The 114,475-nt window shown below is 43.8% G+C and overlaps 2 protein-coding genes across 3 annotated transcripts; one reads left to right on the plus strand and one right to left on the minus strand.

Moving 5' to 3' along the window:
* Positions 1-49,931: 49,931 nt before the first annotated feature.
* sik3 (SIK family kinase 3) lies at positions 49,932-102,516 on the minus strand. Of its 2 annotated transcripts, XM_088939486.1 has the most exons (25): positions 102,195-102,516; positions 83,726-83,842; positions 83,362-83,425; positions 82,996-83,157; positions 82,761-82,885; positions 82,359-82,482; positions 80,503-80,621; positions 80,256-80,366; positions 79,003-79,140; positions 78,459-78,536; positions 78,122-78,231; positions 75,386-75,542; positions 74,521-74,673; positions 74,058-74,131; positions 72,247-72,387; positions 71,850-71,991; positions 71,370-71,489; positions 68,705-68,805; positions 66,899-67,008; positions 64,877-65,159; positions 62,815-63,575; positions 61,961-62,127; positions 60,962-61,094; positions 60,102-60,249; positions 49,932-52,455 (listed from the first exon to the last, which is right to left on the minus strand). In XM_088939486.1, exons 1-24 carry the CDS (start codon positions 102,483-102,485, stop codon positions 60,107-60,109), a joined length of 3,924 nt encoding a protein of 1,307 aa, XP_088795612.1. In that variant the 5' UTR covers positions 102,486-102,516; the 3' UTR covers positions 49,932-52,455; positions 60,102-60,106. The 2 variants fall into 2 exon arrangements, with proteins under 2 accessions (XP_088795612.1, XP_088795613.1); XM_088939487.1 differs by lacking the exon at positions 79,003-79,140 and having other exon boundaries at positions 102,195-102,493.
* Positions 102,517-104,930: 2,414 nt separating this feature from the next.
* On the plus strand, positions 104,931-113,099 carry pafah1b2 (platelet-activating factor acetylhydrolase 1b, catalytic subunit 2). Its single transcript, XM_088939378.1, has 6 exons — positions 104,931-105,305; positions 106,147-106,233; positions 108,622-108,711; positions 109,536-109,652; positions 110,026-110,148; positions 111,307-113,099. Exons 2-6 carry the CDS (start codon positions 106,153-106,155, stop codon positions 111,583-111,585), a joined length of 690 nt encoding a protein of 229 aa, XP_088795504.1. The 5' UTR covers positions 104,931-105,305; positions 106,147-106,152; the 3' UTR covers positions 111,586-113,099.
* Positions 113,100-114,475: the final 1,376 nt, after the last annotated feature.

A 114,475-nucleotide genomic window follows, 5' to 3' on the forward strand; every position in this document is an offset into this window, starting at 1 on the left:
ACGCGTTTATTTCGGGCTGAAAAACACGTTTTGAAAATTGTGCTGTTCCTGCCCTATAAGTTACATGGTGGTGACCAAAGTTGCCAAAACGTGTTTATTTCTGCTGAAAAACACGTTTTGACAATTTCTGCACACTGGGGTTAAGGGCTGACTCAGTGTGCTCTTCTGAGCCAGGCAGTTACAGTGCGATTCCAAGGGCTGAGAAAACGCGTTTGTTTCGGGCTGAAAAACACGTTTTGAAAGCTGTGCTGTTCCTGCCCTATAAGTTACATGGTGGTGACCAAAGTTGCCAAAACGTGTTTATTTCTGCTGAAAAACACGTTTTGACAATTTCTGCACACTGGGGTTAAGGGCTGACTCAGTGTGCTCTTCTGAGCCAGGCAGTTACACTGCGATTCTAAGGGCTGAGAAAACGCGTTTATTTCGTGCTGAAAAACACGTTTTGAAAACTGTGCTGTTCCTGCCCTATAAGTTACATGGTGGTGACCAAAGTTGCCAAAACGTGTTTATTTCTGCTGAAAAACACGTTTTGACAATTTCTGCACTCTGGGGTTAAGGGGTGACTCAGTGTGCTCTTCTGAGCGAGGCAGTTACACTGCGATTCCAAGGGCTGAGAAAACGCATTTATTTCGGGCTGAAAAACACGTTTTGAAAACTGTGCTGTTCCTGCACTATAAGTTACATGGTGGTGACCAAAGTTGCCAAAACGTGTTTATTTCTGCTGAAAAACACGTTTTGACAATTTCTGATCACTGGGGTTAAGGGCTGACTCTGTGGGCTCTTCTGAGCCAGGCAGTTACACTGCGATTCCAAGGATTGAGAAAACGCGTTTGTTTCGGGCTGAAAAACACGTTTTGAAAATTGTGCTGTTCCTGCCGTATAAGTTACATGGTGGTGACCAAAGTTGCCAAAACGTGTTTATTTCTGCTGAAAAACACGTTTTGACAATTTCTGCACACTGGGGTTAAGGGCTGACTCAGTGTGCTCTTCTGAGCCAGGCAGTTACAGTGCGATTCCAAGGGCTGAGAAAACGCGTTTGTTTCGGGCTGAAAAACACGTTTTGAAAGCTGTGCTGTTCCTGCCCTATAAGTTACATGGTGGTGACCAAAGTTGCCAAAACGTGTTTATTACTGCTGAAAAACACGTTTTGACAATTTCTGCACACTGGGGTTAAGGGCTGATTCAGTGTGCTCTTCTGAGCCAGGCAGTTACACTGCGATTCCAAGGGCTGAGAAAACGCGTTTATTTCGGGCTGAAAAACACGTTTTGAAAACTGTGCTGTTCCTACCCTATAAGTTACATGGTGGTGACCAAAGTTGCCAAAACGTGTTTATTTCTGCTGAAAAACACGTTTTGACAATTTCTGCACACTGGGGTTAAGGGGTGACTCAGTGTGCTCTTCTGAGCCAGGCAGTTACACTGCGATTCCAAGGGCTGAGAAAACGCATTTATTTCGGGCTGAAAAACACGTTTTGAAAGCTGTGCTGTTCCTGCCCTATAAGTTACATGGTGGTGACCAAAGTTGCCAAAACGTGTTTATTTCTGCTGAAAAACACGTTTTGACAATTTCTGCACTCTGGGGTTAAGGGCTGACTCAGTGTGCTCTTCTGAGCCAGGCAGTTACACTGCGATTCCAAGGGCTGAGAAGACGCGTTTATTTGGGGCTGAAAAACACGTTTTGAAAACTGTGCTGTTCCTGCCCTATAAGTTACATGGTGGTGACCAAAGTTGCCAAAACGTGTTTATTTCTGCTGAAAAACACGTTTTGACAATTTCTGCACACTGGGGTTAAGAGCTGACTAAGTGGGCTCTTCTGAGCCAGGCAGTTACAGTGCGATTCCAAGGGCTGGGAAAACGCGTTTGTTTCGGGCTGAAAAACACGTTTTGAAAGCTGTGCTGTTCCTGCCCTATAAGTTACATGGTGGTGACCAAAGTTGCCAAAACGTGTTTATTTCTGCTGAAAAACACGTTTTGACAATTTCTGATCACTGGGGTTAAGGGCTGACTCTGTGGGCTCTTCTGAGCCAGGCAGTTACACTGCGATTCCAAGGATTGAGAAAACGCGTTTGTTTCGGGCTGAAAAACACGTTTTGAAAATTGTGCTGTTTCTGCCCTATAAGTTACATGGTGATGACCAAAGTTGCCAAAACGTGTTTATTTCTGCTGAAAAACACGTTTTGACAATTTCTGCACACTGGGGTTAAGGGCTGACTCAGTGTGCTCTTCTGAGCCAGGCAGTTACACTGCGATTCCAAGGGCTGACAAAACGCGTTTATTTCGGGCTGAAAAACACGTTTTGAAAATTGTGCTGTTCCTGCCCTATAAGTTACATGGTGGTGACCAAAGTTGCCAAAACGTGTTTATTTCTGCTGAAAAACACGTTTTGACAATTTCTGCACACTGGGGTTAAGGGCTGACTCAGTGTGCTCTTCTGAGCCAGGCAGTTACAGTGCGATTCCAAGGGCTGAGAAAACGCGTTTGTTTCGGGCTGAAAAACACGTTTTGAAAGCTGTGCTGTTCCTGCCCTATAAGTTACATGGTGGTGACCAAAGTTGCCAAAACGTGTTTATTTCTGCTGAAAAACACGTTTTGACAATTTCTGCACACTGGGGTTAAGGGCTGACTCAGTGTGCTCTTCTGAGCCAGGCAGTTACACTGCGATTCTAAGGGCTGAGAAAACGCGTTTATTTCGTGCTGAAAAACACGTTTTGAAAACTGTGCTGTTCCTGCCCTATAAGTTACATGGTGGTGACCAAAGTTGCCAAAACGTGTTTATTTCTGCTGAAAAACACGTTTTGACAATTTCTGCACTCTGGGGTTAAGGGGTGACTCAGTGTGCTCTTCTGAGCGAGGCAGTTACACTGCGATTCCAAGGGCTTAGAAAACGCATTTATTTCGGGCTGAAAAACACGTTTTGAAAACTGTGCTGTTCCTGCACTATAAGTTACATGGTGGTGACCAAAGTTGCCAAAACGTGTTTATTTCTGCTGAAAAACACGTTTTGACAATTTCTGATCACTGGGGTTAAGGGCTGACTCTGTGGGCTCTTCTGAGCCAGGCAGTTACACTGCGATTCCAAGGATTGAGAAAACGCGTTTGTTTCGGGCTGAAAAACACGTTTTGAAAATTGTGCTGTTCCTGCCGTATAAGTTACATGGTAGTGACCAAAGTTGCCAAAACGTGTTTATTTCTGCTGAAAAACACGTTTTGACAATTTCTGCACACTGGGGTTAAGGGCTGACTCAGTGTGCTCTTCTGAGCCAGGCAGTTACAGTGCGATTCCAAGGGCTGAGAAAACGCGTTTGTTTCGGGCTGAAAAACACGTTTTGAAAGCTGTGCTGTTCCTGCCCTATAAGTTACATGGTGGTGACCAAAGTTGCCAAAACGTGTTTATTACTGCTGAAAAACACGTTTTGACAATTTCTGCACACTGGGGTTAAGGGCTGATTCAGTGTGCTCTTCTGAGCCAGGCAGTTACACTGCGATTCTAAGGGCTGAGAAAACGCGTTTATTTCGGGCTGAAAAACACGTTTTGAAAACTGTTCTGTTCCTGCCCTATAAGTTACATGGTGGTGACCAAAGTTGCCAAAACGTGTTTATTTCTGCTGAAAAACACGTTTTGACAATTTCTGCACTCTGGGGTTAAGGGGTGACTCAGTGTGTTCTTCTGAGCCAGGCAGTTACACTGCGATTCCAAGGGCTGACAAAACGCGTTTATTTCGGGCTGAAAAACACGTTTTGAAAATTGTGCTCTTCCTGCCCTATAAGTTACATGGTGGTGACCAAAGTTGCCAAAACGTGTTTATTTCTGCTGAAAAACACGTTTTGACAATTTCTGCACACTGGGGTTAAGGGGTGACTCAGTGTGCTCTTCTGAGCCAGGCAGTTACAGTGCGATTCCAAGGGCTGAGAAAACGCGTTTGTTTCGGGCTGAAAAACACGTTTTGAAAGCTGTGCTGTTCCTGCCCTATAAGTTACATGGTGGTGACCAAAGTTGCCAAAACGTGTTTATTTCTGCTGAAAAACACGTTTTGACAATTTCTGCACTCTGGGGTTAAGGGGTGACTCAGTGTGCTCTTCTGAGCCACGCAGTTACACTGCGATTCCAAGGGCTGAGAAAACGCATTTATTTCGGGCTGAAAAACACGTTTTGAAAACTGTGCTGTTCCTGCACTATAAGTTACATGGTGGTGACCAAAGTTGCCAAAACGTGTTTATTTCTGCTGAAAAACACGTTTTGACAATTTCTGATCACTGGGGTTAAGGGCTGACTCTGTGGGCTCTTCTGAGCCAGGCAGTTACACTGCGATTCCAAGGATTGAGAAAACGCGTTTGTTTCGGGCTGAAAAACACGTTTTGAAAATTGTGCTGTTCCTTCCCTATAAGTTACATGGTGGTGACCAAAGTTGCCAAAACGTGTTTATTTCTGCTGAAAAACACGTTTTGACAATTTCTGCACACTGGGGTTAAGGGCTGACTCAGTGTGCTCTTCTGAGCCAGGCAGTTACACTGCGATTCCAAGGGCTGAGAAAACGCGTTTATTTGGGGCTGAAAAACACGTCTTGAAAACTGTGCTGTTCCTGCCCTATAAGTTACATGGGGGTGACCAAAGCAGCCAAAACGTGTTTATTTCTGCTGAAAAACACGTTTTGACAATTTCTGATCACTGGGGTTAAGGGCTGACTCTGTGGGCTCTTCTGAGCCAGGCAGTTACACTGCGATTCCAAGGGCTGAGAAAACGCGTTTATTTGGGGCTGAAAAACACGTTTTGAAAACTGTGCTGTTCCTGCCCTATAAGTTACATGGTGGTGACCAAAGTTGCCAAAACGTGTTTATTTCTGCTGAAAAACACGTTTTGACAATTTCTGCACACGGGGGTTAAGAGCTGACTAAGTGGGCTCTTCTGAGCCAGGCAGTTACAGTGCGATTCCAAGGGCTGAGAAAACGCGTTTGTTTCGGGCTGAAAAACACGTTTTGAAAGCTGTGCTGTTCCTGCCCTATAAGTTACATGGTGGTGACCAAAGTTGCCAAAACGTGTTTATTTCTGCTGAAAAACACGTTTTGACAATTTCTGCACTCTGGGGTTAAGGGGTGACTCAGTGTGCTCTTCTGAGCCAGGCAGTTACACTGCGATTCCAAGGGCTGAGAAAACGCGTTTATTTCGGGCTGAAAAACACGTTTTGAAAATTGTGCTGTTCCTGCCCTATAAGTTACATGGTGGTGACCAAAGTTGCCAAAACGTGTTTATTTCTGCTGAAAAACACGTTTTGACAATTTCTGCACACTGGGGTTAAGGGCTGACTCAGTGTGCTCTTCTGAGCCAGGCAGTTACAGTGCGATTCCAAGGGCTGAGAAAACGCGTTTGTTTCGGGCTGAAAAACACGTTTTGAAAGCTGTGCTGTTCCTGCCCTATAAGTTACATGGTGGTGACCAAAGTTGCCAAAACGTGTTTATTTCTGCTGAAAAACACGTTTTGACAATTTCTGCACACTGGGGTTAAGGGCTGACTCAGTGTGCTCTTCTGAGCCAGGAAGTTACACTGCGATTCTAAGGGCTGAGAAAACGCGTTTATTTCGGGCTGAAAAACACGTTTTGAAAATTGTGCTGTTCCTGCCCTATAAGTTACATGGTGGTGACCAAAGTTGCCAAAACGTGTTTATTTCTGCTGAAAAACACGTTTTGACAATTTCTGCACACTGGGGTTAAGGGCTGACTCAGTGTGCTCTTCTGAGCCAGGCAGTTACAGTGCGATTCCAAGGGCTGAGAAAACGCGTTTGTTTCGGGCTGAAAAACACGTTTTGAAAACTGTGCTGTTCCTGCACTATAAGTTACATGGTGGTGACCAAAGTTGCCAATACGTGTTTATTTCTGCTGAAAAACACGTTTTGACAATTTCTGATCACTGGGGTTAAGGGCTGACTCTGTGGGCTCTTCTGAGCCAGGCAGTTACACTGCGATTCCAAGGATTGAGAAAACGCGTTTGTTTCGGGCTGAAAAACACGTTTTGAAAATTGTGCTGTTCCTGCCCTATAAGTTACATGGTGGTGACCAAAGTTGCCAAAACGTATTTATTTCTGCTGAAAAACACATTTTGACAATTTCTGCACACTGGGGTTAAGGGCTGACTCAGTGTGCTCTTCTGAGCCAGGCAGTTACAGTGCGATTCCAAGGGCTGGGAAAACGCGTTTGTTTCGGGCTAAAAACACGTTTTGAAAGCTGTGCTGTTCCTGCCCAATAAGTTACATGGTGGTGACCAAAGTTGCCAAAACGTGTTTATTTCTGCTGAAAAACACGTTTTGACAATTTCTGCACACTGGGGTTAAGGGCTGACTCAGTGTGCTCTTCTGAGCCAGGCAGTTACACTGCGATTCTAAGGGCTGAGAAAACGCGTTTATTTGGGGCTGAAAAACACGTTTTGAAAACTGTGCTGTTCCTGCCCTATAAGTTACATGGTGGTGACCAAAGTTGCCAAAACGTGTTTATTTCTGCTGAAAAACACGTTTTGACAATTTCTGCACACTGGGGTTAAGAGCTGACTAAGTGGGCTCTTCTGAGCCAGGCAGTTACAGTGCGATTCCAAGGGCTGGGAAAACGCGTTTGTTTCGGGCTGAAAAACACGTTTTGAAAGCTGTGCTGTTCCTGCCCTATAAGTTACATGGTGGTGACCAAAGTTGCCAAAACGTGTTTATTTCTGCTGAAGAACACGTTTTGACAATTTCTGCACACTGGGGTTAAGGGCTGACTCAGTGTGCTCTTCTGAGCCAGGCAGTTACACTGCGATTCCAAGGGCTGAGAAAACGCGTTTATTTCGGGCTGAAAAACACGTTTTGAAAACTGTGCTGTTCCTGCCCTATAAGTTACAAGGGGGTGACCAAAGTTGCCAAAACGTGTTTATTTCTTCTGAGAAACACGTTTTGACAATTTCTGCACATTGGGGTTAAGGGCTGACTCAGGGTGGTCTTCTGAGCCAGGCAGTTACACTGCGATTCCAAGGGCTGAGAAAACGCGTTTATTTCGTGCTGAAAAACACGTTTTGAAAACTGTGCTGTTCCTGCACTATAAGTTACATGGTGGTGACCAAAGTTGCCAAACGTGTTTATTTCTGCTGAAAAACACGTTTTGACAATTTCTGCACACTGGGGTTAAGGGCTGACTCAGTGTGCTTTTCTGAGCCAGGCAGTTACACTGCGATTCCAAGGGTTGAGAAAACGCGTTTATTTCGGGCTGAAAAACACGTTTTGAAAACTGTGCTGTTCCTGGCCTATAAGTTACATGTGGGTGACCAAAGTTGCCAAAACGTGTTTATTTCTGCTGAAAAACACGTTTTGACAATTTCTGCACACTGGGGTTAAGGGCTGACTCAGGGTGCTCTTCTGAGCCAGGCAGTTACACTGCGATTCCAAGGGCTGAGAAAACGCGTTTATTTCGGGCTTAAAAACAAATTTTGAAAACTGTGCTGTTCGTACCCTATAAGTTACATGGTAGTGACCAAAGTTGCCAAAACGTGTTTATTTCTGCTGAAAAACACGTTTTGACAATTTCTGATCACTGGGGTTAAGGGCTGACTCTGTGGGCTCTTCTGAGCCAGGCAGTTACACTGCGATTCCAAGGACAGAGAAAACGCGTTTATTTCGGGCTGAAAAACACGTTTTGAAAATTGTGCTGTTCCTGCCCTATAACTAACATGGTGGTGACCAAAGTTGCCAAAACGTGTTTATTTCTGCTGAAAAACACGTTTTGACAATTTCTGCACACTGGGGTTAAGGGCTGACTCAGTGTGCTCTTCTGAGCCAGGCAGTTACACTGCGATTCTAAGGGCTGAGAAAACGCGTTAATTTCGGGCTGAAAAACACGTTTTGAAAACTGTGCTGTTCCTGCCCTATAAGTTACATGGTGGTGACCAAAGTTGCCAAAACGTGTTTATTTCTGCTGAAAAACACGTTTTGACAATTTCTGCACTCTGGGGTTAAGGGGTGACTCAGTGTGCTCTTCTGAGCCAGGCAGTTACACTGCGATTCCAAGGGCTGAGAAAACGCGTTTATTTCGGGCTGAAAAACACGTTTTGAAAATTGTGCTGTTCCTGCCCTATAAGTTACATGGTGGTGACCAAAGTTGCCAAAACGTGTTTATTTCTGCTGAAAAACACGTTTTGACAATTTCTGCACACTGGGGTTAAGGGCTGACTCAGTGTGCTCTTCTGAGCCAGGCAGTTACAGTGCGATTCCAAGGGCTGAGAAAACGCGTTTGTTTCGGGCTGAAAAACACGTTTTGAAAGCTGTGCTGTTCCTGCCCTATAAGTTACATGGTGGTGACCAAAGTTGCCAAAACGTGTTTATTTCTGCTGAAAAACACGTTTTGACAATTTCTGATCACTGGGGTTAAGGGCTGACTCTGTGGGCTCTTCTGAGCCAGGCAGTTACACTGCGATTCCAAGGACAGAGAAAACGCGTTTATTTCGGGCTGAAAAACACGTTTTGAAAATTGTGCTGTTCCTGCCCTATAAGTAACATGGTGGTGACCAAAGTTGCCAAAACGTGTTTATTTCTGCTGAAAAACACGTTTTGACAATTTCTGCACACTGGGGTTAAGGGCTGACTCAGTGTGCTCTTCTGAGCTAGGCAGTTACACTGCGATTCTAAGGGCTGAGAAAACGCGTTTATTTCGGGCTGAAAAACACGTTTTGAAAACTGTGCTGTTCCTGCCCTATAAGTTACATGGTGGTGACCAAAGTTGCCAAAACGTGTTTATTTCTGCTGAAAAACACGTTTTGACAATTTCTGCACTCTGGGGTTAAGGGGTGACTCAGTGTGCTCTTCTGAGCCAGGCAGTTACACTGCGATTCCAAGGGCTGAGAAAACGCGTTTATTTCGGGCTGAAAAACACGTTTTGAAAATTGTGCTGTTCCTGCCCTATAAGTTACATGGTGGTGACCAAAGTTGCCAAAACGTGTTTATTTCTGCTGAAAAACACGTTTTGACAATTTCTGCACACTGGGGTTAAGGGCTGACTCAGTGTGCTCTTCTGAGTCAGGCAGTTACAGTGCGATTCCAAGGGCTGAGAAAACGCGTTTGTTTCGGGCTGAAAAACACGTTTTGAAAGCTGTGCTGTTCCTGCCCTATAAGTTACATGGTGGTGACCAAAGTTGCCAAAACGTGTTTATTTCTGCTGAAAAACACGTTTTGACAATTTCTGCACACTGGGGTTAAGGGCTGACTCAGTGTGCTCTTCTGAGCCAGGCAGTTACACTGCGATTCTAAGGGCTGAGAAAACGCGTTTATTTCGGGCTGAAAAACACGTTTTGAAAACTGTGCTGTTCCTGCCCTATAAGTTACATGGTGGTGACCAAAGTTGCCAAAACGTGTTTATTTCTGCTGAAAAACACGTTTTGACAATTTCTGCACTCTGGGGTTAAGGGGTGACTCAGTGTGCTCTTCTGAGCCAGGCAGTTACACTGCGATTCCAAGGGCTGACAAAACGCGTTTATTTCGGGCTGAAAAACACGTTTTGAAAATTGTGCTGTTCCTGCCCTATAAGTTACATGGTGGTGACCAAAGTTGCCAAAACGTGTTTATTTCTGCTGAAAAACACGTTTTGACAATTTCTGCACACTGGGGTTAAGGGCTGACTCAGTGTGCTCTTCTGAGCCAGGCAGTTACAGTGCGATTCCAAGGGCTGAGAAAACGCGTTTGTTTCGGGCTGAAAAACACGTTTTGAAAACTGTGCTGTTCCTGCACTATAAGTTACATGGTGGTGACCAAAGTTGCCAATACGTGTTTATTTCTGCTGAAAAACACGTTTTGACAATTTCTGATCACTGGGGTTAAGGGCTGACTCTGTGGGCTCTTCTGAGCCAGGCAGTTACACTGCGATTCCAAGGATTGAGAAAACGCGTTTGTTTCGGGCTGAAAAACACGTTTTGAAAATTGTGCTGTTCCTGCCCTATAAGTTACATGGTGGTGACCAAAGTTGCCAAAACGTATTTATTTCTGCTGAAAAACACATTTTGACAATTTCTGCACACTGGGGTTAAGGGCTGACTCAGTGTGCTCTTCTGAGCCAGGCAGTTACAGTGCGATTCCAAGGGCTGGGAAAACGCGTTTGTTTCGGGCTAAAAACACGTTTTGAAAGCTGTGCTGTTCCTGCCCTATAAGTTACATGGTGGTGACCAAAGTTGCCAAAACGTGTTTATTTCTGCTGAAAAACACGTTTTGACAATTTCTGCACACTGGGGTTAAGGGCTGACTCAGTGTGCTCTTCTGAGCCAGGCAGTTACACTGCGATTCTAAGGGCTGAGAAAACGCGTTTATTTGGGGCTGAAAAACACGTTTTGAAAACTGTGCTGTTCCTGCCCTATAAGTTACATGGTGGTGACCAAAGTTGCCAAAACGTGTTTATTTCTGCTGAAAAACACGTTTTGACAATTTCTGCACACTGGGGTTAAGAGCTGACTAAGTGGGCTCTTCTGAGCCAGGCAGTTACAGTGCGATTCCAAGGGCTGGGAAAACGCGTTTGTTTCGGGCTGAAAAACACGTTTTGAAAGCTGTGCTGTTCCTGCCCTATAAGTTACATGGTGGTGACCAAAGTTGCCAAAACGTGTTTATTTCTGCTGAAAAACACGTTTTGACAATTTCTGCACACTGGGGTTAAGGGCTGACTCAGTGTGCTCTTCTGAGCCAGGCAGTTACACTGCGATTCCAAGGGCTGAGAAAACGCGTTTGTTTCGGGCTGAAAAACACGTTTTGAAAACTGTGCTGTTCCTGCCCTATAAGTTACAAGGGGGTGACCAAAGTTGCCAAAACGTGTTTATTTCTTCTGAGAAACACGTTTTAACAATTTCTGCACATTGGGGTTAAGGGCTGACTCAGGGTGGTCTTCTGAGCCAGGCAGTTACACTGCGATTCCAAGGGCTGAGAAAACGCGTTTATTTCGTGCTGAAAAACACGTTTTGAAAACTGTGCTGTTCCTGCACTATAAGTTACATGGTGGTGACCAAAGTTGCCAAACGTGTTTATTTCTGCTGAAAAACACGTTTTGACAATTTCTGCACACTGGGGTTAAGGGCTGACTCAGTGTGCTTTTCTGAGCCAGGCAGTTACACTGCGATTCCAAGGGTTGAGAAAACGCGTTTATTTCGGGCTGAAAAACACGTTTTGAAAACTGTGCTGTTCCTGGCCTATAAGTTACATGTGGGTGACCAAAGTTGCCAAAACGTGTTTATTTCTGCTGAAAAACACGTTTTGACAATTTCTGCACACTGGGGTTAAGGGCTGACTCAGGGTGCTCTTCTGAGCCAGGCAGTTACACTGCGATTCCAAGGGCTGAGAAAACGCGTTTATTTCGGGCTGAAAAACAAATTTTGAAAACTGTGCTGTTCCTACCCTATAAGTTACATGGTGGTGACCAAAGTTGCCAAAACGTGTTTATTTCTGCTGAAAAACACGTTTTGACAATTTCTGATCACTGGGGTTAAGGGCTGACTCTGTGGGCTCTTCTGAGCCAGGCAGTTACTCTGCGATTCCAAGGACAGAGAAAACGCGTTTATTTCGGGCTGAAAAACACGTTTTGAAAATTGTGCTGTTCCTGCCCTATAAGTAACATGGTGGTGACCAAAGTTGCCAAAACGTGTTTATTTCTGCTGAAAAACACGTTTTGACAATTTCTGCACACTGGGGTTAAGGGCTGACTCAGTGTGCTCTTCTGAGCCAGGCAGTTACACTGTGATTCTAAGGGCTGAGAAAACGCGTTTATTTCGGGCTGAAAAACACGTTTTGAAAACTGTGCTGTTCCTGCCCTATAAGTTACATGGTGGTGACCAAAGTTGCCAAAACGTGTTTATTTCTGCTGAAAAACACGTTTTGACAATTTCTGCACTCTGGGGTTAAGGGGTGACTCAGTGTGCTCTTCTGAGCCAGGCAGTTACACTGCGATTCCAAGGGCTGAGAAAACGCGTTTATTTCGGGCTGAAAAACACGTTTTGAAAATTGTGCTGTTCCTGCCCTATAAGTTACATGGTGGTGACCAAAGTTGCCAAAACGTGTTTATTTCTGCTGAAAAACACGTTTTGACAATTTCTGCACACTGGGGTTAAGGGCTGACTCAGTGTGCTCTTCTGAGCCAGGCAGTTACAGTGCGATTCCAAGGGCTGAGAAAACGCGTTTGTTTCGGGCTGAAAAACACGTTTTGAAAGCTGTGCTGTTCCTGCCCTATAAGTTACATGGTGGTGACCAAAGTTGCCAAAACGTGTTTATTTCTGCTGAAAAACACGTTTTGACAATTTCTGATCACTGGGGTTAAGGGCTGACTCTGTGGGCTCTTCTGAGCCAGGCAGTTACACTGCGATTCCAAGGACAGAGAAAACGCGTTTATTTCGGGCTGAAAAACACGTTTTGAAAATTGTGCTGTTCCTGCCCTATAAGTAACATGGTGGTGACCAAAGTTGCCAAAACGTGTTTATTTCTGCTGAAAAACACGTTTTGACAATTTCTGCACACTGGGGTTAAGGGCTGACTCAGTGTGCTCTTCTGAGCCAGGCAGTTACACTGCGATTCTAAGGGCTGAGAAAACGCGTTTATTTCGGGCTGAAAAACACGTTTTGAAAACTGTGCTGTTCCTGCCCTATAAGTTACATGGTGGTGACCAAAGTTGCCAAAACGTGTTTATTTCTGCTGAAAAACACGTTTTGACAATTTCTGCACACTGGGGTTAAGGGGTGACTAAGTGGGCTCTTCTGAGCCAGGCAGTTACAGTGCGATTCCAAGGGCTGGGAAAACGCGTTTGTTTCGGGCTGAAAAACACGTTTTGAAAGCTGTGCTGTTCCTGCCCTATAAGTTACATGGTGGTGACCAAAGTTGCCAAAACGTGTTTATTTCTGCTGAAAAACACGTTTTGACAATTTCTGCACACTGGGGTTAAGGGCTGACTCAGTGTGCTCTTCTGAGCCAGGCAGTTACACTGCGATTCCAAGGGCTGAGAAAACGCGTTTATTTCGGGCTGAAAAACACGTTTTGAAAACTGTGCTGTTCCTGCCCTATAAGTTACATGGGGGTGACCAAAGTTGCCAAAACGTGTTTATTTCTTCTGAGAAACACGTTTTGACAATTTCTGCACATTGGGGTTAAGGGCTGACTCTGGGTGGTCTTCTGAGCCAGGCAGTTACACTGCGATTCCAAGGGCTGAGAAAACGCGTTTATTTCGTGCTGAAAAACACGTTTTGAAAACTGTGCTGTTCCTGCACTATAAGTTACATGGTGGTGACCAAAGTTGCCAAACGTGTTTATTTCTGCTGAAAAACACGTTTTGACAATTTCTGCACACTGGGGTTAAGGGCTGACTCAGTGTGCTTTTCTGAGCCAGGCAGTTACACTGCGATTCCAAGGGTTGAGAAAACGCGTTTATTTCGGGCTGAAAAACACGTTTTGAAAACTGTGCTGTTCCTGGCCTATAAGTTACATGTGGGTGACCAAAGTTGCCAAAACGTGTTTATTTCTGCTGAAAAACACGTTTTGACAATTTCTGATCACTGGGGTTAAGGGCTGACTCTGTGGGCTCTTCTGAGCCAGGCAGTTACTCTGCGATTCCAAGGACAGAGAAAACGCGTTTATTTCGGGCTGAAAAACACGTTTTGAAAATTGTGCTGTTCCTGCCCTATAAGTAACATGGTGGTGACCAAAGTTGCCAAAACGTGTTTATTTCTGCTGAAAAACACGTTTTGACAATTTCTGCACACTGGGGTTAAGGGCTGACTCAGTGTGCTCTTCTGAGCCAGGCAGTTACACTGTGATTCTAAGGGCTGAGAAAACGCGTTTATTTCGGGCTGAAAAACACGTTTTGAAAACTGTGCTGTTCCTGCCCTATAAGTTACATGGTGGTGACCAAAGTTGCCAAAACGTGTTTATGTCTGCTGAAAAACACGTTTTGACAATTTCTGCACTCTGGGGTTAAGGGGTGACTCAGTGTGCTCTTCTGAGCCAGGCAGTTACACTGCGATTCCAAGGGCTGAGAAAACGCGTTTATTTCGGGCTGAAAAACACGTTTTGAAAATTGTGCTGTTCCTGCCCTATAAGTTACATGGTGGTGACCAAAGTTGCCAAAACGTGTTTATTTCTGCTGAAAAACACGTTTTGACAATTTCTGCACACTGGGGTTAAGGGCTGACTCAGTGTGCTCTTCTGAGCCAGGCAGTTACAGTGCGATTCCAAGGGCTGAGAAAACGCGTTTGTTTCGGGCTGAAAAACACGTTTTGAAAGCTGTGCTGTTCCTGCCCTATAAGTTACATGGTGGTGACCAAAGTTGCCAAAACGTGTTTATTTCTGCTGAAAAACACGTTTTGACAATTTCTGATCACTGGGGTTAAGGGCTGACTCTGTGGGCTCTTCTGAGCCAGGCAGTTACACTGCGATTCCAAGGACAGAGAAAACGCGTTTATTTCGGGCTGAAAAACACGTTTTGAAAATTGTGCTGTTCCTGCCCTATAAGTAACATGGTGGTGACCAAAGTTGCCAAAACGTGTTTATTTCTGCTGAAAAACACGTTTTGACAATTTCTGCACACTGGGGTTAAGGGCTGACTCAGTGTGCTCTTCTGAGCCAGGCAGTTACACTGCGATTCTAAGGGCTGAGAAAACGCGTTTATTTCGGGCTGAAAAACACGTTTTGAAAACTGTGCTGTTCCTGCCCTATAAGTTACATGGTGGTGACCAAAGTTGCCAAAACGTGTTTATTTCTGCTGAAAAACACGTTTTGACAATTTCTGCACTCTGGGGTTAAGGGGTGACTCAGTGTGCTCTTCTGAGCCAGGCAGTTACACTGCGATTCCAAGGGCTGAGAAAACGCGTTTATTTCGGGCTGAAAAACACGTTTTGAAAATTGTGCTGTTCCTGCCCTATAAGTTACATGGTGGTGACCAAAGTTGCCAAAACGTGTTTATTTCTGCTGAAAAACACGTTTTGACAATTTCTGCACACTGGGGTTAAGGGCTGACTCAGTGTGCTCTTCTGAGCCAGGCAGTTACACTGCGATTCTAAGGGCTGAGAAAACGCGTTTATTTCGGGCTGAAAAACACGTTTTGAAAACTGTGCTGTTCCTGCCCTATAAGTTACATGGTGGTGACCAAAGTTGCCAAAACGTGTTTATTTCTGCTGAAAAACACGTTTTGACAATTTCTGCACTCTGGGGTTAAGGGGTGACTCAGTGTGCTCTTCTGAGCCAGGCAGTTACACTGCGATTCCAAGGGCTGACAAAACGCGTTTATTTCGGGCTGAAAAACACGTTTTGAAAATTGTGCTGTTCCTGCCCTATAAGTTACATGGTGGTGACCAAAGTTGCCAAAACGTGTTTATTTCTGCTGAAAAACACGTTTTGACAATTTCTGCACACTGGGGTTAAGGGCTGACTCAGTGTGCTCTTCTGAGCCAGGCAGTTACAGTGCGATTCCAAGGGCTGAGAAAACGCGTTTGTTTCGGGCTGAAAAACACGTTTTGAAAACTGTGCTGTTCCTGCACTATAAGTTACATGGTGGTGACCAAAGTTGCCAATACGTGTTTATTTCTGCTGAAAAACACGTTTTGACAATTTCTGATCACTGGGGTTAAGGGCTGACTCTGAGGGCTCTTCTGAGCCAGGCAGTTACACTGCGATTCCAAGGATTGAGAAAACGCGTTTGTTTCGGGCTGAAAAACACGTTTTGAAAATTGTGCTGTTCCTGCCCTTTAAGTTACATGGTGGTGACCAAAGTTGCCAAAACGTGTTTATTTCTGCTGAAAAACACGTTTTGACAATTTCTGCACACTGGGGTTAAGGGCTGACTCAGTGTGCTCTTCTGAGCCAGGCAGTTACAGTGCGATTCCAAGGGCTGGGAAAACGCGTTTGTTTCGGGCTGAAAAACACGTTTTGAAAGCTGTGCTGTTCCTGCCCTATAAGTTACATGGTGGTGACCAAAGTTGCCAAAACGTGTTTATTTCTGCTGAAAAACACGTTTTGACAATTTCTGCACACTGGGGTTAAGGGCTGACTCAGTGTGCTCTTCTGAGCCAGGCAGTTACACTGCGATTCCAAGGGCTGAGAAAACGCGTTTATTTGGGGCTGAAAAACACATTTTGAAAACTGTGCTGTTCCTGCCCTATAAGTTACATGGTGGTGACCAAAGTTGCCAAAACGTGTTTATTTCTGCTGAAAAACACGTTTTGACAATTTCTGCACACTGGGGTTAAGAGCTGACTAAGTGGGCTCTTCTGAGCCAGGCAGTTACAGTGCGATTCCAAGGGCTGGGAAAACGCGTTTGTTTCGGGCTGAAAAACACGTTTTGAAAGCTGTGCTGTTCCTGCCCTATAAGTTACATGGTGGTGACCAAAGTTGCCAAAACGTGTTTATTTCTGCTGAAAAACACGTTTTGACAATTTCTGCACACTGGGGTTAAGGGCTGACTCAGTGTGCTCTTCTGAGCCAGGCAGTTACACTGCGATTCCAAGGGCTGAGAAAACGCGTTTATTTCGGGCTGAAAAACACGTTTTGAAAACTGTGCTGTTCCTGCCCTATAAGTTACATGGTGGTGACCAAAGTTGCCAAAACGTGTTTATTTCTGCTGAAAAACACGTTTTGACAATTTCTGCACACTGGGGTTAAGGGCTGACTCAGTGTGCTCTTCTGAGCCAGGCAGTTACACTGCGATTCTAAGGGCTGAGAAAACGCGTTTATTTCGGGCTGAAAAACACGTTTTGAAAACTGTGCTGTTCCTGCCCTATAAGTTACATGGTGGTGACCAAAGTTGCCAAAACGTGTTTATTTCTGCTGAAAAACACGTTTTGACAATTTCTGCACTCTGGGGTTAAGGGGTGACTCAGTGTGCTCTTCTGAGCCAGGCAGTTACACTGCGATTCCAAGGGCTGACAAAACGCGTTTATTTCGGGCTGAAATACACGTTTTGAAAATTGTGCTGTTCCTGCCCTATAAGTTACATGGTGGTGACCAAAGTTGCCAAAACGTGTTTATTTCTGCTGAAAAACACGTTTTGACAATTTCTGCACACTGGGGTTAAGGGCTGACTCAGTGTGCTCTTCTGAGCCAGGCAGTTACAGTGCGATTCCAAGGGCTGAGAAAACGCGTTTGTTTCGGGCTAAAAAACACGTTTTGAAAACTGTGCTGTTCCTGCACTATAAGTTACATGGTGGTGACCAAAGTTGCCAATACGTGTTTATTTCTGCTGAAAAACACGTTTTGACAATTTCTGATCACTGGGGTTAAGGGCTGACTCTGTGGGCTCTTCTGAGCCAGGCAGTTACACTGCGATTCCAAGGATTGAGAAAACGCGTTTGTTTCGGGCTGAAAAACACGTTTTGAAAATTGTGCTGTTCCTGCCCTATAAGTTACATGGTGGTGACCAAAGTTGCCAAAACGTGTTTATTTCTGCTGAAAAACACGTTTTGACAATTTCTGCACACTGGGGTTAAGGGCTGACTCAGTGTGCTCTTCTGAGCCATGCAGTTACACTGCGATTCTAAGGGCTGAGAAAACGCGTTTATTTGGGGCTGAAAAACACGTTTTGAAAACTGTGCTGTTCCTGCCCTATAAGTTACATGGTGGTGACCAAAGTTGCCAAAACGTGTTTATTTCTGCTGAAAAACACGTTTTGACAATTTCTGCACACTGGGGTTAAGAGCTGACTAAGTGGGCTCTTCTGAGCCAGGCAGTTACAGTGCGATTCCAAGGGCTGGGAAAACGCGTTTGTTTCGGGCTGAAAAACACGTTTTGAAAGCTGTGCTGTTCCTGCCCTATAAGTTACATGGTGGTGACCAAAGTTGCCAAAACGTGTTTATTTCTGCTGAAAAACACGTTTTGACAATTTCTGCACACTGGGGTTAAGGGCTGACTCAGTGTGCTCTTCTGAGCCAGGCAGTTACACTGCGATTCCAAGGGCTGAGAAAACGCGTTTATTTCGGGCTGAAAAACACGTTTTGAAAACTGTGCTGTTCCTGCCCTATAAGTTACAAGGGGGTGACCAAAGTTGCCAAAACGTGTTTATTTCTTCTGAGAAACACGTTTTGACAATTTCTGCACATTGGGGTTAAGGGCTGACTCAGGGTGGTCTTCTGAGCCAGGCAGTTACACTGCGATTCCAAGGGCTGAGAAAACGCGTTTATTTCGTGCTGAAAAACACGTTTTGAAAACTGTGCTGTTCCTGCACTATAAGTTACATGGTGGTGACCAAAGTTGCCAAACGTGTTTATTTCTGCTGAAAAACACGTTTTGACAATTTCTGCACACTGGGGTTAAGGGCTGACTCAGTGTGCTTTTCTGAGCCAGGCAGTTACACTGCGATTCCAAGGGTTGAGAAAACGCGTTTATTTCGGGCTGAAAAACACGTTTTGAAAACTGTGCTGTTCCTGGCCTATAAGTTACATGTGGGTGACCAAAGTTGCCAAAACGTGTTTATTTCTGCTGAAAAACACGTTTTGACAATTTCTGCACACTGGGGTTAAGGGCTGACTCAGTGTGCTCTTCTGAGCCAGGCAGTTACAGTGCGATTCCAAGGGCTGAGAAAACGCGTTTGTTTCGGGCTGAAAAACACGTTTTGAAAGCTGTGCTGTTCCTGCCCTATAAGTTACATGGTGGTGACCAAAGTTGCCAAAACGTGTTTATTTCTGCTGAAAAACACGTTTTGACAATTTCTGATCACTGGGGTTAAGGGCTGACTCTGTGGGCTCTTCTGAGCCAGGCAGTTACACTGCGATTCCAAGGACAGAGAAAACGCGTTTATTTCGGGCTGAAAAACACGTTTTGAAAATTGTGCTGTTCCTGCCCTATAAGTAACATGGTGGTGACCAAAGTTGCCAAAACGTGTTTATTTCTGCTGAAAAACACGTTTTGACAATTTCTGCACACTGGGGTTAAGGGCTGACTCAGTGTGCTCTTCTGAGCCAGGCAGTTACACTGCGATTCTAAGGGCTGAGAAAACGCGTTTATTTCGGGCTGAAAAACACGTTTTGAAAACTGTGCTGTTCCTGCCCTATAAGTTACATGGTGGTGACCAAAGTTGCCAAAACGTGTTTATTTCTGCTGAAAAACACGTTTTGACAATTTCTGCACTCTGGGGTTAAGGGGTGACTCAGTGTGCTCTTCTGAGCCAGGCAGTTACACTGCGATTCCAAGGGCTGAGAAAACGCGTTTATTTCGGGCTGAAAAACACGTTTTGAAAATTGTGCTGTTCCTGCCCTATAAGTTACATGGTGGTGACCAAAGTTGCCAAAACGTGTTTATTTCTGCTGAAAAACACGTTTTGACAATTTCTGCACACTGGGGTTAAGGGCTGACTCAGTGTGCTCTTCTGAGCCAGGCAGTTACAGTGCGATTCCAAGGGCTGAGAAAACGCGTTTGTTTCGGGCTGAAAAACACGTTTTGAAAGCTGTGCTGTTCCTGCCCTATAAGTTACATGGTGGTGACCAAAGTTGCCAAAACGTGTTTATTTCTGCTGAAAAACACGTTTTGACAATTTCTGCACACTGGGGTTAAGGGCTGACTCAGTGTGCTCTTCTGAGCCAGGCAGTTACACTGCGATTCTAAGGGCTGAGAAAACGCGTTTATTTCGGGCTGAAAAACACGTTTTGAAAACTGTGCTGTTCCTGCCCTATAAGTTACATGGTGGTGACCAAAGTTGCCAAAACGTGTTTATTTCTGCTGAAAAACACGTTTTGACAATTTCTGCACTCTGGGGTTAAGGGGTGACTCAGTGTGCTCTTCTGAGCCAGGCAGTTACACTGCGATTCCAAGGGCTGACAAAACGCGTTTATTTCGGGCTGAAAAACACGTTTTGAAAATTGTGCTGTTCCTGCCCTATAAGTTACATGGTGGTGACCAAAGTTGCCAATACGTGTTTATTTCTGCTGAAAAACACGTTTTGACAATTTCTGATCACTGGGGTTAAGGGCTGACTCTGTGGGCTCTTCTGAGCCAGGCAGTTACACTGCGATTCCAAGGATTGAGAAAACGCGTTTGTTTCGGGCTGAAAAACACGTTTTGAAAATTGTGCTGTTCCTGCCCTATAAGTTACATGGTGGTGACCAAAGTTGCCAAAACGTATTTATTTCTGCTGAAAAACACATTTTGACAATTTCTGCACACTGGGGTTAAGGGCTGACTCAGTGTGCTCTTCTGAGCCAGGCAGTTACAGTGCGATTCCAAGGGCTGGGAAAACGCGTTTGTTTCGGGCTAAAAACACGTTTTGAAAGCTGTGCTGTTCCTGCCCTATAAGTTACATGGTGGTGACCAAAGTTGCCAAAACGTGTTTATTTCTGCTGAAAAACACGTTTTGACAATTTCTGCACACTGGGGTTAAGGGCTGACTCAGTGTGCTCTTCTGAGCCAGGCAGTTACACTGCGATTCTAAGGGCTGAGAAAACGCGTTTATTTGGGGCTGAAAAACACGTTTTGAAAACTGTGCTGTTCCTGCCCTATAAGTTACATGGTGGTGACCAAAGTTGCCAAAACGTGTTTATTTCTGCTGAAAAACACGTTTTGACAATTTCTGCACACTGGGGTTAAGAGCTGACTAAGTGGGCTCTTCTGAGCCAGGCAGTTACAGTGCGATTCCAAGGGCTGGGAAAACGCGTTTGTTTCGGGCTGAAAAACACGTTTTGAAAGCTGTGCTGTTCCTGCCCTATAAGTTACATGGTGGTGACCAAAGTTGCCAAAACGTGTTTATTTCTGCTGAAAAACACGTTTTGACAATTTCTGCACACTGGGGTTAAGGGCTGACTCAGTGTGCTCTTCTGAGCCAGGCAGTTACACTGCGATTCCAAGGGCTGAGAAAACGCGTTTATTTCGGGCTGAAAAACACGTTTTGAAAACTGTGCTGTTCCTGCCCTATAAGTTACATGGGGGTGACCAAAGTTGCCAAAACGTGTTTATTTCTTCTGAGAAACACGTTTTGACAATTTCTGCACATTGGGGTTAAGGGCTGACTCAGGGTGGTCTTCTGAGCCAGGCAGTTACACTGCGATTCCAAGGGCTGAGAAAACGCGTTTATTTCGTGCTGAAAAACACGTTTTGAAAACTGTGCTGTTCTTGCACTATAAGTTACATGGTGGTGACCAAAGTTGCCAAACGTGTTTATTTCTGCTGAAAAACACGTTTTGACAATTTCTGCACACTGGGGTTAAGGGCTGACTCAGTGTGCTTTTCTGAGCCAGGCAGTTACACTGCGATTCCAAGGGTTGAGAAAACGCGTTTATTTCGGGCTGAAAAACACGTTTTGAAAACTGTGCTGTTCCTGGCCTATAAGTTACATGTGGGTGACCAAAGTTGCCAAAACGTGTTTATTTCTGCTGAAAAACACGTTTTGACAATTTCTGCACACTGGGGTTAAGGGCTGACTCAGGGTGCTCTTCTGAGCCAGGCAGTTACACTGCGATTCCAAGGGCTGAGAAAACGCGTTTATTTCGGGCTGAAAAACAAATTTTGAAAACTGTGCTGTTCCTACCCTATAAGTTACATGGTGGTGACCAAAGTTGCCAAAACGTGTTTATTTCTGCTGAAAAACACGTTTTGACAATTTCTGATCACTGGGGTTAAGGGCTGACTCTGTGGTCTCTTTGAGCCAGGCAGTTACTCTGCGATTCCAAGGACAGAGAAAACGCGTTTATTTCGGGCTGAAAAACACGTTTTGAAAATTGTGCTGTTCCTGCCCTATAAGTAACATGGTGGTGACCAAAGTTGCCAAAACGTGTTTATTTCTGCTGAAAAACACGTTTTGACAATTTCTGCACACTGGGGTTAAGGGCTGACTCAGTGTGCTCTTCTGAGCCAGGCAGTTACACTGTGATTCTAAGGGCTGAGAAAACGCGTTTATTTCGGGCTGAAAAACACGTTTTGAAAACTGTGCTGTTCCTGCCCTATAAGTTACATGGTGGTGACCAAAGTTGCCAAAACGTGTTTATTTCTGCTGAAAAACACGTTTTGACAATTTCTGCACTCTGGGGTTAAGGGGTGACTCAGTGTGCTCTTCTGAGCCAGGCAGTTACACTGCGATTCCAAGGGCTGAGAAAACGCGTTTATTTCGGGCTGAAAAACACGTTTTGAAAATTGTGCTGTTCCTGCCCTATAAGTTACATGGTGGTGACCAAAGTTGCCAAAACGTGTTTATTTCTGCTGAAAAACACGTTTTGACAATTTCTGCACACTGGGGTTAAGGGCTGACTCAGTGTGCTCTTCTGAGCCAGGCAGTTACAGTGCGATTCCAAGGACAGAGAAAACGCGTTTATTTCGGGCTGAAAAACACGTTTTGAAAATTGTGCTGTTCCTGCCCTATAAGTAACATGGTGGTGACCAAAGTTGCCAAAACGTGTTTATTTCTGCTGAAAAACACGTTTTGACAATTTCTGCACACTGGGGTTAAGGGCTGACTCAGTGTGCTCTTCTGAGCCAGGCAGTTACACTGCGATTCCAAGGGCTGAGAAAACGCGTTTATTTCGGGCTGAAAAACACGTTTTGAAAATTGTGCTGTTCCTGCCCTATAAGTTACATGGTGGTGACCAAAGTTGCCAAAACGTGTTTATTTCTGCTGAAAAACACGTTTTGACAATTTCTGCACACTGGGGTTAAGGGCTGACTCAGTGTGCTCTTCTGAGCCAGGCAGTTACAGTGCGATTCCAAGGGCTGAGAAAACGCGTTTGTTTCGGGCTGAAAAACACGTTTTGAAAGCTGTGCTGTTCCTGCCCTATAAGTTACATGGTGGTGACCAAAGTTGCCAAAACGTGTTTATTTCTGCTGAAAAACACGTTTTGACAATTTCTGCACACTGGGGTTAAGGGCTGACTCAGTGTGCTCTTCTGAGCCAGGCAGTTACACTGCGATTCTAAGGGCTGAGAAAACGCGTTTATTTCGGGCTGAAAAACACGTTTTGAAAACTGTGCTGTTCCTGCCCTATAAGTTACATGGTGGTGACCAAAGTTGCCAAAACGTGTTTATTTCTGCTGAAAAACACGTTTTGACAATTTCTGCACTCTGGGGTTAAGGGGTGACTCAGTGTGCTCTTCTGAGCCAGGCAGTTACACTGCGATTCCAAGGGCTGACAAAACGCGTTTATTTCGGGCTGAAAAACACGTTTTGAAAATTGTGCTGTTCCTGCCCTATAAGTTACATGGTGGTGACCAAAGTTGCCAAAACGTGTTTATTTCTGCTGAAAAACACGTTTTGACAATTTCTGCACACTGGGGTTAAGGGCTGACTCAGTGTGCTCTTCTGAGCCAGGCAGTTACAGTGCGATTCCAAGGGCTGAGAAAACGCGTTTGTTTCGGGCTGAAAAACACGTTTTGAAAACTGTGCTGTTCCTGCACTATAAGTTACATGGTGGTGACCAAAGTTGCCAATACGTGTTTATTTCTGCTGAAAAACACGTTTTGACAATTTCTGATCACTGGGGTTAAGGGCTGACTCTGAGGGCTCTTCTGAGCCAGGCAGTTACACTGCGATTCCAAGGATTGAGAAAACGCGTTTGTTTCGGGCTGAAAAACACGTTTTGAAAATTGTGCTGTTCCTGCCCTTTAAGTTACATGGTGGTGACCAAAGTTGCCAAAACGTGTTTATTTCTGCTGAAAAACACGTTTTGACAATTTCTGCACACTGGGGTTAAGGGCTGACTCAGTCTGCTCTTCTGAGCCAGGCAGTTACAGTGCGATTCCAAGGGCTGGGAAAACGCGTTTGTTTCGGGCTGAAAAACACGTTTTGAAAGCTGTGCTGTTCCTGCCCTATAAGTTACATGGTGGTGACCAAAGTTGCCAAAACGTGTTTATTTCTGCTGAAAAACACGTTTTGACAATTTCTGCACACTGGGGTTAAGGGCTGACTCAGTGTGCTCTTCTGAGCCAGGCAGTTACACTGCGATTCCAAGGGCTGAGAAAACGCGTTTATTTGGGGCTGAAAAACACATTTTGAAAACTGTGCTGTTCCTGCCCTATAAGTTACATGGTGGTGACCAAAGTTGCCAAAACGTGTTTATTTCTGCTGAAAAACACGTTTTGACAATTTCTGCACACTGGGGTTAAGAGCTGACTAAGTGGGCTCTTCTGAGCCAGGCAGTTACAGTGCGATTCCAAGGGCTGGGAAAACGCGTTTGTTTCGGGCTGAAAAACACGTTTTGAAAGCTGTGCTGTTCCTGCCCTATAAGTTACATGGGGGTGACCAAAGTTGCCAAAACGTGTTTATTTCTTCTGAGAAACACGTTTTGACAATTTCTGCACATTGGGGTTAAGGGCTGACTCAGGGTGGTCTTCTGAGCCAGGCAGTTACACTGCGATTCCAAGGGCTGAGAAAACGCGTTTATTTCGTGCTGAAAAACACGTTTTGAAAACTGTGCTGTTCCTGCACTATAAGTTACATGGTGGTGACCAAAGTTGCCAAAACGTGTTTATTTCTGCTGAAAAACACGTTTTGAAAATTTCTGCACACTGGGGTTAAGGGCTGACTCAGTGTGCTCTTCTGAGCCAGGCAGTTACACTGCGATTCCAAGGCTTGAGAAAACGCGTTTATTTCGGGCTGAAAAACACGTTTTGAAAACTGTGCTGTTCCTGCCCTATAAGTTACATGTGGGTGACCAAAGTTGCCAAAACGTGTTTATTTCTGCTGAAAAACACGTTTTGACAATTTCTGCACACTGGGGTTAAGGGCTGACTCAGGGTGCTCTTCTGAGCCAGGCAGTTACACTGCGATTCCAAGGGCTGAGAAAACGCGTTTATTTCGGGCTGAAAAACAAATTTTGAAAACTGTGCTGTTCGTACCCTATAAGTTACATGGTGGTGACCAAAGTTGCCAAAACGTGTTTATTTCTGCTGAAAAACACGTTTTGACAATTTCTGATCACTGGGGTTAAGGGCTGACTCTGTGGGCTCTTCTGAGCCAGGCAGTTACACTGCGATTCCAAGGACAGAGAAAACGTGTTTATTTCGGGCTGAAAAACACGTTTTGAAAATTGTGCTGTTCCTGCCCTATAAGTAACATGGTGGTGACCAAAGTTGCCAAAACGTGTTTATTTCTGCTGAAAAACACGTTTTGACAATTTCTGCACACTGGGGTTAAGGGCTGACTCAGTGTGCTCTTCTGAGCCAGGCAGTTACACTGCGATTCTAAGGGCTGAGAAAACGCGTTTATTTCGGGCTGAAAAACACGTTTTGAAAACTGTGCTGTTCCTGCCCTATAAGTTACATGGTGGTGACCAAAGTTGCCAAAACGTGTTTATTTCTGCTGAAAAACACGTTTTGACAATTTCTGCACTCTGGGGTTAAGGGGTGACTCAGTGTGCTCTTCTGAGCCAGGCAGTTACACTGCGATTCCAAGGGCTGAGAAAACGCGTTTATTTCGGGCTGAAAAACACGTTTTGAAAATTGTGCTGTTCCTGCCCTATAAGTTACATGGTGGTGACCAAAGTTGCCAAAACGTGTTTATTTCTGCTGAAAAACACGTTTTGACAATTTCTGCACACTGGGGTTAAGGGCTGACTCAGTGTGCTCTTCTGAGCCAGGCATTTACAGTGCGATTCCAAGGGCTGAGAAAACGCGTTTGTTTCGGGCTGAAAAACACGTTTTGAAAGCTGTGCTGTTCCTGCCCTATAAGTTACATGGTGGTGACCAAAGTTGCCAAAACGTGTTTATTTCTGCTGAAAAACACGTTTTGACAATTTCTGCACACTGGGGTTAAGGGCTGACTCAGTGTGCTTTTCTGAGCCAGGCAGTTACACTGCGATTCCAAGGGTTGAGAAAACGCGTTTATTTCGGGCTGAAAAACACGTTTTGAAAACTGTGCTGTTCCTGGCCTATAAGTTACATGTGGGTGACCAAAGTTGCCAAAACGTGTTTATTTCTGCTGAAAAACACGTTTTGACAATTTCTGCACACTGGGGTTAAGGGCTGACTCAGGGTGCTCTTCTGAGCCAGGCAGTTACACTGCGATTCCAAGGGCTGAGAAAACGCGTTTATTTCGGGCTGAAAAACAAATTTTGAAAACTGTGCTGTTCCTACCCTATAAGTTACATGGTGGTGACCAAAGTTGCCAAAACGTGTTTATTTCTGCTGAAAAACACGTTTTGACAATTTCTGATCACTGGGGTTAAGGGCTGACTCTGTGGTCTCTTTGAGCCAGGCAGTTACTCTGCGATTCCAAGGACAGAGAAAACGCGTTTATTTCGGGCTGAAAAACACGTTTTGAAAATTGTGCTGTTCCTGCCCTATAAGTAACATGGTGGTGACCAAAGTTGCCAAAACGTGTTTATTTCTGCTGAAAAACACGTTTTGACAATTTCTGCACACTGGGGTTAAGGGCTGACTCAGTGTGCTCTTCTGAGCCAGGCAGTTACACTGTGATTCTAAGGGCTGAGAAAACGCGTTTATTTCGGGCTGAAAAACACGTTTTGAAAACTGTGCTGTTCCTGCCCTATAAGTTACATGGTGGTGACCAAAGTTGCCAAAACGTGTTTATTTCTGCTGAAAAACACGTTTTGACAATTTCTGCACTCTGGGGTTAAGGGGTGACTCAGTGTGCTCTTCTGAGCCAGGCAGTTACACTGCGATTCCAAGGGCTGAGAAAACGCGTTTATTTCGGGCTGAAAAACACGTTTTGAAAATTGTGCTGTTCCTGCCCTATAAGTTACATGGTGGTGACCAAAGTTGCCAAAACGTGTTTATTTCTGCTGAAAAACACGTTTTGACAATTTCTGCACACTGGGGTTAAGGGCTGACTCAGTGTGCTCTTCTGAGCCAGGCAGTTACAGTGCGATTCCAAGGACAGAGAAAACGCGTTTATTTCGGGCTGAAAAACACGTTTTGAAAATTGTGCTGTTCCTGCCCTATAAGTAACATGGTGGTGACCAAAGTTGCCAAAACGTGTTTATTTCTGCTGAAAAACACGTTTTGACAATTTCTGCACACTGGGGTTAAGGGCTGACTCAGTGTGCTCTTCTGAGCCAGGCAGTTACACTGCGATTCCAAGGGCTGAGAAAACGCGTTTATTTCGGGCTGAAAAACACGTTTTGAAAATTGTGCTGTTCCTGCCCTATAAGTTACATGGTGGTGACCAAAGTTGCCAAAACGTGTTTATTTCTGCTGAAAAACACGTTTTGACAATTTCTGCACACTGGGGTTAAGGGCTGACTCAGTGTGCTCTTCTGAGCCAGGCAGTTACAGTGCGATTCCAAGGGCTGAGAAAACGCGTTTGTTTCGGGCTGAAAAACACGTTTTGAAAGCTGTGCTGTTCCTGCCCTATAAGTTACATGGTGGTGACCAAAGTTGCCAAAACGTGTTTATTTCTGCTGAAAAACACGTTTTGACAATTTCTGCACACTGGGGTTAAGGGCTGACTCAGTGTGCTCTTCTGAGCCAGGCAGTTACACTGCGATTCTAAGGGCTGAGAAAACGCGTTTATTTCGGGCTGAAAAACACGTTTTGAAAACTGTGCTGTTCCTGCCCTATAAGTTACATGGTGGTGACCAAAGTTGCCAAAACGTGTTTATTTCTGCTGAAAAACACGTTTTGACAATTTCTGCACTCTGGGGTTAAGGGGTGACTCAGTGTGCTCTTCTGAGCCAGGCAGTTACACTGCGATTCCAAGGGCTGACAAAACGCGTTTATTTCGGGCTGAAAAACACGTTTTGAAAATTGTGCTGTTCCTGCCCTATAAGTTACATGGTGGTGACCAAAGTTGCCAAAACGTGTTTATTTCTGCTGAAAAACACGTTTTGACAATTTCTGCACACTGGGGTTAAGGGCTGACTCAGTGTGCTCTTCTGAGCCAGGCAGTTACAGTGCGATTCCAAGGGCTGAGAAAACGCGTTTGTTTCGGGCTGAAAAACACGTTTTGAAAACTGTGCTGTTCCTGCACTATAAGTTACATGGTGGTGACCAAAGTTGCCAATACGTGTTTATTTCTGCTGAAAAACACGTTTTGACAATTTCTGATCACTGGGGTTAAGGGCTGACTCTGAGGGCTCTTCTGAGCCAGGCAGTTACACTGCGATTCCAAGGATTGAGAAAACGCGTTTGTTTCGGGCTGAAAAACACGTTTTGAAAATTGTGCTGTTCCTGCCCTTTAAGTTACATGGTGGTGACCAAAGTTGCCAAAACGTGTTTATTTCTGCTGAAAAACACGTTTTGACAATTTCTGCACACTGGGGTTAAGGGCTGACTCAGTCTGCTCTTCTGAGCCAGGCAGTTACAGTGCGATTCCAAGGGCTGGGAAAACGCGTTTGTTTCGGGCTGAAAAACACGTTTTGAAAGCTGTGCTGTTCCTGCCCTATAAGTTACATGGTGGTGACCAAAGTTGCCAAAACGTGTTTATTTCTGCTGAAAAACACGTTTTGACAATTTCTGCACACTGGGGTTAAGGGCTGACTCAGTGTGCTCTTCTGAGCCAGGCAGTTACACTGCGATTCCAAGGGCTGAGAAAACGCGTTTATTTGGGGCTGAAAAACACATTTTGAAAACTGTGCTGTTCCTGCCCTATAAGTTACATGGTGGTGACCAAAGTTGCCAAAACGTGTTTATTTCTGCTGAAAAACACGTTTTGACAATTTCTGCACACTGGGGTTAAGAGCTGACTAAGTGGGCTCTTCTGAGCCAGGCAGTTACAGTGCGATTCCAAGGGCTGGGAAAACGCGTTTGTTTCGGGCTGAAAAACACGTTTTGAAAGCTGTGCTGTTCCTGCCCTATAAGTTACATGGGGGTGACCAAAGTTGCCAAAACGTGTTTATTTCTTCTGAGAAACACGTTTTGACAATTTCTGCACATTGGGGTTAAGGGCTGACTCAGGGTGGTCTTCTGAGCCAGGCAGTTACACTGCGATTCCAAGGGCTGAGAAAACGCGTTTATTTCGTGCTGAAAAACACGTTTTGAAAACTGTGCTGTTCCTGCACTATAAGTTACATGGTGGTGACCAAAGTTGCCAAAACGTGTTTATTTCTGCTGAAAAACACGTTTTGAAAATTTCTGCACACTGGGGTTAAGGGCTGACTCAGTGTGCTCTTCTGAGCCAGGCAGTTACACTGCGATTCCAAGGCTTGAGAAAACGCGTTTATTTCGGGCTGAAAAACACGTTTTGAAAACTGTGCTGTTCCTGCCCTATAAGTTACATGTGGGTGACCAAAGTTGCCAAAACGTGTTTATTTCTGCTGAAAAACACGTTTTGACAATTTCTGCACACTGGGGTTAAGGGCTGACTCAGGGTGCTCTTCTGAGCCAGGCAGTTACACTGCGATTCCAAGGGCTGAGAAAACGCGTTTATTTCGGGCTGAAAAACAAATTTTGAAAACTGTGCTGTTCGTACCCTATAAGTTACATGGTGGTGACCAAAGTTGCCAAAACGTGTTTATTTCTGCTGAAAAACACGTTTTGACAATTTCTGATCACTGGGGTTAAGGGCTGACTCTGTGGGCTCTTCTGAGCCAGGCAGTTACACTGCGATTCCAAGGACAGAGAAAACGTGTTTATTTCGGGCTGAAAAACACGTTTTGAAAATTGTGCTGTTCCTGCCCTATAAGTAACATGGTGGTGACCAAAGTTGCCAAAACGTGTTTATTTCTGCTGAAAAACACGTTTTGACAATTTCTGCACACTGGGGTTAAGGGCTGACTCAGTGTGCTCTTCTGAGCCAGGCAGTTACACTGCGATTCTAAGGGCTGAGAAAACGCGTTTATTTCGGGCTGAAAAACACGTTTTGAAAACTGTGCTGTTCCTGCCCTATAAGTTACATGGTGGTGACCAAAGTTGCCAAAACGTGTTTATTTCTGCTGAAAAACACGTTTTGACAATTTCTGCACTCTGGGGTTAAGGGGTGACTCAGTGTGCTCTTCTGAGCCAGGCAGTTACACTGCGATTCCAAGGGCTGAGAAAACGCGTTTATTTCGGGCTGAAAAACACGTTTTGAAAATTGTGCTGTTCCTGCCCTATAAGTTACATGGTGGTGACCAAAGTTGCCAAAACGTGTTTATTTCTGCTGAAAAACACGTTTTGACAATTTCTGCACACTGGGGTTAAGGGCTGACTCAGTGTGCTCTTCTGAGCCAGGCATTTACAGTGCGATTCCAAGGGCTGAGAAAACGCGTTTGTTTCGGGCTGAAAAACACGTTTTGAAAGCTGTGCTGTTCCTGCCCTATAAGTTACATGGTGGTGACCAAAGTTGCCAAAACGTGTTTATTTCTGCTGAAAAACACGTTTTGACAATTTCTGATCACTGGGGTTAAGGGCTGACTCTGTGGGCTCTTCTGAGCCAGGCAGTTACACTGCGATTCCAAGGACAGAGAAAACGCGTTTATTTCGGGCTGAAAAACACGTTTTGAAAATTGTGCTGTTCCTGCCCTATAAGTAACATGGTGGTGACCAAAGTTGCCAAAACGTGTTTATTTCTGCTGAAAAACACGTTTTGACAATTTCTGCACACTGGGGTTAAGGGCTGACTCAGTGTGCTCTTCTGAGCCAGGCAGTTACACTGCGATTCTAAGGGCTGAGAAAACGCGTTTATTTCGGGCTGAAAAACACGTTTTGAAAACTGTGCTGTTCCTGCCCTATAAGTTACATGGTGGTGACCAAAGTTGCCAAAACGTGTTTATTTCTGCTGAAAAACATGTTTTGACAATTTCTGCACTCTGGGGTTAAGGGGTGACTCAGTGTGCTCTTCTGAGCCAGGCAGTTACACTGCGATTCCAAGGGCTGAGAAAACGCGTTTATTTCGGGCTGAAAAACACGTTTTGAAAATTGTGCTGTTCCTGCCCTATAAGTTACATGGTGGTGACCAAAGTTGCCAAAACGTGTTTATTTCTGCTGAAAAACACGTTTTGACAATTTCTGCACACTGGGGTTAAGGGCTGACTCAGTGTGCTCTTCTGAGCCAGGCAGTTACAGTGCGATTCCAAGGGCTGAGAAAACGCGTTTGTTTCGGGCTGAAAAACACGTTTTGAAAGCTGTGCTGTTCCTGCCCTATAAGTTACATGGTGGTGACCAAAGTTGCCAAAACGTGTTTATTTCTGCTGAAAAACACGTTTTGACAATTTCTGCACACTGGGGTTAAGGGCTGACTCAGTGTGCTCTTCTGAGCCAGGCAGTTACACTGCGATTCTAAGGGCTGAGAAAACGCGTTTATTTCGGGCTGAAAAACACGTTTTGAAAACTGTGCTGTTCCTGCCCTATAAGTTACATGGTGGTGACCAAAGTTGCCAAAACGTGTTTATTTCTGCTGAAAAACACGTTTTGACAATTTCTGCACTCTGGGGTTAAGGGGTGACTCAGTGTGCTCTTCTGAGCCAGGAAGTTACACTGCGATTCCAAGGGCTGAGAAAACGCATTTATTTCGGGCTGAAAAACACGTTTTGAAAACTGTGCTGTTCCTGCACTATAAGTTACATGGTGGTGACCAAAGTTCCCAAAACGTGTTTATTTCTGCTGAAAAACACGTTTTGACAATTTCTGCACACTGGGGTTAAGGGCTGACTCAGTGTGCTCTTCTGAGCCAGGCAGTTACACTGCGATTCCAAGGGCTGAGAAAACGCGTTTATTTCGGGCTGAAAAACACGTTTTGAAAACTGTGCTGTTCCTGCCCTATAAGTTACATGGGGGTGACCAAAGCAGCCAAAACGTGTTTATTTCTGCTGAAAAACACGTTTTGACAATTTCTGATCACTGGGGTTAAGGGCTGACTCTGTGGGCTCTTCTGAGCCAGGCAGTTACACTGCGATTCCAAGGATTGAGAAAACGCGTTTGTTTCGGGCTGAAAAACACGTTTTGAAAATTGTGCTGTTCCTGCCCTATAAGTTACATGGCGGTGACCAAAGTTGCCAAAACGTGTTTATTTCTGCTGAAAAACACGTTTTGACATTTTCTGATCATTGGGGTTAAGGGCTGACTCTGTGGGCTCTTCTGAGCCAGGCAGTTACACTGCGATTCCAAGGATTGAGAAAACGCGTTTGTTTCGGGCTGAAAAACACATTTGGAAAATTGTGCTGTTCCTGCCCTATAAGTTACATGGTGGTGACCAAAGTTGCCAAAACGTGTTTATTTTTGCTGAAAAACACGTTTTGACAATTTCTGCACACTGGGGTTAAGGGCTGACTCAGTGTGCTCTTCTGAGCCAGGCAGTTACACTGCGATTCCAAGGGCTGAGAAAACGCGTTTATTTGGGGCTGAAAAACACGTTTTGAAAACTGTGCTGATCCTGCCCTATAAGTTACATGGGGGTGACCAAAGCAGCCAAAACGTGTTTATTTCTGCTGAAAAACACGTTTTGACAATTTCTGATCACTGGGGTTAAGGGCTGACTCTGTGGGCTCTTCTGAGCCAGGCAGTTACACTGCGATTCCAAGGGCTGAGAAAACGCGTTTATTTGGGGCTGAAAAACACGTTTTGAAAACTGTGCTGTTCCTGCCCTATAAGTTACATGGTGGTGACCAAAGCAGCCAAAACGTGTTTATTTCGGCTGAAAAACACGTTTTGACAATTTCTGATCACTGGGGTTAAGGGCTGACTCTGTGGGCTCTTCTGAGCCAGGCAGTTACACTGCGATTCCAAGGGCAGAGAAAACGCGTTTATTCGGGCTGAAAAACACGTTTTGAAAACTGTGCTGTTCCTGCCCTATAAGTTACATGGGGGTGACCAAAGCAGCCAAAACATGTTTATTTCGGCTGAAAAACACGTTTTGACAATTTCTGATCACTGGGGTTAAGGGCTGACTCTGTGGGCTCTTCTGAGCCAGGCAGTTACACTGCGATTCCAAGGATTGAGAAAACGCGTTTGTTTCGGGCTGAAAAACACGTTTTGAAAATTGTGCTGTTTCTGCCCTATAAGTTACATGGTGATGACCAAAGTTGCCAAAACGTGTTTATTTCTGCTGAAAAACACGTTTGGACAACTTCTGCACACTGGGGTTAAGGTCTGACTCAGTGGGCTCTTCTGAGCCAGGCAGTTACACTGGGATTCCAAAGGCTGAGAAAACGCGTTTATTTCGGGCTGAAAAACACGTTTTGAAAAGTGTGCTATTCCTGCCTCATAAGTTACATGGGGGTGACCAAAGTTGCCAAAACGTGTTTATTTGTGCTGAAAAACACGTTTGGACAACTTCTGCACACTGGGGTGAAGGTCTGACTCAGTGGGCTCTTCTGAGCCAGGCAGTTACACTGGGATTCCAAAGGCTGAGAAAACGCGTTTATTTCGGGCTGAAAAACACGTTTTGAAAAGTGTGCTATTCCTGCCTCATAAGTTACATGGGGGTGACCAAAGTTGCCAAAACGTGTTTATTTGTGCTTTAAAACACGTTTGGACAACTTCTGCACACTGGGGTTAAGGTCTGACTCAGTGGGCTCTTCTGAGCCAGGCAGTTACACTGGGATTCCAAAGGCTGAGAAAACGCGTTTATTTCGGGCTGAAAAACACGTTTTGAAAAGTGTGCTGTTTCTGCCCTATAAGTTACATGGTGGTGACCAAAGTTGCCAAAACGTGTTTATTTCTGCTGACAAACACGTTTTGACAATTTCTGCACACTGGGGTTAAGGGCTGACTCAGTGTGCTCTTCTGAGCCAGGCAGTTACACTGCGATTCTAAGGGCTGAGAAAACGCGTTTATTTGGGGCTGAAAAACACGTTTTGAAAACTGTGCTGTTCCTGCCCTATAAGTTACATGGTGGTGACCAAAGTTGCCAAAACGTGTTTATTTCTGCTGAAAAACACGTTTTGACAATTTCTGCACACTGGGGTTAAGAGCTGACTAAGTGGGCTCTTCTGAGCCAGGCAGTTACAGTGCGATTCCAAGGGCTGGGAAAACGCGTTTGTTTCGGGCTGAAAAACACGTTTTGAAAGCTGTGCTGTTCCTGCCCTATAAGTTACATGGTGGTGACCAAAGTTGCCAAAACGTGTTTATTTCTGCTGAAAAACACGTTTTGACAATTTCTGCACACTGGGGTTAAGGGCTGACTCAGTGTGCTCTTCTGAGCCAGGCAGTTACACTGCGATTCCAAGGGCTGAGAAAACGCGTTTATTTCGGGCTGAAAAACACGTTTTGAAAACTGTGCTGTTCCTGCCCTATAAGTTACATGGGGGTGACCAAAGTTGCCAAAACGTGTTTATTTCTTCTGAGAAACACGTTTTGACAATTTCTGCACATTGGGGTTAAGGGCTGACTCAGGGTGGTCTTCTGAGCCAGGCAGTTACACTGCGATTCCAAGGGCTGAGAAAACGCGTTTATTTCGTGCTGAAAAACACGTTTTGAAAACTGTGCTGTTCTTGCACTATAAGTTACATGGTGGTGACCAAAGTTGCCAAACGTGTTTATTTCTGCTGAAAAACACGTTTTGACAATTTCTGCACACTGGGGTTAAGGGCTGACTCAGTGTGCTTTTCTGAGCCAGGCAGTTACACTGCGATTCCAAGGGTTGAGAAAACGCGTTTATTTCGGGCTGAAAAACACGTTTTGAAAACTGTGCTGTTCCTGGCCTATAAGTTACATGTGGGTGACCAAAGTTGCCAAAACGTGTTTATTTCTGCTGAAAAACACGTTTTGACAATTTCTGCACACTGGGGTTAAGGGCTGACTCAGGGTGCTCTTCTGAGCCAGGCAGTTACACTGCGATTCCAAGGGCTGAGAAAACGCGTTTATTTCGGGCTGAAAAACAAATTTTGAAAACTGTGCTGTTCCTACCCTATAAGTTACATGGTGGTGACCAAAGTTGCCAAAACGTGTTTATTTCTGCTGAAAAACACGTTTTGACAATTTCTGATCACTGGGGTTAAGGGCTGACTCTGTGGTCTCTTTGAGCCAGGCAGTTACTCTGCGATTCCAAGGACAGAGAAAACGCGTTTATTTCGGGCTGAAAAACACGTTTTGAAAATTGTGCTGTTCCTGCCCTATAAGTAACATGGTGGTGACCAAAGTTGCCAAAACGTGTTTATTTCTGCTGAAAAACACGTTTTGACAATTTCTGCACACTGGGGTTAAGGGCTGACTCAGTGTGCTCTTCTGAGCCAGGCAGTTACACTGTGATTCTAAGGGCTGAGAAAACGCGTTTATTTCGGGCTGAAAAACACGTTTTGAAAACTGTGCTGTTCCTGCCCTATAAGTTACATGGTGGTGACCAAAGTTGCCAAAACGTGTTTATTTCTGCTGAAAAACACGTTTTGACAATTTCTGCACTCTGGGGTTAAGGGGTGACTCAGTGTGCTCTTCTGAGCCAGGCAGTTACACTGCGATTCCAAGGGCTGAGAAAACGCGTTTATTTCGGGCTGAAAAACACGTTTTGAAAATTGTGCTGTTCCTGCCCTATAAGTTACATGGTGGTGACCAAAGTTGCCAAAACGTGTTTATTTCTGCTGAAAAACACGTTTTGACAATTTCTGCACACTGGGGTTAAGGGCTGACTCTGTGTGCTCTTCTGAGCCAGGCAGTTACAGTGCGATTCCAAGGACAGAGAAAACGCGTTTATTTCGGGCTGAAAAACACGTTTTGAAAATTGTGCTGTTCCTGCCCTATAAGTAACATGGTGGTGACCAAAGTTGCCAAAACGTGTTTATTTCTGCTGAAAAACACGTTTTGACAATTTCTGCACACTGGGGTTAAGGGCTGACTCAGTGTGCTCTTCTGAGCCAGGCAGTTACACTGCGATTCCAAGGGCTGAGAAAACGCGTTTATTTCGGGCTGAAAAACACGTTTTGAAAATTGTGCTGTTCCTGCCCTATAAGTTACATGGTGGTGACCAAAGTTGCCAAAACGTGTTTATTTCTGCTGAAAAACACGTTTTGACAATTTCTGCACACTGGGGTTAAGGGCTGACTCAGTGTGCTCTTCTGAGCCAGGCAGTTACAGTGCGATTCCAAGGGCTGAGAAAACGCGTTTGTTTCGGGCTGAAAAACACGTTTTGAAAGCTGTGCTGTTCCTGCCCTATAAGTTACATGGTGGTGACCAAAGTTGCCAAAACGTGTTTATTTCTGCTGAAAAACACGTTTTGACAATTTCTGCACACTGGGGTTAAGGGCTGACTCAGTGTGCTCTTCTGAGCCAGGCAGTTACACTGCGATTCTAAGGGCTGAGAAAACGCGTTTATTTCGGGCTGAAAAACACGTTTTGAAAACTGTGCTGTTCCTGCCCTATAAGTTACATGGTGGTGACCAAAGTTGCCAAAACGTGTTTATTTCTGCTGAAAAACACGTTTTGACAATTTCTGCACTCTGGGGTTAAGGGGTGACTCAGTGTGCTCTTCTGAGCCAGGCAGTTACACTGCGATTCCAAGGGCTGACAAAACGCGTTTATTTCGGGCTGAAAAACACGTTTTGAAAATTGTGCTGTTCCTGCCCTATAAGTTACATGGTGGTGACCAAAGTTGCCAAAACGTGTTTATTTCTGCTGAAAAACACGTTTTGACAATTTCTGCACACTGGGGTTAAGGGCTGACTCAGTGTGCTCTTCTGAGCCAGGCAGTTACAGTGCGATTCCAAGGGCTGAGAAAACGCGTTTGTTTCGGGCTGAAAAACACGTTTTGAAAACTGTGCTGTTCCTGCACTATAAGTTACATGGTGGTGACCAAAGTTGCCAATACGTGTTTATTTCTGCTGAAAAACACGTTTTGACAATTTCTGATCACTGGGGTTAAGGGCTGACTCTGAGGGCTCTTCTGAGCCAGGCAGTTACACTGCGATTCCAAGGATTGAGAAAACGCGTTTGTTTCGGGCTGAAAAACACGTTTTGAAAATTGTGCTGTTCCTGCCCTTTAAGTTACATGGTGGTGACCAAAGTTGCCAAAACGTGTTTATTTCTGCTGAAAAACACGTTTTGACAATTTCTGCACACTGGGGTTAAGGGCTGACTCAGTCTGCTCTTCTGAGCCAGGCAGTTACAGTGCGATTCCAAGGGCTGGGAAAACGCGTTTGTTTCGGGCTGAAAAACACGTTTTGAAAGCTGTGCTGTTCCTGCCCTATAAGTTACATGGTGGTGACCAAAGTTGCCAAAACGTGTTTATTTCTGCTGAAAAACACGTTTTGACAATTTCTGCACACTGGGGTTAAGGGCTGACTCAGTGTGCTCTTCTGAGCCAGGCAGTTACACTGCGATTCCAAGGGCTGAGAAAACGCGTTTATTTGGGGCTGAAAAACACATTTTGAAAACTGTGCTGTTCCTGCCCTATAAGTTACATGGTGGTGACCAAAGTTGCCAAAACGTGTTTATTTCTGCTGAAAAACACGTTTTGACAATTTCTGCACACTGGGGTTAAGAGCTGACTAAGTGGGCTCTTCTGAGCCAGGCAGTTACAGTGCGATTCCAAGGGCTGGGAAAACGCGTTTGTTTCGGGCTGAAAAACACGTTTTGAAAGCTGTGCTGTTCCTGCCCTATAAGTTACATGGGGGTGACCAAAGTTGCCAAAACGTGTTTATTTCTTCTGAGAAACACGTTTTGACAATTTCTGCACATTGGGGTTAAGGGCTGACTCAGGGTGGTCTTCTGAGCCAGGCAGTTACACTGCGATTCCAAGGGCTGAGAAAACGCGTTTATTTCGTGCTGAAAAACACGTTTTGAAAACTGTGCTGTTCCTGCACTATAAGTTACATGGTGGTGACCAAAGTTGCCAAAACGTGTTTATTTCTGCTGAAAAACACGTTTTGAAAATTTCTGCACACTGGGGTTAAGGGCTGACTCAGTGTGCTTTTCTGAGCCAGGCAGTTACACTGCGATTCCAAGGCTTGAGAAAACGCGTTTATTTCGGGCTGAAAAACACGTTTTGAAAACTGTGCTGTTCCTGCCCTATAAGTTACATGTGGGTGACCAAAGTTGCCAAAACGTGTTTATTTCTGCTGAAAAACACGTTTTGACAATTTCTGCACACTGGGGTTAAGGGCTGACTCAGGGTGCTCTTCTGAGCCAGGCAGTTACACTGCGATTCCAAGGGCTGAGAAAACGCGTTTATTTCGGGCTGAAAAACAAATTTTGAAAACTGTGCTGTTCGTACCCTATAAGTTACATGGTGGTGACCAAAGTTGCCAAAACGTGTTTATTTCTGCTGAAAAACACGTTTTGACAATTTCTGATCACTGGGGTTAAGGGCTGACTCTGTGGGCTCTTCTGAGCCAGGCAGTTACACTGCGATTCCAAGGACAGAGAAAACGTGTTTATTTCGGGCTGAAAAACACGTTTTGAAAATTGTGCTGTTCCTGCCCTATAAGTAACATGGTGGTGACCAAAGTTGCCAAAACGTGTTTATTTCTGCTGAAAAACACGTTTTGACAATTTCTGCACACTGGGGTTAAGGGCTGACTCAGTGTGCTCTTCTGAGCCAGGCAGTTACACTGCGATTCTAAGGGCTGAGAAAACGCGTTTATTTCGGGCTGAAAAACACGTTTTGAAAACTGTGCTGTTCCTGCCCTATAAGTTACATGGTGGTGACCAAAGTTGCCAAAACGTGTTTATTTCTGCTGAAAAACACGTTTTGACAATTTCTGCACTCTGGGGTTAAGGGGTGACTCAGTGTGCTCTTCTGAGCCAGGCAGTTACACTGCGATTCCAAGGGCTGAGAAAACGCGTTTATTTCGGGCTGAAAAACACGTTTTGAAAATTGTGCTGTTCCTGCCCTATAAGTTACATGGTGGTGACCAAAGTTGCCAAAACGTGTTTATTTCTGCTGAAAAACACGTTTTGACAATTTCTGCACACTGGGGTTAAGGGCTGACTCAGTGTGCTCTTCTGAGCCAGGCATTTACAGTGCGATTCCAAGGGCTGAGAAAACGCGTTTGTTTCGGGCTGAAAAACACGTTTTGAAAGCTGTGCTGTTCCTGCCCTATAAGTTACATGGTGGTGACCAAAGTTGCCAAAACGTGTTTATTTCTGCTGAAAAACACGTTTTGACAATTTCTGATCACTGGGGTTAAGGGCTGACTCTGTGGGCTCTTCTGAGCCAGGCAGTTACACTGCGATTCCAAGGACAGAGAAAACGCGTTTATTTCGGGCTGAAAAACACGTTTTGAAAATTGTGCTGTTCCTGCCCTATAAGTAACATGGTGGTGACCAAAGTTGCCAAAACGTGTTTATTTCTGCTGAAAAACACGTTTTGACAATTTCTGCACACTGGGGTTAAGGGCTGACTCAGTGTGCTCTTCTGAGCCAGGCAGTTACACTGCGATTCTAAGGGCTGAGAAAACGCGTTTATTTCGGGCTGAAAAACACGTTTTGAAAACTGTGCTGTTCCTGCCCTATAAGTTACATGGTGGTGACCAAAGTTGCCAAAACGTGTTTATTTCTGCTGAAAAACACGTTTTGACAATTTCTGCACTCTGGGGTTAAGGGGTGACTCAGTGTGCTCTTCTGAGCCAGGCAGTTACAGTGCGATTCCAAGGGCTGAGAAAACGCGTTTGTTTCGGGCTGAAAAACACGTTTTGAAAGCTGTGCTGTTCCTGCCCTATAAGTTACATGGTGGTGACCAAAGTTGCCAAAACGTGTTTATTTCTGCTGAAAAACACGTTTTGACAATTTCTGCACACTGGGGTTAAGGGCTGACTCAGTGTGCTCTTCTGAGCCAGGCAGTTACACTGCGATTCTAAGGGCTGAGAAAACGCGTTTATTTCGGGCTGAAAAACACGTTTTGAAAACTGTGCTGTTCCTGCCCTATAAGTTACATGGTGGTGACCAAAGTTGCCAAAACGTGTTTATTTCTGCTGAAAAACACGTTTTGACAATTTCTGCACTCTGGGGTTAAGGGGTGACTCAGTGTGCTCTTCTGAGCCAGGAAGTTACACTGCGATTCCAAGGGCTGAGAAAACGCATTTATTTCGGGCTGAAAAACACGTTTTGAAAACTGTGCTGTTCCTGCACTATAAGTTACATGGTGGTGACCAAAGTTCCCAAAACGTGTTTATTTCTGCTGAAAAACACGTTTTGACAATTTCTGCACACTGGGGTTAAGGGCTGACTCAGTGTGCTCTTCTGAGCCAGGCAGTTACACTGCGATTCCAAGGGCTGAGAAAACGCGTTTATTTCGGGCTGAAAAACACGTTTTGAAAACTGTGCTGTTCCTGCCCTATAAGTTACATGGGGGTGACCAAAGCAGCCAAAACGTGTTTATTTCTGCTGAAAAACACGTTTTGACAATTTCTGATCACTGGGGTTAAGGGCTGACTCTGTGGGCTCTTCTGAGCCAGGCAGTTACACTGCGATTCCAAGGATTGAGAAAACGCGTTTGTTTCGGGCTGAAAAACACGTTTTGAAAATTGTGCTGTTCCTGCCCTATAAGTTACATGGCGGTGACCAAAGTTGCCAAAACGTGTTTATTTCTGCTGAAAAACACGTTTTGACATTTTCTGATCATTGGGGTTAAGGGCTGACTCTGTGGGCTCTTCTGAGCCAGGCAGTTACACTGCGATTCCAAGGATTGAGAAAACGCGTTTGTTTCGGGCTGAAAAACACGTTTTGAAAATTGTGCTGTTCCTGCCCTATAAGTTACATGGTGGTGACCAAAGTTGCCAAAACGTGTTTATTTTTGCTGAAAAACACGTTTTGACAATTTCTGCACACTGGGGTTAAGGGCTGACTCAGTGTGCTCTTCTGAGCCAGGCAGTTACACTGCGATTCCAAGGGCTGAGAAAACGCGTTTATTTGGGGCTGAAAAACACGTTTTGAAAACTGTGCTGATCCTGCCCTATAAGTTACATGGGGGTGACCAAAGCAGCCAAAACGTGTTTATTTCTGCTGAAAAACACGTTTTGACAATTTCTGATCACTGGGGTTAAGGGCTGACTCTGTGGGCTCTTCTGAGCCAGGCAGTTACACTGCGATTCCAAGGGCTGAGAAAACGCGTTTATTTGGGGCTGAAAAACACGTTTTGAAAACTGTGCTGTTCCTGCCCTATAAGTTACATGGTGGTGACCAAAGCAGCCAAAACGTGTTTATTTCGGCTGAAAAACACGTTTTGACAATTTCTGATCACTGGGGTTAAGGGCTGACTCTGTGGGCTCTTCTGAGCCAGGCAGTTACACTGCGATTCCAAGGGCAGAGAAAACGCGTTTATTTCGGGCTGAAAAACACGTTTTGAAAACTGTGCTGTTCCTGCCCTATAAGTTACATGGGGGTGACCAAAGCAGCCAAAACGTGTTTATTTCGGCTGAAAAACACGTTTTGACAATTTCTGATCACTGGGGTTAAGGGCTGACTCTGTGGGCTCTTCTGAGCCAGGCAGTTACACTGCGATTCCAAGGATTGAGAAAACGCGTTTGTTTCGGGCTGAAAAACACGTTTTGAAAATTGTGCTGTTTCTGCCCTATAAGTTACATGGTGATGACCAAAGTTGCCAAAACGTGTTTATTTCTGCTGAAAAACACGTTTGGACAACTTCTGCACACTGGGGTTAAGGTCTGACTCAGTGGGCTCTTCTGAGCCAGGCAGTTACACTGGGATTCCAAAGGCTGAGAAAACGCGTTTATTTCGGGCTGAAAAACACGTTTTGAAAAGTGTGCTATTCCTGCCTCATAAGTTACATGGGGGTGACCAAAGTTGCCAAAACGTGTTTATTTGTGCTGAAAAACACGTTTGGACAACTTCTGCACACTGGGGTGAAGGTCTGACTCAGTGGGCTCTTCTGAGCCAGGCAGTTACACTGGGATTCCAAAGGCTGAGAAAACGCGTTTATTTCGGGCTGAAAAACACGTTTTGAAAAGTGTGCTATTCCTGCCTCATAAGTTACATGGGGGTGACCAAAGTTGCCAAAACGTGTTTATTTGTGCTTTAAAACACGTTTGGACAACTTCTGCACACTGGGGTTAAGGTCTGACTCAGTGGGCTCTTCTGAGCCAGGCAGTTACACTGGGATTCCAAAGGCTGAGAAAACGCGTTTATTTCGGGCTGAAAAACACGTTTTGAAAAGTGTGCTGTTTCTGCCCTATAAGTTACATGGTGGTGACCAAAGTTGCCAAAACGTGTTTATTTCTGCTGACAAACACGTTTTGACAATTTCTGCACACTGGGGTTAAGGGCTGACTCAGTGGGCTCTTCTGAGCAAGGCAGTTGCACTGGGATTCCAAAGGCTGAGAAAATGCGTTTATTTCGGGCTGAAAAACACGTTTTGAAAAGTGTGCTGTTCCTGCCCCATAAGTCTCATGGGGGTGACCAAAGTTGCCAAAACGTGTTTATTTCTGCTGAAAAACATGTTTTGACAACTTCTGCACACTGGGGTTAAGGGCTGACTCAGTGGGCTCTTCAGAGCCAGGCAGTTACACTGGGATTCCAAAGGCTGAGAAAACGCGTTTATTTTGGCTGAAAAACACGTTTTGAAAAGTGTGCTGTTCCTGCTCCATATGTTACATGAGGGTGACCAATGTTGCCAAAACATGTTTATTTATGCTGAAAAACACTTTTTGACAACTTCTGCTCACTGGGATTAAGGGCTGACTCAGTTGGCTCTTCTGAGCCAGGCAGTTACACTGGGATTATAGAATTGGTCTTATTTATAATATTAGCTGTTGTCTTAAATAGGTAGCGAGGTTTATTTTTATTGTTTTCAATACATTCAGAGTAGTAGACTGAACAAGCTCTTTATAGGGCTTTCTTATATTGTTGTAGGCTGTATCAGTCCAGTCTTCAATCTCCCTAGTGTGGTTCAGCTACTGTGAATAAAAGAATCACTGCTGCATAAAACCAATATTGTGAAACACAATAGCTACAAAGGAGTTCCACTTCAATGCAATAATGTGAATTAATATCAACAAATTTTCTAGTTTGCATAAAACCTTACTATTACAACAGATTTCATCCTCATAGTTTCCATAAACAGCTATAATTTTTGGTCACTTAATTAAGATACACTTTCTTACTCTGTGCTTTTTGCTGTGGATGAAGGATTTGATCCCTGACCGTCCTTTTCTTCTGATGTGCAATGTGAATGTGTAGTTGGTCTGATAGTTTAAACCTGATTTGCATTAACCTTAACACTTCATCCCCACATGATGGGCAGGGAACTTGTTAGCATGAGAGAAAATACACAATTTATTATATGAATAATTTCTTTCTTAACAGACAGGCCCCAAAGCTGTATGTCAGATTCAAAAGCAGTGCAGCACAATTAAAGTAATCTCCACTAACTCTCCTCAAGGCTCAGTCATTTCTCCTGCTCTTTTCATATTGTATACAAATGATTGAAGGAGCCCTAGCCCACGCCGGTTTTTCTTGAAATAGACTAATGACACAGTGATTATGGACATGTCTATGTCAGAGGGTAACCTCCAGTCTGTTGATTTGAAATTTAATTAAACAAAAGAAATTGAAATCCTCAATAGCAGTTCAGCAGAGAGAGTGGACAGTTATATGTATGTTGTTATTGTTGAAAAATTAGTCACAAAAAATCTTTTGACACTAAAAATGAGTGTTTAATTGGATTTGAATATCCTCCAATAATACTGTTCCAGATATCACACATCTCTTCACCTCTCTCGAATTCACACCAACTGAGTGTCCACTCTGCTTCTCTCCTGCTCTCGCCTCATCTCCACTCCCGGCTCTTTCTCCCAAGCTATATCAGCTGCTGGCATTCCTCTCTTTCTCACTCCTGAAGAAGGTTCTACAGACGAAACATTGTGTTTCTTTTCTTCTCTTTTCAGCATGGAATAAACCTTTACTTGTTCCTTTGCAGCTGACGCAGCTACCTACTTGAATTAGATTTGAAAGAGTTTAGGAAAGATGACTCTCTGATATCCTTAGGGATCGTGTTACAGAGCTTTGGGGAATAAAATCGGAAGGCCCTGTCACCCATAGAGTGTAGGCTTGTGGGACAGATAGAAGACCAGAATTAAAAGAGTGAAGTTTGCAAGGTGGGACGTAGGATGATAGTAGCTCAGACAGGTGCTGAGGTGCCAAGACCTGCAGAGCCTTATAGTGAGCAGGAGGTTTTTGAAGTTGACATGAAACCTGACAGGAAGCCAGTGCAAGGACACCAGGACGGGAGTAATGTGATCACTTACACTGGACCTGGTCAGGATTCTGGCTGCCGATTTTTGGAAATAATGGAGTTTGTTCAATTGTGTAATGTGTCGTCCATTGTGTTAAAAAGTGTAATAAGTGCCTGCTTCGCCTTTTACCAGTTTCTACCGTTTCTTGAGAATATTGTTCTTAAAGCTGACTTACCCTGTATTCTTTCTTAAGCCAGCCTGGGCAATAGTTACCAGAGTTTGACTGGTAGACTTAGTTCACATAAATTTGAGTTCATAAGCCCACCTGTGTTTCAAAAAGAAGGATGTAGAAGAAAGAAAAAGGGAAAAGAAGAAAGAAAAGACTACCTTCAAAGACTGACTGCAGACCTGGGGAGACCCCATGACCCCTGTTCTGTAGAGCAGAAGTGGGGTCATGGAGTCTCCCCAGGTCTGCAATCGTGCCCCGCTCCCAAGTATACTTCTTCCTGATGTTCGGTCACTGGCCAATAAACTGGATGAACTGAGAGAAGGTTTGCTTTCCAATGGGACATCAAGAACTGCAATGTGCTGGCGTTTATCGAAACCTGGCTTGACCCCTTCTATTCCGGACTCTGCTATCCTCCTGGGAGGATTTTCTATTCAACGTAAGGATAGAACAGTGGATTCGGGTAAGAGCAAGGGCGGCAGGGTATGCTTCATAGTAAACAACTCCTGGTGCACAGACCTGGAGGTTATTTCAGTGTCATGCTCTCCGCACCTTGAACACCTGACAATAAAATGACGCCCTTTCTATCTACCGAGGGATTTCACATTGGTAGTTCTCACAGCGGTGTATATTCTGCCCCAGGCAAATATCACAAGGGCACTTGATGAATCATACGGACACCTTAACAGACATGAGAATACACACCCTGAGGGGGCATCATCATAGCGGGTCATTTCAACGATGATTGTGGATTTTAGGACACATCAGGGAGGAGGTCACACACCTATCTGCATCAACGGGACTACAGTGGAGAGGGTCAGCAGTTTTAAGTTCCTGGGAGTTAGCACAGAGGACTTAACCTAGTCTCACCGCACCAACTTCGTGGTTAAAACAACACGACAGCGCCTATTCTATTTCCGCAGGCTAAGAAAGTTTGGCATGCCGTCACATATCCAGACCAACTTCTACAGGTGCACTATTGAGAGCATTCAGTCAAAGATATATCTGGTAGATATATCCACTTTGAAATTAATGCTGAATTCTGTACTTTTAATAACTTTCTTATGATAATTTTTCAGTTTAATAATCAGGCAATTACGTTTCTAATTAGGCTCGTGATATTAGACTTCACCGACTTGCATTATCACAGTGTTTTTGTGAAATGTGTGGAACACATTTATTCTTTACTTACCAAAATATCATATATTGAAAAGAAATGTAGAAAAAGAAGTAAAACATTTTACATAACTCACTGTTTGTCTATAATATAGCTAATGCAGCAGTTCACTCTACTTTTACAGTCGACTCTGAAATTATTGGCACCCCTTGATAAATATGAAGAAGTCATAATAAAATAAACCACATACATAAAGACAGATATTTAATACTTATATGTTAGGGGAGTACTTGTCCTTTTATTCTAAAACATTTTGTTTCATTTCAAGTTTCAATTGTAAACAAGTAATGCTGTTTTATCTGAAAACATAGGTGCCAAAATTATTGGCACCCTTCACGATCCCTTCAAATACAAAATATAAATATTTATACTTGTTTGAGTTCAATATACTATTAATGTACAAACTAATGGGCCTACTTTAGTGACTTCCTGTTTCTCTAGGGTATAAAAATTACAAAACATCCATGCTAACAGGCTATTTGGAACAGTCGACAGAAGAAAGCCTCTACAGTTGCAGAGGAACAAACTGAAGTGCCTGGAGTCTACCAAACACTATTGGCACTTTGACTGGCAGCAGTTGCTGCGGGACCACAAATTGAACATTTTGGCCACAGTCATCACAGGTATGTTTGGCATAAGAAGAGGGATGCATATAGTGAAAAGTGCATCATACCTACTGTAAAATTGGTGGGGGATCTTTGATATTCTGGGGCCCTTGTTAAGATCGATGGCATGAATTCTCAAAAGTACCAGGACATTTCGGCTGAAGATGGATCTTTCAACATAACAATGGTCCAAATCACCCTTCAAAACCAACAAAGAAATGGTTGACAGAAAATAATCATTTTGCCATGGCCATCTCAGTCCTCTGACTTGAACCGTATTGAGAACCTGTGGTCTGAGCTGAAGGGGGTTGTCCATAAGCGTACAACTAAGAACCTCAAGGATCTGGAAAGGTTCTGCATGAAGGAATGGTCTAGGATACCTCCCAATGTGTTCACCAACCTGTTGAAGCATTACAGGAAAATAATTACTGCCATTTTCCTTGCCAAGGGAGGCTCCTCCAAGTACTAAAAACAGGGGTGCCAATAACTGTTTCTTTTATTTTGGAGAAATAACTTTATCATCATTTTTTGTTTTGTTTTGATATGATTCTATTGAATCATTCATTCAGGATAATTAATTCCTTATGTGGGAAATATATTACAGTGCTTAATGAACTCATTATTTGTTTTATACTTCTTGGTTTCTTCATATTTATCAAGGGGTGCCAATAATTCCGGGGTCCACTGTATTTATTGCTAGAGTGAAGTTCCTGAAGAACTACCTAAAATATTTTTAACAGTTTTGGAAATGTGTGCAATAATAACTTTAGGCTTGCTAAGCAAAGTACATTAAGCTCTCACTGTTTTGTATTCCCAGAGTACCACTGTTGCATAAGAAATTGTAATTTTTTTAGTAAAGAGTCTTCATCCTGTTTCTGTAACACACTGATTTGACAAATCCCAGACCTGGGATCCAAAGCTGAGCTCTGCTGTCCTGACCGTGACACAAGAATCCTAAAGGCCAGATGTATGAAGGCTGACTCTGGAAACCTGAGTTACTTCTTTTGAAAAAACCCTGTCAAGAGACCTAAAAGACAGCACAGCAGCCCTGGACTTTGTGGAACCTAATCATGATGCATCATAATTAATGCAACATAAACACTTTGCTTTGGGGCAGGAGGAAACCTTTGAACCAGTGACCTCTAAAGGTTTCTTTTTTCTCAACACATCATAGTTATCAGTTACATCACTTACATAAGTTATGGATATTTCATAATAATATAATAACAATTAACTATGTAAAAACCTCTCCATTCTGCACTGCAACAGTGTTGTTGTTGAAAATTTAACTGCTTTCTCCTGAGCTTATTTCAATTCAATACTTTTGGTGAAGCTTTTGCAGAACATTTACTGTTTTCTAAATATAACTTCAAATCATAATGCAAGAACTACTTTACATCATGATTACCACATCATTACCTGCATGTACAGTTGCAGAACTACAGTTACTATCTTATTTCAACCTTCAGGTAAAGGTTGCACCGTAAACATACTACAGTACTTCCTAAATGTTGCTTTTCAGTGAACAACATACTATTCAACATTTACATAGCGCAAATGTTCAAAAATAAGTTGCATTCTTTTTACATTTTTGTGGTGAAGCTTACCCTGTACAATTGCTCTTTGTTAAATGTGGTAAATTCAGTTAGTAATTTTAAAACTCAAGGTTTCCCATGTCCTTTGTGACACACATTCTTGACATACTTTCCAGCTTCTAACCAGTCCCGGTGAAGTCAGTGTAACACTGTTACTATGTAGTTCTTAAACCTGCAAAGTTGCACTAACAGCTGGAAAAAACTCACTTTTCTAAAATATCATACTGCTATTGCCCCAGAACTTAATACGATTTTTCTTTTCAGCTTTTGAGCATATACAAATCAGCTTAAAGAGCATATATTATATTGCAGTTCAAAAGAAATCTCAGTTTAATATTGACAACCTCTCCCACCCTCTTCACTCCCATTTCCAACTGCTACCTTGAGGGAGGCATTTTAAAATGCCTAATGCCAAGAACAATTATATGAGAAATCTTTTTTTCCCATTAAATCGGTATATTAAATACAGCTAAATAACTCTTTCCTATATGAAACTATCAAATCAGTGTAATGATAGTGTAATTATGGACAGAGCGAGATGTGTGTATATGTTGTTGAATGGCTAGGACTGTTGTTTTTAGCATGTATTGATGAGTTTTGTTTTTTGTAGTTTATTATGATTTCCAAAACAAATTTTGAGCCTTTGGAATGGACAATAAAGTTATATAAATATAAGATGATGACTCTGCAGTACATTTACTGCGTGTTTGCTGAATGTAGAATCTTAGCACATTATGTAACAACTGAATTGTTAACTTTTCAGCAGCCATATCACTCTGCAACTCACAACTGGCAACCCACTGAAGCTAAGCAGGTGTGAGCCTGGTCAGTACCTGGATGGAAGACCTCCTGGGAAAAACTAAGGTTGCTGCTGGAAGAGGTGCTAGTATGGCCAGCAGGGGGTGCTCACCCTGCGGTCCTAATGCCCCAGTATAGTGATGGGGACACTATACTGTAAACAGGCGCCGTCCTTCGGATGAGACGTAAAACCGAGGTCCTGACTCTCTGTGGTCATTAAAAATCCCAGGGCGTTTCTCAAAAAGAGTAGGGGTGCAACCCCGGCATCCTTGCCAAATTTCCCATTGGCCCTTACCAATCAAGGCCTCCTAATAATCCCCATCTATGAATTGGCTTCATTACTCTGCTCTCCTCCACACTGATAGCTGATGTGTGGTGAGTGTTCTGGCGCACTATGGCTGCCCTTGCATCATCCAGGCGGATGCTGCACATTGGTGGTGGTGGAGGGGAGTCCCCATTACCTGTAAAGCGCTTTGAGTGGAGTGTCCAGAAAAGCGCTATATAAATGTAAGCAATTATTATTATTATTATTTTCCACAGCAGCTGTTCAAGAACTAGTTATTCTTTTAAACTTCTAACCCTTCTTGTGATGGAGCTTTTGGAAATTTAAATAATGACAAAAAAATCACTGATCTATATTGCCATAGGAATAACTAGAAATGTTTGTTTCAGTTTCTGTCCAGTATGGTACACCTTGCGAATTTAACCTAAAAAGTAAAATCTGTCTTGCATTATTATAGTGCAATTGTATCAGAATGAATTAAATTGTACTTGGGTTCTCACCATTCACCCTCCTGGTGAAGATTTTACAGTGCACTTACTGGGCTAGACCTGGAAACATCCATAACTATTTAAGAACTTGTGGTTCTGCATTATTAGTGCTTACTTTGGAGATGTAGCTGTTTTCATTTCAGCTTCTTAGAAATCTTATGATGAAGACTGTGCAGTACACAGTAACTGTATTTTAGCAAATGATGAAACTTAATATTCTACATTTCCAGAGTGGTTCCTCAAGAACTAAAAATTTTTCAGTTTCCTAACATTCCCAAGATGAAGACTGTGCTTCGACTGTATATACTTTTCCACATTTTTACAGTGAAACTTACTGCTCAAGAACAAGTTATTTTCAGCAGTACTGTCTTGTCTACTTGTTAAACGTGGGTAATTTAACTTATGATCTAAACTCCCACTGTTCTGTACTACCATAGTGCAATTGCGGAGAAGTAGATGCAAATGTTGTCAGTATCATAGCATTCTTACTGTGTACTATACTGTTTGCTAAATGTAAGAACTTCAAACCAAAATGTAAGCTATACAACACACAAAACACTGAAACACACAAATTCTCACCAAAACTAAAACAGACACACTGAAACATGGAACCTTATTAAAACACTCACTGAAACTGACCAGAACAAACCAAACCTCACTAAATTATTCAAACTGATAACACAGAGAACCTCACAAAAACACGCACTGAAATACACAATTTCATCAGAAAACCCACAAATAAAGAAATAAACAAGAGCAAACCTCACCAAATATACCTAATCACAAAAGCTCACCAAAATCCAGACTGAAACACACAAAACCTCATCAAAACACTGAAACTGATACACACAGATCCTCACCAAACATCATATTTATACGGAAACACAGAACCTCACCAAAACACTCACACTGTAATTTAATACACAAAACCTCATCCAATAACAATGAAACACAGGGCCTCATCATATTACTCACAATGAGCCACAGATCCTCATCATAATACTCACAATGAGATGCATGGACCCTCAAAATACACAGGATAAGATACTTAAGACACCCATTTTCCAATACTTCCTTTTGCTTTCACTTTTCCAAATGTATTTATTTATATATTTATCTTAGTTTGGTTGGTATTCTTTGTCGTTGTTGCATTTTTTGTAATTCAACAAAAACAAAGCAGAGAAAAAAAAACATAACATCAGAAGAGAGGCGGTGACCCTGGAGGAGTGCAGCCTCTGCTGTATCCGAAAGAAACGAACGCAAAACAGATGAAGGAGGAAAAGGAAAAAGAATGGAAATGGACAGGACAGCCAACGCCAGAAATACTCTTATACATTCAACACAGGCCAGGAGTCTGCAGACTTGTCACCCTGTAGGAGGAGAGGGGAGAGAAGGCCACATTCATGTATTCCTGTCCACCATTGCTTAGCTCCAATATCAAGTTTTCCATATGAGAATCTGTGTCAGGCCCCACATTGATGCACACAGCCGGGGCTGCCACAAACCACTGAATTTCTACCTCCATGATTTTGTGCTTATTGTAGTGTTACATATTAACTACGTCAAGGATGAAACTCAGAGCGAACACTAAAAAGTTACACGGATCTTTCAGGGTTGCTCAAAGCCCTGCGTGATTTTTTTATTTTTTATTCTTGCAACCCCCATACCAGGAATTTTCATAAAAAAGAACAAAAAATTGTCCAATTCCTTATAGTGGAAAATGCTACATGAAAATGGCCCAAGGAAAGGGACAAAGCTTTCTGTCCTGTTCCTCATTCCCACACTCCCCCTTTCACATGATATGCTGGCATTTTAAAGATACTGGATTCCCCATGACTTGTGCCACTCAGATCCCCCCTACACCCCCCTGCGATCCCTCACCCGCCATGTGCAATACAGTCCCCCAACAGAGGCAACAATTACAACAACAATAACAATTACACCCTCCTCTTCAAGTCTCTTAAAAAAAAACAATCATAATATCCATAACAAGAACAATAATAATCAGAATTATTTTATAGAGAACTCTCTTTCTCTCGTTTTTTGGCTAACTGCATCACTGATAAAAAAACAAAACAAAATACAACATCCAAAGAAAGCCGAAAAATGATACAGACAAAAGTGTCCATTGTTTCACTGGGAGTCTCTGCTGTACACAGTCAGTTACTTCTAAGAATGGTGTCTGTAGTACCCCCCCCCATCCCCCCTGGAGGAGGAAGACAATGCTAATACACTGGCACTGGCCCGATAGAAAGAAGGAGGGGTGGAGAGAGAAGGGGGGAGACCTAGAGAGATTAAATTTGAGAGAGAGACTGGGAGAGAAAGAGAGGGAAGTGGAGAGAAACTGAGGAAGAGAGAAAAACTACAGGAAAGGGAGGGACTGGGGGAGAGGGGGAGGACACTGGGCAAGACAGGGAGGGTTAGATTCGGGGAGAGGGAGAGTAAACAAAGGGGCAAACAGCAAGAAAGGAAGTCTCCCCTCAACAGGGAGAGTGACTTTAGGAACGAAAGGTACAGAATTATGAAGTCACTAGAACAAATTATTTTTCTTTGCCACACAGCACTGTCTTTCTTTTAATAATAATTATTATAATAATAATAAACTTTTACGGAAAACAGTAATAATAACAATAACAATAATAATCATAATTCCTACATGAACATGAGCAGTAAAAATGTTTTAAAAAAAAACAAAGAAAATGGATGCGAGCTGGGTGTCCTGTTTGATCGCGGTGTCACTGTTCTGCTGTCCGAGTCAAGGTGACAGTACAAGCCCCGGAGAACCACCTCCCTGCCCCCCAGCCCCGTGGAATAGGCCGCTCCGCTGCCTTAGGCTCTACATGCTCTGAGCACAGCCTGCTCTCTGGAATGGTCCATTTGGAAATGAAGGGAGTGGTGCCACCACACAAACACACACAAACAGTTAATTACAGTACTGTGTATGTTTTCTCTGTGTCGGTGTTATGTGTAGTTGGGGGTCTTAGTGTCGTAGTGGATGTTCCTCTGCCACTGTTACTAAGTGCTCTGTCAGTGAGCGTCTCTCGCTATGTGGCTTGGTACAGCGGACTGTGTGTGAGTTATGTCAGTAGGTGGCGTGAGGTGTGTGTGTTACTGTGGCTATGGTGGGGGGTCCAGGTTGGAGTCATTCAACAGCTTGCTCACATTGGGCAGGGAGGGAAGGCAGGGGGGTGGGAACGGAATCCAAATCTATCCAATCAGATGCAGGAGCTTATGGTGAGAGCCAATGGCGAGGGGAGCTGGGCCGGTGTGCGGAATGCTGGGGGAACTCCCTCCCCCCTTCTTTCGGGCTCCACGCCTGCAGGACTGACACAGCGCCTCCTTCTGGAGACAGACGATGGCGATTTGGCGAGATGCTGCTCAACACAGGCGGCTGAAATGGACCTTTACATATTGGGGCATCCCCTAACAGAAAGAGACGAGAAAAGAAAGGGTCCTGTCAGACACACTTGACATTTATATTGAAATGATACACCCTCCACAATGTGCAAGCTGTAAAGACAGCTGTACCCTGTGTTAGAAATCCAAGCAATTATGATTTGAATAAACATTGCTTGTTAAACCACATTTACATATCTAGATCTGTTGAAAACATTCTTCCTAGCATGCTTAGGTTAAGGCATTATAGTGAATTAGCTATTTTAAGAAATAAGGTGTTAATTTATATTTGCAAATTCATATAAATCAATAATACTAAACAACACTTACAATGTCCCAGTGAGGTAAAGCTGAAGCAACAAAAATCATAGTCAACAAAATCACAGCACAAACCAGACAACACCACCTTACCCACTTGGACACACACAAACACAACACTAACTGTACAGCGGCAATGCTTATTAATAAAGCACACCATTAAGTGTTGCTTTGGATTATCAGAGAGGCCCCTTTCTGTGGTCTGATCATTCTGTGCTAGAATGCAAGGTAAGATGAGCTTGTAATAAGATCACTTTATTGGTCATATAAAGTTTCTTTTATTAGGAATTTGTTTTTTCGCATACCCCAACTTGCTCTCCAATAGAGACACAGGGAGAGAAGCTTGGGGTCAGAGTCAGGGGTCAAAGATGACCAACCAATCAGACACCTGTAGAGAGTGGAAACTCACACCACCTGGTGACCTCACAGCCAATTACCAACCATATTTCCCCCAGTCAAAAGTACTACATATCTCTCCAATTGGCTTGGGCCAGCAGAGCATGGACTGGACATCACTTAGATGGACCCCATCAGCTTTTCCTGTTATATCTGTTATATGTTATATATAAGAACCCTTAAGAAAACTATCATTTGTGTCTAGGCAGATTGTGTCATTAACTGTATTTGCTTTGACTGTTTTTATGTACACAATGTGGTATTAATAAATGTAATGAGTACATTCTCATTCCTTCATGCAGACTGTTATTCTGTGCATTGATTCCTAATACAATTTATAAACTAGTAATTTAAAAACTGTGGCAGTACATTCACACAAATCCTACAACTGGATTGTTACAGTACCCTAAAAAGAAAATACAGTTTAGCTGAGTGACCAGGGCAGAGTGAGCAGACAGAAACAGACCTGATGAAGAAGGCTCAATGACTACAGTCTGGCCACAGTAATGGCAATACAGGCAGACCTGGCTGTCTAGAGAGGAGTGACTGTGCTCCCACTGCCAGTGGGGAGAAGCAAAGCCAGACATACATTATGTGCTGCACAGTGAGAAATACTCTGGGATTAAACACACATTCCCTAAAATAACCAAGGTAATCCCAGAATTCCCATACCTGCCAGGATCCAATCTACTTCCAGTTCTACTGGGGGAAGGGGGAGGAAACTCAATAGAGCTACAGCCCAGCATGTGATCTCCTGTCCAAAACTCAGGAACAGAGGGTGAGCCTGTCTCACAATAATGTTTTATAAAATGTATGTAAATGTTAAATAATATGTTTGTATTGTAGATGATGTGTTAATTGTCATGCCAATAAAGCTCTTTAAATACGCTGGGCAAACGTTCGAGATCAAATTCTTCCACAAGGGGGGGTACCTTTAAAGTGGAGACGACATTTTTTGGCACGCCCTCTCTTTAAAGCCTTGGCCAAATACGAAGACAGTATGTACAGTTATAATTCAAACTGAATTAAAAACTACATATCCCAATTAACATGGCAGTGCTTGTGATCCTTGCGTTTAACCAATGAAACAGGGCGAACAATCAGTCAAATGACTTAGGGGCTGAGTTTCGAAAGCTTAACCTATCAGCAACAAAGCTAAATTTACACGATAGACTACCTCAAACTGTCAGTTACACGACTGTGTAAGCCACTTCTATTTAGCTTTTTAGTTATGGAGATGGGAAAACGCCCCCCCCTTCCCTCTGGGTGCCTGACTTGTCGCCATCTTTAACCATTCCGTGTCCGAATCAATGTACAAAAAAAGTTAATCCCAGTTACAATATATATTTCTGTGGTAAGGGGGAGCAAAACATCAGTATTTACTGCTAGTAATTAGTGTAAGATTTATAACTGAAAACTGAGCCTAAATATAAAGTTCAAATTTTGACTAACAGAGCAATGTAGGAAATGCACACTTGTTTTGCAACAGAAATCACACAGAAAATAAATCCTCAAATCAGTTTCGATCAAGGTCTCCAAACCAAACAAGAGAAAGAGCATTTTCAGAGAGCAATTACGTTGTGTTTATGTAGAATAAGTGATTAGATTTATGAGCAATCTAATTTCTTATTCATTTAAACAGTGAAATTTCAGCTGCAAAAGATCGCACCAGAGACAGACCTCTCTCTGCTTGTCATAGACATTCAGGAAAGGGTGAATGAAAGAAGTCATGTCAAGTGCAATAAGTTGTGATCAATCATAACAGTTGTAGGACAAGAAACAAAAGACAGAGAAAAGACTCAAACTAAAATTCAGTTTACAAATTAAGGAAAATGAAAATTTAGGAAGTGCTACAGGTGTAAATAAATGTAAAAATACAAAATTGCACACGAGCAAAAAGTTTTTGAAATAGAGCAGGTGTTACTTTGAAATAAGCAAACAGAAAAAAGCCATGACTAGACATAGTGCAGAAGAGAGATGCAGGAGCACTTGCAAAAACTTAGATATACAAAAAAACTCACAGAAAGGTGTTATAAAAGAACAAGCAAACATGAAATAGATTTGGCAGAGAGTGAGGGGCTTGAATAATCAGGTACATTTCTGGCAGGGAGAGTATGAAGGTTTGATGGGATAGTGTTAGAAAATTAACACATTAAAAAAAGCAATTCTGTCAGAGAGTCTTATATGAATAAATAGCAAACATGGTTTCATGGAGGGCTTCTCAGATAGTTGGTCATTGAGGTAGATTGCCAGGCGAAAGGATTTGTAAATATATTTTGTTAAAGCAAGTCATTTTTTTGCAACACATAAAATACATTTTTCCAAGAAAGTTTAGCCTTTGTCACTAACGAAACCACTAAATAAAGACATAAATACAGAAATCTAAAGATTTTTTTATCCAATGTTGGTAGAAGTATGAACTGTCAGGTTGAGCTAAGTATATATTTTGTTGCAGAGTTGCTGCAAGATGTTAACAGTGAAAACAAGTATTTGGAAATAACTTATTTCAAGAAGATTTTCAGAATAATTATAAATCTAGCAGGATAGAGAAAGCATAGAAAAGAGGTAGATTGATCAGATTAGTATGCAAAGCCATTTAGCAAAGGGGGTGTGAGAAGAGTGACAAACTAGTATACTTTGGATCTTTTTTTCTGAACCAGGGAAAATCTGATCATGTTTCTCTATAACAATAATAAAAAACTATTTTATATAGCACCTTTAAAAGTAGCATCTCAAAGCAACACAGTAGGTGCAAAAACAGTTATAAGGACCACAGATTTCAAAGTAAATACATATAAGAAAGACAATAAGTTAGAAGTGCTACCGAAATTAGAAAATTAAGCAGAGACACTAAATAAGTCTTCTGAAAAGAAAAGTTTTGAGGTAAGATTTAAATGCACTCAGGGTAGGTTACTCTGATATCACTGGGGATACAAATCCAGAGCTCTGGGGTGCAGCTAGAGAAGGTCCTGTCACCCACAGAATGTAGATGTTCTTGAGCATAGCTAGAAGAGTCAGACGGACAAAGGTGTCAAGGCGGGGAGTAGACAGATAATAAGCCAGATAGGTACTGAATGAGGATGAGGACTTTGAAGTTGACTCAAAACCTGATAGGAAGCCAGTGCAAGAACTTGAAAACAGGCGAAATGCAACCCAATCAGGATTCTGGCTGTCAAATTCTGAACATATTGAAGATTGCTCAATGTGGATTTAATTACCCTAGTGAACAGGAAGTGCTTTTATTAATTTATTAAGAAAGCCTTTCTTGATTTCTCTAGTTCCTAGTTTCTCCCTTTAAAAGAAAAGATTATTCCACAATGCAGAGTACTACATGGTCGGTATTTACATATGATATTTGTGATTTAAACAAATGAACACAAGCAGTTTTTGAGGATTTCATTGTTGGCTGAGTTATTGCAGGATGTAAGACTAGAGATGTAGGTAGGAAAAAGATAATTTGGGGAAAGTTGAGGAATACACTGTGTAGCGGCAAGGCTTATTAATAATACAGGAATTAAGTTTGCTGCTCCCTTGCCAGTCTCTCTTCTTCATCTCAGTGGTGCTGGACAGAGAGGCCATCCCATATGGTTCAGATTTAAGGTTTGAGTTTTCTGGTAAGGAACTCCCAGGGCTGAGACTCTCCAGCCACCCTAATGGTCATCTCTGGTGCCTTTCTGTCGGGGAGATTCCAAGGGAAACTCTCATCCCAAGTTGTTTACAACCCTAATGTCAGAGAACATTGTTACTCATCCTCCACCTTGATCAGTCAATCAGGAACTGGTAGGGCAGGGTAACCCCACGTGGTTCTCAAATGCCCGCGAAACTTTCAACCAATAAACGACCATAGTTCCTCCAGATAAAGGAGGCAGCACAGGGCCCAGAAGGTGCCCCTCCAGGACATTTTCAGACTCATTGCGAACAATCACGTGACAGCCAGCGTGTCCTAGTGCCAGGACTTTACTTTGTTCTAAGAGTTGAGACCGGAAGCCACCTGCTTGTAACCAAAGGATCCACCTGGGGTTAGCCCAGCAGCAAGCCTCGTGAACCGCCCGTAATCCACCGTGAATGCTGGCCTGATCAACTACAGTCGGAACTGTCGACAGCTGAATCGCAGTATTCAGGACTAGTGCTAGATCAGGAATGAACCGGTCTTCTTCCTGTCAAGAGTATGACTTGCTCGGACCCACAGTCACTTTTCATGTGCACAAACTCTGCTAGTTCAGCCAGGACTAACTAGCCAGGCATTCAGAGAGTCACTGCCAGCGTGCCACAGCAGGAATCTCTCCCTCCTTCTCCCACACCTCCTGCCAAAGGACGCCGACTGGACGCAGCAACAGCCTGTCGCTGTTCATTTGTGTTCGCAGGAGATCTGAATCCACATAGATTGGATGAGTATTCAATATTCTACAGTACAACTGAAGAATTAAATTGTTACCTCAACTCCAGTTGATGTCAATTTAATTCCCATGAGTGATGTACCTGCTTTTGAGTATCTAGTGTGGAAGTTGTAATCAAAGCTCATTAACAAAATGGTATAAATGAATGGTATACTGAATGTATGTGTCTCTTGGTATTTGTAACTCTTCGTGGTTGAATATATACCTTTTTCATTCTGCTAACCCTCACTCTAAGATCTATTATGTTTATATGCACATTTTATGTATTAGTAAATGTATTCTCGTGTATTAGTATCCGTGCGTGTGCGTTGCTGAGTTGACCCGCAAGGTCGGTTTTCTAATAGTCATCGAATAATAATCATTTTTTGACTTGCTGCTACAATTAATAATTGTCCCAGCAAATGCACAAAACCCCTACAACATATAACAATATCACTTCCTAATAGGGTTAGGCATACTTTTGACAAAATGACAGGAGATGTGATAGACTGAAGAGGAACATAATGAAGTTAACAGACTGTATGTTTACATAGATACTGAAATGAGGATTGTGTTTTAGATTTTGTGTAGTTGCCAGCATTGAATTGTGTGTTGGATGCACATAAATTGAAGGAGTGGGAAAACATAGCTGATGCTGATCCACAGAGGCACCATCATAAGATGTTTATATTTAGAGGCAATTTGTTTAAATAACTAAGTATGAATACTGATGTGCAAGAGAGGTGAACGGCTGTTTCCTTAAGCCAGCACTATAAAATAATTTATCCTCAGTGAGATGCTGCCATCTCATAGTTGGTTTCTAACACTGTGTATAGTTCCATCCACACAGTGCCTTTACTTCCACCCATTTTCTAATCTCTTTATCCAGTACAGAGGATTTGGATCCAATCCCAGCAAGAAAAGCACACAAGGCAGAATACACCCTGGACATAGCACCAGTCAATCACAGGACAAACAGACACAAACACACACACTGTAAGCCAATTAACCTACCAGTATGTTTTGGACTGCGAGAGGAAATCAAATCACACATATGGAGAAAACCCACAGAACTCAGAGAGAACATGCAAACTCCACACACAGGATGCCCGGAATTGTACCTAGGGCCCCAGTGCTGCAAGATAGCAACGCGCTAACCACTTCGCCACCATTAGAAATGGATGGATAGCTTAGTTATCTTTCTAGTTCACAGGTTTGTGTGCATAATTTAATTTTGTAAGCCACTGAGACATCTGGTACTATTGTTGTATTTATGAAAAAAAACATACAAAAAGCATGCTAACAACTGTGCCATCCTATTCCTTAGTTAATACATTTTATTTTTACAAACAGTTAACATTGTTAGCAAAATATTTTAAATTATATTTTACCCTATTTTTTCTTTACGTTTGTATTTAACTTATTTTCAAATGTATATTTGAACAATGAAAATATATTTTTACAAGATTTTTTACAAGGGTAAAGTGCAACAATTTATTACAGTGCTAAATGTAATAATATTGATTAGTAATAGTTTATGCTAACACCTAACTTTCTTAATTAGATGTATTTAAAACAATGAACTTAGTGTGACATAACATTCAGAAATACAATTGAGAATAGTTTTGCGGTGTTTGTATAGATGAAACTCTTCTAAAATGCATAACAATGTAATGTGTAATGTCATTAGAAAGTAAAATAAATTCCTGTTTTGTCTAACGATGGTATCAAAAAATAATCTAAGTGGTGAAAAAGCTATGCTTAATGAATAATTATAAGGGACTAAGAAGTCAAAGAAAATGATTTACGTTGTTTAATTTTAAACACTAAGTTATGAATGCAGAAGCAATTGGTGCCATTCGCACTCCACGCTATAGAACGGCCATTGTGTAATACTGAGCTCCACGCCTCCTCCCTCTCTCTGTGCCACCTCCCCCTGTGACAGAGCGCACTGAGCGGTACGCTATTTTCAGAGCCTCTGAAAAAAAGACCTGCTGATCTGTCCTACATAACAGGAAGAGAAAAGAATGTGATTTTTTCTGTAGGAAATGCTTGTTGTGTTTATGAAATTCAAGTATTTTAAACATTTAATTAAGAACTAAAAAACTTAGTGTACACAAAGATTCTAAGCTGATCACGAGGAAGAAAAATCACCCGTTTTTCATGCATAAAAAGTGGTTATTAACTACTTAAACCTGTTTTTATAGCTTTTAAAGTCATGCAATGTCTAAGTTAAGCAGATAAATTATTGTATCTTATTTTTTATTTCTTTTTCAAAACTCTAAAAAATCATTTGCCCAGCCTACTTTAAATCTGAATTCCAAGAACCATCCTGCGATGTACAGTCATGTTCAAGGGAAACGTGTTTCCATTTGTGCCACGGTTCACTCATCCTTGACGCACACCTACCCTTAAAAGACTGCAAACATTGGGCTGGTACTGGAAAGGTTGTATTACTAACCCCTACTCAAAACAAACACAAAACCTACTTCTGTATGAATTGTCCGTTGCAAAAAAAGAAATGGCTCCGTGACACACTGACACGGCAAACACATCACCCAACATTCGCACTTAGACTCTGACCTGAGTTAGACTCCAGCCTGCTCCATGCTGTATTGCAGGTCAGGGGGTTTGTAGCTGAGGAGCATGTCACTCGTACAAGAGGAGGGGTAACAGGGGGTGCTATGAAGCTGGGTGCCCTCACTCAGCTCTCCGCCCTCCACTTCGCACTCTGAGAGAAAGAAGGAGGAGAACATCAGTGAGAAAGAACATGAGACCAGAGAAAGAGACCAGGCCTTGCGAAAGACAGGAAAACAGAGATGCAGAGAGACCAGACCTGTCAAGAGAGAGGAAGGTAGAGGCAGAGACAGAGACCACACCTGTCGAGAGAGAAGACAAAGAAAGAGACTACTCATACCTGGTCTGAGTGTGTATGAGCAGTGTAGTACACCACAGTGTGTGAAAGAGCTCTGATGAGTACTGAAGTGTAGTATGGGGTGTAATACAGTTTACAGAAGTGAGTCTAGGACAGTGTGTGTACTGGATTGAAATCTACACTGTACTTCAAGGGATTTTATCCTTTTCCAATGAGTAAGTACCCCAGAAACAAACCTAACGTGGAGCCTGAAATGCACATTCAATTGTCTAATTTAGTATTGTTTTTACATTTTGTGTGGCTACTAAATGTGCTTTGTTAACTGTATTATTTTTTTAGATTTGCATACCATGCACTTATTATTATGACATCATAATTAGTGCTAGAAACATAGCATATCTAGTTAGTATTACAACACAGAAAAGATAAATTTGATGGCATTCTGCTAAGAACACCTCAATCTGGAAAAGCTGGAGAAGCCCAGCTAAAGTACATTACAGTGCGTGCAGTAGAATACAATGTATTCATAGTGTGTTGTAGTGTATTACAGTGTGTTTTGCACTGCTACCTGTCTCCTCCCGGTTGCGCAGCTGCTGGCTTCCTGTGAGAGATGACTGGCTGAGGATGACGTCAGACATCCGAGCAGAGCTTAGTGCTTTCCCAGCCAGTAGGCTCATACCAGACATAGGATCTGCCTGGTCCTGCATTAGAGAGAGAGGCAGAAGGAAGAGTGAGTGATTTAAGAATACTGAAATAATCATAATGAGAGTAAGAGGACAAAAGATCACAGCTTGGTTACAGAAACTGGACAACACAGACCTAGCTGTCCAGAGAGGACAGGTTCAGTGATAACAGCCTGGCCACAGAAACCAGATGACACAGACAGACATGGCTGTCACCGGACAGGCTCACTGATAACAGCCTTGCCATAGAAACTGGGTGACACAGGCAGACATGTGTGCCCAGAGAGGACAGGACCAGTGACCACAACTTTGCCATGGAAACTGGACAACACAGGTAGACCTGTATGCGCAGAGAGAACAGATTCACTGACCACAGCTTGGCCATAAAAACTGGGCAACACAGGTAGACCTGGCTGCTCAGAGAGGAGAGGCTCAATGGCCACTGCTTGGCCAAATAAAGTGGGCGACATAGCTAGACCTGACTGCCCACTTTCCAAAATCCACATCTGAGATATCCATCTCGCTCCTGAACAATTTTCTAAACAATTGCCATAACTGCAACATTACAGGTCAACATCTATCAGTGCAGACCCTTTCTGTCCAGTCTAACTCATTTAGACAGAGAGAATCCAGCTGGTGGAGCCAGTTTCTTTGACTTCTCCATGTGGAGTGATGGCATGCTGTTCCCAATGGTCTCACCTGATCATATCAATCCCAACTCCTCTGAGTCTTTCAAATCTAACTCTAATCATGACAAAAACAGACAAAGCAAAATATTTTGACCTTTTCATTGCAAAGTACATAAATCTGGGGGGTCCACAAATTATTTTTTAAAACTCAAATGGGGTCAGGGTCAGGATCAACAGAGAGACAGAAGAACTCACATAGGCGTCGTCGCAGGTCTGGATGGTGTGGTGCCGCTGCAGAGATCCACGTGGCCGGTAGCCCTCATTCTGAGTCCCACGGGAAGGGTAGCTAACACCATTGTGGTCAGGCACCTCCATGGCCTGCCCTGGGGTCCTGCGGTCAACATGTTCTCCAGCAGAAGAATCTGTCCGAAGAAAGAAACACTGAGCACACGTCTGTACCTCACCTGTACAATACTCATATAGACCCAGTTACTGTAGAGTCCAGTACGTGTACAGTATACTATGTGTGCAGTTGCTTTAGTGTCCTTTGTGTAAAACGTACTGTGCATACAGTTACTGTAGTATCCAGCATGTACAGTGGATGATATCTACACATACTGTACATATGTACATACTAAATGTGCACTTACTGTAGTGTCCAGTGTGTGCAGTGGACTGCGTACAGTTTACTATTTGTGCAGTTACTATAGTATCCAGGGTGAACAGTAGACTGTGTAGTTACTGGAGTGTCCCGTGTGTACAGTTTACTGGGTGTAAACTTACTGTAGTATCCAGTGTACTGTGAGCAGTTACTGTAGTATGCATAGTGTACTGTGTGTGCTTACACTGTAATATTCAGTGTTTACAGTTTACCGTGTGTACAGTTACTGTAGTGTCAGAATGTACAGTGAACTGTGTATACTTATTGCAGTAACCAGTGTACTGTGTACAGTTAATGGAGTGTCCAGTATGTACAGTTAAAGATGTCCTGTGTGAATAGTGCAGTGTGTGTACAGTTACTGTAGTATTCAGTGTGTACAGTGGACTGTCTATACAGTTCCGGCAGTGTGCAGCACATACATTAGACTATTGTGCCATGTGCACCTCACCTCTGGCTGTGGAGCTTGTGCGCAGGTAGCCATGTCTGTGTGTAGGTGTGCTGTAGGGAGCTGTGGAGGGCATGGGGGTCCCCAGCAGGCCATCAGGGTCCCCACAAACGCCAGCCTTGACAAGAAGCCCATCGGGGTAGGCTGCAGGTGGTGGCTCATCCTCCTCCATGCTTTCGGAATGTGGCAATGTGGGAGGGTTGCGATCCGGGGGCCGGATCTGGAGCAGGTGGGAGTAATGGGACTGGGGCCCAGGACCAGGGGGGCCTGGGGGTTCCATGGAGTCTCCCTGGCCAAGGTGGCGCAGCAGCAGCATGTCGCTGTAGTCTTGAGGGGCAGAGTGGGGTGCAGGAGGGGGTGCCGGTCGAGGGCTCTGTCTCTTTAGCAATGCTGCCAGGTCCTGGGGGGGCAGCCGGGGGTCAGCGTGGCCACTGAGAGAGTGTCGGGGAGACAGCAGGCCCTGCAAGGTTGGCGTTACGTGCTGTGAAGGCCGGTATTCTGGGGGTGTTGGTGACAGTAGGGCCTGCTGTAGAGCCGAGGGGCTCCCATACCCTCCCCCAGCTGCCGAGCCCCCTGCTGCTGCTACTGCCTGGTAGGCCTCCAGCCCTGGGACTTTCAGAGAAGTGCCCTGCAAGTAGGGCCCATATCCTCCTGCCGCTGCTGCCACTGCAGCCACCCCCCGGCCACCCCCCTCCCCAAACAGGTGGGGGTGCCACTGAGCTGGGTCATAGCCTGTGGAGCACGAGAACCGGCCCAGACTGCGACTGTGGGACATGAATGGAAAGGAACAGGAGTGGGAAGTGGATGGAGACATGAGTGAATGGGAGAAATATGAGAGAGGAAGGGAAAATAGGAGGAAAACACAAAGAAAAAATATAGTTACTCTTTGTCATGCCTTATTTTAAAGGTGTTAAACATTTGGAGCTTCCTGAGCAGCCCACTGAATAGAACTTCTAACAGGACAAGCCCTGTGAGTCCACACAGTGCCAGTTTGAGTCTGGGTGACATCACCAGCAAACACGGAAGTTTCCCCCCACTGGACCTGGCCAAGAGCTGCATGGGTTGGGGGAGTTGTGACAGAACAGTGTCTTCATCTAGAAATTGAACCTTAAACACACTGAATGTGGGTGTAAATGAGCTAGAAGAGCAAGTGTCTTCATTTGCCAGATGCTGATACGAGAGCTTGAGATTACTAGCTCATGATGACAAGGAAATCAAGTCTCTCAATTTTATATGTAATAAAAAACCCAAAGTTTAATACAATATTAAAGTAATACAAGTTTTATTAATGAAAATGTACCAAATCAAAAGCTTGTGTGTCTCACCCTTTAGGTGTGCTTTCTCAGAATGCAGGTTAAGCCTTAGAGCCCAGACATAGCAGATTTTATCCCAGCTAACTGACTGTGACCACAATTACACCGATATATAATTATAAATCCAGGTGGGTAGCTGCGTCAGCATGCGTAGGCTGCAAAGGAACAAGTAATAGGTTTATTCCATGCTGAAAAAAAGAAGAAAGAAAACACAACGTTTCGGACGTGGAGCCTTGAAGAAGGCTCCACGTCCGAAACGTTGTGTTTTCTTTCTTCTTTTTTTCAGCATGGAATAAACCTATTACTTGTATAATTATATATGGCAACATACAACTCCAAGTGAAGGATGGACATTAGCTGGCTAGGGCTCTCTTGGTGTTCACTGAAACACCAAAATCCGGAAAATCCTATTCTTTGCTGGCACCTGAAAGCCTGTGATGACTTCACCTTCTGCTCCTCCAATCAACATGGAACTCTCCTATAAGGCATTGTGGAGCCTACAATGAGCCTACAATAAGATGACTGCAGATCATCATTCTTCCTGCACAGAACAAGAGTCGCAGCTATCAGTTGCTATCAATTTTTAAAACAACGAGTGATTATAAGTAGGGTTCCAAAGTTTGGCCGCTCCAAATTCAATCAAAATAATTCTAACTCAACTTTTATGTCCATTTTAAGCAACAAAATGTCACAGTGTTACAGTGTGAGCCATGTGCTGAAAAGCAGTCTCTCCGTTCTTCAGCAGTGTGTACCTGTGTGTCTCCGCACTGTCTGCGCTCAGTTGTTTCCCCAACACTCGATGGCCACACGGTGTAGACAGGAAGCTCTGCCGCTGTGCTCCACTCCCCAGCTCCGCCTCCTGCACCTGAATGGTCACCTGCTGTGGAGGCAGGCCTTGGGTCATGCCAACACTCCGAGGAAGGCCAGGCTGCTGCTGGGAGAGTCCAACACGGGATAGTCCGGGTGGAGGAGGGCTACCACTTGGTGGCTGGTACAGAGCTGCACTATGCTGGTATTGCACTGAAGAGGGACCACCTGCAGCAAGAGAGATGGGGTTAAAAAGCAAGAGGGAGAGAGTCAGCAGCTACAGTGCCTTCAGAAAGTATTCAGACCCCTCTACTTTAGACACAACTACACTTTGTTGTGTTGTAGACTTATTTCAAAATGGATTGAGGTGATTCTTTTTATGCCATCAATAGACACACAATGCCCCATTAATGACAAAGTGAAACACGTTTTTAGGAATTTTTGCAAATTTATTAAAATTAAAAAACTGAAATCTCCAATTCACATAAATATTTAGACCCTTTATTCAGTACTTTGTAGGACCACCTTTAGCGGTGATTACAGTTGCGAGTCTTCTTGGGTATGTTTCTATCAGCTTTGCACACTTGGATTTGGGCAGTTACTCCCATCCTTTCTTGCAGATCCTCTCAAGCTCTGTCAGATTGGATGGGGAGCATCGGTGAACTGAAATCTTCAGGTCTTTCCACAGATTTCCTATGGGGTTCAAGTCCGGGCTTTGGCTGGGCCACTCAAGGACATTCAGAGACTTGTTCGAAGCCACTCCAGCGTTGTCTTGGCTGTATGTTTCAGATCATTGTCATGCTGAAAGGTGAATCTTCGCCCTAGTCCAAGGTTTTGTGCACTCTGGAGCAGGTTCTCTTCAAGAACCTCTCTGTATTTGGCTCTGTTCATCTTTCCCTCAATCCTGTCCAGTTTCCCAGTCCCTACGGCTGAGAAGCATCCCCACAGCATGATGCTGCCACCACCATGTTTCACCATAGGGATGGTATTAGCCAGGTGATGTGCGATACCTGGCTTTCACCAGACATGGCATTTGGTATTCAGGCCAAAGAGTTCAATTTTTGTCTCATAAGACCAGAGAATCTTTTTTTCCTCAATGTTCTCAAAGTCCTTTAAGTGCCATTTGGCAAACTCCAGGTGGGCTATCATATGCCTTTTACTCAGGAGTGGCTTCCATCTAGCCACCATAGAGACCTGACTGATGGAGTGCTGCAGAGATGGTTGTCCTTCCGGCAGGTTCTCACATCTTTATACAAGAACTCTGAAACTCTGTTAGAGTGGCCACTGGGTTCTTGGTCACTTCCCTGACAAAGGCCCTTCTTGCCCGAATATCCCATTTGGCCGGACAGCCAGCTCTAGGAAGAGTCTTGGTGGTTCAAAACTTCTTCCATTTGACAATGATGGAGGCCACTGTGCTCCTGGGAACCTTCAATGTATTGCCAAATGTTTGTACCCTTTTCCAGATCTATGCATTGACATAGTCCTATCTTGGAGGTCTACGGAGAGTTCCTTGGACTTCATGGCTTGGTTTTTACTCTGCCTTGCACTGTGAACTGTGGGACCTTATAAAGACAGGTGTGTGCCTTTCATGTCCAATCAAGTGAATTTGCCACAGGTGGACTACAATCAAGTTCTAGAAACATCTCAAAGATGATCAAAAGAAATAGGATGCATCTGAGCTCAATTTGGAGTGTCAAAGTAAAGGGTCTGAACACTTATGTAAATGGGAGATTTGAGTTTTTTATTTTTTTTAAATTTGCAAATTTTTCACTTTGTCATTATGGGCTTAAGAAAAGGGTACCCAAATATAGCTGCAGAAACCAGTGTTTTCCCACACCTGCATGTTTGCATACCGTGTACCCTAACCACTAACAATACAGGGCCAAGTGCCGATGCCTATGACTTACATTCTCTGACAAAAGGAAATACAGAAACACAGAGAAGAGGAAAGACAGAGAAAATCTTACCATGCCCCTGCATCATGGCTGTGCTTCCGGGAGGAGGGCTCTGGTTGGGCTGCCTGAAAAGGTGGTTGCTGGGGTGTGTAGGAGGGGGGCTGGAGGGCTGGATCCGCAACCTGAAGCGTAATAATAATAATAATAATAATAATAATAATAAACTATTATTTTTTTTTACAGAATGACAACAGCAACAACAACAATTAAAAATAACCAATAAAAAATACAGAAGATAAACACGATGAGAATATGCAGAGGAGACAGTAGATGGTGGTACTAAATACAGTAAGAGCAGAGGGGTAAAGAATGGAACCAGTTAAGTAAAGGTTCGTTTAAAGAAAGCTTTTGAGTCTAATTTACAGAAGGTGAGTCTCTGATATCCTTAAGGAGAGAGTTCCAGAGCTTAGGGGCATAACAGGAGAAGCCCCTGTCACCCAAAGAGTGTAGATGAGCTTGGGGGACAGTTAGGAGACCAGAATTAGAGAAACGAAGGTTGCGAGATGGGGAGTAGGGCAATAACAGATCAGACAGGATCCAAGCAGAGCCTTATAGGTGAGCATAAGGATTTTGAACTCGACACGAAACTCGACAGGAAGCAAGTGCAAGGACTCCAGGATAGGAGTAATGTGATCACTTGCACTAGACCTGGTCAGGATTCTGGCTGCCGAATTATTAACATACAGGACTTTGTTCAATGTGGATTTAAATACCCCAGTGAGTAGAGCATTACAGTAGTAAATTTGGGAGAACACAAAAGTGTTTCAGCCACAGTAAGTGATAACATAGGGTGTAGTCTAGCGACATATCTGAGGTGAAAAAAAAATGTTTTGACAATATGCTGCACATGTGGGTCAAATGTTAAGCCAGAATCAAATATCACCCCAAGGTTTTTCAATTTAGACTGAAGCTCAAGTACAGTACCATCCACAGACAGGGTTACAGGATTGGCTTTACAAAGTTGATGGTTCCAACATAAACAGCCGGAGGGAGAGGGGCAGGAAGAGAGAGAAAGGAGGAAGAGGAGGAATAAGTCATGGGTGAAGGAAGGAGAGTGAGAGGAACAGAATGAGAAGGAGGATAAAGGAGTAGGAAACAGAGAGAAGGATAGAGAAAAACAAAAGAGAGAGAAATAGAGACAAGAAGAGAGAGCAAGGGAGGAACATCCATCAACCTTCATCAGTGTTGTTCAATGTTGCAGAACATTATTGAGCAGCATGGCACTATCTCAACTGTTATTATTTAATAATAAGTAATAATATTACTGATCATTGATCCTTACTGTAATTCTTACTAATCAATGAGCATCATTATCAATCACAGTATTCTGTATCGGCATTCTCAGTGCAACTGATAACAGCACTAGTCAGTGTTTAGGATTAGAGAGTATAGAACTTAGTATTCCACCTATCCATTTGCTAACCACTGGTGCCTATCCTAGCAAGCAACTGGCACAAGGCAGGATACATCCTGGACAGGATGCCAGTCCATCATGGGGAACACATAGAGACAGACACATACTTATACCAATTTTCCCAGAAGCTAATTAACCTACCAGCATGTCTTTGGACTATGGGAGGAAACCGGAGCACCTGGAGGAGATCCACGCAAACATGGGGAGAATGTAAAAATGCCATGGAGATAGCATCCCAGGTCTGCAGTTGAACCCAGGGTCCTAGCGCTGCAAGGCAGCAATGCTAACCACTGCACAGTACTCAATATTATAAAGAATTAATCTTCTCAAGATTACACAACACGACGAGTCATGAACCTGACAAAAGCAATCAGTAATATTAGAACAATCATGGTCTCGAGTACCTCTGTAGCTGGTGAGTGAGCAGGCTGGGCTGGGCTTCTCCGTGCTGTCCCAGTGACAGTGCCTGCAGGGGGGGTGAGGGCTGCGGGGAGCGGATACACTCCTGGAAGACAATGTGAATACACAGATGTTGCTTAACCTGTGCTCCAACACAGAAGCAACACATACTTAAACACTTCTCTCCCACCTCAACAGCACATACTCAAATGCCTTCTTGGGTCATGACCCAATACCTCATCCCGACATGCCAAAATAATGAATCATGTCCAAATGCACTCCCACATGAAAAGTTCACTTTTGATCTTTTTTTAGAATATTTTGTTTTTTTGGAGGTATAGCCTGATCTAGGTAGAATCTGGGTGCCCTCTAAGGTTCTATGAAAAAGTATTTGCTCCCTTTCGGATTTTCGGAAGTTTTGCATATTTTCACCACTGAATTTTATCAGTTTCATGTGGGTTTGTGAGTTTTATACAGCACAGTGCTGGCCTAAATCAGCCCAATTGTTTAATAAAAGATTCACACAGCTGACCATAGTTAAACCTTTGAGAGAGCAAAAGCTTTTTTACACAAGAACACTGAATGTTGGACGACTTTGTTTATTAAATAAATTAAACAAACTTTGGTGACATATGTTCTCTTAGACTTCCTTTATAGATCACTAGTAACCACATGAAGATCTGATAACATTCAATAGAAATAAATGTGCAACATTTCAGAATGTCATGTCATGTCCTGAAGGCCTGCGCACATCACCTAGCCGACATCTTCACAGACATATTTAATCTCTCCCTCACTCAATGCACAGTCCCCTCTTGCTTCAAGAAAACCACCATCGTCCCGATCCCCAAGAAAACCGGAGTCAACTGCCTAAATGACTACTGCCCCATTGCACTCACATCCATCATAATGAAATGCTTTGAACGGCTGATTATCCTTACTCATCCTTACTACCTGACACCTTGGAACCACTGCAATTTGCATACCGACAAAACAGATCAACTGAGGACGCCATCGCCACTGCTCTACACACTACCCCTTCACACCTAGACAAGAAAGAAAAATATGTAAGAATGTTTGTTGATTACAGCTCAGCATTCAACACCATCGTACCCTCAAGGCTTATCACCAAGCTCCAAGACCTAGGACTAAGCTCCCCTCTCTTCAATTGGGTCCTGGACTTTCTGATGGGTTGACCGCCGGTGGTGAGAGAAGGCACAAGTACATCCTCCACCCTGACTCTGAACATCGGCACCCCCCAGGGCTGCGTTCTTAGCCCTCTCCTCTACTCCCTATTCACCCATGACTGTATCGCCAAGAACAAAACAAACTCGATCATTAAGTTTGCGGACGATACAATGATCATCGGCTTGATCACGAACGGTGATGAGTCCGCCTACAGGGAGGATGTAGAAACGCTGACAGCATGGTGTCAGGACAACAACCTCTCTCTGAACACCAGCAAAACTGAGGAGTTGATTGTGGACTACAGGAAGTATCGAGGAACAGACCACGCACCCATGCACATCAGCGGGTCCGCAGTGGAGACAGTTAACAGTTTCAAATTCCTAGGTGTCAACATCAGATTAACTAACCTGGACCCACCACACCAAGCTTGTAGCCAAGGCAGCGCCGATTCTTTGTCCGCAGACTAAAGAAGTTCGGCATGCCATCACACATCCTAACAAATTTTTACAAGTGCACCACTGAAAGCATCCTAACCGACTGCATCACTGCCTGGTATGGTAACTGCTCCGCCCGAGAGCACAAGGTACTCCTTGGTGAAACTGGCACAAAACACTACCGGTTGCGCTACCAAACATGGAGGATGTCTACTCTATTAGATGCCTCAAGAAGGCCAGGTCTATCCTCAGAGACCCCAGTCACCCTAACCACAACTTGTTCTCTCTACTACCATCCAGAAAATGATACAAAAGTATACAGACCAAGACCACCAGGTTTCGTAACAGCTTCTTCCCCCAGGCAGTAAGACTGCTTAACTGCCAACCACAGCAGAAGCCTGCAGTTACCCAAACGGCCACTGGTGAATAGGCAACCTCCTTGAACTGACAGGATGCACTTTATTGAAGAGCGCTAAATTACACTCCTGCGCAGTCACACTCCTGCTCACACACCCACACACCCGCGCGCAGTCACACTCCTGCTCACACACACCCACACAGGCGCGCGGTCACACTCCTGCTCACACACACCCACACAGGCACGCGGTGGTCACACACACCCACACCGGCGCGCAGTCACACTCCTGGTTACACACACCCACACACGCGTGCAGTCACACACCTGCTCACACACCCACACACGCGCACGCAGTCACACTCCTGCTCACACACACCCACACAGGCGCGCAGTCACACTCCTGCTCACACACACCCACACAAGCGCACGCAGTCACACTCCTGTTCACACACCCACACACGCGCACGCAGTCACACTCCTGCTCACACACACCCACACAGGCGCGCAGTCACACTCCTGCTCACACACACCCACATAGGCGCGCAGTCACACTTCTGCTCACACACACCCACACAGGCGCGCAGTCACACTCCTGCTCAAACACACCCATATAAACACACAGCCACACACATGGCCTGTTCTGGTTGCGTCAGTGCAGGCCCTGTCACAGGCTGCAAGGCAGTGTTGTACCTGTAATTGCTGGTGTAGAATCTGCTGCTCTTGCTGGTAGAGAATGTGCTGCTGTTGTGTGTGCTCCAGGAGCCGCTCATCTTGAGGGGCTGCATACAGCTTCTGTAACTGCTCACACTCCTGAAAGAGAGAGTATAACTGCAGAGTGCTGAGAGAACAAGAGCTCAGACTGATAACTGCTCACATTCCTGAGTGAGGGAGGATAACTGTGTATTCCTGCAGATTTCTGAGAGAACAAGAGCTTAGACTGTGTAACTGCTCACAATGTCGTATAAAGAAAGTTCTGACACAACAGTGGTCTAAAGGGTCTCCAATGATTCAGAGACAGGAGGAGGAAGACAATCTGATGGGAAGCTGGATGTGAGACAGTGAGATGGTCAAGACCATCGCAATAGAAACACTGCAGCTCTAGACACATACAAAGACTGAGAAAGACACTGCACCAGGATGACACTCATGTAGAGAGGCTTCATGCTGTACCTGTTTGAGCTGTTTAATGATGCTGCTGTTCTCCAGGTGTGCTTTGAAGGCCTGGATAGTTGTAGCTCCATCAGAGAAGCGCCTGACAGGAGAGAATCTCTCCGTGGGCAAGTGGAGAGTGTTACAATCCTTATAGCTCGACCTAAAAACAAAACGCATTACAATCCCTTCATTGAGAACTACTGAGTTCCATCGAGAACCGATGAGTCAATTATCAGGCCCTGTTATCAAGTGTGATTGAGTCAGTCACTTTAGGCTGTCAGTGTATCAGGCCCAGTACCAGTGTGTAAGCACCAGGATCAGATAATGTGTCACTCAGTGTCCAGTCGATGTATGGGGTGCAGAACCAGTGAGTCAACACCAGAATCAATCCTGTGTGCTAGCTTAGCATGCTAACCGACAGTGCTGCTCCAGTGGCAGGTGCTGTGCCCACACCCGTGGGCGAGAACTCTGCTGCCGCTGCTGATCGGGGGGTGCCTCGGCAGGGGAGTTGGTCATGGCGTGCATGGTGTGCCTTTTTGATGTGGTGGCCAGATACCTAAGGGAGGGAGAGAGGTAGAGATAAAGAGAGGAGAGGAGGGGTCAGAAAATAAAAAAGGCAGTGATCACTTTTAAGCCCTTACACACTCGCACTGACCCTTGGTCACAACCTACATATTTGTACCCAAGGTCAAGATTTGTTCTAGCATGAGAGCACAAGTGGACTGTCCCAGGACCCAAATCAGTAGATGGTTTGACTCTTGAATAATTGACACTTTGAATAATTTAACAACAATCTGACTAATTTCTGTAACCGTGAGCAGTTACAGAAGCTTACTGTTTGTGGAACTATTTTTAAGAAGAGCCTCTGTTTTAAAATATTTAAATATTTTTTATTTTTCTTCTTTCAGTAGTCCTCTGTGTCTCTCTGTATGTGTGGCTCCAGTGTTCTCTCTCTAAATATTTCCTTATTTATAAACCTTATTTAGGTTTTAGACAGTAATTTATAGTGTAATTAACACATTAACTTTAATTATTATAGTGAATGTTAAGATTAATGATTTTTTAAGTTTTGAATTACAACTTATAAGAACATAGAAGAAAGACAATGTGGCAAAAACTTGTGGTATGACTAAGTATTCAGCCGAATATAAGCTGCACCCAGAAATTTGGACTGTAGGAAAAGAACATACAAAGCACAAGTTACCTTTCTGAATAGAAATTGTTGAGATGAAATAAAGGTTCTCATGGTTTAAAATATATAAAGGAAAATGGTGAGGAGTTTAAAATACTATATTACAGTAAACTTCCTCATATCCAGAAGAATTGTGTGGGGGTTGGGGTAAAGGGTTCCGGATAGGAGGATTTTTTGAATAGATAAGATTAAAGCAAAGATATGAAATGTAACCTAGGCTAAAGCTAAATGATTAGGTGAACAAAAATTATATAATAATAATAATTCACTACTTTTAAAGACAAAGGATCACCTCATTCTAAATGAAAAAATGTACAGTGATTTCTTGTTTACTTTGTATAATTAAAAATTCATATAAAAGTTTTTTTATATGAGAATCATAACACGCCGGAACCAAGCAAAATGGCAATCCGTTACAGTACATTTCAACACTGTTCAGCACTCCTGAGGTAAGTATGTCAGCAACCTGATCAGCTTCTGATTCTTTTTTACTTGTATTCAAATGTAAGCCAAGGCTGATTGTACCACACTGAAATCTGTAAGAAAAAAGGTGCATCTTATTTTTGGGAAAATAAAGTAAAATGGAATGTTTTGGCATTGACGGTGGTGCAAACAACACAGCACAGCACTTAAAGAACTCCATCCTTACTGGAAACTGCTTCAAGGTCTGTTAAAGTATGAAAGAATGGGATTTGTAAAAACAGCAGTAATTGGTTTGCTCATAGCCTGTTAAGAGAAGAAGAGATCAGAATACAATGAAAATCACCTGAGCCTGAAACAGACCTACCTTTACCATGTACTACGCGAAGCTGTAATGTATAAAAGGATTAGAATACTTTAGCAGTTTGTTAGTTCTGTGGGGCAGACCCAACACTGCATTGCTTTGTATTGAGCTCAATAATGGCTGAATCTGCATAAGGCCATACTTCTGCTCTTCCATTGAAGTATTTCCCATTTTAGAAGCTGTACTAATACAGAATGAGGCCTGGGACACACCTTTGCCTGCCCTCCTTCTAGCCCATTACCTCTCTTACCTCTGGACTGCCTCAGGGTCAGGCTCTCCATCAGAGCCCTCTTCATCCACAGGGGTAACGGCTGGGATAGGATGCTGGCAGAGACCGGGGGGTAAGGTTAAATACATAAGAAATGAGTTTCCGTAGGCTGTCTAGTCACCAGCAGAGACAGAAAGAAAAAGGGCCACGAACTTTAAGACAGTAATGGGGAGAAAGAGAGAGAATTCAAGAAGTATAATATGAGGAAAGAGAAAGACAAGGCAGGTGACAAGGGAGTATGGGCATAGGTATAGGCTGGAGTTACAGACACCAGAAGAAACAGACAGAGAGATAGTCAAAGAAACAGACAAAGACACAAGGGGAGCACTGAAGCCACACATACAGAGAGACACAGAGGACACTGGAGCCACACATACAGAGAGACATGCAGAGTAAATAAGAAATGGTACAAGAATAGATAAACATGTTTGGCTAAGAGACATACCGGGCTGGTGACCAGGGGAGACTGGCCGCGTGGTTTCTTCAGCAGCTGCTGGGCATGCAGCTGGATGTTGGCACCACCATCTGAGGCTCTGCGGCCCAGGGGCCCCATTCCATTGAGGAGCTGGAGAGTGGGAGGCTGGAGTAGGGACTGCTCCTGCGGAGAGATGATAGCATGGTAACATGGAAGTCTTTTTCCGTCTGTAGTGGTCTCTATTGTGAGCAGCAGTATCAGATTCAACCTTGTTGTCCGAACATTGCCAAGTTGGAGCCTTGTTGGATTTTATTAGTGGTCAACCGTGCAGTGGCACACAATCAATAAAAATGCTGACAGGATTGTGTGTGTTTGAGTCAGAGAACATGTCCTAGGCCGTAGCCTGCGAGCTTGAAACATTTCCTCTAGGTGTCCCTAACTTTCATGTCTTCACAGTGGAATGTTTCTTAAAGCTGCATGTTTCAGAGCATTTAGTCCTCACTGTCATGCTGATATGAGGGGTTAGACATATGACCTGCCTTGATGAATAACTAACACTTCCAAATCGGATAGGTAAATAAGACAAAACAGCCAGAAAATCCTCTAGTTCAAAAATACCACTACTGTGCACATCTACCACTAAACAAACTTTGTACCTATGACATCACCATTCTTCAAACGCAGTCTCCAAAAAATAATTCACATGGTGCTTTATCACCATGGTTTAAAGCAGGGTTCAGGATTATGACTATGGCTCCATACTCACATAATCAAGTTGAAAAGGCAGCAGTTTAGAGTTTTTACGTAAAGTACTTGTGACACACTGGATACACAGCAGGCTTGTGTGTGAAGTTGAGACCTAAAGATGAAGCTGATTCTATTCACACACACTGACCTTATACTCCAGCTGCTGTGTGGCGGGCTGCAGAATCTGCATTGGCATCAGATTCTGCATGACGCTGACATTGGGGGCCAGTGGAAGGAAGGGGGGCTGTGGAGCCACGCGAGGGAACCCAGGGGCCAGTTTCTGCAGCTCCTCCTGCATTTCCGTCCTGCCAGGGTGAGAAGTCTCCAGTAAATTTCACTGGTAATAGTGAAAAGCTTTCACACATTCACTTGCAAACTTTCCATTCTACATTCTTGACAGAACAACCTGATGACCCATGAGGGCAAGATAATGGTTTCTTCCATATTACTAATCAAGAACCTTTTTTTAAAAAAACTTTAGAATCTCCAGTTATTTTTTATATTCTCAACCACCAAAAGTTAACTGGCTGCTTTTGACATCTCTGCTCATAGCTTATGATTCCCACATCAAGACATGGGGGAGAATAAAGAAGTATAGGAAGACCCTCCAAACTGCCCACCTTCTAGTCACTCATCTTTTAACACATCACAGACAACATAGCCCCCTGCACTGATTGGAGGAGGCACTTCCCTCACCCACACCCCTGTACCGATTGGAAGAGATGCGCATCCCTCTCCCACCACTCCATACCAACTGGAGAAGTAACACGTCCCTGACTCACAGGCTTGCACTGATTGAAGGAGTGGTATATTCCTCCCTCACCCCCCCAGTGGTATATTCCTCCCTCACCCCCCCAGAACTGCGTGCCTGAAACCACCCAGGAGGTCACGGGGGCACTGAAGACCGAGAGAACCCAGCCCAACTAATCCCACCCTACCCTTTCTTTCTTGGAGGATTCAAATCACTGTCAACTAGGGATAACATCCAGGCTTGCACTCACGATCACAGAGCTCATTCTGTTCTCAGTTTTATAACATTTATAACTATTTCTTACCAAGAAAAAAACTGTGAATAACACTATTTAAATGGAATTGTCATCCAAAATCATAATTATATATTTTGATAGTTCACCACGCTGATGGTCATTACCTAAACCAGGACAGCCATTTAACTTCACTATGAAGCTTACAGTGTAGAACACTTAAGAGTCCAAAAGAGGAGAAAGATCTAACATAAAAGCAGCTGTATGCATCTCACAGCAGTACAAGGACAGCACACTTTCCATTGCTCATAATATAATACCTTACGTTTATAACTGTAAACTACAGGTTTACAATTAAGTCTAAAATGTTCTATAGCTCAGGGGGCCCAGTGGTGCAGTGGTTAACATTGGGCCCTGGGTTCAATTCCTGGGGTATCAGCTCCGAGTTTGTATGTTCTCCCTGTGTTTGTGTGGGTTTCCTCCGGGTGCTCCGGTTTCCTCCCACAGTCCAAAGACATACCGGTGGCTCCCGGAAAAATTGGCCCTGGTGTGAATGTGTGTGTTTGTGTCTGTGTGTGCCCTGCAATGAACTGGTGTCCTGTCCAGGGTGACCCTGCCTTGTGCCCACTTCTTGCCGGAATAGGCTCCAGCACTGAAAGGAACAAACTGTTTATCCAGAGAGATGCCTTCCACAGACCATGTCGCCTGTGCAGTGGGACAACTGCACACACTGCACTGTTTATCCAGACAGATGCCTTCCACAAACTATGCAGTCTGTGCAGTGGGACACTTACAATATTTCAGCTGCTTCCCTTAAAAACATAGTGGTGCAACACAGCTGTTTATTGTGAACAATATATTTCATAGCAAATGGTCTCTAATTCCATGTTCATTAAAATGTGAAGTCTGTATGTACTGCTTTCCCAGTCATGATTAGGATTTTTTACTGAGAATCTTATCAAGCTTTGATAAAAGCTTATTAAAGCTTCTTTGTAGCTGTGAGGCAACTTGCTTTATTATTTTTTCCTGCAAGGGAGTATGTCCTCAGAACAACTTCATGAACAACATCATGACCTGGAATCATAATAGTATTCTGACGCATCCAATATGTGTTTAGTCAACATCCGTCTCTTTTACCAGGACATTTCCTTTGGATGTTGCAATCAGCTATTGTTTCAACAACGCAGTCATAAACTGCGATCCAGATCCTTCAGGTTTTCTGACACCAGCTTTGCAGCTATCTTATCATGCTGTGTCCACCTCCATGCATCCCTGTTTTAGCTGTCAACTGCTTTTAAAGAAGAACCCTGAGGTAAAGATACTGTCTCCATTATATAAAGTCAGCACAGACGATGCACTGAAAACAATCATAGATAAGTAGAAAAATCCAAGGTAAGACGTGCAGCATATGTCCAAAGCCTGGTGGACAGTTCAAACCATGTGATGCGCCATTCCCCTCTCTAGGTGTCAAAAATACTTTTGCAGCAAATGCTGTACTTGATCAGAAACACTGCAGTTTGATATTTGGAGCTCTCTTAAGTGACTGATTGCCCCTGCCAAATTCCTGTTTGATAAATTTTGGTCAAATCAAAAGACTTTCACTCGTTCCAACACATCAGCATGATGATCACGTGCTTTTTTAATACACTATGCAGTGTTCACACAGGTGTATTGCAGTCTGACAACATTTTTCCAGTTGTAGGCTCTTAAAATGTCCTTATAGGCTAGATATTTCAAGCTATTTTCCTTACTTTCAGTATGTCGACAGACACATGGAGTGAAAACAATTTTGCTTCAACTGTACAACATGTGCAAGTGTCTGCAGCTCAGAAATCCTAAAATGCACTAAACCACTATGCAGTGGGAGACGGGTTTGTAGTGTGAACGGCAGGAAGACTGGCCTGGGGTCTGGCACGCCCACAGTGTGCCTTCTCATGGACAGGTACCGCGCCATGGCCTCTGGAGAGGGCTCCTCTCCCTCATCGCTGTCCAGAGCCATCGCTCCATCCGTCTGCAGGCAGGAAAGAGGGAGGAAAGAAAGGACAAAGAGACACAAAGAGCAAGTCATGCTTTGGCACACAGGTATCCCATCATGCATACTTTTTTACACACAAACGTAACTGGGCGAATGAGTGTTGTGGGCTATCAAGGAGATAGCAGAAAAATGTGTATCCGCATTGTGTGAATGGTATGAAAGAGTTAAGTCCTCTGGGTGTGTGGAAGCTGTGTCACACTGACCTCCACAATTTGGTTGTCAGGGTTGATGAGCTGGACATGAGGGACAGTGATACTGACTGGATTGCCGGGCTGATCCGCCTGGGGAGACAGAGAGAGAGCGGTAGGAGTGAGAGGGGCCAGGGGAAAATGGGATGGAGAGAGCAAGAGCAAGAACAAAGAAAGGGGAAGATAAGAAGAAAGAAGAGGAGAATCTTTAAGACACAAAAGAATTGTTAAGACACCATTGCTTATATAACATTCATATTTACAAAACACACTCTACACTGTCTATAAAGGGTTCCAGTCTAAACAGAACACAGTAAAGTCTGTACCCTATACACTGTTAAGGACAATACTGACAGTGGAGTGTGCACTCTATTAAGTGCACAGTACAGAGGTAAAAGTGCAGTCTGTACTCTGTACAGTGTGGACAGTACAGTGAGACCAGCTGAGTGTGTAGACTGTAAGGGAAATACAGTACCATACCATGAGCACTAACTGTGTGCAGTAATGTAGTAGTACATTCTCTAGTGCTGCTCTATATATGGGCACTTCTGGGGTGTACCTGTACTGTGTTGATACCAGGGTAGGTCATGGCTCTGTGGGTAGGGGGAGCAATGCGCAGGGTCTTGTGTCTCTTCAGCCGTTCACACAGTAGACTGTAGATGGCGCTGTAGTGATCATAAGCATCTGTGTGCAGAGACTACAGGGAGACAACAAGAGCACGTGAAGGAGTGTCCTAATGTCCCTCCTCTCAAATCGAACCCAGCAAATAACAATCACGCTCATTCCTTCCCCCTAGGTGAACTAAAGGCCTTGTGTTTCAAACAGTGGTCCCCTTCAGGGTGCCACTTTCACAGCAATTAAAAGCAATCAATTCCATCATTGAGGACTAGAAAGCCAGGATAATCAATTTCCCCAGGGTCTCCACACACCTTGTATCCTTTGCAGCAAGGTACACTGGATAAATTTGAAACAGGAAGTGCCTTTGGCTCTATTACTTTAGCACCTAGTGGATACTCTTCAAATGAGAAGGTCAGAGAAGAGCCTGCTAGAGGGGTAAAGGTACAATCTGAGGCACAGTCTCTGCTCCACTTTGCAGTATTGTCCCTGACACCCCCCACCCCAGTGGACATACAGTGGATATAACAAATCTACACACCCTTATTGAAATTTCAGCTTTTGTTGATATAAAGGCTGAAATCAAGACAAATCATGTCAGACCTTTTTTCACCTTTAATAAGATCTTGTAACCAACAATATTTAAGTGAAAATCAAATGGATAATTTTTAGGTAAAATAATTAAAAATAAAAAACTGTTTGATATCCACTGTACAGTAGTATGCTCATTGTCTTCCCCCTACTGGCAGCAGTGTCTCCTTCAGAGGTAGTGTTATAGTGTGCTCATTGTCTTCTCACAAAGGCAGGAGTAAAATTTGCATACTATCTCCCCCAGTGGCAGTACAGGTGTAGGCTCACTGCACATGCCCAGGGGCAGGTAATGTGATGTGTTGACTGCCCACAAAGACAACAGTGGCTCAGTCACTTCCAAGGGATGTAGCGTAACAAGCTCACTGCTTCCCAACATAAATGTATTTTAGTGAATGTGCTCACTGTCTCCCCACCCAGTGGAAGTCAAGCTATGTTTTCACTGTCTACCATTTGACACACATGTAGCACTGCAGTGTGCTTACTGCTTTCATCACTGTGGAAGCATGCCTACTTTCTCACTGTTTCACAAGGCAGCACTACAGTGTGCTGTCTCCAGCACTATGGGAGAATGGCTGTGTGCTCATGGTCTTCCCCTTGTGGCAGTACCTGTAGTGTGCGCTCACGGTCCAGGCCCATCTCCACCATGGCCAAAAGCACCTGCTCATTAATGGGCTCTGTCTGCTGCTCCGATTTCACCTGCTCGCATTCAGCTATCAACTGATGGAAAGATCAGGAAAAGAATTAAGCACTTGATCACTTATTCACATCCAATGAGTATGTGTGATTGTGTGACATTGAAACAAGCATCCATTAAATTAGGAAGTAAAATCAGTTCCTGTGCACTGAAACTCACTCTGTCAAACTCTGGGTCTGGATCTCCCTGCTTCATCCACTTGTTCTTGCAGATCTGCTCCATGGAGAGACGCTTGCTGGGTTCCAGAACGAGCATGTGTCTGATCAGGTATTCGCAGTCTGAAAGACCATCACACAGATATCACTGATACTGTCAGATACTGTTATCACGCTGTAACAAAGCAGGTTTTTGGGAGGAGCCACAGCAAACACCAGTAAAAGTCAATGTCCTGTTTGAGGGGGCAGATGCACCAGTGTGAGGTCAGCAAAAAAAAGAGAAAAACAAAAAAGGAGAAGGGAAAAAAGAAAAACGCACCGCTTGGAACAGCGGCATCCAGACTGAACTGTCCCTATTTAGCAGGGTTCAGCCTGGGAGAAAAAGAGCAAGGCCAAAAGAAACAGCCTGCCCCAGTGAATCCTCACAGCGGGACAGGAGAGGAGAGGCTCAGTCTGCCCCAGTGAGGATACACAGCAGAACAGGAAAGGAGAGGCGCAGCATGTCCCGATGAAAAAGAAAACAAAAAGAAACAAAAAAGCACCCTTTACACTCTCTCCACAATCCTCTCCGCGACTGTCGCTCTAATATTCTCCCATTGCGGGGGCCATAAGTTGCAACCCTGAATCCGTTTTCTGCTCTCTCCAGGTAGACACGCTTTTCACTATAGTTGCTCCAGCAGCATCTTATATCTGCTTCGACCCCAGCTCTCTCTAGTCCCAGACATCCTCTCTTAGCTGCACTGAGGTCCTGCTAGCTGGTTGCTCCGGAAATTAACTGGCCCAGCTGTGGCTGTCAAGGCAACATATCACCCTTAGACAAGGGCTTCACCTCCACACTGAACATGCCCCACATAATGCCACACATTGTTAATACCGACACACACAGAAACTGGTGCTCGGACTCACTGCTGCACACTGTTAATACTGACACACACAAATACTGGTGTGACAGACAATATGGCCAAAAAACAATAGGGTGGCCTATGTTATATTCCATAAGCATCCCAGTGACTTTTTAAAGTAAACTATGTATGTACGGGAGATTTAGAAATGGTGCATCACAGTAATGAATCATAGGATTAATATTTATTCTAATAATATATCATAAGAATATCCTAATAGTATCTATTAAGATATGACTTTACATTTTAGCATAAAACTTGGTGCAAGCACAATATCGTTCAGCCCATCTTAACCATCAGATTTCTCTCTCTTGTACCAGAATTTATCAAAAGGTTCAGACATTAATACAGTATGTGTTACAAGATACATTATTTCCCTTTTGTTAATTTAGTCCACACCCCTTTTGGAGGTTCATGAAGGTGGAATAAGTGGTAGATGTGTGTTAAACAGGTTTATATAAATAAATGGCTATGAGTAGAGACGGAAGGGCTGTTATTCTGCTTTTTTGTCAAGTGCAGATAGACAGCACACCATGAAATGCAGAATACATTATTCTGTTAAGCCTGTGCCAGAAAGATGATATCTGTCTTTTTGGAAAAGCTTTCCTGGAAGCTTTAACAAAACAATAATTCGGATTAAATGGGGTGGTGAGCAGTCAGAGACCCTGGTAGACCACTGGAGCAGCTCTTAGTGGATCCCGATGAAATAAACTTTCCATTTTGCTAATGTAAGAGACATTTTCACTGCTAACAATTTATCAGTAAGATATACCAAAGAATGCCCCCGGTCTTGTTAATTCTCTGGGAGTATGCTGTGGTCTTCACAGAACTCAGGTTGAAATTCTTCTTGAATTCCAAAGAATCTAATCAAACAGCACCTGTCATGCGGGGACTGCATGAAGTGGTAGCTGGGCTGTGGAATAGTGTCTGTGGAAGAGGCCAGTGTGGCGAAGCTCACCTGTGGACATGAAGAAGGGAATCCTGAACTTGCCACTGAGCACACGGGCCCGGAGATTCTGCAGGGTGCTGCCATCGAAGGGCAGGGCGCCACACACCAGGACGTACAACACAACCCCCAGACTCTGCAGAGACAGAGATCTGTGATCTGGGCAGGGGTAGGGGGTAGGAGATGATGTGAATGTGAATACAAACCCGACTGTCAAGTGGCAGCAGTGTGAATCAGGTAGTATGAGATAGGGCTGTAGTCTTAGGTAGGGTCCCCAGTAAAAGTGTAGCTTGGTCCGTAGGGTGGGGTTGAGTGTTAGATATATTAAAGATGTTGGGCTGATGTATAGAGTAGGTAGAATGCGAGGGTATGTGGTGAGTTGCATGGAGCACTTTAGGGGTATAGTTTACTCACCCAGATGTCCACCTTGGGCCCGTCATACTCCTTCCCTTCGAAGAGCTCAGGGGCTGCGTAGGGGGGACTGCCGCACCATGTTTTCAGCAGCTGACCCCGTGAGTAGATGTTGCTGAAGCCGAAGTCTGCAGAGACACACAGCCTGCTGAGACGGAGGCAGGGGAGGAGGAGGGGGTAGGTGCAGGAAGCTTGACCGCAGAGCCAGCAGGAAGATGAAGACAAAGCGCCCCATTACCTGCAATCTTGATGTTGAGGTTGTGGTCCAGCAGGAGGTTCTCGGCCTTGAGGTCTCGGTGGACAATGTTGCGGCAGTGACAGAAGTGGACGGCCGCGACAATCTGCTTAAACTTCCGCCGAGCGTCCTTCTCCGCCATTCGTCCATGAGCAACTAGGTGATCTGGAGAGAGGCAACAAGCCTTCTGCTTATTTCTGCAGTTGATTTTTCAAAAATATAATTTTATACCATATGTTATTTTATTTTAGCATTTTGAAATATCTTAAGTTTTAATGTTGGTGATCTAAATTCACAGACAACATTCTTGGACAGAGGTCTGTCAAGTAGCCGTTAGACCATGATCCATGAACCTTGACCTCTACATACCGAATATTTCCCCCCCGCTGGCGTACTCTGTCACTAGATAGATCATCCGCTCCGTCTCCATCACCTGTGGGACAGACAGGCAGGACATCAGACGGACACGTGACAGGCAGGCAGGCCAACAACAAGCAATGTGAAAGGCAGTTATGTCATCAAGCAATCAAACAGACCAGCTATAGGTGGAGTATGTGACAGACAGACCTCGCAGAGGCAGATGATGCAACAGACACACAGACAGGCAGAGGCAAAGGGGCTGACACAAATGGATCTGGTGGAAGCGGAGGTCGAAATGTGAATGGACACATCTGCAAGAAGCTGATGAGGAGACAGAGACGGGCTTGGCTGAGGCTAACGAGGAGACAGAGACCTGGTAGAGACGGATGATGTGGGGGTGTCTCAGCATCTTCATAATCTGCACCTCCCTGAATATCTTCTTCAGATTCTCATCATCGAGCTGAGTCTTATCAACTATCTTAATGGCCACCTGAGACAGAGAGAGGGAGGGAGATGGTGAGCAAACAGAGTGTGACATAGGAGAAAGCAGCATTAAACTCAGAGCTCAGATTTAATGGTGGTTTATTCGCCAGATTACCAGATAAAATTTATCTCAATACAGCTTCCAGATTTATCTGATATAGATCGAAAAGATCCTTAGAAAATGGGATAACTGCACAAAAGAATCCCAAGAGAGTCAAATCTTATTTTGATAAGGTTTTTTGTTAAATTTGAAGGTCAACAACAAGAAAACCATCTGAATTAAATCATAATGTAATAAATGGACAAGCTAAATATGTACTAATGTGGGAGCTACATATTACATAGATTTGCTGTTTAACAACCAGTTTAGATTTCAAAAATATTTTCAAGCATCATTGCATTATAAAGGAATAATGTGCATTTATACAATACCAATATAAATTACCTGAATGTGCTCTCAATTACTGATTACATTTAAATTAAACTCAGGCACAAACAGGTGATATAAAACAAACATCACTTTTTGTGTATGATATATTCACCTGACAAACCTGTTAAAAATGGACCATGATATATTCAGAACACTAGTGCCAATTTTATTATCATATGGCAAAAGGTGTGGGAATTGAAGCACACGGAAACAGTTCTCAGTTTTAAACTTTAAAGGAGATTTTCAGGAACACCCCATGATTCAGTAGCTTGTAGAACCACCTTTAGCAGCAATAACCTGAAATAGTCCTTTCCCATATGAGTTTATCAGTCTCTCACATCATTTTGGAGGAATTTTGGCCCACTCTTCTTTACAACATTGTGTTATGAATAATTACCTTTGAAAATATTTTTGATTTACTAGGATATTCATCATTTGTAAATAACATTGCTTTATGTAAATAATTAGTGTTATCTTGGACTTTCTTGACCAGAATTTACTAGAATGATTATTTAAACTGTTAAAAAGGAGCAAGCGACAAAAAAGGTTTAGAACTTTGGGGAGTTTGAATTCACCAGAGAGAGTAACAGATGGAGTTTGAGCAGAGAGGGATTCAGCCTGTTTTAAAAGTAATTTTATACTAACGAACAGGATTTATACAATATATATTTGGATTTACTGTTTATCAAGGGATATTGAACTTTGCTTCTTGTGTATCTGTTTTGGTGGACACAAACTGAAAGGGAAATCCTAGAAACAACAATTTACAGAACAGTGACAGAAGCGCATTGACAGAAAGGGATTCTTAGATAAGTGAACTTTTGTGTTTTTCTTTACTCATTATAAATTATTGTAATTATAATTATAGTTTTGTTTTGTTATTGTAAATAAATTTGTAAATATATTTTTTAAAAATCGCAGACTGTTTTTTTTCTTTTTCTGTATTGTAACGATTGCTTCAGTTTATTGATGTTTGAGGGCATTCGTTTATGCACAGCTCATTTAAGATCCCACCACAGCATCTCAATGGGGTTGAGGTCTGGATTTTGACTTGGCCATTCCTACACCTTGATTCTGATCTTTTTCAGCCATTCAGTTGTAGATTTGCTGGTGTGCTTGGGATCATCGTCCTGTTGCATGACCCAATTTTGGCCAAGCTTTAGCTGTCGGACAAATGGCCTCACATTTGTCTCTAGAATACTTGGGTATAAATAAAAGTTCATGGTCAACTTGATGACTGCAAGGTGCCCAGGTCCTGTGGCTGCAAAACAAGCCCAAATCACCATCCATCCACCATCGTGCTTGACAGTTGGTATGAGGTGTTTGTAGTGATGCTTTCCCAAAATATGGCATTGTGCATAATGACCAAACGTCTCCACTTTGGTCTTGTCTGTCCAAAGGACACTGTTCCAGAAATCTTGTGGTTTGTTCAGATGCAACTTTGCACACCTAAGCCATGCTGCCATGTTCTTGTTGGAGAGAAGGGGCTTTTTCATCTGGCTACCATTCCATGAAAGCCATACTATGATCAGAAAGACTGAACAACTGTCATGAATTTTAACATTTGACACGTTAACCGAAGCCTGTAGATCCCTAGATGTAGCTCTTGGGTTCTTGGATTTCTGACCGTGGGGTGAATTTGCTGGGACGCTCACTCCTGAGAAGATTGGCAACTGTCTTGAATGTTCTCCATTTGTAAATAATCCTTCTCTATGTAGAATGATGGATTTCAAATTGTTTGGAAATGGCCTTATAACCCTTCCCAGATTGATGAGCAGCAACAATTGCTTCTCTGAGTTAATTGCTGATGTCTTTCCTCTTGGCATGGTGTTAACACACACCTGAATGCTCCAGACCACATAACTGCCAAAAGGTCTGCTTTTATAGAGATGGTCACACTTCCTGATGATCAACTAATTAAGTGCATTTGATTAGCAGCACCTGGCTGCTAATTACCATCTTAATTCCTATGGAAGCAGTAAAGGTGTACTTACTTTTTCCCACATGGTTTCTGCATTTTGGCTTACTTTTTGGTGAATAAAAAATGACATAGTGAAATCTGTTATGGGTTGTCTGTTGTCTGAGGTTAGATACGTCTAATTATAAAAGTTGGTTAGGACCAGAGGATTGTTATTTATGCCCTGATATGTAAACCCATTGAATTGAAAGAGGGTGTACTTTCTTTTTCACATAACTGTATCTGCTAGAAAATGAATCTGCAGTTTCCACAGAGAGCAGAGAAGAGGAAATTAACTCAAGAAAATGTATAATTCTGATGAACAGGACAGCTACGTTTTCAGACTATTTCCACCAAAATTAAGTTGTAATTAATTGCATAAGTATTGGTTTAAAATGGAAGTGATAATTTGGTCTAAAGGGAACACAAGAATAAATTAATTCTTAACTGTATATGGAAGCAGATGTCAAGATACATGAGTGTCAAGATTGAACCAAATAATCACAGTCTGTTAAAGATGTAAAAATTCAATTTCAAGATCTACAGAACTAGACCTTCAAAGATCTTTCATGCTACAAAGCAATTAACTTAAAATGCAATCCAGTCATTTTCCATATGATGAAAATTGATTACTCAATTTAACAATTTGAGTATGCAATCTAATCCTAATAGTTTGAATTAGTAATCACAGAATTGAGGCAATGCAAGACAAGGAACATATTCATTGAGACTTTGAAAAATGTGTTTGTTCAAGTTTGCATTTTTTCAGACTGCAACAGATCTTCTCTATGTGGTCATGCCCAAGTTATGTCATGTCTGGCTGCATGGCTTTCTGTCATTGAGTGAAGACCAGAGAGCAGGAGTATGACAGGAAGGACCCAGCTTTGTACATGAAGAGTGGCTGAGAGTGCCTGTATGACTGCTGCCTGTCTAGCAGCAAGTGAAGACTAGAGACCAGGAGTGTTATAGGAAGGACAGCAAATCTGTACAGGAAGAGTGGCAGAGGCTACTTGCTGTTAGCAGTCTGGCAGCACGTGGTGTCTGGTGTGGCTCCACTGCAAAGATTTGAGCACATTTCCACTCACTAGCTTAAAGAATTCCATGTAGTCATAAAGGGATATCACAGAGTCAATTTTGACAACATCCCAAACTCTCATGAACTTCCTCCTGTTTTCTACCCTGGATGTTTAGAATCTTCATGTGAAATACACAGAGCTAAAAACACCTGTAGAAATGAAGGATGAAGCAGAGCAGTCAGCACTGGAGGTTTTGCCCTTTTAAAGTTGACCCCCTGTGAAATTGTGAAGGTCTTTTTTAGCTGATATGATGTTCTTGAAGCAGAAGGCCTGCATCGTTCTGATCCATGGTGGCAGAGCAGTGCTGACATGCCTTAACGAAGGCCATTAATGTAACTGGACAGAGGTGGAGATGACATTAGAACATCATGATGCCATTAGACAACATTAGAAATTCCCTGTACTTCATTTAAAAAACTGTTTGCTAAGGTACCTTGTACACACACAAATTGTTAATAAATGCATTATTCCCATTACAGCACACTGCTTAAAATTATTCAATTTTAACTGCTTTTTTGAACATGGTCATCAGTACTGTTTCCATTGACAAGAGCTAATTTTCCTTGCATTACATTAAAAGCACAGATGTAAAAAAAAAACAGCTTAAAAGAATACGTCACGATTTGTCACATTAAATTAAACAAAAAGAGGATACTGATCCCAATCCCTGGTACAGTACACGTATTTTAAATTCAAAATGTTGCTTTACATCAGATGAGCATGGTCACTGTACCTGTAGATTCAATAAGGATGAAAAGGAGTGATGTTCTTTCATTGGGTTTTAAATTCCATAATGCAAAATTCTATATAAAAACAACCTCTGATCACATCCAGCGGGGCCATTTAAAATAAAAAAGGAAACAGAAAATACTACCTGTATGAGGCAATGTACTTTCTCTACATTTTAAAGCAGTATGCAAAAAATGAAAGAGACTGTCTCATAAGATTGATATACTGAGAGCATTAATAATACACAAAAATTAGCCAGTATTTATACAGAAAGTGTAATTCTTATGGCTGCGGATGAGTGGCGGGGCAAGCTAGTATTTACACATTAGCTGGCCACATGTCATTCTGCACCAGTTATCGTGGTAATTAAATACAGAAGTTTTGAACCATCTAGAAGCAATAATTCACCACGTCCATCTCAGGTAGTTCTGGACTGCCATGATGGCAGTACCTGGGAACTCGGTCGATAGAGGATTCCAGGATTCCGGATCATACTTCGACCTGACTTCATTCCCTGGACTCCCCTCTGGTACTTGTAACCAATCTCTTGCTTTTGACCTTTGTCAATATTGTGTGGCTTACTCACGCTGCTGTTTGCCTGTGTTTCTCTGCATAAGTTTGGATTTATTTCATGAAAACATTTCAAAGATAAACATAAGGAATTCCCTGTAATATACTTATATACCCTGTAAGGTGCAAAGGAACTCACACCCAAAAAAGGCTCCACAACCGAAACGTTGCGTCTCTTTTCTTCTGTTTTCAGCATAAAATAAACCTTTACTTGTTTCTTTGGAATAAACCGTGTAAAACGGACACAGGACAACAGGATTTTAAGGAAGGATTTGACCTATGACATAGAGCAGGGAAAAATTTGCACACAAAGGGATCCCTGGAAAACAAGTGGTGAGATCCACGTTTGTTAAATATGAGCACCCAAACAACAAAGGGCAGAATTGTTCCCTCATTTCCGAACCTTCTCATGATGTTTTGCTGACACTTTTAAGTCTCTAACATGGTGAAATTGCACTGTCAGACTGGCTGAGGAGCTGGAAGCTACTTACTGCAATAACATACAATTACAGAGCTATTTAAGTATAATAAACTAGAAAGTAACATTTTGAAGGCTAAAAACTATATCTCTGTATCACTTTTTACTCAAAATGATAAAGAGATGCATCTTTTTGTGCTGATACACTCAAGCACAACAGTACAAAAAGGGAGATAAATTATTATATCAAATGTTCGCCTTGTGTGACTGTATTTAATTCACAGGTGTCTTAATGCAGCGTAGCTGTGCTGGATAATTAACAGATTTAAATAAAGAACTTAAGCGAAACACTTTAGATCAAAAGCCCTGTGCTTTTATGAGGGTAGTTGTGGCACATCTGAAATATGAGCCTTAACAAGGGCTGAGCCTCCATGTAAAACAAGTGCACAACAAGACTAAACAGTATTCCCTCACCCTCTCTTGCACTACTAAACATTTATATCCATCCATATTTTAACTGCTTTATCTAGTACAGGGCTGCAGGAAAACCGGAGCATATCCCGTCAAATAATGGGGGCAAAGCAAGATACAGACCAGACAGCACATCATCGCAGGGCACACACAGGCACACTCACACCAGGGATAATTTTTCCAGATGCCAATTAACTTACCAGCATGTCTTTGAACTTTGGGAGAAACCAGAGCACCCAGTGGAAATCCATGGGAACATAGGGAGAACATACTGTACAAACACCACGCAGATAGCATGCCAGGAATTGAACCTAGGGTCCCAGCACTGTGAGACAGCAATGCTCACCATCACAAAGTATTACATGCAGTGCCTATAAAACGTTTTCACCCCTCTTGGACCTTTTCACATTTTATTGTTACAGCATGGATCCATTATGTTTTTAACTGAGAGTTTTTACCACTTTAAAATTTATACAACATTATAATAACTTGTACAAAAGCTTCTTCTTTTATCGAAATGTTCCAGTACTGAGAATAACTGAGCTCAGCAATAACTGACAGAATTGTGAGGAGGCACAGATCTGGAGAAGGGTATAAAAACATATCTATGGTGATGACCAATCCCAGGAGCACAGCCAGGTGCATCATTAAAAATAATTATGATAATTGCTTACACTTATATAGTGCTTTCCTGGACACTCCACTCAAAGCGCTTTACAGGTAATGGGGATCCCCTCCACCACCACCAATGTGCAGCATCCACCTGGATGATGCGACGGCAGCCATAGTGCGCCAGAATGCTCACCACACATCAGCTATCAGTGGGGAGGTGAGCAGAGTAATGAAGCCAATTCATAGATGAGCATTATTAGGAGGCCATGACTGGTGAGGCCCAATGGCAAATTTGGCCAGGATGCCGGGGTTACACCCCTACTCTTTTTGAGAAACGTCCTGGGATTTTTAATGACCACAGATAGTCAGGACCTCGGTTTCACGTCTCATACAAAGGATGGCGCCTTTTTACAGTATAGTGTCCCCGTCACTATACTGGGGCATTAGGACCCACATAGACCGCAGGGTGAGCACCCCCTGCTGGCCCCAATAACACCTCTTCCAGCAACAACCTTAGTTTTTCCCAGGAGGTCTCACATCCAGGTACTGACCAGGCTCATACCTGCTTAGCTTCAGTGGGTTGCCAGTTGCAGGGTGATATGGCTGCTGGCTTAGGAAACAGAAACAATATGGAACCACACAGACTCTTCCTAGAGCAGACCGTCCTCCCAAACTGAGCAACTGGGCAAGAAGGACCTAACTCAGAGAAGTGATCAAGATCCCAATGACCACCCTGGCAGAACTACAGAAGTCCATGGCCAAAATCAGAGAAACTGCCAAACAACCTCTGCATTAAGAATGGGTTGACAGAATCTAATAGCATATCTGCAGCTTGCAAGAAGGCAAATGGCGGTCCCTGAGACCATGTGGCAAAATATTTTTAACTCTTTTGATTTAAACTACCTTTTATTTAACACTTTGGCCTGAATACAAACAACTACGTCTGGCACAAACTAAACAAAGCTCATCACCTAACACTATCTCTACCATGAAGCATATTGGTGACAGCATCATGTTATGGGGATACTTTTCTGTGGCTGTGACTGGGGCACTTTTCAGGTTATAGGAAAAAATGAATGGACAATTCAAGGACAATTCTTGAGGAAATCCTGGTTCAGTCAGCAAAATATCTTAGACTAGGTTCACCTAGATTCACTTTCCAAAAGGACAATGACCACAATCATACAGCCAAAGTAACACTGTCGTGGCTTCAGAGCAAGAAGCTGAATGTTCTTCAGTGGCTCAGCCGAAGACCAGACTTTAATCCTATGGAAGATCTGTAGAAGGACTTGAAGACTGCGGTTCACTGACGCACCCCATCAAACTTGACAGTGCGTGAGCAAATCTACAAGGAAGAATGGGCAGAAATCTCCAAATCTAGCAGACGCAGACATACATAAGAAGACGCAAAGTTGTAATTGCTGGAAAAGGTGAATCTACAAAGTATTGACTCAGGGGTTGAAAACTTAAATAAAGATATTTCCATTTCTCATTTTTCATACATTTTTGACAACTAAATTATTTTAGCACTTATAAATTGCTGCATATGTTGTGTAGATCAAAAATGTCATTGTTACCAGAATTTTCAACATTTGCAAATGTTCGGTACAGGGTGAATACTTTCTGTAGGCCCCGTATGCCACAATACTATGACAGAAAACCTACTTTTATATTTTTTGTTTCATCATTGTCCCCAATGCTGGGAATTACAGAGGCTATAACAGCTGCCCCTGTCTGCCAACTGTGAAAGAGAATCCCTGTAACAGACCAGATTCTTTTGTGCCATCAGCTCACAGCAAGCTAAAACAAATAGGTTTTAGCTCATCAAGGAGTTTAACTAAAGTCCATAATGAAAGTCTGGGAGAAAGACAATCACCTTTGTAGTCTCTAAGGCATAAATCGTCTAGAACAGTAGTGTAAGTCCTGATGATGGAGTTCCCTGTGTCTGCTGGCATTTCTTTCAACTAGGCCCTTGATAACCAGAGCTAACTGCTGACAGGATCTGTAGGATCTGCTAGTTGGTTTTATTTTTTGTATTCAGGCCGGGTTTCAATGATCCCCTGGTACACCCTTCCTCAATACTTGTTCTGTAAAGTCCCCATCTGGTTTATGCTCCTGTTGCATTCTCGATTACTAATTTATTTCATGTTTCTATCAGAGGCCTCTTTTCGGAAAGCTGCTTTCAGCTCTTCGACAGCTTAATAAAATGTGTAATTTGTATGAACCTCTGGACTGAAAGAGAAGGCAAGAGACAGAACAAGCCTGACTCACTGTCACTGACTTGTCTGATAAAGTGCCATTCCCACTGTCCATGATTGAGTCTGTCCATCAATCACCTGTTGACAGCTGTTTGGTCAGAAATAAGGGAGCAAATTCTCAGCTAGAAAGTTGAGGAGAGACAGAATAAAGGTGCCTGTTAAAGTTAGTGGAAATAAGGCACTTTTGGGTATTTTTTAAACCAAAGACTGAATGGAGACAGAATGTCTAAAGCAGCAGCAGATCAGTTACAGGCACTCATTATCACCAATGAGCTCAGCTGGAACAAAAACTTGGGAGTCACCAGAGCACATCAGGATCAGGACTGAGATCTTGTTTTTGGGGGCTAATATTTCCTGACTCATGTAGCCCGGGGTCATCTCTCAAACCAAGGGGGGCATAACCAAGCACATCCACAGACTCTTCCCAAAATCATAATCACTTTATTGAGGTGTGTCTGTAGGCCCTTGTGCAGCCCACAGCATATGTGTCTATGCATGACTAAAGTGGTAAACAGGTTTATCACACTGTTTATTTCCTCTCCCTTCCTCGTGTTGTGCACTATCACACAATTGAGGTACAGAATGTCTCAGACTGAAGGAAAAGCAGAAAGAAACTTCTTCAATAGCTCCACATCCTATACAAATGCAGATGTGTAAGGGTTGCAATTCGTATCCACACTGTGCCTTGATAAAATATTTTAAACTGTAATTTAAATGCATGTAATTCTGGGTTTACACCTGGCAATCACTGCTAGTCTGTAGATTGCCTATTGTGACAAAGTCAGCTTTTAATACTGACTTTGTTTGCAGTATAACCGTCATTCAAAACCTACATTTCGGCTTTCAGAAGAAGACCAGAAGGGCGAACTCACTTTATCTACTTGTTGAACAAATGTACCGTAGTAACTCACATGCTAACAAGTACAGGTTAAAGTTCCTGAATACCAAAAATAGGAAATCCAATACTTACAATTGCAATAGTTACTCAAATATGTGGGGCCAATCTAGAATGTTTTAGACGTGGCAAAAATCAAACAGGTGTGACTACTGCCGTGTAAACAGGTCAGAAGCAGTGCCCTCTCTCTCCAGACCAGAAATCCCAGTATGATGACAGGTAATGCACTTGAGAAGGTGCTGTTTGCTGTGTGGGAAGCCAGACTGAGGTTCGGATTATTGTTACACATTAGTGTACTTTTCACACACTCAGTGTCAAGAGCTTTAACTCAAAACAGCACAGAAAGTCTGGCTTGGCTACAGCCCCTCTAGGCTTGACATGGGGGGACAGGCTGTTTCCTGCACTGCTTTCACATACCTTCATCTCATTTGGACCTCCTGGTTCAGGAAAGGCAAGAACAGATTCCTGCAAAACAACTTTCAAAGATCCATAAAAACATCAGCCATAATCAAGGTAAAAATAAAATGAGGTCAAAGTGCAAAGTCCCAAAGGCATGGACCTAAGCAACAACCAGAAAGGATACATTCTTATTTCCTAAAACGTCCTAGCACACTTACAAAACACATTACAGGAAAAGAGGAGGAAAACAAGAAACCTGATGTTTTACCCAAACAAAATGTTTATCACAACATTCTGGTTATATCTGTTGCCATGGAACAAGTGTTAGAAGACCCATCGCAGAATAAAATGAACTGCAGTTAAAAAACACACGCTGGTCCATCTTATCAATAACTGAATAAAATTAAAGCACCATGTAGAACGAGATTCAGCTCTCAGCATCAAATCAGTTGAAGGGCTGTTCAATTTCCTCACCCCAACTGGATTCACTGAAACACTGTCTACAGTGTTGGAACATTAGTCCGTGCACAATATGAGATGCTGCAGTGTTAAAAAGCCATTAACCGTTGCAGCCTCATGACACTGCTTGATTCTGCAGGTGAATGAGCTAAAATGCAGAGAAGCAGAGCAGACACAGAGTGCAATGCAGTCTGACCCATTTCTCATAGCTTAACATCTTCCGGCTGTCAGTGTTACACATCTAACAGGGCAGGTAACAAGCTTGAGATGCTGCAAGCTACGCCACACAAGCATTGTACGATCGACCTCCCTGAAAGGACACACTGGGAGTGCCACGTACTGTCGGACAAGGATTTGATCCCGATAGTTCAGATACACATGGCAGTCAGGGTGTCAATCACAGACTTACACTGCCAGGACATTAAGGTGCCCATTATGATGCAGTTAATCTGAAGTCTATTCTTATGGGTAAGAAGAAACAGAGGAGGTAGTAGCCAGAAGTGAGCGCTGCAGTGTCATAATCATTTTATTGAGTGATCTTGCCAGAACAAATTTATAAAAGGTGATGTGACAGGATAAAATTCAAAACTGCATTATGTGTGACAATCAGAAAACTCTCTACTGTATTGTCACCAATAATTACTTTCTACTTTCCATATGCTATATATGCATCTACTATATTTTTTTTACTATAGTCAGTCCTGACTTTGGCACAAAAACATTTTTTAGAGTTAATAAATGTAAAATAGGCTGAGTGCAAGATAGAAATAAGGAAATTTAGCACCAATATCACATCACATTATCCCAGTCTGGGTTTTTATCACAGTAACAAGGACAAGGACAAGTCCTCAACAAACCATGAAAAGCAGAACACAGAGTAAAATCTTGCTTGGCTAGTGACATCAATACGAGTGGAAATAGGGACCTCCACAATAATAAGTACCCCCAAAAGATTCTGATCCGCATCAATGCTTTCTTCAGCATAATCTATGAGAACTACAGAAGTAGTTCTTCTTCTGTAGAAGACTACAGAAACCAAAATTATCCTGCAGCTAGGATCACACAATCCCCCTTCTCTTAACGACAGACTACTTTTCTTCTAAATTTTCTCCATTTATTGGAGGTTTCATTTCACACCTCTCTACACCTATTCTGACTTCACACCTCTCGATTGGCCTCTCTTTCTGTCCGCTGCTCCCGCCTCTCGCTCCTCCTCTCTCCTAGCCTTTGTTCTCCTTTGCTTACTGCCTTGTCTTTCTCACCCCTGAAGAAGGCTCCACGGCCGAAACGTTGCGTTTTCTTTCTTCTTTTTTTCAGCATGGAATAAACCTTACTTGTTCCTTTGAAATCTATGAGAATACTTGAACATTTTTTGCAACCACTGAAGGGATGTGAAAGCGTGAAGCAATGAAAGGTGACTGGGAGGAAATGTGCACAGACAAGTGGAAATTGCACTGAAATGCAGGCTGTATATTGGCTTTTCTGTCAATCAGTACCAGAACATCTGCATCTCAGAAAACCTGAAATGGATTCGAACCATAGCAAGCCGGTGTCAGCACCAGTGTTGCCTGCATGTTCTCTTCTTAAAAAAAGGGAAGCAAAGGAAGATCTTCACCAGCAGTCGCTATCTGCGATGACAGAGACTACTCGAGGACGAGTCTGTGCTACTCCTCAATTGGTAGTCAAAACCACTCGATACTCTCCATGGTATAATGATCACACACGATCCCTTAAACAGGAGTGCTGCAAACCAGAGCGCAAATGGAGGTCTACTGGTTTGCAAGTATTCAAGTCGGCATGAACTTGAAATTACTGGGGTGAGAACAAAAATACTTTCTACAAACTTACTTTGTATGTTATAATGCTCCCAGCTGCTTCCATAATATCAATATACTTTGACAGGATGACTTAAAAGCCAATCAAATGAATTAGTTTTATTCATGTTAAGAATTGCAAATTCTTTAACATTTAAATCATGAGAAGAATTTGTTTGAATCTGTAACTACAATTCTGTAGAATTTTGTAGAATTCGAAAAATTAGTAAGGTGATTAGAATCAAGTGGAGTGTCAGTGTGCTAGGAACATGTAGAAAAAAATATAATGTCTTGTCTAGATCTTAGTGCTGCCTTTGACACGGTTGACCACTCTGTTTTGTTACACAGGCTTGAGTTTGAGGTTGGCTCATCTGGAACCGTCCTTAAGTGGTTTACTTCATATTTAAGTAATCGTTTTCATTATGTTCAAATATCTAATAATTGTACTGCTTCATCGATGTCACCAGTTCAATTTGGGGTAGCACAGGGATCAGTGCTGGGATCAATATTGTTCTCTCTTTACATGCTTCCGCTAGGTAGGATACTACGAAAACATTAACTTTCATTTATATGCCGATGACACACAAATATACATTTTGTTTACACCAAACGACAACTCTTCTATTATCACTTTAATTAATTGCATTAATGAAGTAAAGACTTGGATGTGTGAAAACTTTTTGTTACTTAACTCTGATAAAACTGAGGTTCTGTTGTTTGGAGGAAACAATACTGATAGGACTACTATAACTTCAGCACTTAACTCAAGAGGATTTAAAAATGTGCCTCAAAGACTCAGCATCATATTAGACACAAGACTCTCATTTAACTCTCATGTTAAAACAGTATCTAAAACATTCTTCCTACAGTTAAGAAATATTGCAAAACTATGGTAGTTTCTCTCCACTCAAGACACAGAGAAATTAATACATGCTCTTGTATACAGCAGGTTAGACTACTGCAATGCCCTATTACCAGGGAGCACCCACCACTCTTTCAACACCTTACAGCGAATTCAGAATGCAGCAGCTAGAATTGTTACTAGGAGCAGAAAGTACTATCTTATAACCATACTTAGCTCTCTTCATTGGCTTCCTGTCAGGTACAGGGTGGACTTCAAAACCCTTCTACTAACAAAGCTCTCAGAGGTCAGGCACCAGTCAATCTAATGGAACTTATTCATGTTTACCATCCAAGTCGCCTGCTTAGATCACAGAACGAAGGTCTCCTTCATATTCAACGAATTAATAAAATAACAGCTGGCGGTAAAGCCTTTAGTTACAGGGCCCCTAGCTTATGGAACAGTCTCCCATCCCATATTCGGGATGCCGAGTCAATCTCGGTATTCAAATCCAGACTGAAGACCTATTACTTCAACCTAGCCTACTTACACCTTACATTATAGCCTGCTGCAACCATAGCTGCTGGTGCTGCTGTACATGCTATTGTGTGTCTCTATGTTGGCCAACCAGGTAAACACATCTGTTCTGACCAAACTATCCTATTCTCCTCCCCACATGTCTGGATGGCGCCCAGGCTTGGTACCATCTGAGTTGGATGCTGCATCACTGCCATGGATCCAAGAGGGACATTGTGAATATAGCTATCGTTTGGGAGGAATTTACTGGTCTACAGAGATCTGCACGGAGTACTAACACACAGAAGACATGATGGATGGATGGATTAATACCCTCATCATTTCCTTTTTTAAATTATATAATGTTAGCATGCCCAAAGGGGTTGGGCAACCAGTTGACCTTGGACCCCTAGAGGTTTTTTCTCTCCTTACTATGGAGTTTTTGGTTCCTCTCTTCCGTTGCCTTCTGGTCTTCTGTTCTGTATTGACAAAATGTATCATCAATTGCACTGTTAAGAGCCTCGAGGCCTTGTTATGAAAGGCGCTATATAAAAATAAATTGAATTGAATTGAACAAAGCAAATTCCAAATCACACAAAGGCAAAGCCAAGTCCAAAACAAATCTTTCATAATCTGGCCTCTGCTTCATTTGTATATCATCCCTGTCCTTCTCCTTGGTGCTGCCATCCTTGATCCCTTCGTCTACAACTTTAAGCACATCTTCTAATTGTTCACCAGTGTTCACACACTGGCATCTCCCACTTAAGCTTTCAACATCTTCAGTACAGCATTTCTTACATTTAGTCACACAGAGTCATTTCTAGTTCCACTGAAGTTTCTTCAGCTTGAACTTTGAATTACCTAACTGGTTTAACTGAACCCACTTGACACCTTTTTAAGGTATGGATGACTTGTTGCTGGTCTAGACTGAACTGATCCAACTCTCCCAGTAAGTCAATCTGTTACCAGAATTGGTCGCTCTGTCACGTCCCCCAGCTCACTCTGAACACATACTTACATGCACGTGTTCAAGCTGGGATAACACCACTAGCCAACCAAGAATGGGATTCCCTGAGCTGTGGACTATCACTGCCTCCATGTCGCCCCTCACACTCATCTGCCCCTCCCCCGTTGCCCCCACACTCATCTGCTCCCCCCCGTGTCGCCCCCACACTCACCTGCCCCACTCTGTGCAGATACTAGGAGGTGCTAATGCCCAGCTGCTGTGCTAGTCACTGAACATCACTAATGAATCTGCATTCCACACCATCCACCGCATTGTTTCCTACACTGTGTAAACTCTGTGTGCGACATTATGTAAATTCTTAAGGTTTACACATTACACTTGAAATGATATTTAGCTGCATTTATAACGGAGTGCATTTTTCAAATAATATCCCATTACATACCTTAGGTAAAGGAATCAGAGCGCTACATAACTAACTGATAAACAAAAAACAGTAGGTGACTGACGTACACATGGATGGAAGCAAGACTCCCACTGCCTAGCACTTCAAACCTTTCTAGGTTTTATGAGCTGAAGGCCTTTGTATATAAGCAAACACCAGGTGCTGAATGTTTCATGCTCACTACATTATTGTGAGGAAAATTACCAGAGGGAAAGACATGGACTTAAAATAACATGCTTTCATGCTTCATCAGTACAATTTGTACCAGACATTGCCACTCATAAGAACTGAAAAGAATCAAAATTGCTCTGCAGTGGCAATCTTATTTCCATCCCCTTGTAAGTCACGTTAATCATGATGCTTATTTTGTGCAGGTTACCTAATTAGGCCCACAAAAGGTAACACTGTTTTGAATGGGTGGTTTAAAGGCTGGTGATTATGCTGATGACTGCCAAGGCAGAAGACTTCATAAAATATCTATATTAAGCATTTTCCACAAGGAGATTATACTGGCCAAAACACCAGGAAGGCCCAGTCAAATTAATAGATTCTGGTTAACCTGAAGAGTATACGACAGACTTCCATTACCTTCCCTGGTCCAAACAAACCCCAGATCTTAATCCTGTGGAAGACAAGGGGAATAGACTGCTCAATCCCAGCACACCGTTCCCTCTCCACAATTTCAACCGAAAGCGATCCAGCTGAAGGCATAGGATGGCACTGCAAAAATCTGTTGGATAATGTACATGCAGCCATTCTGCTCACAGAGTTACAACAATTCACTCTGAAGAGTTCCTGAAGAGCTCACTGAATAAGGACTCCAAAACACAGGGATGTCAAACTGAACGTGTTAGACAGAAGGGTGTTCTGTTCTTCCTTGTTTTAACTTAAGATCATCGATCTCCTTTTTGGTTTACATAGGACAAATTTAAAGGTGTTTTAATATTGGTAATTGAAAGTGGAAATATGCTACATAACTACTGTAAATGTATCAATTATTCTATTAAATATGCTTCAAGGAAACAAATCAGAGTCCAAATACTCCATTTCAGAATTTACAAACAACACATCATGTACCGTTTGCAAGAATTAAGCAGAAAAGCATAATAAGTCGTACTGTCACACATTTGCAAAGCAAACCTACTCAAAAAAGGTAACAAGCCTGTAATGTCCAGCAAACTGTGTGAGTCTACAGGTGTCTGCAACGCACAGATCACAGATCAAACTACTTAGCAACAGGATTCTCTTCTACTTCCTGTTTTCAGTTCATTAATCATTTGATTGATGCATATAGCTATCAGTAACTTCATTTGTAAGAAATATAATTAATCTCTATTCAACTGTCATGGTAACATGAATGAAATTAGAACCACCTTTCTGCTTCATCAAGTGGGTTTGTACAGTTGGGCAAAGTTTGGGACCAATAGGACTCCAATAGAAAATGTGCTTAAATTACATGTAAAATAAGTGATAGTTAATTTTACACTGACAGGCAGAAAGAAGAAACAAATTCTTCTGGAGTGAAGAAGGCTCATCAACCAAAGCACTGTTTCTTCCTTCTTTCTTCAGTGTGGAATTAACCTTGATTTGTTTCTTTGCAGCCAAACACGCTGATACAGCTCCCCACTCGAACTTGTGAATTATAGGCTACAGTAGTTGGGAGTGAGGTGCATTTAGGCCTGTGCAATGTGAAAAGTGTACTCCTGCTGCATACAGCCGAATGTCACAGCTGGGTGATGCACAAAACCTCACACCTTGCTACCAACAGGCTTTCATACAACATGATGTACATGACGTATACATCACAGAAAGAAAAGATCTGACACATCGTCCCCCAAAGCAAACACGCTTCACGTGATACCCACAGCAAAGCATCCCAGAGTTTCTTCCCATGTTGTATATTTCTGAGGAGGGAGACAGAGATGGGCCTGAATAAACTGCTCCCAGAATTAGACAGATGTGATGACAGCAGCCAATGAGGCGTGTTCAGTGCTGATTTACAGTTCACCAACAAATGAGTTGTACAACTGTTTGATGGTGCACTGCTATAAGTGTATATATATGCACACAGAGTGCCTTTACAGTAAGTGTGAGTGTATGTGTATCCCTGTGTGAGTAAAAGAGTGTGAGTAAGTGAATGAGAGGGAGCAAGAGAATGAGAGTGTGTGAGTGCCACAGATGGGCCTGCAAACTGCAAAGCTCATAAGCAGAGAGATCGAAGGAAGGAAATCAAAAACGGGGCAAACCTGAGAAAATAAAATGTCTTGTGTAGAAAGAAGACACTTCAATGAACAAATTCTTCAATCAAGACTAAGGCACCCCAGATAATCAGCACTACCACTGCTGTCAATGACTAGACAAGGGGTTTAACAGAGCAGAAGAACAGCGTAACACAGAGCTTAAAGTCAGCTCACTACACACCTGCTTCACTGCCAGGCCAGCACCAACCCAAAGCGCCTAACAGGGAATTGGAACAAGAACACCTTGCATTACAGAGGTTAGACCTGAGGTGTCCAATCCTGGTGTGGGTTTTCATTCCAACTCAAATCTTAACAAGCTAAACCAGCTGGCTATTGGCTTAACTGGATCAATTTAACAGCTTCTCTCTGCTCTTCCAGGGCTTGAAAACCTGCAGACTGGCACACCAGGACAAGGACTGCACACCCCTATACTGAATATCAAGAACATCCTACCTGGCGAGCTCACTTCTTTTAATCAAGTGCTCTAAATGGCATCAAATAGGATACCTACAACAGCATGTTCCTGTCCCAGCTCAGTAGCTAATAATGATGATGCAGCATCATTACTGAGCCAATTTAACTCCTACACAAATACACTCGCTGTCGGTCTCTGCAATACGGTTAAATCTGAATATCCAACACACACACTCCCAACTAGCAACTATAAACACCACCACTACAGCCTCATCATAAAACCATAAAGTTCGGACACCACTCGCCCACTATGGATTCAGACCCATCGAGCCCTGGCGATCCACAGACCCTACTATGCGCTGTGTCAGTGGTGACAACTCGACAGCATCCCACGCCGCTCCACGACTGAGCTCACTTCACCTTACAAAACATTTCTGAGCCATCTCTCTCGCCTCCGCGGCCTGTCAGTACATTTTACTACTGACTTTTTTTAAACAAAACCCAACGGAACAGACCCCCACCTTCAATCTTAACCGGGCAGCCCCACACTTCTCCGCACACACGGAGCCCCTCTTCCTCGGTGTTGCTGGTGCTCGGTACTCCTCCGAGCTCACTGCCCGAACCGTGTCGCCCGCTGACAGGCCGCTGTCACTCACGCTACCGTCATGTTTTCGCCTCTGCTCTTGTCCCCCAGGCCAAGCCGGGCTGGCGGTGCCGCTCTTCTCGGCCAGCAGGCCTGATAGCCCCGGTGAAAAGTGAGAGCGCAGCTGCGCTACCTCTCGCTCGCCCTTGGGGGAGCAGTGACAGCCCGGTCCCGGGGGCTGCCGGGTCCTCCTGGTTGCGTCTCTTACCTTGGCCCTGGTGATGATGTGCGTGGCCAGCTTAACCACAGCGAAGTTGCCTTTTCCGATGGTCCTCTCGATTTCGTAGGGGCCCACTCTGGCTGGGGGGGGCCTGCTGCCCGGGAGGTGGCCAGGATTGGTGATGCAGCCGGCGGCTTGGGCAGCGCGATTGGGGTGGGTGATCCCGGCGGGGGGCTGGGCTCGGTTCTGGGCGCCCATGCCTGTGGAGGCGGGTCTGGAAGAGTGGGTAATCCCAGCCGTTACTGGTCCGGCTGCACCGCCGCTCGACACGGCCGCCATCTTCTCGCCTCTCTGCGGGAACAACAAGCAGTCCCGCGGAACGCGCAGCGCGGGCACGCCCCCGCTCTGCGTCACCTCGCACGGGCTGCTCCGCCGCAGCGCCACCTCCTGGTTGTAACCATGACGACGCTAGCGTAACAATGACTTCATTCCTTACCTTGCTCAACGCACAGAATCGTTACCCTGGCAACCGATCTGCGTTTCTCTGTTCCGAGTAAAGGAGAAACAGGAATATTTATTTTGCCAGTGACAGCTGTGTTCTCAGCCTCTCCTTCCTTTAGCCCCCTTTTCTACCTCTCGGGAACGCACCCTGCTGGCAGGAACGTGTAAGCAGCGGGTGCGCGCATTTCTACGACGCGCACAGGACAGTCAGTTTGCTGAAGCGCAACATAGAGCCTTTGCCAGACCTTCGGTACTTGAACTTGAACTTGAACTTGAACTTTATTGCCATATGTAACCGGTACTGGTACAATGGAATTCTTACTTACAGAAAGTCTCTCGATTGTAAAACAAGTGTAAAAAACAAAACAAAGTGCAAACAGTGCATCAAGACAATATACAAACAAACAGTAGACAATGTACAAGTAAACATGTAGACAGTTTGAATGTAAACAATACAGACGTGTAAACAATGACTGGAGATGTGCAATAAATAAGAAATCATAATGAGGTAGATGGTGATGGTGTAGGTGAGGTCCGAGGAGGATGGCTAAATGTCCGAGGGGGATGGCTAAATGACTAACAATGTACTAACATAACGGTACTAACAATGCGCCCAATCAGGGAGCTGTCTGTAATATCATAATGGCATCACGTCACAGTATTTAAGAACCAGAGTTTATTACATTTCAGTATGAAAAATGGATTGACCTTTAAATGAATCGTTAACGGATCCTGGTAGGTGCGGCGCAGAGAACATATTGTAACGCTGCAGGGTTCACGTGGGCGCCCTAGCCGCTACCGCAGCAGGTCAACCCCCCACCGTCGGGGACTCGAACCCAGGCCTTCGTCGTCACTCAACAGGGACCCAGCCTCTTGAGCCAAAGGGAAATCTTCCCTCGGTTCCTACTTGAAGGGTAAAACGTGGAGATAATCAACCCTGTTTCAGTTTTTGTCTGATCGCAATGCGATAAAGTTGTAATGTAATAAGATGGACAAAATAGGCTTAGAAAGACCATAAACAATTCTTATTTTCGAACTCTTTTAGCTTCTGGATTGTAAGCAAATACAACTCGTGTTTGAACTCCGGTGGTGCCGTTTCCTGCTGCACCTGAGAGGGCTGTCGTTGAGGCAAATCCAGTGGGGCAACCACAGCGTCCGCCTCGGGGTCGTCTTCAGTCTGTATGGTCCACCCACCACTAACAACGCAGTTTGCATTTCTATAGCTTCTCTTACATCCCCCTTTTCTTAGAAGTAGGCTACATAATACCTTTGTCAGCCTTACAGTCCAGTTATACTGTCGAACGGTGGTGCCGCCGAATGCCACGCGGTTATGGGGTTTGGGGTGAATCACGCTATAACTCCATGAATTGGCTACATTACTCTGCTCTCCTCCCCACTGATAGCCGATGTGTGGTGAGCTGCCGTCGCACCATCCAGGTGGATGCTGCACATTGGTATTGATGGAGGGGAGTCCCCATTACCTGTAAAGCGCTTTGAGTGGAGTGTCCAGAAAAGCGCTATATAAGTGTAAGCAATTATTATTACTATTAACTCGGTGGTGGTGATCAGATACATAGCCTAGCGTCGCGCAGTGTGCTAGTTTTCCCCATGATAAACCTATGTTAATGGTAGTCGTTCACTTGGATTTCAACCACGTGTGTTGGTTTCTTTACACCTCAGAAACGAGCGGTTCAATCGGCTACCGAGGGTTATATTTCTGAGAAAGAGGACGAGTTTTTCGAACCATTGCTTGACTTTCCTGAATGAAGTCTGGAGTGTTTCCCTCTCTGGTGTCCCTCTCCCCTTAAGACCTGGTTCTGGTTAAGGCACAAATGTTTCTGGTCATATGTGTCGTTTAACATTTTACGCTTAGGCTACAAGGAAGGTATTTAATCGATTTAAAGCAACAATATGCTATAAATACACAAAATGATGCAAAAGGAGAGTCTATCGATTATGAGTAACAAAAAAACGGATATATTAGTGTAATTTAATTATTTCGTAATTTTAAACCTATTACTTGTTCCTTATTTCGTAATTATTACGCTGGAAAATAATAAAGTTTTCTTATAGTAGATCGACACGGACACAGAAAACAGATTATATTTCTGACGTAGTTCAAGACGGTAGCTGCGTCAGCATGTATAGGCTGCAAAATAACAATTAAAGGTTTATTCCTCAAGGCTCCACAGCCGAAACGTTGTGTTTGATTTCTTCTCTTTTCAGCTTGGAATAAACTACTTGATATTTCTGACGTCACGATTTGAAGGCGGGACATCCTCCCAGGCAAGGGTGATTGACATATGGAAGCGGAAGTGGCGAGAGGTTAGTGCAGCCTGTGTAGCGAGCGGGAGGTAGAGATCTTGGAGGAATCATAGATCAAGAAGATCACGGAGATCCCTAATACGCGACCGACCATATCACAGCACCGGCGGACACCTGGGGAATACGCATTACAACTCGACCTTCACGGAGCCTCTGGGCGCTGGAGACGAAGGGAGAGAAAGAGACACGGCCAGGGAGTGTTGAACGTAGGGATCCGGACACACTGGTGCAACAATAACAGGGCTGCCCATCAGAGCATCTCCGGGCTCAGACGGACAGATCGCCGAGTCAGCGCGCACAACCGCTCTTTGCATCCGTTTTCAGGAGCAGACGGTGAGTTTGTCCTGGCTGGCCGGCAGGGCTGTGCGGGCGGGCGTGCCCGAAGCGCCGCGGCGCTTGGCGCTGGGCGGGGGACGGCGGCGACTGAGGCTCTGCAGTGATTGCGCTGTTGTGGCCGCCCTGCACTTCGAGCGGTGAGGTGTTTATCCGAAGCAGATTGTTATTGTTTGAAGTGGACAGCCGGTTTCCCGCTTTTAGAAACAGAGGTAGCCAAGAAGCCTTAGTCGGAGATCAAGAACCGAAATGAACTAGTCTCCCCATCTCCTGACACTGCCTCCTCTCCCTCCGCCTCTTCCTCTCTATCGCAGCCCGCTCAGGAGCGGATGCTATAACGGGCATCTCCCGGGGCGCCGCAGTGAGAAAGAGCGGCTGTATGTGCAGTCATGTGTTCCTCCTGCGGGCCGCTGCTGTTCTGCGCCTGATCTCAGGAAACACATGGGCTCCTACAATCGAACATAGAGAACAAAATGGAACCGGCGGGGGAATTCAATGGCATTCAGGCGGTTATTAGTATCTTTTCACATGGTGTACATGTATATAGGCCTGTTCCTGCTGTAGAAATAGCGCCGTTCTAAGAATGTAGTATATTTCTATACCTGGTGAATGCACCTGCGAAGGAGCCACTGTATAGACTTGTTCCAGGTGTCATGGACCTTAATGCAGTCACTGTATCTGTACCCACTGTGCAGACGGTTAATAAATGTACTGTTTATTTACCTGGTAAACCAGCAGTCATTAGAACAGTAGTTCTGTGTGTGGACACCAGATGTCCTCAGGTGGCCTGCACATGAAGGCCATGTTTGTGCAGTGTGACTCACACTTACTCGCTCCACAGGTCAGGATGAGCAGTGAGGAGTTGAACCTGGCCGCTGTGCCTGTCCCAGTGGAGGACGTCCAGGGAGATGGGCGCTGGATGTCCCAGGTGAGACAATTCCTAGCTTGGACACACAAAACTGAACATGCATGTCCACTGCTGCGGGCCAAATCCTTACCTGTTAAAGTGACAGGTGCAAGTGTCAAACTTTCATGTCTACTATTTATGTATCCATGAGTCCTTACCATGATACGACGTTAGTGTTTTGGCGGCTGTCTATCTGCCAGCCTTAGCAATTGCTCGGGAAACGCCTGCCCAGAACATATACACATCAGTGTCCTGGCTTCCAGCTGCTGTATGTGCAGCATTCTTATCTCAGTGCAGAAAGGACACATTAAGTGCAAGTGTAGGTGCTTCTATTGACAGCAGCCTCCAGGATATAGGCCAGTGCTGACTGGACCTCAGACAGGTGATATCAGATGGACAGCAGCCCCCAGGATACAGGCCAGTGCTGACTGGACCTCAGACAGGTGTCACTGCATGGACAGCAGCCTCCAGGATACAGGCCAGTGCTGACTGGACCTCAGACAGGTGATATCAGATGGACAGCAGCCTCCAGGATACAGGCCAGTGCTGACTGGACCTCAAACAGGTGATATCAGATGGATAGCAGCCTTCAGGATACAGGCCAGTGCTGACTGGAATACAGGTTATATATAGTGATACATGCAGAGAGAAATTAAAATCTCAACAAATGAGTATTGCAAGCAATCATTTTGGATGTTTTTAATGCCTTTCAGTATAAGATATCAGGGTTTCCCACAAGAAAAGGCTTAGGCTAGATGGTAACCTCCACCTCCCCAGCCCTGCCCCTAGCTGTCTGCCAGCTAGATTACTGTACTTGCTTGCAAACTATCTGGCTCTCTTATTATATTCTTGACCAAAACAGCTAGTTTGATTATATAGGATTCATCAAACATGTAGGCTACCTTTGATGCTGCCTGAGGAAGAGCCTTGTGCTTCAAACATATTGCTATTTTCTGTCTGCATTAAGCCATTTTTCTTTTTTGCTATTGAGGCTGTTTATTGTTTGTGCTCTTATTGAGGCAATAAGACTATATGAAGTGGCAAGTGACGCAGGGACACATTATTTGTCTGTGACCCAATGATTTAGCTGCAAGGCAGCGGTGCATTTTTTCCACGTCTTGCTAACAATGCTCTCAAGGGTGCAGACCCCCAATATGTGAGATTTTTAGTAAAAAATTGTGATTGCATGCTGTTTGTTTTGATGGTCTTTTTTATGCAAGTACAAAAAACACATTGATTAATTAACAGAGTTTCTTGTCTCCACAACAATTTCAACATTTTACCTTAATTCCTTCATTTAAAAAAAAAAATCAACCTCAACTTGATAGAAATACATGAGATTTGTAGAACAAGGAGTGAAACCGAGAGATTTGCTCCCAAAGCATGAGACTGGAACAGCTCCCCCACAATCCTAAATTGGATGATGCGGTTAGACGATCCATGAGTGGATGTTGTGTATATTTTGTTCATTTTCATTTGTTTACTTGGCCAGGTGCTGCCGATTTTTGAGCAGGAGGCCCGCCAGGCCTGTATACAACTTTGTGAATCCCTGGATATTATACAGTCAGCTATAGTAGTAATGATGAATCTTAATCATTAACGCCAGCAGCCATATCACCCTGCAACTCACAACTGGCAGCCCACTGAAGCTAAGCGGGTGTGAGCCTGGTCAGTACCTGGATGGGAGACCTCCTGGGAAAAACTAAGGTTGCTGCTGGAAGAGGTGTTAGTGGGGCCAGCAGGGGGCGCTCACCCTGTGGTCCATGTGGGTCCTAATCATTAAAAATCCCAGGGTGTTTCTCGAAAAGAGTAGGGGTGTAACTGGCCAAATTTCCCATTGGCCCTTACCAATCATGGCCTACATGACGGCGCTGCATTACTCTACTCTCCTCCTCACTGTGGTGAGTGTTCTGGCGCACTATGGCTGCCGTCGCATCATCCAGGTGGATGCTGCACATTGGTGGTGGTGGAGGGGATCCCCATTACCTGTAAAGCGCTTTGAGTGGAGTGTCCAGAAAAGTGCTATATAAGTGTAAGCAATTATTATTAATACACATTCAATTGCAGTCTGATTTTGTTTGTACTTCCTCTTTAAGACAGCCAGAACTTTTCTTTTTTCAAAGTAGATCATACAGCAAAATGTTTGATATTCACTGAGTTATAGGAGAGGTGCAGTGCAATGGATTCTGGGTCTACAGCACTACATGTTGCAAAGGATCATGAGACATTCCTCAAGTTAGCATCAAAATATATATACCGACTGACTTTGTGAAGGAACAAATTATTGTTGTTTTAAATTAAAAACAACAATGAGTAAACCAACTAGGTTTTATTCTGATCTCCCTTGTCTTTTTACATTGCCTTCTATGTCTGTCTTTGTTATTTCTGTGTCTGTTTGCATGTGTTCAGCACACTCGATTTGTCCAGGAGTGTAAGGACAAGGAGCCAGAGGTGCTGTTTGTGGGAGACTCCATGGTGCAGCTCATGCACCAATATGAGGTGAGGACAGGGAAGGCTGTCTCACGTGTGCAGTGTCTCTGTATGGCACTGTCTACATTGGGTGTGTGGTAAGCAGTTTCTGCACATTCCTGTCCACACACTACACATTTTGTGTATAGACAGTACTGTACAGAATTGAGTGTACCGAAACTGTCTGTCTTGTGTCTAGTATGTTTGTGGACATTTGTGCATGGGTATTCGTGCAGCCTGTGTCTGTGTCTGTGTCTGTGTCTGTGTCTGTGTCTGTGTCTGTGTCTGTGTCTGTGTCTGTGTCTGTGGACGGCGCGTGTCCCTGCAGTGTGTCCGTGCAGTGTGTGTGTGTGGACGGCACGTGTCCGTGCAATGTTTGTGTGTGTCCGTACTGTGTGTGTGGACAGCGCGTGTCCATGCAGTGTGTGTGTGTGTGTGTGTGTGTGTGTGTGTGGACGGCGCGTGTCCGTGCAGTGTGTGTGTGTGGACGGCGCGTGTCCGTGCAGTGTGTGTGTGTGGACGGCGCGTGTCCGTGCAGTGTGTGTTTGTGTGTGTGGACTGCGCGTGTCCGTGCAGTGTGTGTGTGTGTGTGTGTGTGTGTGTGTGTGTGACTGCGCGTGTCTGTGCAGTGTGTGTGTGTGTGTGTGTGTGTGTGTGTGTGTGTGACTGCGCGTGTCTGTGCAGTGTGTGTGTGTGTGTGTGTGTGTGTGTGTGTGACAGCGCGTTTCCATGCAGTGTGTGTGTGTGTGTGTGTGTGTGGTGTGGACGGTGCGTTTCCGTGCAGTGTGTGTGTGTGTGTCTGTGCAGTTTGTGGCGAGCTTCACCCACGCCTTTGTTTTTGTTTTGTCTGTCAGGTGTGGAGGGAGCTGTTCTCTCCACTCCATGCGTTGAATTTCGGAATTGGGGGAGACACTACCAGTAATGTCCTGTGGAGGCTGCAGAACGGAGAGCTGGAGAATATCCGTCCCAAGGTGACTGGACGAGGGGATGAAATATGGGTGATGGTTGTAGAGTGATATAGTACGAGTTTTGGGCATAGGACTGTAAGGGATGTGGGTATAAGGTGCAGTATAAGGTGACATAAGAGTGGATTAGAAATGGGGAATTGGGGGATGAGGATTGAGGTATGTGGGTGTAGTATTGGTAGGGGACTGGAGTGTTGGGGGTGAGGATATATGAAATGTGATAAGATAACAGATGGGGTATGGGGAAATACAAAATTGCTTGTGGGTGTGTGATACTGACGTTGGCCTGTAGAGGGCGGTGGAATACACAATGGGGAGTCAGGCGGGAGACGTGTGTGGGAATGGAGTGGCCTGGGTAAAGCGTGCGCTCTGTCTCCAGGTGGTGGTGGTTTGGGTAGGAACCAACAATCATGAGCACACAGCTGAGCAGGTTGCCGGAGGCATCGTTGCCATCGCAGAGCTGCTCACGTCCCGTCTGCCACAGGCCAAGGTCGTCATCCTGGTAAGAGCCACCTCTCTGCCTGCAGCCCTGGCTGTGAAAGCAGTCCGAATTTTAGCCATGATCCTGGATGAAAGCCATGCTGTGGCTGACCAGCTTCTTATTCCGAATACCGCAGTGGTGGGGCGTCACTCAGGCAGCGTTGTGCTTGGAGCTGTGGTCTCAGAATCATGTGTCAGCAAGCCCAGAGATCCATGGGAGCAGTGAGGTTGAAACGGTGCTACAGACAAAGAGAGCATGTCACATTCAGAGGCAGGTGAACTGGCACTAGTGACATTAGTTAACAGAAAGTGTCACTAGTGCCAGATATCAGTTAGCCACAGACATCTTGGATCTCAAAGGGCCAAGCCCAAACTCTTTCTATTGAGGAAAACAATGAGAATACAGTCATTCTGCCTGTGAGTTGTTCTCTTATCCCCATGGTTATGTACAGTAGTTTGCATAGGCACGCACTGGCATGTCTGTTATACCTGTTAAATTAAAGGAAACAGGAGGGCATCCAGCCCATCTAGCTCATTTGGTTGTTAGTATTTTTGGACAACATGGCTGTACAGCTTGTTCCACACTCCCACAAGCCTTTGTCTAAAAATGTGTCTCCTGTTTCCAGTTATAAATGCACTGCCACATAGTATTCACGTGTCCTCTAGTTTCTATTGCACTGTGGATCCGGAAGAAGCAGTTTTTGTTGATTTACAGTTTATTCAACAGCAACAGAGTTAATAAACTGTAAAACATTCATTTTAAACAGCACCCTTGACCAGATAGCATTTTAATGGGGCACATGAACACACAAAAACAGTTACAGAACACATTACAACAGAAACGTTACAAACAAGAGGTGGCTGTTCAGCTAAAAGACACCTAGAAAATCTGCAGGCCCAGCAGCGCTCTAGGAGCAGGACAGGGTCATTGGTCAACAGTCTGGCCTGGTGATGGCTGCGCAATAGTGCCCTCTTATGGAAGCAAGGCAGAACTGCAGCTTCTGGAAGTCCATGTTATTCATTCTCATCTGTACACACCTCTCTGTTTCTGACTCCTTCTCCGTTTCTTCCTCTCTTGTTCTTTCCCTCTTCCACTTCTTCTTTCATCCTTTGTCTCCCTTTCTTCCTTTTTCTTGGCCCTGGTCTTCTCCTCTCCTCTGTCCTGCTCTGCCTCTCTCAGGGCCTGCTGCCCCGGGGGGAGCGTCCCAACCCCCTGCGGGAGAAGAACCTGGCTGTGAACACCATTCTGCGCTCGGCCCTGCCGCGCCTCGGCCCAGTCCAGTTCCTGGATGTGGGGGCAGGCTTCGTGCACTCTGACGGCACTATCTCCCCGCGTGACATGTTTGACTTCCTGCACCTGACTGCCTCTGGGTACCGCGCGGTGGCCAAGCCGCTGAGCGACCTGCTGCTGCAGCTGCTGGAGGAGACGCCCGAGGAGAGGCGCGCATCTCTGGTCTGATGGGCGCCGGGACACTACCACAGAGAGAGAGCGACCAAGAAACACACGGGCAGTGAAGGACGCACTCTGCAGGGAAACAGAGCAGACTTACACAAGTGCAGCTTGATCCATTCCAGGCTCGGGTATGAGACCCAGCAGCAGGCACAGGGTTGGATGCTTGTTCCCCATTTTTATAGACATCTCTGATGTGAAACATGTACGGCTGCTTTTCTGCAGTGTCAGTGTAGTTCATACTGAATGGGTCACATAAGCATGCAGTGGCTGGCTTATCTCTTTTCCTGCACTTAGACAATGAAACACTGGCTTGCACTGACACTGAGAGAAAACTGAGAATCACACTTTGAGATAACATAGCACCCTTCCACTACACAGTGAGGCCAGCCAGGTATGAACAAGCTATCAAGCTGCAACCTCATCAGGGTAACTCTGCCCCTGCCTCTGCATCTGATTGGATAAAAAGGACTTTACACACCCCAGCCAGATTGGTCAAGGATGAGATGTGGGGTGGGGCAAAAGTTTGCTTTGGTTATCTTGCCCCAAATTCTAAAACTCTGGATTTCACTCTTCACCGCCAGGTTACAGGGGGCAATAAATTGGCTGCACTGGATGTGGGGGAGAGGTGGTCTTTTGGGGTTCCTGGGGAGTAATACAGGGAGTGTTGATACAGGGGAGGCTTCGTGTTGTATCAAGTGGGGCTGAGGGAGAGAGTGAGAGAGACTTCAAAAAGAGATTTATAGCATCCAGTCCTGGAATCCTGTATAAAACTGGAAAACTGGATAAAAAAATGGCCAGGAAAACTGTTGTAAAACTCATAAGACCTGTGCAAGTCTGTGAGCTATGCTGATGCAGCTGGGAAGACAGCCCATTTGCCTTTATGTGAAACAGCTCAAATTATTGATGTCTATGAGGAATAAAACAGAAAATCAGTTAGGATTGTGGAGGTTGGATCTCCTCAAGGATCGGACTCCCATTGCATAGCTGGTACAGTACGGCTGCAGATATTTTACAATTGAGTTATTTTCCTTTCCTGCTTCCTCAGTACAGCTCGGATGGGAGCCTGCAGCCACACAAACCTGAAATGGATCAAACTGCTCTGCGGCTGGAGTCTTCCAGTTTCCCTGTTCTGCCTCACTGTGCATTGCATGTGTCTGTGTTGAGTGTCACCACGTCAACATGTTGGAGTCTGAGAGGTGTCCCGTGTGAATGTGCATATTTCAGCGTAGGTGCGTGTCTGTGTCACTACAATGTGTATGTTTGGGAGCAAATGTTCGTGTTGGTCTGAGTGGGTCGGTCAGGATGTGTGTTTGTGCGTGACTGATTGTGTATATACAGTATATATATAAATATCTAACCGCAGTAGATGCCTTGTGCTGTAGGAGGCAGTCTGTGCTGTGCAGTGAAAACCTTGAGTAGAAGCACTGTGCTGTGTTGTCCAGACAGAGCAGAGTCTGTGTGCTGGCTGGGCTTATCTTGTGTTTGATGTAGCAGAGCATTTCAATAAAGGACCATAGAGCTGAGTGCTGTCTGAGATTGGTCTTGACTCGGGGTTTGAGAATCGGATTGCTGTGCCTTCCTGGCCCAGTTTCAGTCTTGCACAACATGCAGGAACAGGTGACCACTTGCCTCCTGCAGCAAGGGGCTGCCAGTGACACTGTCAAAACAGCATCCTTTCCTCATCAGCTTCATGTCAGAGCACTTACAGAATTCATGTCTTTATGGGTGGATATTTGCAGTGCCCTGGTGCAGAAACACTGGAACCAAAATGGCCCTGATCTACTCCTACCCCTGCCTAATATCTACAGAGTCTCCAGTCTCCAACCTCGCGCTTGGTTCTCAACTGCTTGATGAAATATGGCCTCTAATGCCCCTGCCTGTGTGACCAGTTCATTCCAGACTTGCTGAGGCCTCATTCCAGAGAGTACTGTCTGCACGGAGAGTATAGAGGCTTTGTGAATTTCATAGCACAATGGTTAGTTGTAGAGAAAAATTGTTAGTTTGTTTTGGCTGTTAGGAATCAATCGGCAAAACAACATAAAGTCTTCGCAAGGATTCACAACACATGGGATACATTTATTGATACATAAACCTATATATATACATAAAAGCATTCAAAATATAGTGAGTATATGGAAGAGATGCATAAAAACAAGGATGCTATGTTTAGGATACATTTGGTTACACTAACTTCCTGATCAGTTTCACTATTAGGATTATTTGCAGATGTGCCTATGTCCCTCTGCTAGATATCCAGGTACCAAGAGTGGACATCCATCTAAAAGGATGAAAATGGACTGACCTGGGAAAGATTCTTAACCAAAAAATAAGCTCCTCATCCTTACATGCTCACAGGCAAAGACCACTAGGTCAGCATGAGGCTGAGACAATCACAAGTATCCTTTGAGAAAACATATAGGAAACATTCGAAGTTTGGATGCAAATGTAGATGTTGCACTTCTGTTTCCAGAACATCAGCTAAGTGAGCTGCACTCTTATTGCTCAGGTCCACTTTGCCTACCCCAGGACTGCAGAGCTCCTTAAGTGGCAGGACTGCAATCATCCGGTTGGGGACAGGGAAGCTGTTCAAGGCTGTAGTAGTGAGTTCAAGGTTAGAGAACTTGCTATCCATTGGCAGACCCACGTCTGTGTGGGTAGAGTCCCTGGCACGGCACTTCCCTTTTTGTTCTGTACCAGTAAATACAGGACTTGATCCTGCTGTTTAGGGTAAGGGGTGCTGCAGACCATCAGGTTAGATGTTACAACCTCAATGTCAATGGCTGGAAAACTGCCTGTACTGCTTGCATACTCTGTTCCCTGCTCTCTTTAAGGTAGAATTGGACATCTGCAGTTAATGTGGGGACCATCAGGTCACCCTCATTTACTACCTGGCAAG

The sequence above is a fragment of the Atractosteus spatula genome, chromosome 22 (assembly GCF_055471065.1).
Source record: "Atractosteus spatula isolate fAtrSpa1 chromosome 22, fAtrSpa1.hap1, whole genome shotgun sequence".
In the NCBI taxonomy this organism is placed as follows: Eukaryota; Metazoa; Chordata; class Actinopteri; order Semionotiformes; family Lepisosteidae; genus Atractosteus; species Atractosteus spatula.

Excerpts from the sequence above, each read along its gene's own strand:
- sik3 (XM_088939486.1), bottom strand. The coding sequence starts at position 102,485 with ATGGCGGCCGTGTCGAGCGGCGGTGCAGCCGGACCAGTAACGGCTGGG. Across the intron at positions 80,622-82,358 it reads TCCCTTCTTCATGTCCACAG|ACTGCGAATACCTGATCAGA; the intron begins GTGAGCTTCGCC and ends ATGGTCTTTCAG. Across the intron at positions 80,367-80,502 it reads CAGACCCAGAGTTTGACAGA|TTGATAGCTGAATGCGAGCA; the intron begins GTGAGTTTCAGT and ends TCTTTCCATCAG.
- pafah1b2 (XM_088939378.1), top strand. The coding sequence starts at position 106,153 with ATGAGCAGTGAGGAGTTGAACCTGGCCGCTGTGCCTGTCCCAGTGGAG. Across the intron at positions 109,653-110,025 it reads TGGAGAATATCCGTCCCAAG|GTGGTGGTGGTTTGGGTAGG; the intron begins GTGACTGGACGA and ends CTCTGTCTCCAG. Across the intron at positions 110,149-111,306 it reads AGGCCAAGGTCGTCATCCTG|GGCCTGCTGCCCCGGGGGGA; the intron begins GTAAGAGCCACC and ends TGCCTCTCTCAG.